This window comes from Erithacus rubecula, assembly GCF_903797595.1.
Source record: "Erithacus rubecula genome assembly, chromosome: 5".
Classification (NCBI taxonomy): domain Eukaryota; kingdom Metazoa; phylum Chordata; class Aves; order Passeriformes; family Muscicapidae; genus Erithacus; species Erithacus rubecula.
In genome coordinates, this window is record NC_136687.1 from 51815454 (window position 1) to 51959632 (window position 144179).

Sequence of the window (144179 nt, forward strand, 5' to 3'; positions counted from 1 at the left end):
GTGGCAGTGGCCATGGATTGTGTGGTGGAGGATGCCAGCAGAGGCGTAGGGTTTGGGCGAGTCTGGCCGTACTGCTCCCCATTTGGGATGAAAATTCTCGTGTGTGTGTGCAGTCAAGACTAGAATTACACCTGCAAGAGCACCACCTCCCGCGCTTAAAATGAGCCGGGATCATGAATCTTGTGAGAACACTCACATTGAACTGCAGTCATTCAGGGCTGAAGATTTGGAAGTAGATGAAAAAGCGGAGCTGGGAGAGATTTTTTAAGGCTTTGGAGAAGTGACTCAGGGGTGTGCCGCATCAACAGCTTCTTTACACTTCTAAGACGAGGCGCTCAGCCCTCGGAGGGAGTGGTGACTGTGCGGAGTCCCGGGGGGTACCAAGGCACGGCTTTTGCCCTCGCTCCTCTCTCTGTCTGCGCCCAGGGAGCAGGTGCTCGCACTCCATCACCCCCCAGCCGCGCAGGGTGCGCGCAGGGCCGGGCGGGGGGCGCGCACCCAGCAGGGAGCAGCAGCCGGCGCTCCTCCTTCCCGCGGCGCATCCTCCGCCCCCCGCCCTCGCCTCTTGCGGGGCTGCCGCCGGGGTGGTGCCAGCAGAGCCGGCGGGCTCCGAGCCTCGGCATGTGCTGAGCAGGGGCCGCTGCCTCGGCCGCTCCGCGCTCCGTGCCCCGCAGCCTGCCCGGAGCGGGTCGGTGCCCGGTGAGTGCGGCAGGGCAGGGCGGGGCGGGTGCGGGATTACAGGTGTGCGGGTGCGGGATTACAGGTGTGCGGGTGAGGGATTACAGGTGTGCGGGTCATAGCAGGGCTGGCTGGGTGGACACGTCCTGTTGAACGCGTGGGCACGGGGAAGGGAGGAGAAGCCGTGCCGCCGTCGCGCCCGTGGGTGCCCATATGGTCGCGCCGCGCTGCTTTTCTCGGTAGGTGCCTCGCTGCGTGTGTGCATTTACATGCATGTCTGTGTGTGTACGTGTGTAGCTACATATACATGCACATCTGTACGGGCGCGACGCCCTGCTCCTCCCTCCTCCCTCTGCAGGTGTGTTATTCTATGTTATTTGATGCTATTTGGGTCCGCTCTGGGGTCCCCGCGGGTGGCGGGGCCGCGGGTCCCCCGGGCCGGTCCTGCCTCACCTGGCATGATGTGCAAGGAGCCCCTTGCCATCCCCAGGGAGGCAGCACCGTGAGCAGCTCGGCTGGAGCACAAACGCTGCCTTTCTCCGCACGCTCGTCACGAGTTAGTGGAAAGCTGCGACAGCCCAGATGCCTTCCTAGACATCCATTCCTCCTACTCAGCCTCTGGCAAAGAGGAGAAGATAACAGGCAGCACTTCTGTCTGTGTGGGTGGAGGAATAGAAAGGACTACTGATAATGCATTTGTCTAAAGGACGATGATTCTGGGGTTTAATTACTATTTCAGTGTAGCACTGGATTGTATTGCTGCCAGAGGACTCTTGGTAGCTCTAGTGCCATGCTTTTTTAAATCCCGTGATCTTGTTTCAGCTTTTTAGTAAAATATTTTCTCACTTGTGATGCATGCAGTGAACCCATTCAGGAAAACTCAGCTTCCAAAAGAATGATGTGGACTGTGTGTAAAATGCTGGACTAATGGAAATGCAGCATTTTTTATATCCTCCAGTCCTGAGCTGTAATGGCATTTTCTTACAATAGGTGAACATTTGTCATTTATGAGAGGTTTTGGTTTATGTGGTTTGGTGTTTCAGGTCTGTGTGTTTGCTTTTTAAGTTGACTTTTTTCTCTGGATGAGAGGTGGAGTATTATCAAATCACAGGGGTGAATCTTGCATTCAGCACATCAACAGAACTGTCCTTTGGGAGAAATGATGCCTTGATAGGCAAGGAAGTTACTTACATCAATGGAATCATCTTCCAATCAGAACTGCATTCTTGGCAACCTCTCCATTCCTTTCCCTGGAAATAGGATATCTGTTTCATATAGCTATACAATTTGGGGGTATAAATATTATAATTTTAAAGTAATTGTGGACCCATTCAGTTAGAATATTTTTTTCCCCTTTCTGGGTTAAAATGCTGAAAAAACCTTACTGAAAATGTGTACTGTCTTTTTTTTTTCTTTTTCCCCTTTAGAGCTGTGTGAAGAAAGTCTTCAGCCATGGATGTGTTCATGAAAGGGCTTTCCAAGGCAAAGGAGGGAGTCGTAGCAGCAGCTGAAAAAACCAAGCAGGGTGTGGCAGAGGCAGCAGGAAAGACGAAAGAGGGAGTCCTCTATGTGGGTAGGTGGGCAGAGAGCTGCTGGTTGATGCACCCAGACATTCACAGCTGCATCCTCATCAGACCTGTTCTTCAAAAAAATAAATGTAATTGCTCATAGGAGACCACTGCAGAAGAAACAAGAGGAAAGTTGTGTGTTCCTGAGCTCTGGTTCTTTGAAGCCAAGTGCCTTACAGTAAAGGTCATTGGCTGGCACTCCATGCAAGAAGTTTGCCAGATCAAGGCTGAAGGGGTGGTTGGTACAGTAGAAGTAAATAGGAAAAAATGTAAAAGCTGTAGGTGAAGGTAGCTTCACAGCATTCTACAGAGCTTGTGAGGCTTGAGCAGGATTCCAGGAGAAGACACTGGAGAGGTTAGCTCAGGACTTGAGTAGCAGACATGCCAAGTGCTTGGTACCTTGACAGTAACATTTCGTATGGCAAAGTGTTACCTTCTGAAATCTGTTTCATGTTATGTAATTACTGTTGCAAATTCGTGGCAGATATTTTCCATGACTTCTCAAGGAAGAGCCTCTACAATTAATGAGGTAGGGCAGGTAGACCCCAAGGTAGCAAAGCAGTTGTTAGTGTCTTATTCTAGGCCAGTCAAGTCTTGCATCAAGCCTGGGATAAAATTTTTTTCAAATCCCTGACTGGTACTTTCATGCAAGATAGGCATCTTCATTTAGCAAGTACTGGGCTTTAGAGGAGTGTCTTGCAAATGCTGTCATGAAAAATTCACAGGAAAAGCAATCTGCCAAGACTATATGAGTAAGTGGCTTTTTATAAAAAAAAAAAGTAATTATGGATCTGTTTCTCTGTTTCTCTTATTCATCAAATAAAGCTAGTTAATAAAAGAACGGAGGGGGTAAAGATACCCTTTCCTGTAGGTAGTTTCTGTTGTGCTGATTTTGAGCAGATCAGTTCTGTAATGGGCACTGTGTATACCAAGGGAGATGTGCACATGTAACAGAGAGAAGTTAAACAGAGCTGAAAACCAGAGGCATTTCTTTTCAATGGGAGCACTGAGGTCTCTGTTATTCCAGTGCCTTTTTTGGATTCCCTCTACTGTTGCAGGCTAGTGCCAGTTTGTAAGAAATTATTTCTGCTCCAGATAGTGTGGACTACTCATTTGGAATATGCTTCCCTCCCTTTTAAGCCATAGCAAAGCTCAGTGCTCTTGCCAACAGGGATGGCAGTCATTTTGAGCACTAATTGTAGGATGAATCTATTTTAAAATGAGCATCTGCTCATTTTCAAGGTATCAAAATAGATGTTCTTCCACTGTATATTTTGCTTAATGTAGGAATTATATTTCAGAGGTAGGACTTACTTTTATTTTGCTTTCTTGTAGTCCTGGCCATGCTTCTGGGGTCATTGATTTCTTTGTATTAGAAACCAGCATTGTGTGCTGAATTAATCTTTGTGTCTGACCTGTTCTCCAGACCATAACAACATTTGAACCTAGTTCTGTTCCCAAAGGCAACATATTTCCTGTTGTCTTCAGAAACACTTTTGCTGAGGCTGAACTTTGGAGGACAGGCTTGCTATTTTTTTTCAAGAATTTCAAGAAATTACTGGGGACAACAGAGCCCTGAGCTGTGATAGGCACCTGTGCATGTGACTGCAGTAATGGAGGATCTTTCTCCTACCTGGTGTCTCCTTTTCAGGAGGCAAAGGCTATGAGCAGAGTTGGTAGCGCAGGTAAAAGAGCCTTTGGTTGGAAGTTATCTCCAGAAGCTCTGGAAGCTTGTGTCCAATTGTGTGCTTGCCCATACAGACAGGATGTTTCAGCAAGTTCAGATAGGGAAAGGAGGAGCTGGATGTTTCCCTGTCTACTTCCCAAGCACACAGCAGAAGTGTCTCTTCCCCTGTGCAGCATTAGCAAAGGCCAGTGTGATAATCTTGTGTTCTGCAGGCTGATAATGATTGCAGTGCAAAAAGGGATGAAGCTGCTTTATGAGCAGAGAGGAGCAACACAATTCATTAGAGCTCCTGAAGACTTCTCACTCCCTTTTTCTATAGTTGGGTTTTCAGATTTGTGATTCACAGCCAGATTATACTGTGAAAGCTGCCTGACATCTTGCAAAAAAGAACCTAACAACACTGGGCTGAGTGGGACCTGCTAATCATTTTCGGTTTCATAACATTCAGTCTCCAATTGCTGCTGGAGAATTAAGAAGATGCAGAGTCTTTGGTCCAGATCCCCTAGGTGATGTGATTTTCCACTGAAAACAGTGCAATTTAAGTAAATGTGGAAAACATCTAGACCTTTCTGTCCAGGCTGCTGTTAACTATTGTGAGAAAGACTATAACCTAAATCTACCTGGTAAGAGTTCTGTCAACAACAGCTGCTGTTTGGAATGAAATATGGTCATTGTAATTCGTTTATTCTTGTTTTGGTTTTAGCAGTTCTTTGGCACAAGGAAAATGTCTTCTGGCAAAGGGAGAAACTCAGATCTATGTAGGAGAGCAGTGTATTGGAGCATTGATTAAGGTTGTTGGTTTTATTCCCTGTCCATGCTGAAGGCTCTACTTTCTTCCCTCGGTCCGCTGTCTGGCCTCCTTTTAAATACCCAAGATCCCTTCAATACAGTGTGTTTTTATGCTTTCAAGTATTGGGATTTCTTTCCCCCCTTAAATTTCTCTGCCAATGGGCTTCACCATTGGTTCTCTCTTAAGTCATTGAAGCACAGCATCAGGACCTTTCTTGATACAATAGCCTGGTCATTGTTTGGAAAGGTCTGTGTGTGCTGTAAATTTAAAACTGCATCTTTCTGTGTCCTTCAAGAGCTGTTAGTGTGAAGCAGAGAGGAAGTGAGTGGCAGTACTTAATCCCCCCTTGCTTTGGAACCAGGAACTGAGTAAGGATGGGCTCACACACTCTTGGCAATGCAGTGCTCGAGATGAGCTTCATGTGTGCTTCCAGGGAGCTGGAGTTTTTGCTCAGCTGACTCTTGAGTGCATGTTCAGTGCTCAGGAATGGAAGTTTCCAGTCTGATCATTTTTTAAATTTTTAAACTAGTAGAACAAAAGAATAGTTTTTTAGCAGCAGGTTGGCTGGCAGTTGTTTGCTATTCCCTGTGTTGGCACATGGCCTTAGAGTACAGCAGAACAGTTATGACCTATTTGGCAAAGCTATCCAAATTCTTCCACTCACTTTTCATAATGCTATTTTATTTTCCTTTGGTAGTAGAAAAACCAGCAGAGTAGTTGAGGGGACTCAAGGTTGCTCTGGTGGAATAATGGGCTTCAGGACATGGAAGCAAATGTTTTCATTAAGTGTTGCTTCCTCTAATTTGGATTTGTCTCCCAGTCTGTAATCAACTCTGACTAAGCAATGTGAGTAGTCCATTGGTCTCTCAGTCCAGAAATGAGTGTATTTGCAAACTGCTGATACACTCCTTCATTCTGGCACAATGACAGCAATGATAATAAATCATGGGGAGACTCTATGGCATTTTTTATAATTATAAAAAAAAAAAAAAGAAAAAATGCTGCTTAGAATTTTCCATCCACTCACACAGATGTCTGCTATAACTAGGGAAAATAGCATTACCATATACTACTATTGCTTCTTGGTTTAGGTTAGAGTCATGTTCCTTGATCTTTAAGTTGTCCCTACTCTGATTTCTCTGTTCCCCTTGTTATGCAGGGTACAATGAGCAAGACTGCTGTTATTTTGGGAATGCCAGGATGAAAGCCAGCTAGTTTCTCCCAGAAACAATGTGGACAACCAGCTTTCCTTTATGGCCAGCCAGAAGTCGTCCTACTGAATTTAACTGTTGTTATTTATAAGTCTGTTCTGGCAGATCCTAATGTGCTTCTGGATGCTGTTGTAGCTGTGATGGCAGGAACAGCTACTTGCATGCAAGTGTGCAGCAGTGGGGCAAGGACTCTTGAGCTCTAACATATGCTGTGGGGTCTGGAACACCAACCAGCTGGTTGTTTGCCAATTAATGGATCTGGCTATACATACTGCTGTTCCATATGAGTCTGTGAGCTGGGTCTTTTAAAAGTCTGTCTTCCAGTAAAGAAACCAGCATTTCTGTGTGGGTTGTGGCTATAGCAGTGTTGTGTGTGAGTAAGAATTGACTTGGAATAGGTCCCTCTGGAGAAGTGTGCATTGCACGAGTCCTCAGGGAGTTCTGTCATACCATCCATCCCTTCCTGGCCTTAGGGAGCTGATACCTGCTACTTCACAGGTTTCATGTCTTTAATGGCTTAGCTTGCAAACAGTCAGTTCAACAGCATGAATGAGTTATTGGCCAGGTCTAACAATGCCTTTAAAAACATGTGCTTAATATTAAGTATTCCAATAGACACACTGTAAGCCTGCAGGAGTGTTTAGTTGCTAGAAGTCAGTAGAACTATCATCTGCTTGGATTCCATGATGTGCTTTGCTTCTTCAGGTCTTGTGATGGTACAAAATTGAAAACCAAAGTCATAAAACAAGTCCTTAGGTGTGAACACTTTGCATATTATGAAATTTCTGATTATTCAATGGTGAATATTTTTCAGTGAGAGAAAGCAAACTTTTTTAAAAGAGAAAATTGGAATAAATGGGGAAAAGACTTTCCAGCTGTTTGATCTCATCATTGGCTAAAGGAACATTTCATTTTACTTGAGGCAGTATTTTTTCTCTTGTATTTATCATGGTTTATTTTTCTATTCTTGCTTAAAGGTAAGACTGCCTTTTCAACCATATAATTAATCTGATAGTGCTGGAACTATATGGCTAGAGTTCCATACATTTTCCCTAGTAGCAAATAGGACATTTGATGAATGAGCTTATATTGTGTTTCTGTGTTTAATTGTATTACTGTAAAGAATTTTGAACAAAAAGTTTATATTTCCAATATTTTTCTGCTTATGCATTTTCTTCTGTTATGTTAGAAGTCTAATGTTAGGAATATAAATTATAATGTCTCAAATACTGAATGACAGCAAAAAAAATTGCATTACAAGTAAGGTCATTTCTGTGTTGGTAAGAAAAATAAAATGTCATCCTGTCTCTGGCAGACTAGGTAAGATGATTAACTAGGAACCATAAACTGTTAATTGCACATTGTTAAGCATCATAGTCCACAGATGGATACTAATTCCTGAAATGTAGCCAAATTGTGGAACCTGACAAGGGCAAGTAGAGGGCTGGTAGGGAAAAAGGCACCTGGTTATGTTTTTAAGAGCAGTATGTACTAATTTGTTTCTCTTCCCCTTCAAGATTAGTTGATATACAGATCTGGCTAGCACTTCCATCTCCCCCTGAATTTACCCTCTAGGCCTTGCTGTGGTTCAGTGCTTCTGTGATTGTCAAGCCCTGCAAGCTGAGATCTGGCAAAAATGAAATTTTAAGCATCATCTGGAGGCTGTGGCTCAGAGCCTCTGCAAATGCATGCACGATCCTTGTTAGGAATGTTAACATGTTTTCTGTGCAGAGTCATCCATGTGAGTTTGCCAAGTGGGAGGTCTAACACAGCCATTTGGAAAATGGCAAGGGAAGTCAGTGTGCACTGCAGAAGTGTTCCCATTACTATTCACCTTTCTGCAGTCAATACCTATCCATGCAGTTGTTCTTTGCTAATGGTTTTACCTCTTCCCTTAGACAGAAAGTCTTTTTCATTTCTTTTAATAGCCTTGGAAAATATTGTATGCAACAGTCTACATATTAATTCCTCTTTATCATCTGTCCAGTACTTAAGAATATGCATTTTCAACCTAATATTTTTCTTTATTTAGGTTCCAGGACCAAAGAAGGAGTTGTTCATGGTGTTACAACAGGTAAGATAATTATTTCTTGATTTCAGCTTTTTTCCTGCATGAGATTAACCAACAATTTAGCTGTTAAAAATTCTAGGTTTTTTGAGAGCACTACAATTTATGAGAGGTGGAAAAGCATAGGAAAATAGAGATATCTAATTGGGTGGGAAGACTGAATCGAAATGGCTTACAGGAAAGAAAAAGAAGTTCCATTTTTATTTGAATTTGCACAGTTATGAGTGTTTTGACATGGTCAGGAGTCTTTGATATCGACACAGTGCAGAAAAGCCTTAGTTGACCATAGGGCATTGAACAAAATGTGCAATTTTGTGCTGTAGATTGTGGGAGTTCTAGAGATGTGAAGAGAATGCATGGTCAAGAATTTTAAATTGCTTTTCTCCTAACCAATTCAGAAACAAATAAGATAGTAGAAAAGAATTTTTTTTCCTCAGCCAGTGTATCATTCAGCTCACGTATCAGTGTATCACTGTGCTCATATAAGCCAAGGCAAAGGATCAACAGTGGTAGGTAAACAAGTGTCAGTACTTAATACACAACCCACATAAATGGTTGAAAAGTCAGTCATTTCTAGTAACAAAACCGAGCAGAATATCGAGGATAGTCCTTCAGAGTTTAGCCTCAGGCTGAGCACCACGTGCTGCTGTTGTGAGATTTGAAATCTCAGCCTGTTAGACCTCAATTAAGAGAAATATTCAGAGGGATCATTACTATGACCAGTAGAGGATTGCAGTAGAATGAGATTTGGGGCAGATATATCCAGTATCCTCACAGATGTGGGAGCAGCAGCTGACAGCTCTAGGAAAGAAGTTAATAGAGGTGATGCTCACCAAGCTGGGATGTGGTAGAATCAAATTCAAGGGCATTTGCACACGTATGAAACATGCTGAGGCACTGGGATTCTAGTGACCTAGCTCAGTGAGGGACTTCTCTTCCTCATCCTGAAAAAACCTACTGATTCCAGATGCTATGCCTCTCTTTATGTGATGGCAATATGTTTAGTTAGGCAGGAAATTTTCATTAGGTGGATAGAATTTTTAAAGGTTTGAAAACACAATAAATTTTCTTCTGGAAGGTACAGAGCAGTGTAAAGCCAAACATAAGGGGAGCACATCTGTTATGTGCTTTGCCTGTGAATAGAAAATTTGAAAAAGTTACTCTTGATTTTAGGCAAAACAGTAGCTGTTCCTCTCACACTTTAGGAAACAGGTGACACAAGGTAAAGTGCCAAAACTTGGGAATAATGGGTTCTGTGCCACAGTTTGCCTCCTTCTGGCCTTTCGAGCTGTTTGAGATGAGTTTGGCTGTTGAATGAAAATGGAAAATGAACAGAGAGTGAACAGGTTGAAATTTGGCAGTGAGAAGAGAAGGCTTCAGGCAAAATCTATAAATCACAACTCCCAAAATGAAACAGTATGGACTTGCTAGTGTAAGAGCAGAGAAACTGCTTGGACACATTTTAAGAATAAAAAAAAAAAATAATAGCAAGCCTATAAATAGTTTTTCTGGAAAGAAGGTAGATAAAAACACATTTGAGTTCACTGTAGTGATTCTATGAGGATAGAGATGCTAGTGAAATTGCTGTAGAAATCAAATTCATTTAAATCAATTCTGTTAGAGTTGATGTGACAAAAAAATGCCTTTTAAGTCTCTTGTAAAGATTTACTTGTCTCTTTTCATATGACTGGGAGTTCACAAGTTGTGCTGGTCTTATGATATTAACTCCCCAGTGCATCATGTGAAACCTGAGGTGGAATAAACACTTTGTTATGTAAATGAAGATGGTTTGAGGGGTTGGAGACAGATACAAACTAGAATCACAGATGGAAATGAGTGTTGATAGTTTTGCAGTCAGTCTTTTCTTAATGTCTGAGTTCCAAAATCTTGATAGTTTTGGTATCTTTGAATAAGTTGTGATTTAACCCCCTATGCTGGTGGAATGACTGTGAAATGATGCACCTTGAAGGGGTAAAAATCCTAAATGCATTCTTCAATCAGTTAATTTCCAAACCCAGAATTACTAGAAGGGGGTGCTTCTTACTTTAAATGTGACCTGATTGTACCAAGTTTAGTGACATCAAGACACTGTGGAATGAGGATTCCAGGCTGTGATTCACAAAAATATGGTGAGTGTGTTATTTGTCAGGTCACCCTTTCTCTGAACTTATGATGATAAAGCAGATTTGCTTATTGGTTTTATGGGGTGTATGCTTGCATTTAGACTTGCCTTCCTAATTAAAATGTGTCCTGGCCTTTGACTGTAAATGCATAATTCATCCATCTTACTGATCTCCCAAAAATGAATGGTATCAGAGATTAAATATTTACAGTCCATCTCCTGATACTCTAAATACACCATTATTTGTAAATAAGTGGGGACAAAAAAGCTTTTAGTCCTTCAGTCATGTGGGTGAATATACAATATTGATAGTAGTAAACCACAGTTAAGTGTTTTGCTTAATTATTTTATCTGATAATTCTTGTTCTTCTTAACATTTTTAGTCATTGGTATTCCTGCTCTTTAACTTCATCAGGTATCTTACAGAAAATTGCATAAATTATGAGTTAATACTAAGTTACGGCATCTTTGTAAATGAATTCTTCAAGTGCTTAAGACAAACTTACTGTTTGAAAAACATACTCAAAAGTATACTTGGTACAATTAGATTAAGTTCATGAACTCAGAGAAATTCTGTGGTCTGGATCTACTTTTCTTGTTGAAGGTTGAAAGTGAATAATAATTATTTTGAATTGCTCCAGAGGTTTTACATTGATATCTGGTTGTCTGTAGTAAGTAGTGAAAAGACAACTTCAATGCTAATACTTTTCCACAGTGCTGTAGTCAGTATTAGAACTTAAAGTTAGCCTTGGTGTGGTCATTGTACACTGTCCCAGGGTCATTTAATGGAATGGACAGTCTCTGCATAGACAAAAGAAGCAATCAGGCCATAGTACAGCAAATCTCTGCAGAAGCTGATTTACTCTGGTTCTCAACACTGTGATGCAAAGCAGATGCCAATTTTACAAAGACTTAATGACTTAAGATCATTAAGCAACCTGGTATGCAGATAAATTTAATAAGCTGGAATCTACCTCCTGCATTCTGAACTGATTTGTTTCTGCCCACTTGATGCTTTTCCCCATTACCACTTAGTGTCAGCAGTAAAATTAATGAGACTGGAAACCTATTTTGGTTTTTCCTTTCCTGTTGCAGGGTTTTGACCCCAAAAAGGTCCTCAGAGCTGGAGGGGTCACCAGGCTGGAACTCATTATCAGAGTCACTCTGGTAATGTTGTTGTTGTTTAGTTATTCCTTAGAGGAAGGAAGATTCTCTTCTTACTACGATTGCTCTTGCCAATCTGTGCTATTTATATAGTTTGCTGAATTTATCTTCATGGCTCTGATCTCTGAAGCAGTGTGTGAGAGATCTTCCATGGTAATTCCTGTCTCAGCTTTATTATGTGATGTCTGTGTGCTGGTTTTGGCTGGGATGGAGGTAATTTTCTTCACAATACCTGGTGTGGGCTGTCTGGGACTTGTGCTGGAACCAGTGTTGAAAGCAGAGGGATGTTGTAGTCATTGCTGGGCAGGGCTTACACATCAAGGCATTTCCTGCTTCTCACCTCACCCCGCCAGTGAGGAAGCTGGGGGTTCAAAAGGAATTGGGGCAGGATATGGCCAGGACAGCTGCCCAGCAGGATATTCCACACTACATGGCATCATACTGAGTAGTAAAATTATGGGGAAGTTTGGTGGGAGTCATCTGCCTGGGGATGGCTGGGCATCAGTTAGTTGGTGGTGAGCAATTGTTTTAATTTGCATCACCTAGGGGATTTATCCTTTTCTTAATTTTCCTTTTTATATCATTATATTTTTTTTATTACTAATATAATTTTGTTTCAATTGAACCATACTTAACCCAGGAGTTTTCTTACTTTTACCCTTCCAATTCTCTTTCTCCCCACCCTACTGGGGGAAGAAGTGAATGAGCAGCTGTGAGATGCTTAGTTGCCAGCTGGGGTTAAACCATGGCTGTCTGAAATAGAAGCAACCTGAAGTGTACTCCTTTTGTTACTACTTTTACCAGTATCTTGTTGCTGTAGCAATAACAGTATTAGTGGCCTGAGTGTTTCCTTTTTCATTTGAGTTTGTATGTATCAAGCCTTTCTTAGGATAAAGTGTTTCTGGGAGGAGAAAATGTACTTCAGACAGTGCCTTCCCAAAATACTGCAGTAGAGGGAACAGCAGCCACTGGATAGTTGTTCTTGGAAGGTGGTTGTACTTTCCATGACAACATAGTACAAGAAATGTGGGTGTAATAATGGCACTGAGAATGCAGCAGCCACAGTGCACTCAATTCCACTCTGTTTCTTGATATTTTGAGGTGCAGTTACTTTAAGAGCTTGAGATAATGAAACTAATTGTGCCTGTGACAATCAACACAGTACAACCATGCTTTGTCATTTTATCAGAAAGGGTGAATCTGCTCAAGGTCAACTGAGCCCTTGTCAACATAGAGCTGAATTTGTCCTTTACATGTTCTGCCATTCAATGTTTTATGGAAAGTGGGGTTTTCAAAACAATGTGTGTCACTCCCACAAAAAAAAAAATTAACAGAATGAAGGGACCCTGAGTTATAGAATCATAGAGTGGTTTGGGTTGGAAAAGACCTTACACAGGCAGAAATGCCTTCTGCTAGACCAGGTTGCTCAGGGGCCCCTGGCCTCAGGCACTTCCAGGGATGGGGCATCCACAGCTTTTCTGGGAAACCTGTTCCAGTGCCTCACCACACTCACAGTCAAGAATTTCTTCCATATCTCAACTTATTCTCTTTTAGCTTGAAGTCATCTACTCCTGCCCTGTCCCAACAAGATTTATTGGAAAACTGGGTCTTTGAATCTACTTTTATAAGATGCTATTTTATTTTTTTAGAATTCTTTTTTTGCCATTTGGAACAACATGGATGAATTTCTACTTCATAATATTACTCAGTTTTTTTCTGAAAAACTTCAAGTAGTCAGATATCACTAGGCTCTGCAAGATAGAGTGTGTCATGAGGACACACATCTTAAGATATATGTTTGCAAGAACTAGTGGAAATCTTCCTATATAAATTTAATGCCTAGAATCCAAAGCATTTGTGGTCTGTAGCTGGTAATAACTAAATGGGGCATCTTAACAGATGTCTTTTTGCACTTGCTAGCATTAAGTCAAATCTTCCCTGGGGGCAAAATTTGCTTTTCAGCAAAACCCACTTTTGATTCTCTCTTTTTTTTTTTTTTTTTTTCCTTAAAAAAGCATGGCAATAAAGTAGTGGATGTATACAATGGAATTTCTCATGAGCTTTTAGATTATTAGTGTGTATAGTGTTGGAGATAGTGGAAACAGACTTTTCTGTTTCTAATTTCAGACAATGTGTAGTCTATTGTTCTACTCTATAATGAAAGCCCCTGATCATAGAGATAATACTTAATTAGTTACTAACTTCTCCCTTTAAATTAGCTAGAATGAGCATTAAATTTTCTGCCTCCATTTTCAGTGAGCAGACATGTATAATTTGGGTCTTTAATAAAATTGCATATTAGTAATGTTGTTTAGCTTTCTAGTTTTTTTCATAATTTTTGCTATTTAATATCAACCATAGTAATGCATACTGCCTGCCCTGTGATATGGACAATTGATGCTCTTTATGTAAGGAATTAAAGAAATATGATTTAACTACAGAAAGTAGAATTTTCAGATGTGCTTCCCAAAAAAAGACTCAGAAATGGTGACCTAACTTTCAAGCAGAATCCATCCCATGCTCATAAAGGATGCAATAAAGCTGTGAATACATTTTATGGATCCATAGGATTTAGCCTGAAGGAAAGTATAGTATTAGCTGGAATGCCAAAAATATATGATGGATGTTTTTGAAAAACATTCTGTTGTTTAGAGGAGTACATGTGGGTTTTGCTAAAAATCTGGGTATGTAACTTCAAGGCATGAAGTCATTCCATGCCTTTTCTTAGAGCAGTTTCACTGTAGTTTAAGCTGCTGTCAGAAAGAGCCCTTGGGGATGAATGAGCAGAAAAACCCCAGTGATATTCTGAAAGGTAGAATGGCAACTGCTGATGTATATGTAGGCTAAATGAGTTGTTGTTCCCTGGGGCTTGGAAGTTTGCTATTAATCCAGTTTGCTTTGGCATTCAGTCTTTTTATAAATTAGTATATTATGTATCAGCACTGGGGCAAAAATCTCGAGGGAGTCAAATAAAAGGTTCTGTTTGAAATTCTCTGGTTGAGCACTGATAGAATATTTAATGAAATATATCTTACAAAATAAAAATAATAATAATGATCAATGGGTTTTGAGTCTAGTGCAAAAAAATCTTTTCTTGCATGCCCTGTATCATGCAGCAAGTGTTTGGTGGACTGATTGGAATGCATTTCCAAACTAGGATATATTAGACAGTGAGATGGACATAATAAGAGCGCCTAAATAATGGCTTTTCTTCCCTAAAGTGCAGTTAGAAATGAATGAAAATGTCAGATGTCTTTCACATGAAAGAAATGGAGCCCCAGCTAAGGCTTATTTTACCTCTGCTGTTCCAGCTTTACCAGATGGATAGTTTAATTTCTTAAGATCCACTTGGGGTACAGCAAATGTAATGGCCTTATGGCTTTTCATGATGTTGGGCTGTCAGTGATAAATTCTCTGAAAAACTTGCAGCTCCCAGAGGCATAATGTGTTTTTCCATCTTCTGCCTCTCCTCAGTGGCTGAGAAGACCAAAGAGCAGGTGTCTAATGTTGGGGGAGCTGTGGTGACAGGAGTGACGGCGGTGGCGCAGAAGACGGTGGAAGGAGCGGGGAACATCGCTGCAGCCACTGGCTTGGTCAAGAAGGATCAGTTGGCCAAACAGGTTTGTTTATTTGCAGTCCTTTCCAGGTGAAGAAATGAGCATTGAGGGGCTCATGAACTGGGAGGCAGATGGAGTGCTTTCTGTCTCTCAGCTGTGTGAATGCGGGATGAATTGTGTTGTGCCAGACGAACAGCAAAGATGATGTCTGCTGTTTATAGCTTGTATTTCAAATTACTTGTAGGATCTGGGAACCTGAGTATGATTAGGCATGGAACTTTGCTATTCTGAAGTGTTTTAGTTAATTTGGATCTTGGTTTAAAGTGTGATCTAGTGGTGGCTCTGAACTCAGCAGCCTCTAGTGGAGGCCAGCTGCTGTGGGATAGCTGTACAATTTTGGGGAAATAGAACTGTTTTTCCCAGTAATTTGGGATTGAATAGCAGTCTTCTAGTCCTGAAAGGTCAAACAGCAACTCTCAGGTTTAACAATACAAGTTGTATCCTCTCTAGTTGTAGAGAGGAGGGTTTGTGTACCAATCCACCGACTGGTTAGTTGCACTGCATCTAAGATCTAGCTGGAGAGTCACTGTCTTCCATTAATACAGTGACACTACCTCAAAAATGCCTCCAAATAGCTTCAAGTATTCAGAATAAATTTGCTGTAGATCATCCTATAAAACACTGCAGGTGTTTTTATTCATACACTGTAGCTATACTCCCCACTCATACTGGGTTGAAAGTGACCCCAGCTGATGGGAACGAGACTTTCCAAAATGTATATAAAGCTTTTTTGGAGACAAAAATAACCCAGAAAAGGCAAATACATCCCTTTGCGCTGTTTTCTGTATGAACATTTAAGAATTAGACAAAAATAGGATTAGGAAGAATATTTAGTATTTACATAAAAATATGGCAGTCATGGAATTTAGCATTAAGTCCTTTTGTGTATCTTATTTGCAGTTAGTGTCCAGAGGAGCTGTAAAAATTTAATCTTTAAAAACTGGAGTTTTTTATTCTTTTTGAAGTGTAGTCCTGTCTGTCTGACAAATCCTATTGGTGCTTTACTATGAGGAGCAAAAAGGGAAATTATGTTATGGTAGGCATTCATTGCACTGTGGTGGATTGTCTTGAAAACATCTCACAAGCAGTTTTATTCTCTTTCAAATCAATTCCTGGGGTATTTTTTAGTCCTCTTTTATTCAGATGTAAGTAAAATGTTGCTTTTGATGTGGTCATAGACCTTTGTAAAAGCCATGTGGGAAGATTTGCAAAATGGAGAATCTAATGAACTTCCAGGGGATACATGAATATACCATGGTCACAGGAGTCTCTGCCCTTCGTTTCTGCTGAAGCTCTTGCTTAGTTTTATGCTGAGAATATTCTTTTCTGTTCACAGCTCTTGAAACTCAGTGTAATGAGGATCATCACTGCTGTAATGCACAATTACCCCCCTTGGTATTGACCATAACTAATGTCTTTTTATCTCTCTCTCTATAGAGAGAGATCCCTGTAACTATAAAGTATAAAACAAATGTCTGCTGACTTTAATTTAAATCTGTTCTCTGTATGGTAAAGTTTAAATGTAAGTCGTGATGGCTGTAACAGATTAAAATCACATCTGTGAAATGAAAGAACATCCATAACGTACATGCATATTATTCCTATAAATAGCAACATTATTCTGAACTGGTGCTTTGTTCTTTAGATGTGTAAAATCATTCGATACCGATATTTTTAGGCTGAGATTCTCAGCCATCTATTCAGTATGGCCATGTAGCTGATGAGTATCTGTGGCTCCTCCTGGACTGCCTTGCATCTGTCTTTTACTGGTTTTGCAAGGGATGAGTAGCCATTTCTAAAATGTTAATATCAAAACTGAGTCACGTTAAGTTATTTTAGAACCTAGTGGGTTTGCCTTCCTTTGCAGCTCAGAGGCACATCAGACAGATATCTTTTTTTTGCTTGGATTTTCCAGGTAAACTGTCAAATAGGTCAGGTGTGGCCATCCAGAATAGTAGGGACACAGGTCCCTTGAAGGAAGCAGGGTGAGTCTGAGAAAACAGAAGGTGCCAACCAGGCATTCAGTCCAAGTATCAGTTCAACTTGGTGTCATTTATCTCTGCAAGGTTGCGTGTGTTAAGGCTGCAGCCTGGCGTGGTTACTGGCATTGTTCTTGTACCATGATGGAAGTTTGCTTTTGACTTTCAGCTTAATTAAAAACACTCATTTTGTATGTTTGCTTTTTTACCTGCAGATACAGTGATGCTTATGCAGAGGAAATAGGTAGCAAATTCTTGGTCAAAATCTTTTTTGAGCAGTTTCTCCAAGCTGATCTAGTGCAGCCTTAAAAACTGGTGTGCTTTGGAGCGTGAAGCACAGGCTTAAGCAGCCTTAAGAGTGAGGCCAGGCTGGAGGAGCTGTGCCACCCCACTGCCACCCACTGCCCTGCAGCTGGTATAAGCAGACAGTGTGGAGTCACAGCTGAGACAGGGATGGCTTGAGAGTGCCCATCTGAGGCTGCCTGGGGGAGCTCTGCTTTGGCAGATCTCACTGCTAAACACAGCCAGGGTGGTGGTGGCTAGTAGGCTCAAATTAACTATAAAAGGGCTAATGTACTGCAAGCAGTGTACTGAACAACAAAACATTTGTGTGCCTGTGTATTTTATTTGTGTACAGTGTGTCTTCTAAATTAGTTTTTAAAAAGTAAAAACTATGGATAGTGGTGTTTAATGAAGCAATGAATGTGAATGTTCTATTTACAAGCCAGCCTGAATGTATGGATACAAATGAGGGTGGGTGTGCCAGCAAGTAGGTATCTAGTGTATAATATTGTGTGGAAACAAAATATGGATTACCAAGTTTATTGTTTTCAGAAATGCAATTCACAAATTGATGTTCTTAACCTCAATGAATCCATGTCATTTAGTTCCCTGGTATCTCAAGAACAAACAGTTGCCAACTTCTGTGATTTCCATGCTGAGTAATTTTATTTTTTACTGTTCTTGCACCAAAATTCCCAGTCAAGCTGAAATGTCAAAGTTCTTTGAGTACCCTGTGATGCTACAGTCATATGGTTTAGTGTGCTGTAGATTTTACTAAATAAACAGGTCATGTCCTTAAGATTTTTGTGTTCTGTATGGATCATGTTTGGTATCCCTATGTGCTAAATCCCTTTTTTCCCTAGTGTCTCTTAATTTAACACATTTGCAGCAAATAGCACTGAAAACACAAAATTATAGTAGCAGCTAACAAGTAGGTAGGTGGTGTACTTCCAGAGCAGGTAATACAGCTCATTGGTTTAATTGCAAAGCTTTCATGTGTCAGGACTGACAATTTAGGCATTAGGTGTTTTTTTTCTATAAAAAATATGAATTAAACAAGAGCCCTTGCTAATTGCATTTAATGTGAAAATTAATATAGAAGAGTAAAAGCAATGGCAAGTTTGCTGTATCTCCCCTTCCCACTCCTTGCATTTCCTGGCACTCCTTAGAATTCCAGCAGTGTCATAGCATAAACATTCAGTGCTGTGGAACTCACAGGTTTGGAATATTTCTTGTCTCACTACTTTTCTTTCCAGGAACAGGTAATCTTGTGAACCACCAAAATTTTCCCCAGACATTATACTTTGTTCAGAGCTAAGATGAATGAATCTGCTTTGGGGAATGACCATAATCAAATAGAAATAAGTAGAAGCCTTTGTGATCCTTCTTACAGGGAAGCTCCATGAGACATGATGCATTGCTGAGACTAAAGACATGATGAAACACCTTTTAATTTTGGTGAGAGCAACTCAGTTTTGATTAAGATCCTAAACATCACAGTGTACCCCAGTCATCTGTTACTTGTCCATTTGGGAAATCTCACTAGTAGAAGGGATGCAAACCCTGTGAGTGTCTCTGAAAATTTGTCTTCAGAAGGAAGGATACTTTTCTGCTTTATTAAGCACCAATTTCTTAAATGTAGGTGATACCACTTCTTTCAAACATTTCTGATTTGTCCTGTTACAAACTGAGATTCCTGTATGTTCCCAAAGAGGTTTTGACTACCATATGTAGTTAAAAAAAAAACCAAACAAAAAAGCTGAATATGAAATCTTAAGATTTTGTACTTTACACTTTGATTTTAGAAATAGAGACCAGTTTAGAAACTCTTCTGTAGAAATCTTATGCAGAAATTACTTAGGGATGAAATTTGACTTCTACTCAAGTTATCTTGTGTATCAGTTTCCAAAGTTTGAATAACAACATTAAAGTCCCCAACACTGCTTTAGTGCTCTATTTGCTACCTGCATACAATAAAAATGCTTAGCTTGGTAATTGAAAAACTTCAACAGGCATTTTCATGTTTTGTCTCTTTTTATCTTTTTGATGTCTCTTTAGTGTATTTTCTTTGCTACAGTGCCATAATACTGACATGCCACATGGCAAATTCTTGAAATTTTAAAAATTAATTTTAATGTACTTTTTTTGTTGTAAATAGATTCTAGTAGTAGGTCTAATAATTTCAGAATTTGGATCTAGGTGAAACCATGTATTTTGATATGAAGATCTCCTGGGTTTTTGACCATCTTAATGTTCAGTATACTGTACAAGATGCTTGACTTATTGACTGTTCACCATTCCCCATCTTTCCAGTCTATAACTTAGTCAATTAATTTTGAAAAGCTTGGCTAAAAACACAGAGGAAAATCTGTGGAGCAGAGATGTCCAATTTCCTTTTTCAGAAAGGGAATTACAGAGTTTTTTAACCTTTGCTTTATGTTTTTCGCTATTTGCCAAATGTCTCCCAAAATGCAAATAGACCCGAATGAAAAGCAGGACGTAAGTTCCAATTGCATGAGACTTAAACTTTCGTTCTTTAGTTGGAACAAGCAGATCTCCCAGAACGTTTAGTATGAACAAAAAACATCAGGCCTTGATTTAGGCAAGGAAACTTCAGTAAGATTTTGATGTGCCAAATGCAGAAATAGCCTCCACCCAATTAACTTCTGGAATTAAATATTTCTGTAGATGCTGTAGAGCAAGCAGGCTTTAGGGGTACAGCATCCAATTGCCTTCCTCAACTACTTCTACCCTTTATGGCTCTAATAAAAGCCACAGTAGAGAATGGATAAGTTTGATTAAATATATTAATGTAGATCCCTAGCAGGCCTGCCAGGCATCTCACTCCTTACACCCGAGGCAGGCAGTGCCAGTTTGTGTTGTGCAATGCAGAGAGATGGGTTTTCTGGCTGTTCAGGGTGGGCCTCAGCAGGATTTTGTTGTGACACTCCTGGCTGGTGTGTAGAGCAATTGCAGCAGCAGTTAGGGAGATAACAATGATTTGGGTTTGAAGGGACTTTTAAGATCATCTGGTTCCAAACCCCCTGCCACAAGCAGGGATACCTTCCACTGGACCAGGCTGCTCAATGCCCCATTAGCCTGGCCCTGCAAGCTTCCATAGTGAGATTTCTGAAAGTGCTTCTCAAGGAAACCAAAGTGGTTCAGGTGATTTATAGAAGGCCTGCTCAGACAGTCGCAGCTGAACATCAGTCAGACAACACTTGCTCTCAGATTTCTGTTTGAATCACAATGTGCAGAGCATGTAGTCTGGTTTTCTTTTGCCTTTATCCTTTTATTCTTGATCTATGCATAATGTATGAGTGAGTGCTGCAAAACAAAGAGGATATTTAGCAGCTATTAGCAGTGTTTCCTTTTTTAATGTCTGTAGATTGATTGAGAGTAGAAGAAAGTGGGATAGATTTCCCATTAGGGGATCCACACTAACTACTCAGGAGCTGATTCACAGAAGACCCTCTTAAGAGAAAGTCTTTGTTAGCTGCTTCTTTAAATTCTTGAAGGAAGTGGAGCTGTCAGTGAGCTGACATATATCTTCGATTGTAACATAACTGGACTGATTTATTTTGGTAGAGCTTTTCTTACTGATCTCAGAATTAATGATGGTGTGTTGTACTAAAATATCTGTAACAAATTCATTCTATAAAGCTAATCCATATTCTACAACCAGTAAATTGATTTGTTATGAATTGTAAGGCACCCATAGGCAGGTGATGTTAAAGTTTTGAATCTGCTTTATGTACACAGTCCAATCTCCTCCTCATGACAGCACAAGTATTTTTTTGATGGGAAAGCTCATGACTCATCTAGGTTGTACAGAGGTATGAATGTCAGTAGACCTGTGAAATTATATTGCAATCAGTATGAATTCTGAGTGTTGGAATAAAAGCAGCTTTGATTTAGTGGTTTGAATTTATTTTGGAAACACATTGCAATTGCAGTTGCAGTTGAGGCCACTTGATGCAGTTTCATTAATGCAGTTCTGTTTTCTCTTGGTCTTTCCACATGGGTAAGCCTCCCATATGTAGCTCAGTATATGTTGATACTGCCTAATGGCATGGTAAAGAACAGTGTGGAGAGTGTGAAGCAGACTCCAATGTTTACAGGAATTTTTATTTGATGGAATGTGCTAATGATGTTCACAGAAAATATGCTGATTAATAGGAAGGGTACAGAAGCCACAAAGCCAGTAAGGAAATACGTTTTTCTTCTACCTTTATTTTGCTTTGTAAGATTTTTTTGCCTGTCACTTCCTTCTTGGCAGGTATGTGCACGTTTTGGTAGCACTTCTGGATGTGAGTAGATTAATTTTACGTCAGTTTGAACACCACTGTTTTATTTAAAATATTTAAAATTAGGCAGGACAATATAGAAATGAATATGCACAGAAAATAAGAATGCATGGGGGAAAACCAGAAGGTGGAAAATCAGTGACTGTAGATAGAAGTGCTAGAGTTTGTATGTTTGTTGAAGAACATGTTGAAGTGCTGGTAGAATTTTGGATAGCAATCTATGCTTGACCTCCCTGGTTGGCAGAGAAAATACTTTTTCTGGTGTGGGGCATGTAGCCAGCAGTTTTTTTCTAAGAGGTCACAATAATATTTGAAGGAAGACCATGTTCTCCCTGTCAAAGCATTTCCATGCATTCATATCTGTGACTTAGGCAGAACTTTTGATAAAACCTTACAAGTCTTCTTTCCTAAATATCCTGGAGATTTCTGCTCTTCATTAGTTCAGGAGCAAATGTCATTAAAGGTCTTGTGAGTTTTCCTGTTTTCCTAATGGCTTCCATGCTGTGAGAACATTTTAGTGCAGACTGATATTCAGGGTCTATCTGCTGCCTTCACTGTTTCTGACCATAATGTTTTCCTAATTACCTGTGGATAGATTCAGTTAAGGAGCTTTTGAGTGCCATTACATTGCTCTTTGTTTTCTAGCAATTGCTTAACCTCAGGTTTGTCCTGGACTATGGAGAAATTAAGTACCCCCCATCTTAAACTGAATATGCCTATCTCCCTTGGTCTCAAAGAGGAATTGTTTGCCAGCTGATAGAAGGGTAAACACATTCTCCACTAGGAATTGTTCATGTCATGCTAGTGAGATAATATTTGTAAAATAGGCAAATAGAATACAATTTTCAATTTCTTTTTCTTTGACTAATGAGGGAGAAGCAAAAGACATTCCCCATCCTTCACCAGCAGTCTACCTTCTGCCTTTACAAGTGTTTGGTTGTCTGCAATATGCTCTGTTTCTTCCCTCTTCTTTACTCTGGTCTCCCTTCTGCCTCTTATATTCTTCATCTCCTGTTTCCCTGTAACTTACCTGATATGCCCCCACAGCACATTCCAGGTTTCTGTGTTGATATCCCCTGGGTAGATATGGCATTGCTTTATGGAATTCTCTCAGGGTAACCATGGGACCAGTTCCATTTCATAGTGTCACAGTCTTTCCTATGCATTCATCTATGGAATTTCATGCAGTACTCAAAGAAATTTTTTTTCTCCCTGTTCTAAATAGTTGCCAATCCTATGCTAAGTATTCAGGAAGGTGCTACTTGGTGAGAGGAATACTTTAAAGTTCATTTAGGGATGATATGTACTCATGCCAACTATTCCTGTTCTTTTCCACTTTGTGTGAAAGATTCAGCCATTTCAGATGGGAAATAGTTTCATGTCACCCATGATAGCTGGGCATGTGGCAAAGTGGCAGTTTTGTGCAACTTAAGGTAAGGGTTTTACAATGCTTTCACATATTATCAGGTTACTATAAGTGTCTCCTTAGCATCCTGTGCCATGTTTCAGTGCTCCTTTCCTCTCCTGGCCAAGAAGGAGTACGTGAGCCTTGGAAGGTAAGCTCAAATGTGATTCATTCTGTGCCTCCCTGGAAGTCATTGTCTCCAGAGGGTTTGTGATGGTAGCTGGTTACTGATGTGCCAAAAGCTAGGGACTGCAGCTGGCAGAGTTTTTTAGCTAGCAGTGAAAGTTCACGGTGCTGAAATGACATTTTGGCAAAGCACTGCAATGTGAGTTTGTCTGCTGGTCTATCTGGCACAGCACTGCAGTGGGATGTTTGATAGGCATGAGCAGCAAATTGGGGTCTTGGATTGATGTGATGATGAGGGTTGTATTAACTTCATTAACTAAGATGTGGAGTAAATGCCTCTTTGTGGAGATAGATTAATCTCTATTTTCAGAATGTCAATCCAATGTCATCTCCCTCCCAGAGGAATCTTGTAGGTTAAGAGGGAGGATGGAAGAAGTAAGGTGGGATGCTTTATTGGGATTACTTAATTACTGGTAGTGCTGTTGTTACTATCAGAAGAAAGGAAGTTTATATCAGACTACTGGGGATGATTAGCAAATGCTAGTGTCATATGATATAAACCATTTTTATAGCTATTTTAACCACTAATAGAACTTCCTAAAGAATCTGTGGAGTAATAGCTAAAAGCTTGGGCATAGCCTGCAGATGTCTGGGACCTTTTTGAAGCTGTTAGGACACAATGAAAGAAGAGATGATTCATCTTTTCTGCAGCAAACTGTTGTTAAACTTTCCCTCTCACCTGCTTTCAACTGTGTTAATTTTTTAGAGGAAATTAGCTGGCCTGGATAAAGATGATGAGTAATATTTTTTCAGTTTTTAAGCAATTGTCTCAGAGTGTATCAGAAGTTTCCATGGTATATCTGGACACTGGAATTTGTTACTGGACAAAACTACATTGAATGTCTCAGGAATGCATCTGAACATTTAGATTGCAAACATCTTTTTTGCCAGTGGCTTATCTGATGCAAAATATTCCCTGTGAGGAAACTGGAGGTGTAAGATGCTAAAGTTGTCCTTCAAAAAACCATGCTTTTTGCAAGACTGAAGCAGGCAGAAAGCTCTGAAGTGTATTGGACATATTGATTGCCCTCCAAGCTTTTGGTGTTAGCTTTCAGAGCTATTTCCTTTTGCTTTATTAGCACATGCTCTGGAGGTTTGCCAGGCTTGGGTCAGAAAAGTCAAAATCAAGCTCAAGATGAGGAGATGCAGCCATTATAGAAGTACTTTTACCCTGCTTGGTGGGTTAGCTATGAACAGAAAGAGGAGCTGTCCATAACTACCTCTGCTTGAGAAGCACATTAAACAGGATTTGTGCCTCTGAAGCAGCCTAATCCCCTGTCCCACCTCCCACTCCATCCTGTGTAGAAGGGGCATCACCTAGAGCAGCTGATACCCTGCCTGTGTTGTTTCAGCCATGCAGATCTCTTCTCAGGGGCTGTGGGATGAAGCAGAGGCTCTGGGCTGCTTTGGTTGACCTCTCCTATACCTTTTAATTGTGTAATGTAGTTCTTTCTTCATGTGCTCCTATATGTAAGAATGATACTTGGAATTTTTTTTTTTTCCTTACTAGTTCCCTGTGATTGTTTTAAGGCCCAAAGGGTTCATTGTGGTCTCAATGAACATGCATTGCCCTGGAGTGGTGGGGAAAATTCAATTAAGGTGTCAGGTTGAGTGTCAGTCACGAGATCTTAGAGACAGTATTTCTAAAAGGGAAAGAAGGCAAGAGGCAGTGGTTGAAACAAGTTATCACATCTAAAGTAAATGATTTTTACAGCTTGTAATGCAAAATGTGCTTGGGGAAGGAAATGACAAGGGCAATTGAGCTGGGTTACAGAGCACTTTTAAGACTGGCAGATTCTCTTGATTTTAGTTGAACCTTCAGAAATGAGGATGGAAGCTGTAGGACCTGTTAGCATCTCTGGGTTGAGAACTCACTGTGAGCTTCTGATTGCTTCTAATTTGAAGTGTTTTTAATTATTGAGCTAATAATTTGTAATAAGTTAATATTTCAAAGGTATTGAAATGTGTGGTTTAATTGTGAGCATGTATGTAGTTGCTGACCAGTTTGGCAGAATTTATATCCATAATGCAGTTTAAAGATGATAATGTGTGCATGAAACACTTATACTTTGCCTAATGAATATACTTATGTCAATTAAAATTAACAACATTGGGCTGGTAACATCAAACACTTCAGTTCATTACAGAACAACCAGCATATCTTAGCCATGTAAGAATTGCACCAAGAGATGCTTGTTTAACCCCTGTCTGACTTAGCTAATGCTTCCATATGGTTGGTCTGAGCAAATGATTCTGTTCAGATTCCTAGTAGCATCAGTTTCAATGGCTGGGTCATTTTTAATTTTGTGCATGAATCAGATCATCTTACAAATCCCTCAAGATAAAACTGACTGAGCTCAGACATACTGTATGCAAATTTTTTTTTGTAGAGAAAGGTCAGAGATCAAACACAGCTGGAAGCTAAATTAATTTCCCTCTCTGGAGAAAATTATTCTAGCAGGTCAAGAGTGAAGTCACTGGCTTCACACAGATCTTCAGATGGAAGAAAGATTTCCGCCCTTCTCCTCATCCTTACTGTGGTTTTAGAATTTTTTCTGAAGTGTGTTTGTTCTATTTGATGGTGCTGGACCAGGGCATTTAGCAGCTAAACTCACTTCCTTATCCACAGCACGCAGGCAGGCTTTATGAGCACATATTTGCATAGCAGAAGTTTAGAAGGTGGAGGCAGGAGGGACTAGTGATGGCAGTTGTGATAGAATGTAGTGCAGGGTTGTCAGACCAACAGGTGGAAGATGGAAACTTTTACTAGGAGCTTTATGTCAGATGTTACCTTCTGTTAGAGTGGAATTTATAAAACAGCTTCATGAAATGAGGGTACATTCTTTTAAGCACCATTATTTTCAATAGGTTACATGTGTTTACTTTTTAAAATAACTGAAGTAATAGCTATGGCAGTAGCTTTGAAGGAGGGCATGTGTTCACATGCAGCTGACCTGGTGTCTGAGCCAGAGTAGTGAGCTTGCTTTTTCACAGTCCCCAGAATAACGTTTCCTCTGTGGTCTATTTTTGGAAGGGGTGGTGTACTCATCATTCACAGGATAGGTAACAGATTTAGCAGTGCCTCTTTCCACCTCCTACACACCATCTATGAGATGGAGTTTTTAAGTCTTAGCTGTCTCTGCAGATTTTTCCCTGAGCTACATTTCGGATGTACGCTTTATAATGCGGCTGCTTGGGCTGCTGTAAATGCCAGCTGTTGTCCAAACTGAGAAACAGGGAAGGCTGGGACAAGTAATGAAACCACATTAAAAAAGCAAAGCTTTGAAAGATTTGCTTTGAAATCTATTTGAAGTAATGTAAACATCTTGATGACAGTTAAGATGAACAGTGGTGGCTTTGTTTTTTCTTGTTTTCCCATTCTCTGTGTTCCTTAGCTGAGCTCTGTGCCTCTAGGTTGTGTGTGGTACATTATGGGAAGGGAAGCAACTAAACAGAACCATTTGCAGGCCTTCTGAAGGAAAATCAGAATTGGGAATTCATCCTGGTATGCAGACTACCCAAGGGAAGGTGGACAACTTGAAATAAAATGGACGATCATAGCTGGTCAAAGGAGTCATTAAGTCTTAAGGACATTTGGTTACTTCAGGTTTTCCCTGTTCATTCTGGATTTAAAGTTAGTCTGAAAAAAGAATAACTGATTTGAGTGGGCCAGATGGTAAACCCAACCTTTCCCTGCATCCTCTAGTTAGCAAAAATCCATGTCTGGAATGAAAGCTGGCTTCAGAAAAGATGGAAAGGATTGGGTAGGGGATATTTGATCATTAGTGATTGAGTGAGAGAAAAGTGTGACCATATATGAGAAAAGATGGTTCTTGATTCCCCCTGCATTCAGAAACCATGAGGCAGCCTATAATTCTGTTTCCTTGGGGTGCTGACACAAAACTCACTCTCCAGAAATCTCTTTGTGCTTCTGGGAATGCAGAAAAGCTCAAACTGTGATATGGGATGTGCAATGGATTCCACCTTTGCCTTATACCCAGTAGCTTTTGCCTGCAAAATAGTGGCTGGAAGTCAAGCTGCCCTGGAACTTGAATATTTCAGCCTCATGTTTTGCATTTTGGTGAACACTGATAATAAACATGAATCGCTTGGGAAGAAGAAATTGCATTTTAGATTCTTTTTTTTTTTTTTTTTAATAAGTGTTCTGCATCTGTCCTGATGTTGATCCCTTTGATCATTGCCAAGAAACTTATTTGTAGAAGAGCTTTGTAAGTGCTGACTGCTTTTAAATATCTGTCCTAGTACCTAAAATTGAAGTAGTTTGGAAAAGCAGGGCATATGAATGATTGTTTTACAGGGACATAGATTCAGCCAAGATTTCAAATTGCCTGAAAGGGTCTGCACAGGTCCATCAAGTCATGTCCTCCACTTCTGCTTTCGTGTTCCACCTCTCAATGCCTGAGGGCATATTATGAGCTCTGTGCAGACCATCACATCCACCCAGATGTCCCTAGATTGTATGCTGACATCTCACTAGCTCACCTAATTAGTACTCCTTGCCCCAAGGAAAAAGAAACTTATAAGATTCGGAGGATCTTGAATTTGGATGGGATTTTATGCATTAAAGAAGGTTAAAAGGAAATTTCAAAGATTATTAAGTTTAGGAAAAATCTATAGTCATGTGCTTTGTGTTCATTGATTATCCAAGATGAAAATAAAATCAGAATGCCTTCTGAATTTACCAGTGAGTTAAAATCTGTCCAGTGAGTTATATAACCTGTTGAAATCTGGGTCTTAGGTCTCCTTCTGTCCTGCAAGCACTCTTGTGTCCTGTAGAGGAGCCCCATCCTTTTGGTTTCCATCAGGTGCACGGTGTTTGACCAGCTATTTCATCAGTCCAGTGCAACACCACATTGCTCTCTCAGAGAATCATGGCATGACTTAAAGATGATCTGCTTTCACCCCCCTGCCATTGCCTTCCCTGCTCCTTTGCCATGGTCTCTGCAGCAGTGATACCGGCACTCGAGGGAAATGCCAGCTGTTTCAACAAAGTATGAAGAATTTATGCAGTGTTTGTTATGGGCACTTCCTGCCCTGATCCCCCAGGTAAGACTGGTAGGAGATCAGCACTGGATTGGTGCTTTCCTGCTTCTCCTACAAATCATCAATGTGCAAGTCAAGGTAGGCTTTTTATTACCCTAATGCTTAGCTTCCTTTTTGTAAATCTGTCAAAGGCTACCTTGCTTGCCCATGGGCAAACAGGTACAAGACTTTTATTTACAGTGGCTATGCAGGAGAAATTGTTCTGTAGCTTGGCTAGATACATCCTGATTAAAATAAAGCAATGGTTCAGGAGAGGTAAGAGCTCAAGTTGACTTTTAGGGTTTTCTTTACATTTAATTGAATGTATGTGGCATTCAAGAAGAGAAACAAGCCTGTCATAGCATTTACCAAACATTTTTCAGAAGGAAGAAAACTTGAAATCATTTGTATTTTTTTGTTTTGACATGAACTGTCGACTACTTGCAAAAAGCATTTCAATGTACCTGTTAAAATCATGACTGTGTTTAAAGCTACTGTATGTAGCTTATTTATGAAGAGCTTTTGTATTGCAGTATCTCATCTGTTTTGTCCCTTATTGTAGGACTATCATGGAATTTCTGATTGTGGTATCTGAGATTCATTGGATTGTTTGGGGTTTTCCAGATCTCTTCTGGAGGAGAGGCAGGAATTTAGCTGGCTCATCCCCAGGCATTGTGGCTTGTCCTTCAAAACACGCAGCTAGCTGTTGGTTGTTCTTTGTTAAAACACACTGTGCTTTCACAAAGCATCATTCTGCCTGTGGCCAGCATTTGAGACTGATTTGGAAGGTGGGGGCAAAGAAGTGCAGAAACACAAGTAATCTTTGACTAAGAGGAGCTACCTTCCTCACAATGAGGCATTGCATGAAGTTTTTTCCCTTGTTTTGGATGAGTTGGAAGGGCTGCTGGTGGGGTCCAAGCCATGCAAGGAGTCAGGGAGATGGACCAAGAAGCTCTTTTGGCTGATGACTTGATCTGTCTCTCTCAAGAAGCACAGATTGCTTCAGTTCCAAAATCAAAGGATGGGACCAGAGGTGCAAGACTTGCATGCTCTGTGGACTAGCATTGGGAAGACTTGGGATGTCCATGAGAATCATTCACTGAAAAAGCATGCTTGTGCTTGAGTGCATGATTCTTGTGATTGTCTTTGCTCAGGATTGCTAAACAGGGCTAAATGCTTTAGTACATTAATGTTAAAACTAAAGGTGCATCAAGGCTAAGACTCTTCTATTCTTCAGCCACCCAACAGTGCTTTGGTGAGCAGGTAAACAGAACTGCAGCCACTGGGGCTGCTCAAGGATGCAGGAAGGTTTGACAGGTGATTGCAGAAAAAACAAGCAGAAGTGACTGGTCATATTGATAACATAAAGTAACACATACCTCTATAGAATTCATGAGGTAGAACTCTAGTGTATTTTAACAATGCCAGTATGTAATTTTGTAGTTGTTCTGATTAACAGTAGGCTTTCTCAGTCAGGTCTCTAAGTGTACTGGCTATAAGGAGTGCATGGTTTCAGTAAGTACAGTCAGCCCTTGGTTTGTTGCCGTATCTGGGCTTTTTTGAATTCTATATTTGAACAGTTGTGAGTTGTTTCTGCTTATCTATTGCTGCTGGAGCACTGCAGTGCTGAAATTTTTGTAAATCACAACAATCATCTGGTAAAGTTGTATATGACAGAAAAAATAGAGCAATTGACCTTGACAATAAAAAAACAAAACCCTGAGTGTTTTGCCACCAGGCATTATTGAGTAATGGTTAAATAAGCCTATAGAGGGTGGAAATAAATGGGATGTCATTTTTCTAACTTAAAATAAAAATGTTTTATTCTTTTTTGTTCCATGTATTATTCTTCCATAGTATCTGGAGTGTTGTCTTTTCCACTGGGGGAGTCAACGTTAGTCATCTGGGCAGCTGCTCTTACAGAGGCATCAAGCAGTAGGTGGATAATATCCAGATAGTACAGAGCAGCAAATAACATCGTGGTCTTACCATGCAAAATGGTGTTAGGGTCTGTTAAATTAATCCCTGGTTCCCATGATATGTCTGGCTGCATGAAGAAGGACTATCTGTTCAGCTGTCAGTTCTGTCTCGTACTCTTGATCAACATGATGTGTCTTCTAGATTGGCAAGGTTTGAAACCAAGTGGAATTGACTAAGAACAAGAGGGTAAGGCTGGTACAGTGACAGCTGGTGGCAGTTAAGTTTTCTTACTTCCTTTGACAGTAAGTTTTTATTTCAGTGCTTGCTCGCCACCTCAGTGTGGACTGTCACTCTCTGACAGCAAGTAAGGATGATATTGTCAGTCAAACCTACTCAACAGAAAACTTGTTCCATTTACTTGGTGTTTGATTTCTATTTTGCCTTTTATCCAAAATTGTTCTGATCTTTGAGTACTTCATTACGCCATATAAACAGTTTTGTTTTTCAAGACTGTGTAGCCTGAACATCTGAGAATCCGAGATAATTGGCCTTATTTCTTACTGAATACATAATTTTATTTCTTGGTCATCAGTAGTAACATAATTGGGATATTAGTAAAAAGTACAAATGCCAGGCAGCAGGATATTCTTGTCAGGGAAACTGCTTCTTCAGCTGTGGATATATAAAATAATGATCAGTCAAGCGTTGCACAAAGTGCTTTGCAATTAAAAAAAATAGCACAGATGTTAGCTATGCTCTTGGACAGATCAGTCTGTCATCTGTTTGCTTTCCTGAAGTAGTATTGTATCTATATGCATCTATTGTGATGGCATATACTGCCTTGTAACTGTCTTTCCCTTCTGAAAGATCACTGTATTATCTCTGAGGTAATCATTTCGAACTCTCCTGTCTTTTTTTCTTTTTTTCTTTTTTTTTTTTTTCTGGTTTCCCTTCCACCTTTCCCAAGCCAAGAAGTTTGGTTCTTCATTGCCTTAGACTCTGAAATACAATAAGCTATTAGAGTCTTCTTCATACTGCCAGAGAAGCAGACAATTACTGTGATGTGATGGGAGTTTTTGATTTGATATAACAATCACAAAGCTGGTGGCCTTTGAGTTTTCAGTTACTTTATAGAGCCAGAATAGTAGAATAGCCTATCTTCTAGTCCTTTTCCATGTCCATCACTGGGAAAAAAAAAAAGTAGAAATGGAACAGGGGGAATTTTGTAGTTAATATGAAATTTGGATTGTTTGATACATTTTTTTTAGTCGTATTACTGGTAATCAAGGATGGTGACCTGTTTACAACAGGGAGGCATTTCAGAGGAGTAGATGTGCAGCTCTTAAGATGTGTAAAACTTCACACAAAAATAGTTACACTTCCAGTTTTAAGGAAATAATTTTACCTTGTTTATTTTTACCATGCCTTCTAGTGCTTGTACTAATTCTTCCCTCCTTGTGATTTAAGTCTCATCTTAGTAGCTGGGCTGTATTTGAAGTGCTGGCTACCAGAACACACATGCATGAGATGTGATAGCAGCACCATTCCATGCATGTTTTTCTTGACCATCTCTTCCTGTGTGTCACATTATTTAGAAAGGATTGGCTCAAGTGACACATATAAATGTCTATTTCTGTTTGAGAAAAGAGATGGGAAACTGTATTAAGTGTTCAGTGCCAGTTAGTATTTAAAGACACAGTCACCCCTTGCATGGGAGGAGGATGCCTTGTGCCTCAGTGGATTGCATTGAAGAGGAACACACAGACTGGTGTTGGCCTGAAGCTGCTGTGCTGATACTTTTCTGTACTTGTAAGCATGGACCAGACCCACAGAAATCATATTTCTGAGTTACAGGGCTTGTCCTCTAAGCAGCCACCGTGCTTTCTACTTACAGTCTGAACTGTAAGTAGAACATGACATGTTTTTTAGGAATTGTTGGGTGAAAACTCCTGTAATGGTTGTCTGTATCCAAAAAAATGTAATTTGGGTGGACAAAGTGGAATACACCTCTCAAGGCTTTGCAGCTGCACAAGCTTCGTTGCATTGGGATTTACTTGTATTTTATCCAGGAAAAAAAAAAAAATACAGAAATGTAGCTCACAAGAACAGAATCCTGAAACATGCAAAAATCATTAGTCCTTGCACTCTGAAAAGCATGGGGATTATTTCAAAGAACTTAAAAGCAAATGTCACTTTTCATCTTCAGAACAGATGCTTCTACTCTGTTGGAAATGCAAGGCAGGAAGCTTGGATTTCTCTTGCTGTTTGACAAGTAGAATATGAGCTAATTAATTAGTCCTATTAGTAGTGTTGATGTCAGAGGCATGAACCTGAATTGGTCAACTGCCTGCCAAACATGGACATGTAGGCACAGGTTCACTACCACACTATTGATTTAGGCACCGACAGCGTTTAAATTGATTATTGGAACATACTCTAGGCCTGCAACTATTTACTGCTTAATACACACCAGCACTCGTAAAGCATTTTAGAAACTGTGTTTTCTAGTTGCTGAACACTGAAAGAAATTCTAATGCCATCTGTCTAGTCAGGCACAGCCCAACGTGGATGAATTGCTTGTCCTCTTAAATTTAAACTAATTAAATTTTTAGTTGAGTGATGACTGTTTTCAGTTTTTTAAAGATTAAGTTTCTTATAGTAACAGGGTAACAAAGTTTGGTAGCTTTGAACAACATTTTAATTTAAAAGCTTCTAATACAAGGTGAGGGAAAGTTGCACAGAGCAAGATGAAATTCAAATGTGACACTGAGTTGAGTTGTCCAGACTCAGAGCTGCATCTTTCTACATCTTTTGGTATTGCTGATGAACCAGATTTGCAATGTAGATTTAAGTTGTTCATCATGCTTCTTGAAATTAGAGCCATTATTGAAATGTTTGAAGCTTCTTATGGTGTTATTATTTTGCTGATTTTTGGAAGGAAAAAAAATGGGCATTAGGTGTCTTGGTTCTTTTGTTTATAAATCCATTGGATATAAGAACCTCAGAAGAGTTATAAACATTGGTGTGGCATGCAAATCTCATCTCAAAGATGCAGGATGTGCAGGGCATGGCCTCAGTCTTCCCTTGCCAGGAGGGATTTTCAATTAAGGGGCTTCCTAACCAGAAGTGTCAGAACCATTGTATGACAAGTGCAGTGTTTCCCTGAACCTCTCAAGTTGTTGAGCAGTAATTTGAATCCATGTAACCCTCTGCAGCCAGTGTTCCACTTGAAGATTTATTGTGGCTGTGTTTGATGTCCTTTAGTTTTTATCTGTGAAGACAGCTGATCTATCATTCCTTAGCTCAGTGCCATTTAGCAGGCAAAGGTCAAGTTGATGATCAAAGAAATATCAAATCTGAGCTCTTTGAGATGCTCTCCATCCTGCTCTTTTTGACGTTAACTGAGTTTCTATTTGCACTTCTTGAAAAATATGTACCTTGCAATAAAATGGGAGAGGGGAAATCCTACATTTTTATGCAACTTATTTGTTCAGTAGAGCTGTGCTGTTCTTGTCTTTGAATAATTTCAAGAAACTGGGAGGGGGAAGGATAATCCTCTAGCCTTGGTCCTACTTAGCCATATTTTTCCTGTAGTATTTTCTAATACTTATTTCAAAACTTTGTTATGCAAAAATTTTAGCTGTTGTGTCCATAAATGATGTGTGAACAGATTTCAATTTCCATTAATTTGCCCATTATTCAAAATTATTTGGCAGTTTCAGCCTGTCAGTTGCTCTGTGCTGCTTGCAGTTTGTTATTTGCACCGTGCATTTGGTCACTGATTGCACGGAATGTTCTTGCTCTTGGATAGAAAATCTTCCAAGCCCACAAAGCCTTTTTCTGAAGGAGCTGTGCAAATACATTACTGTGCATATTTGCAGTGGCTTCTCATATCTATGATAATAGAATGCAAATAAAAGGAATGATGAATGCCATTGAAATGGTTACAAGAATTGTGTTTGCATGAACGTTCGGAAATATTTTGTAATGGCATAGTGTGACTGCAGCTTCTCATGGATACTTTTAAAAATAGGCATTGTAAAGACAGTGTCTTCAAGCTGTGGGTATTGTGGGCTTTAGCTGAATGCTGGTTTTGTAGCAAAGCTTACTGAGATAGTCAATTTTGCTGACCTTTAAACTGTTGTTCTTAACTTTCTGACTGAACAGGCAGAGTGAAGGGGAGATATGGTATATCTGAGCTGTCACCTGAGTATTTTGGGGATTTTACACATGTATGTAACAGTTACACTTGGCTCATGTCTTCAAGATTTCCTGCTAATAGTTGTGGGAGTTTTTTAAAGTGAGATTTTAAGCTTATGAACAAATTATTTCTGGGATAAATGCTGGGAGTTTTATGTTTGAGATTCAGTTTTAGATTTTTGTGTTCCTGTTCTGCTGCCAGTAATCAGAATTTCTTCCACTTCATTATCACTTTAAATCTATGACTAGTACACTGTCTTTTCTATCACAGATCTTTTAAGGAAGATATTTCAAAAAAATCCTTTTGGTAACTGATGAGACACCTTTCTTCAAATTGAAACACTGTCATTTATTGTTATTCCTTCTTGAATTCAGCTTAAATTCAAGAGGCTTTGTTTTTATTCAAATATATGTGAATTATTTTTTAAATTAGGATTTTTGAGGTACAATACCAATTGTCTGAGTAAAATCTAATTTGATTAATTTAACTGTGTACCCTTAATCCACCAATTTTATGATTCTATGCAAACGAAGCACTCTTGTCAGGCAAGAATTGCTCTGGGGTTTTATTGCCTGTGCTTCTCCTTCCATCCAGGAGCAGGATTTTCAGCTGTGTGTAGGTGTTGGCCATTTCAGTCAATGTGAGAGTTACTAATTTTCTCTGTGAGATCAACTGTAGTGCCTCTGGTGCAGTTCTCAAATCCCCATCCAGTCTGTTTTTGCTCATGAAGTGCCAGTGGTTGTCACTTGGCTTTCATCAATTTTCGACCACCTAAAATCTAGTCAAGTATTTGATAGAATATTTGGTCAGAGGATAATCAGACTTTCAAGAAGTCTTAAGGTACTTTACTTTTAGGGGCTTGGGATTTTTTAAAATTTTGTTTGTGTAGGTTTGTACTGGTTATTTTACTCATTCCAAAGCAAGTAGAGGGAAGATTTCCTTCAAATGTGATGCTGTTACTCTAAGACTATGAAAGAGAAGCAATGTTTACATGAGAGAGTGCAATAACATACACATTTTAGCTTTTAAATGATACAGTTCTCTCCCATCAGCCTCTGCTTTCTGTGCAATGGGGCCTATTTTTGGCAGTGGAGAAGCAATTCAGTGAAGATTTATTTGCAGATAACACTGCGATTTTGACTATTTCCCTGTAAAAGAAACTCAAATTGCTTGTTGTCCTCTTAAAAAGCACCAAGTAATTACTTTGTTTCCCTCTCAGCAGCAATAAAATAGATTATATCATTTTAGCATTAAAAATTAGGTCACTGTCCAAAGCAATTGTTGAGTGACCCATAATTGGATTCTAACTTCTGGGTGTATAATCTGAGATTAATTAGAAGTATCCTGAAATACGTATTCCTAAAGTGCTCCCAGTTGAGCTCCTCAGTGTTACTAATTCTGAACCACTCTTAAATGAACAGAGCTTTGGCCAAAATGTCCAACAACAAAAATTCCTCCAGCTGGTGATTAAAACCCCACACTCCACCCAAATGCATGCCATAAATAAGTGACATACTCCTACCATGACCAAATTAGCTGAGGAGAAAAAAGACTCATGGTAAAACTCATAAATGTCATCTTTGTTAGCAATGGACATGTAGGAGCCTTTTCTAAAAAGGAGGATTGAGTGCTCTGTGAATAGATGAGTACAGTATGTTAAGGCTTGTGAGGAACATAGTAAATCTCAGTGTCTTGCATTCTGCACTGTGATGTTGGGAATGCTCTTTCTCACTGCTTGATTTGTAATGCTCACTGTTCTGCCAGCTGTGACCCAGCACTGAAATTAGTGCTGCTTTGGGGAAAGGGAAATGAAACAAGGTCATTTGTTTGGGCCTCTGAGAAAGATGGGATTCTCTTGTGTTCAAAACAAATGTGGTGCAGAGTTGTTGGGGGCTGTGGGGACTCTGAGTATGTAACAGTGCAAGTACAAATGAGGGCAAGTCAGACAGAAAAAAACCTTATTTACTGTGGCACTAGTGAGAGAGCACTGAGGTGGCATCTCCCCCTCTCTGGTATTGTCCAAGCTCACAAGTGGGGAGCTGGAAACCATCATTGACTGTTAGCTTTTAGTCCAAAGAAACATTATTTTAGGTAAGATAAACTTCTTAGCAGACCCTTCAGTTTTAAATAATAAGGGTTTCACCACCACAGAGTGACTGTGAGAAAGTAAGGAGTAAAATTGAGTTTTTTCTAAAGGCTGTAGCTGTAGCCACTAGGGCAAAAGTAGTGATTGTGATTTTGGAATTTGAGGGGTGAGCTTTTCACTATGTATGTTTACAATTACTTACTTACTTATTTACAATTACTAAAGAGTTCAGCATCTTTTATGTTACAATAAGTTATTTCCTTTTAAAATACATTTTGATACATAATTCTGCAAGTCATTTTTTGAATTACCTGAGAAAACTCTTAAGAGTCTGACTCAAAAAGAATCAAGACAAACTGAGATTTAGAATGATGGTAGCAGGGAAATAAAAAATGGCCACAATGTGTGTCAAAAATGGCCACAATGTGTGTCCAGATCCTGCAGGAAAAGAAAATAAACCCACATGGTCATTTCAGCAGAAAAAGCCATGGATGTTGCATGCTCTCCACCTAAATTTTTCTTCTTCTACCAAGAACAATGAGTAGAAGTGCCAGGGATTACAGAATGATGATTGGTAGTTTGGCTCCTACAAGCATTTAATGAGCTATTTTTCTCTGGTTGAAAGCATGGGAGCTGAATGAATATCAGAGTTCATAAATTACACTAAGTAGTGAAGTGATGTGGCCAAAACAGATACAGAGATACACAACTTGTGGCCAAGGTAATGATGGGAGCTGCATAACTGGGAAAACAATCTATGTTTTTCCAAAGAACTTCATGTGAAAATAATAAAAGAAAGATCAATTCAACAGGCAAAAAAAAAAAAAAAAAAAGATCAGCAAAAATCTGGCGGGTATCCAATGCAGAGAATGTGGCTGAAAAACAATTTAAGGCTTCCTTTTTCTTCAGGAACAATAGGAGTTTTGGCCAAAACAAATATTTTTTTTTTTAAAAAAAGGAATATTCATCCTGAACCACATTTTTTTGGGTGGTACACAAAGTTTTGTATGGTTCCCACTGAACACCTGTTTAAAGGAGGAAAATTTTGTTCTGTACTTAGGATTTATGTCCCTTTTCCCTTCTGGGACTGGAAAGTAGCTGTATGTGTGAAGCACATGCCAGGGGGGTTTTCTTCTGAGGAGATAATGTGTTAAAAAGAACAAGAACAATTTTTCATATGGTGAAACTGAGGAAGATGGAATATGTGAAGGCTTTGTCAAAGCATCTTTAGATGAGCTGGAGTGTAGTAAATTTTGGACATGTGATCGTTAACAATTAGATGTTCTGTCCTGGGAAACAAGCAGAGACACTGGCAGTAAAGCAGGATAACTTGCTTGATGGCAGACAAGCACATAGTCAAGAGAAGATCCACAAAAATATTTGAGGTGATGTTTGCAGCTGGTGACCCCATTGTGAACTCTTGTGCATCCTCATAGATGTCAAGAGAAAGTCAGAAATTAATATATTGTTGTACTGTAAAAATAGTGATTTCCCTGAATTGTTATTCTGAGGGAAATGGGGACAGTGATACTCAGTTAAGGATTAATGCAGGAAGCAGAGAAGAAAATTCAAGGTTGGATGGATCAAGCAAAGCTTTTTCCAGCTCTTTCAGTACCAGCTGTAAATGAAATGACTGATACTGGGCCCAAGCTGCCTCTGTAACAAAAAGGATCATTGAAACAACTCCATGAAAGCAAGATAACTTAAGGGCACATTGCTAGGAGAAATTAATTTTTAACTCTAGAGCTTAAAATGCCTGGGATGCACTTTGAGCTACTTTGAAATTTAGATCCATGGATAGAGGCTGCTGGAGAAGTAGGAGGAACAGTTCTGGTCTATCATAAACTGGCTGCAGCTTTGCATTTAATCACTGACAATCTGATAAGTCTGTTTGCCTCCCTGCAGAGCTGGTAGAATGTTTCTGCTTTATCTGTGTGAAATATGAGCTTGGCATGCCATTGTAAGCAAGGGGAAGACTTCTGCAGAGGTGAAACATCAGCACAGTGTTTAGTAAAGCATTCAGAAGGCTGAAATTCCTGGGTATTGCTGACAGAGGTGGATAGACTTTGTTTGATCTCATTTGAATTTCATGACAACTTGAGCACCACTCTTCCTAAAAATCATTCCTGTGCAAGACAGATTAGGCCTGGATATTTTGTGCTGAGTAGTCTGTTGGCCAGAAGGTGATTAAGTGAAGATGGAGTCTCCCAATAAACTGGGGCTCACAGGTAGCATAATGGTAACATTAGGAAAAAATTAAAAATTGAAGCATTACATGGAAGTGATGGGAAGAGGGATTGAAAATAAGGTGTCTGAGGCTGTCTTACTAGCTTTGGGGTTTTGCTTTTATTTATTTCTTTATGAGTTTTGAGTAGTTGAGAGATCCCTCTCCTCACTTAAATCACACATTTCCCTTCAGTATCTCTAGAGAAACAGTGGTCAAAATCAAGGACTAATAGTTTCATCAAACCCACCATGCAACTTTTCCTTTCATTGTACTATAGTAATTGGATTAGTAATGATAGCTTTTGCTAATTCATTTATTTTTTCATATTGATTTAACCCAGTAAGATCTTAAGAGAATATTTCCTGTGCTATTTAAGCATTTTGTTTACACATGTTTTCTTCAATTTTATGCCAAGTTCTTAGATGCCAAATAGCATAAATAGGATTACTTTTGTATTTAAGTACATAGTTGTTTTACAGAAGGAAAAAATATAAATCTGTAAACTTGTATCAGGATAAATTTCTTCTAAAAATTTTATTTTGTAATTGATAGGACAAGCAACTACTTTTCCTCTTTGTACACGTGTTGCTAGGAAATGGAAGTGTAGGATCCTTAGTTGTTCCCACTTTGCAGGCAACAAGACATTGGGTTTGACTTTTCCTATCAGGAAAAGTTACTCCAAGGAGATAGGACCATACTTTTTTGCTTGTGGCAGGGACTGATTCTTGGCTTTTTTTGCAGTTCTTCTGTAGCTATTTGCTGGTGATTTGTGGACTCTGCTTACATAGTTACTCCTTAAAACTACTTCCTCTGCTCATCCTCACGGTGCACCACATATCCTCTCCCTCCTACGACCAGGGCTATGATTTCACCATGGTTCACCCCAGGGTGATTGAAGGATTAGGGATGTGAAGAAAGGCTGCCACTGGTCTTTTCTTTGCTACTGTATGCTTCCTGAAATTGTGATACTTTCCAATATCACTGCTGTTTCCTAGCTGCTTTCACCTGCACTAACATTTGTTTTAAGAATTCTGGTAATGCTAGGTACAGATAACTTATATTGAGGCTTTTTATTATCATTCCTAAGCATCCAAGACTATTAAGCCTATGACATGAATCCAAAACTGACTAAGTTTTTGGCAATTATGGCACTGACTTTGGATCTGAGCCTTTTGCTTAATGCCAGTGTTAGCTCTATATGGTTTTGATCAGATAAAATATAAGCTTGAAAATGTGACTATGTATGAGATGTTTGTTTTCTTTTTAAAAAGCTGTCACAGTTTGGAAGCTGACTAGTTAGTTCAAAGATGCCTTCTAGAGATGTACTGGTGACTCCTGTTATGGCAGCTGTTGAATGCGGCCCAGGTGGTCATTTGATTTGATTTGCAGTAGATTAAAAAGGTGGATTCCTGCATGTGTGGATATCTCTCTGCTTCCTCCTAATAACTCTACTGTCAGTAGAAGCCAGAGATCAACAAGCAGATCATCTTGTGATCTCTCTCTTCTCATTCTTAAAACTAATGTCTAAAAACTGATCGTAATTTAAATGATTGATTTAGATCATCTGCACTGACAGATACACAATTAAAAATCTGGCCTGGTTTTCTGGAAAGACTAACTGAAGAGGATATTCTTTGAGAAATAGGTTTCTAAAATGTGGGAGTTTTTAAAATATTCAACCATTCCCTGACAATTCATCCAAAAGAATTCCCTGCAGGCAACTTACAATTTCTTGTCTCTACTGGCAGTGTTACTAGCAGCAGATAAATTATAATGATATACATGTCCAATGCTTAAGCAGTTTTCCTTTAATGTGTAGTTAAATTATAATGCTAAATATAATACACCCTATAAGATTTCAAATTTTCTATTTCCATTATATTTTAGACATTTTGCTTGTGCTTTCTTAACCTAGTGGAATATAAGAAACTCCTGGGTTTGGTGCTGTAGGTTTTTTTGACATATCAAATAAATGTTTTCATTTTAGTGCTGTTGTTCTACCAATTTCTGTATTTCCTACTGTGAAGAAACATGTCTTGGTCCACATGGCTCAGGAAACCTCTGTGCACAAAACTGTGTTATTAGAAATGACAGCAAAAAAAAGTTGTGACTTGGAAAATAAACTAGGCTTGCTGCTAGTGCAGCAGGAAAGCACAAAACTCATTAAGTAGTTAATGAGCTCAGTGGTTTTAAATGTGGGGGAGAAATGGCTTTCCTTTATTGAGGCTAGAAAGAGAGAGGACTTAGTAAGAAATATTCAAATGTTCTGAAATCCTGGTTTCCCCCTCTCTCTTTGCAGGGGCAGGGGGGAAGCTGTAACAGTAAGAAAATTACTAATTTTGCTGTTTCATATTGGAAAACAGATAGGAAATGACATGAAACTTTGAAAAATGTGTTGCACAAACCACAGTGCTAGAAAGACCAATGCAAAGGACCAAGAGTGTGCTTGGGTTCATTCTTCTCTGTAGCTATATGAACTCAAGTGTGTATGTGCAAAAAGTCCTGAGTGGGATTTGGATGCCAGGCTGCTGTGGTTAAATCAAGTTCAGGTGATGGTTATGTCAATTTAATCTTCCTCATGGAAGCCCCAGTGCTTGGGCTGAGTGAGGGTTGTGGGCATCATCTTCCTTCAGGTCTCTTGTGCTTATTTCTTCCTTACACATGGCATTAAAATAGCTCCTAACCTGGGGGTAAGTACTCTGTTTTCTGGCTGATAGATGCTGCTGGTGGTACAGGTCTGCATGAGTCAGGCATGAGTCACAGAGCCTCCTGCACAGATGCAGGCTGTAACACGGGTGCAGAGACAGAATGCTTTCACATAGTGCAGCCCCAGCTTTCCAGTTCAAACTGGAGGAGCAGGACAATGAGGTTCCAGACTTTGGATCTTGTTAAATTCCAAGGATGGAGGTGAGGTTTTGGTTGGCACCTGTGCTAGGGTTGGAGTGGGGAGAGAGAGCAGAGCACAATGGATGTTTCCCAACTGCTGGCTACATAAAAGGGAACCCAAACCATTTGGGTCCCAGCTCAGCTGTGCTGAGTTGTTGAAAAACCCCTGTGAGCAGCATTTCCTGGTCTGCCCTGCTCCACCTGCCTGCCAAGGTGTGCTGGTGCCTCTCCAGTGCCTACAACACTTGTCATCAGCTGCACCCTGGTCTCAGCAGGCAGTGGCAGTGACATACTTTGTGTTTCAGAATAGCAAAAAATTTCTTCACTTTATATAAAAATACAAGCTGTGTGAAGCAGCTGAGTAAGATGTAATCATGACAGTGTAAAGTTGGCAAGAGAGGCAGAGGCTGCACTTGTTCTCCTGGATGCTCACGTGAAGAGAGAATGAGACTGTAATCAAAGGGGCTTGGTGTTTGAGTGTTGCCTGGCTTCCAAAGGCACAGAGTTCACTTGAATTCTCCATCATGAGCTATGCCTGTGTAAAAATGTGACTTGCAACAGGATTTTTGGGATATTCTGTGGTCATAGTTCAAAGCAGATTTTTGAGAGATGCAGTCTGCTACCCTGGATCTGAAGTATGGATGTTCTTTGGTATCCCTATGGAAGCTGAGCTACTCTGAAAGACAGCCTCTGGAGTATATTTAATATTTTAGCAGTTAAATTCTATCTAAATAGTTCTCACTTTTTTCTGCGTTTCTGAGCTGCTGGCTTGCACTAGTTTTCTCAGGCATCAAGTGTAGGAGATCTTTTTTTTAGTTTATTTTAAACAAACTGCTATTGTATAATTTTGATTGAGAGATGAGAGCATAAGAAAAACACCCAATATCATGAGGAGTGTGACTAATGTTGGCAACACTGATGATGCTGATAGACTTTAGAAGATAAAAGAGAGCAGATGGTGTTTCATGATTTTTTGAGTGCTTTGCTTATCTTTGCATCTCTAATGCAGTCTTTTGAAGAATATTACCTGAGTTTAAACCTTTTCCTTCTTTCACAAAAAAAACCAAAAAAACCCAAAAAAACCAAAAAAACCCCAAAAAAGTGAGAATAATCATAATGTTTTCAAAGCAGAGATGCTGTTATGGTCACATCTGGTACCTAGAGTGCCTCTGCACATGTGCAAACATTTGCACTTGGAAGGCTCAGCTCTGTATCAGCATGCAGAATTTTATTTTTCACTTTTCTGTCCAAGGCTTCCCAAAGGAAACAGAAATCCCATGTAAGCATGGCATACCCTTGACTTCAAACCCACATCAATCCTCTGGGATTATTTTGCTTCGTGGCAGTGCAGAGCACATCACACTTCCAAGTGAGCCTCAAGAAGCAGTTGGGAAATTGAGAGGTTTTCCCAGGAAGGGACTAGGATCTGGTTCCTGCTGTGTAGTTTGTAAGAGCAAGCATGAGAGGGTCTTTTTTTTTTTTTTTTTTTTTTTTTTTTTTTTTTGCTTGTGCACTTTACAAACTTTGAAATAGGCTCTTTCTCAGCAATTATGTGGCTTTGGGAGGCAACAAGGAGCTATACAGTCTAATGATTGATGGCAAAGGGCAGAAATGTCAGAGAAGTGCTGGCACATCTATACTATTCCCAATCTGGCAAATGCAGAGTTAAATCTGTCACTGACTGTACAAAAAGCTTGAACAGATTCTGTGCATATCATGGGAGGATGTGATAGATGTCTGAAGAAAGATTATATTTAGAAGGTAGACAGATATTGGTGGAGCTCTCTGAGGAACTTCATCCCAAATGTCAACAAAGCTTTTATAGTAAAAAAAAATAAAAAATAAAAAAAGAGAAAGTTTTTCAGAATATGAGATGCTAGTGGAAGAATTGCATTGCAAGAATTGTGTGGGTCTAGACCTATCAATAAAGACAGACTGGTTTCATGCTCCCAATATGTATCACTGGTACAGCAAAGCATTCCAGTGGAAGCTTGGTCTGGAATTCCTGCAGAATGAGTTCACTCAGCATTGTGGTGAGTTTGTACTCAGTGCAGGTAGCTCAGGCTGTGTCTGCAGTACAGGTTCAGCTCTGGGGACAGGAGCCAGAGCCCAGGCAAGAGCCATGAAGTGCTGACCCTTTGCAGAACAGAGAGCCCTGGGACCTGTGGGCCAGCCTGGGGACCAGACACTCAGATGGACAGCAGGAACTGATGATTCCAGACTCTCCTACCCTGTGGCTTTGAGGATATGAAAGCCCAGGGGCTCCTTTGTTCTGAATCCCTCCTCAGAGGCACCAGTTTGAGCTGGAATTTTTTTATTGTACCATGATTAAGGTACTCAGAAGATGGGGACATCTGAGGCTGTGCAGTGGGAATCCTGGGGTCCATCCAGCAAGGAAAACAGTGGTGTGAGTGTGGGGGATGCAGCTTGGTCCCAGCTCAGGTGATGTGAGAATGTTGATCAGGGAAGTGTCCTTAACAAACTCAGCAGCTGAAGTTAATTACTTTAAGTTCTCATTTGAAAGACAACTGTTAACTCCTGTTGATTAAATATGGGCTTTTGAACAGTGTCAGATTTCCCTGACTAAAGCAATGTATTATGGAAGGAAATGAAAAGTTGTTTTATTTAAGCTGGAAAGCTCCTTCAGTATTTTCATTTTCTTACTGTACTGGCACACTTTAACAGCCACTGGATGGTTTACTGAGATTTCAAATCTTTGAGTCAATTAAAATGTGGAGTCAATGTGATGAAGCCACAGCATTGATGTTGCCCATGCTGGAGTGCTCAGTGGTGTTACTTGGTCAGAAGTGCATTTTAGCAGTTTTCCATTACTGGGCCAGCATTCTGGAATTGCACTGACAGCCATCCAGCCATGAGCAGGGCTTGGAGCACGGCAGCTAGTCCTTTGGGCATGTAGAGAAGCTTCATCACTTCCAGAAGTCTGGTCCATTGAGCCAGGACATTTTTCTGTGTAACAGGAGACCATTCCTTGCACAGGTCAGTGCTGACTGGGCTGGCAGCTCTTAGCCAAGGTGAACAGCACAGTGAAATGAGGATAGTGAGCTCCTCACCTAGGGGCTATCCACCAGAGGAGCTGGGACTTGGAGGGGCAGCAACATGTGGCTGCTGGGTTTGCAGTGAATAATCCTAAAGTGAAAAAACAAAGAAGAAAAATCTAAAGCTGACGGGGAAACAAAATGTATTTCAGGCAGAAAAGCAAAGCTGCCTGAGACATGAGCTCAGCTGATCTGTGAGTGTTGTCAGCTGTGGGCTGCCCCTTGCTGCCATGAGCTCAGGTCTCAGTCTGCTGTCTTACAGCAAAATGTATTGCTCATATGTAGCATGTCTAAAACTAGAGTTTTTCTGTGCCAGAAAGGTATTTATTTTGGGCAGGCAAGCAAAGAAGGAATGAGCACTTCCTTTAAGGTAGCTGCAGACACTTGTTCAGTGGAAGAAAATTTAGTGTTTTCAAGATACAAATGTTGGGGAGTTATTCAAGCAGCCTGCTACATCCAATCCTAGTGGTGTTACAGGTTCAGTCTGGCAGTCCTAGTCAGGGAAGATGCTGTCCCTGTCCTTTGTAGAGAAAGCTACACATGAAGATGAGTGCTTTTGGCTTGAATGAAGCACATCTCTTGAACTGAAGTTAATCAGCTATGGGAAATTGGTGCTCCTGTAACACAAACAGTTTTGGCAGATAAGCAATCTGTTGGAATAGATAAGTGATCAATCATGGAGTTTAAGGCCAGTGCAATAGCTCTGGTATAAACCTGCCAAATAAATGGTTTTAGACAGGTACTCTGTTTGTGGTATCTAGTGTGTATTTTAAGAAAGTGATGTGTCAAGGAGCGGTACAGCCTTGATGTCTTGCTTGCAGATCTGTCAAGTTTCTGATACATATCTACTGTGTCTGGGCTCTGACCTCTGTGTCAAATGGTTCACCCATCTAATGGTGTGGCAACTTAGGAGGGAGAGTAGATTTAGTCTCTGTGGGGAAGCCTCTCACATTCTCTGCATGATTGACAGCTGCTTTGACATTTTTTAGGAGAGGAAACTGATGGGCTAACCAGTGGGTGGACATAAATTTACATCAGTTATAGCCTGTTAGTTTCTGCTAGCAGTGCACTTTGCCCTGGTGTTTATTTGTGCCAAACCCATTTTAAGCTAGAGTGGGAAGCCATAATACTTTGTAGGTAGCGTTAAAAAAGGTCATCTGTAAAATGGAATAAAATGAAGTTGCTGCAGAAATAATTAAGAAATAGTAATTGAAATCCAAGGAGATGTAAAGAAGGAGGTGTGAATGTAATCTAGTGGTGGCTGGGATAAAAGAGAAAGTGCCCACAGACCATGAAAAGTCAGAGCTTCCTCATCACACCCTGCAGCTCTTCTCAGTGGCATTTTCATTCTCATAACACGTATAGAGCCTTTTTCAGAATATTGTAAGAAAATTATTTTTTTTTTTTTTACCCCGAAGGATAAATCAATTTGCAGTGCAGTAATTTTTATTCTAGGTTTTTCATGCTGTTGAACAAGCTAGACAGTGTTTTTCCTATAGGAAGGATGGACTGGGCTGTGGTACAGGGCTAGCTCTCTGTCTGAACCTGTCACTGGGAATGCACCTGCTGGCTACCCATGCAATTTAGGAATCATATTTTGGAAGCAGTTATTTTGGCTTATTAAAAATATCCAGAAATTACCCAACACTGTTGGAACAAACAGATTCTGACTGTAGGGTATTTTCTATGGAGTTACCAAGTCCTTGCTGAAGTGCAGGGCCTGACCCCCAAATTCCTTCCCCGTGTTTGTAGTGCAGAAGTGGCAGGGACTGTGAGCAAACTGCAGAAGGCAGCACACTTAAGGTGATTAATGGGAGTCTGGGCTGGTGCCCTGTGATGAAGATGAGTCATTAATACAACAGGCATGCTAACAGGCACAGGAGAGGTTCGTGTGGGAGGCTGCAGGAGCCATCTCTGCTCAGGCTGCTGGCAGAGTTGAGCCAGAACAGCAGGGCTGCTCAGTGCTCCCTGGTGCCTAATTTCAGCTCCTGGGTTAGAGAGGCACATCTCCTCCTGGAGGTGATGAATATTACCATGAAAACAATCACGTGCCTCAGTGGGATTAGCAGGTTCAAGTGCAGTAGGGATTGGTGCCCTGGGGACCAAAGTCCTACTCCTCTGAAGAGGGTAGTGGCACTGCTGCCTTCAACAAGTTGAGCGTGTCCCCAGACAATATTTGCAAGGCACTTAGGTTTGAAGAGGGGCAGAGTAATTAAAACTTGTTTTTTTAAGCCCCCAAAATGTACGTGTGCTCTGTGCATGCAGACTATGTAGTTTGTGGGGTTTACAGCCCCATCTTTTCTCTGTTTATATTACTTTTTCTTCTTTTTTCATTAGTTTGGAAGGCAGATCACTTTTTAATTGGAGGGCCTTTTTTTTCTCAGAAGAAAATGGTGGGCAAATGATGATATACTATTCACATAAAGGAATCAGTATTAGATTTGAAACCAGTTAAACCATCACAGAAGGAAAAAAAATCCTTTTCTTCCTGACTGCTAAATATTTAACAGGCCACTGAATGATCAAAGGTCCCTTTAGGATTTTAAAATGACAAGATAGGAACGAGTTTAAATTCCCCAACATTTGCATTTCTGACAGCAAGAATGTGAGAAGCAATGTCAAATGCTTGAAGTCCTCCCACTTGCACAGTGATCACTGAGTCATTTTACTGATAGAAGCCAATTCAGAATACTTTATCCCTTCTATAAATGTTGAACCAAACTCAGCTGGGAAATGGGAGCATCACCCACACAACACAAAGCACTAGAGCATTTTCCCTCTGCCCAGGGTAATCAGCAGCAGTAAAAAAAAACCCAAAAAACTCAAGTGCTGAAGGGATCCTGTTCCTGCAGTGAATAGACATTGGGGGAATGTTGTCTCCTAAATCTGCTTTGGTTTAAATCTTGGTTTCCATGGGGTTGTTGGAACTGGTGTTAAGAACATGTTTAGTTTGGATGCTGTCTCTCTAGATCTGAATCTTAATGCTCCTATTGCACTGAGGGTACAGCAGAAGAGCTCACTTGTCACTGATTTAATCTGGGAGATTACAGATGGATCTGAGTCTGTCTCACTGGGTGAGTGGTTTGCACCAAATTTCCAAAATGTCCTACCTTACTATATTAAGTAGGTTTCTTTGGTTTTTTTTTTTTTTGGGGGGGGGGGGGGTGGGGGGGGGTTTGGCACATAAAACACTTTGAATTTCTGAAGGTCATTCTTGATTTGCTACAGTATTCTGATAGTATTAAACCTGTGTAAAACCTGTGTGACTTCTGTGGAACTAACTACTTGCTCAAGTGCATGCTTGAAAATCTTTTGCTGAATCAAATTAATTAATGAATTTAAAATGAATTTAAATGTTTAAATATAATTCCAATTGGAGTAGATCAGATTTTAAGCTTTCAGTAGTAATGTTATTTTAAGCTTCTCTTATCAGATTGCTTCCATATTTGTCATGGTTTAAGTCCAGCTGGCAAATATGAACCATGGAGCCACACAATATGCTTTACATTTGTTGTTGTTGTTGCAAAGAATGTGTTGAACTTCTTTTCTGAAATAATCCATTCAGAAAAATGCTTCTGAATACTTGAAGCATTAGTTCTTCTTCTGTAAACAGCTTTTGAGGGTGCTAGATGGTCCAGAGCTCATCTTGGCAGAACTGACTTTAGGTAAAATGTAGCCCACTAAGCATCCACACTTTGCATATTTGTTGGAAATATTACAGATATGGGAAAGATGTAAATAACTTTAGAGCAGTCAACTGTTGCTTTTTCCAGTGCCACTGCCTTTCTTGGATAATTCCAGGCAGATGAGCAACTAAACCAGAGAACAAGGACCATGGTTTGTTGCCTGCTTGTATCAGAAATTACACACGTGTAAGAGTAATCACTGCTTTTTACACTGCTGTTTCCTCATTGAATCAGCCTGTTGAACAATGCTTGTTATGGAACAGTAAACACATCATTTGGCTTTATGCTAAACAACAACAGAAATTATCATACTTTAATGAGAGCCACTGCAATACCTCATTTGAGGAAATGCACAAATACCTATCAGGTAACTGAAACAAAATTACTTGGAGGGCATTATTAAAAGATGATGGTACAGCATAATGCTGAATTTAATTTAGTTAGTTTGTTCATGTCAAAATGCATTTACTCTTAGCCTTGTATTCCATAGAAGTATTTTCTAGTATAGGTTATTTCAGGAATGGTGTTTGCCCATAAACTCACCAGCTGAGTGCCTAACTGATATGACTTGAGCATTTAGAAACACTTGGGCATCCAGCTGTGGCAGTCTTTCAAGTCAGTTGTGTTCAGATCTGCATGGTTGGTTCTCAAGATCTGGCTCTGGTTCTTATCCAAATGTTCATCAGGCAGCACACGTAGAGAAACATCTTTATGGCTGGTAGCAGATAGGTTTTTGTGTTGTTTTCAAACTGCAGGGAGTCATATCATAAGTACACATCATTTTCTGAAGCATAGACTCATCCTGCCAGTCTTTTTGTTTCATCCTCAATTCTGAAAATACAAAAGAGCAGCATTTAAGCTCTCACTATGATGGAGGAAATGTTGTAGTGCTTCAGGCAGTGTCTTGTTCAGGAACTGCAAATGTGGCTTGTAGGAGAAAGAACTGTACTGACTGTAATTAATTTGCTACATGTGTTCTCTCAGTCCTTCTGAGTTTTAACTGAGCATTCTTGTCTCTCATAGAATAAGCTTTGTTGGTAATTGATCTCATTGACGTGACATACATTAAATTACTCTTTCTCAGCTTCATCTGAGCTTCCATAAATCACATGTAGCTGACAGTTATGCCATGAATTTGAAGAAAAGTGGTTTGGTTTTTCCTATATTATCCCCAAAGTAGATGATGTAATGAGTGCAATTGCTAAGCAGTATTTCACTCAAAACTTCTTGGCAGAATTGTGGTTTTACCTGCTATTCTGCCTGTTATGAACAGAATAAATTATTTTATCTCAAGTACTTCTTTTTTGTGTGCTACCTCTATGGTGTGTATGCATCATTTTTTTTCCTCTGTATGCTTAAATTTAAATGGGGTGAGGGCTGGAGTATGGTTTGAATCCCCTCTCAAATAGAAGAGTGGATGTGAGAAGTGATATTTCCCTTTTGTTCCTAGTGGCTATGGGACTGACTGCTTCCTGTGAATTCTAGCAGTTTATGGTGATAACTTCACTGTGACTTAAATGCATTCCAGGGGCAGCCCCTGCTTAGCTGGTGAAGTTCAGGGAGTTACTGTGATTAATAGTAAGAAAGGACCAGAGGAAAAGTGTCATTTTAACAATCCTGATAACTAACATTCAATGCTTTGATCCTCAAAAAGCAGCTCTACATTTTAATGTCAAATGATTTAACAGAGTTTATTAATAGAAGGCTCCTGGTAAAAGCACTGCAGCAACAGTTCCCATTTGAAATTTTATCTATGGCTGAGATCATCATCAGCTCACACTGGTTCAGGTAGATTTTGGACTTTTGACATCACTGGGGCTTACCCTGCTTTTCCTTCTCAGCAACATGGTGAGCAGCATCTCTGCCCTACTTGACTCTGTTCCAAACTCCAAGCAGCCACATCTCAACTCTAGCAAGGTGTAACTTGTCTGCAGCTCTCATAAAAGAGCACCACAGGAACAGGGTAGTGGGTGCTCCACAGGTTTTTCCTAACTGTGTTGTGTGGATGGAAAGAACTGGGATGGCCCAGAGAAGACTGAAATGAGTCAGGGTAATGTTTGTTCCAGTATCAAACCTTTTATTACTTTAAGGCTTTTAAGTGGCTTTTCCCTGCCATCTGTTGGGAACGATTTGGGGAAAGCTGAATATGCCTAAAGCAGAAGTGCAACATGGGTGACTTTTCAAAGGCTATCCAAGCTTACACCCTTCATGATTTCTTATATGTGAAGTAGTAGTGGAGATTTTTCTGGTGTCCATCCCTTTTGGGACAGCAGCAGGTGTCTAAAAAGGAGGTCACAGACATACAGGTGTAAGTATGAAATGGCTTAGTGAGGGGGAGAGCTACGCCAGGCTTATACTGACAAAGAGCAGAACTTGGCCTGGGAAGCTGTTGCTTTGGAATCCACTCCCATGCAGTGTAGAGGATGGCAGTCTTCAGTCTGCTACTTCCTTGCACCTAAGCCAGAAGTGAAAAGCAAAGATAACAATAGCAGTGCTGGGGGAGGAGGCAGAGAGAGCAAATACTCAAGTGTTGTGTATTTAAGCACTGGTCTTTTAAGAGTCTCCTTGTGTGCTACACCTTGCTAAGTGGACTTTATTAAGAAATTATTTCCACTTAGTTAAAAGGAATTCTCTCTTCTAATATGGAGAAGAATAAACTGAGGAGATGTTCATGATGTTTGTGTTTTGTGCCACTGAACTGTGAAGGAACCTTTCCCAATTCAAGTGAAAGCTCTGAATGGTTGTGTACTTGCTTCTAGATGACGAATATCACTTCAGGAGTATAAAGTTTAAAATATAGGCTGTGTCTCTATCTTTTATATGTTTAATCTTTTACTGAATAGATCAAAATTGCAGGAAATACCCCTGAAACCTTTGTAGTTCAAATAATTGTTGCGAGTGGGTTTTATTCAAAGCAAGTATTGGGTTTACTTTGTAGAAAAAATGTATTTTCAAATTCCCCAGCGGGGTAAAGTGCTGTAATATGTTGGAATAGAAGAAATGCTTTAGAGAGATGTTCACTAATAATAACTGAAGGGTGACCACTTAATTCATAGCATGTCCTGTCAATCAATTCCAGCCTTTGAAGGTGACATCCTGCCCCTTTGTCACCTGTGAGCCCACAGCTCAGTGTGCCAAATAGTACAAGCAAATGAGTCAGTGCTGATTGCATTGGGTTGTCTGCTCATATTCTAGGGAAAAGCAAAAGGGACCAAAACCTGCACTCCTCCCACTAATGAAGAGAAAAATCTTCCCCTTCCTTTAAGAATTTTCTTGTGTGTGAGTGAAGTTGCTTCAGTGCTTTGTGACTGCAGTCACAGAGATAGGGCACAGAGCTGGAACTCTGCACAGGTGGGGCCATGTGAGTGGGAACTCATGCTGTTCATAATGCAGGTCTTTGTAGAGGGCTTTTCTAAGAGTAGGAGAAATAGGTATGGTTTAGAGGTTGCTGTTGTAGATAATACAGCAGTGAATCAACTGTTTGTGTAACTGGAGAATTTTAATTTTTCTCCTTTATTTTTTTCTTAGAGAATATGTGCTCATGGAGTCTATACAATAACTTTATCTGTACTAAAAATGTACTTAACATTGAAATGTGATTATGATATTCAAACTGTTTTAAATAAAGTATGGTAAAATAATGTTGGAGTTCTGGCTGAGACCACGCTATTTAAAATCACCTTTACTGACCTAGTAGAGCCACATCTGACCAATATTGCTCATTTCTGTGCTGACTTCCAAGCTGATGTTTACCATTATTCTAGTGAATGTGATCTGTCAAGGTCATGTGTTATGTTCCAGTTTTATTTAATGAAGGTAATGTTCAGATATCATCCTTGGAGGTCAGTCTTGGTAATGGGTTCACACAAAATGGAGAATCCTCTGTTAGAGAAAGGGACAGATGGATTTAGCTAATCCCATGGAGCTCCTGACAGACACAGTGTCTGATGGATTCCTTCAATTTCCTCTCTGTTCTAGGCTGTGATCATTCCTGCTGTTCTCCATTGGGATCTCCCAACAATCCCCAGCCACATGCATTGTGCAGACTGAATTCTGTATTTAGGAGAAGGCCCACTAGGGCTGGATAGGCCTTTCTAATACATGATAGAATGGCTTCCCTTTTTTTGCACAGTTTTAAGATCTATTATTCTAAAATATTATTATCTTGTTCAGGAGAGTGGAAGGAGAGGCAGATCTGGGCCACATCTCTGACTCCCACTATATTGCAATTAGAAATAGCTTCAGTCTTTCCAAATTATGTGCTCTAGCTTTTTCTTTCCCCCTGACTGTGGAGTTTTCAATGTCACCATGGATTTGGGAAGCAGAAAAGGATGAAGCTGAAAGGGCTTTGTGTCCTGGATGTGTTTATGCTGTTGCTGATATCACATTGACTCAGCCCCTAGGCAATCTCTTACTTTAAGTCACCTGGAATTGATGCACATGTCCATCACTGTGGAACTCTTATGAAATTCTGGTGTGGCCTGCAATGAGCAGGTTCTCCATGTAATCTTCATTTATCAGCAAATAGCAACATTCCAGCAGCTCTAATCAGGAACTTAATCAGCCTGGTTAATGCAAACATGAATCTCAGCTTCAGCAAATTTGATTTCTCACAGAAATGTTCCTCTTGTACTCTGAAGACATCTCATCATCAAGTAATACTGGGCAATTTTAAAGGAAGGAAGGAAAAAAATGTACACCATCTATGTTGTCAAGGCATTTACAGCAGTTTGCAAATTGTTGTAAACAGAATTTTTTTCCAGCTATTTGCAGACACCAAGATAGAGCTGTGGTTACAGGTTACCACAGACTCTTCATTCCTCTCTCTGTAAGCATCAGTTGTTTTCATTTTCACTTTTGTCATTGCCAACTGAAAAGTATAAAAATGCAAATTGGAATGCAGCCTGTAGAACTTGCAGGCACTATTTTAGCCTTTCATTGGAATTGTGCTAATGCTGATATTTATTTGTTTAATTAAATGTCTCTTCTTCATTTCAAATCTCTATTTGAGGAGAAGGAAGGAGGGAAGTCTCATTTCATTATTGGTACTCTAAATGAGTTATGCACTGAAACAGCTAGTTTCTTTCACCCATAATGCTTTCTCATCATTTCCTTCATTTAGGTGTTCAGCTTAGGGGTAATTAAAGCAGTTTATTTTATTTCTAGCTAGTGCACAGATACGTCTCTATCTCTGGAGTGATGATGATGCTCTGTCATTCACAGCTGAGTCTTGGAGGCAGTGACTATTGCAATGAGTGAACAGAGCTTTAAAGCATCCTAAGCTGACCTGGCAACAGAGTCAGGTCCATGAGTATAATATCTTAGGACTAGGAAAGTAAATGAATTAAGGCCATTTTAGCTTATTTTTGTTTTGCCTTTTGTTGGATTCTTTGTTCAAGTGTTTCTCTCCCATCCAGATAAGTTGGCCTTTGTAGTCAAAATATCTATAAAAAAAATTAATTCCCAGATGAGGAAGACAGTTATTTTTTCACTTCAATACAGTATCCAGGTGGGGTAAATTTTGGAGAAGGAATGCAAATTATTTTCTTTTCAAAGGCAAATTTTAAGCCCATAAGCCCAGCAAATTGTTATTCAGCAGGAGGCAAATTTGCACAGGAACAGTAACAGCTGCACTGTGGGTATAAAAAAGGAATCCCAACATTTTTCCTTAAGCTCCACCATGTAATGACTGACAGCTCCTGACAAAAGCTCTCACAAGGTGGGTAATACCAAAATGAAATGGACTTAGTCAAGCTGTAGGGACATGAGGTTACCAGTTGTAAGGGCTTGAGGCAGCCCTGCTGAGTTAGAGGTTTGGGATGCAGTAACAGGCACAAGACCAATTGCTTTAGGGGTAAACAATTTTATCCCTAAATAAAGACAGATTACTAGTGCAATTATCCAGATTGTAACAACAGCAAATTCAATAGTTCACCAATAGTGGGCTAGAATTAACATCTGGGCCCACAAAGATGTACATGTCCATGGCTGCAGGCATTACTCTATCAGTATGTGATAATTTTTTAAGGTAATCATGCTTTTAGATGTGTATTTTCTTATTCTGATCTCTCACAGGTACCAACTGGTGTGTACATACAACAAAGTGAACTGTGTTAAAATTGCTTTGCATGGAACATTTTGTTGGGATCTCAAAGGACTTTCCAGAAAATTACCTTATAATACAGTTTTTTCCCTATTCTAGTTCACTGCTTTTTCCACAGTGCCTCTTGTCTTGGTTCATAGCTTTTTTGATTCACAGTTTTAATTTGATTAATTTACATGGATTTAATTTAATCGAATTTAATTGGTTCACAGTTATACATTATAAAACACTCAATAACAGACTGGCAAATGATGCAGAATGACCAGTGCTCATTGAGTGTTAATAATCTATTTTGTTGAAATTAAGTATGACTCCTCAGGTTACATTAATCTTTTAGGTGTTTGAGGCAAGCCTCACCATATTTATTGTGGGCAGTAAGGCTTTCAACGAGACAAAAGGTCCTCCCACAATATCTGCATGAGAAATTCCCTAGAGGTCCAAGAAAAGACAGAAAATCAGCAGCTGTGAAACAGCATGTATGTGAGTTTTAGGGGGGAGTTTATCAATGAGTATAAACAGCTGGTGGGGTGGAGGTAAAGGAGTGGCCCTGAGCAACCTGCTCATGGTGAGAAATTTGTGACCTCTGTGGTTTTTGGCTTCCAGGGTGATTGCCTCCTGCCAGTATAAATGTTCTAAGGGCAGACAGTTTGGTAGCCTGGCTTCTTTATCTCAGAATGTGGAATCACTCCAGAAGGAATTAGTCTCCAGTAATCACCAGAATTATGCATGACTATAAGACTCCATCAGTGCTCATAATGAAGAGAAAAAAAATATATTACTAACCAGGGTGAGGACAAAATATATTGTTTAGATCAGCCACTAAATTGCAATTACAATGCTTCCTTTTGAAGTGGCTCATCTCTGGCTTGGGATAAATTACCTTCTTTCTGATGGCAAATGCACACTCCTGAAGGTGACCCTTCACTGCATGGTGCTCACATAGGAGCAGTACCAGGAGTGGATCACTTGGTCTGTTTTTCATGGGTAGGGGATCTTAAACATTCTCTTTCCTTCCACCAAAAGTGTTATGAGCTGAGAAAGGGAGTGAAGGGAAAGAATGGGATGCATTTTTCACAAAAAACACTGAAATAAGGAAAACCGATTTGGCAACATTTACATTGTAAAAGGAATAGTCCTGAAACTTTGTCAAATATTCTGTATTTTAACAGAGTCAGGTCTTCATGTGGAGTTTTTAATTAGTTTGATTACTAGTGTATTGAAAAAGTGTGTCATTTCACACTGTGGTGCACAGAGCTTAGCAGCATTCATTCCCACAGTAAAAGAGGAGGAATCCACATTTTGGAGCCATCACAGTAGTTCTGCTTCATAATCTTGTATACCAGTTATATTCATACCTGTTCTTTGAGTCAGAACTGGAACTCAGGGCCATGCAAAAGTGTCACTTCACAGTGGTGGGGCACCATGTCCTCTTTGTTTATAAAAGGACACAAGTTGCTTGACAAAATGAGAGAACCTCATGGAAAAAGAAGATATACACTATGTAAGCAGCCAAGTCTTCCTGGGAAAAGTGTGGGTGGGCTTGCCAGGTGGCCTGGTAGCACATGTGCAGGTCTGATAGGCACATGCCTTTAGTAAGGCAGGCAGAAATGCTGACAGAACAAAGTGACACTCCTGTTAATGCCAGAGAATGGCAGTGGGATATGCTCTGCTGGGGATAGTACAGAAGCTTTTTTCCTGTAATGTGGAATCTGAGTGCACAGGACTCTCTGGAGTCAAAATGCAAAAGTTACCCATAGTCACCGTGTGGGTATTCATTTTTCCTTAAGGGAATTCTTGGGGGTCAAGCAGAAGTCCTCACCTCACCATTCTTCTAATGCCTTGTTTATTGGGTGAGTTGTAATTTTCCCTTTTAAAAGTGTTTTCTCAGCAAGAGTTCAATGCTCCCCAGTTAAAAACTGACTTCATGTCTGAGGAGCTTTAACTGAGCTTCTCAGACGATCTAATATAAAAAAATCTTTCCCTCTGGAAATGCCCTTCAGCATGGTTGAGAGAGATTGTAGCTTCTAGAGAAAAATATGTCTTTTCATACTAAGACAAGAATTGGTCTTTTGGGTGGTTTTCCTTTTCCATAACTGAATTAGGATATGGAATTGCTGATCATGACAATGTAAAATTGCATTTCTTTGTTTTAAAGGAGGTAAAATATGATTTAAGGTGTACCTTAGATGGCTCTGTGTTACTGGGGGTGGTGGTTTACTTTTGTGATACTCTTACTTTGGGGGGGACTGTATATCAGAAGCAGAGCATGCCACCATTCAAAATGAGGTTGTCACCTTTGCTGTGCATTTTTATGTAACAGATGACCTTGAGTAATGTCATCCTCATCTAAACTGCAGTGACATCAACATGAGAGGTGGTGTTTGTGTTGCTTTTGCAGCTGGGCAAAGGCAAGAAACCTTTCCCAGGCAGGGAGTTCCCTTGGAGATTTGTTATGGCTTATGATTTACTTCCTTTGAAAAACTAGTGGTTTTGTAATTGGTGTTGTATTTTTCTAGTGCTGCTGATTGTTTTATTTGAAGCTGTAGAGTAAACTCCATCCTGAACTTGCTGAAGGGACTTGGAAAGGTGATAAATTCAGTCTTTTAGGCCTTGTGTCTCAGTATTCCTGATGGACAGTCCAGATCCATTGCAGAGACTCCTAACAATAAAACAGCATACAAACTTTGAAGCTCTTACTTGAAATTCAGCTGGGAAGTTTTTTCCTTGTTGTTAATAATGGTCCTGGCAGTTTCACTTGCCATCTGTTTTCCTGCTGCAGATAACATTAAGCTGCATGCATGCTTTCTTGTGCACCCTCAAGCCTGATTTTGGGCACAGTTTTACTTGATGAACTGATTGTTAGCTGAAGCTGTTCCTTAATGATTGGGGGAAGCAGAAATGAAATTGTATTTTGGATTAAGCAGGAGTGCATGTGATGGGAGTTTAGGTCCTTAGAGCTGGTCTGTTAGATCAAGGGCACAGTAACAGCTGTAAAATTTGCATCACACACTCTATTTGGCTATTTCAGACAAAGCTAGTAGGGATTGATGCTACTTTTTGTAAAAGTAAACAGGCATAAAAATGCTATTAAAATTTTGTTTAGAAGCTAAAGCAAGTAAATACTGGAATAATGTAATCTGAGGAGCTCAAGTGCTTTAATAAGATGAGGCAGAAATGTAACTTGCCTAGCTTTTCTCATAATTTCAAGCCGGAAAAATTAACTTTCATATTGAACACCCCAAATTTCTGGCAGTTTTGGAAGACACAAGTGCCTATCAAATACCTAAATAAAGGTACTTGCAACTTTATTCATCAGAGTCCTTTGGCTTTTTGGAATTTGTCCATTATGTCTATTCCATAGAGTGGCTCAGGGTGTTGACTCAGAGCAGGAACATGCATGGAGGGAACTTGGCAGAACAGTTAGACTCCACACAGACTGTGCTGTGCTGCTTTTCTCCAAAGGAAAAAGAATATCTGGCCCCACTGAGAAGTAATAGGACCAGATATCACTTCATAATGGACCTTTTGAAGTCTGCAATAAGAGGTGAAGAGAGGAATCTATATTATTTATATAAATTCTGCACATTGTTAACTTTGATGTGAATGAAAAATTTGTGTACCTACATATGTATCAAAAGGTGACAGATCCAAGGAAGAGCAGGGTTGGTATCTGGTAGATGAAGTTACAGTTTGTGCTTGGGGTGGTGCAGAAAGTGAGGAACAGAGGGTTATGACTAAGGACATAAGGTTAAACCACAGAGGGAGCAAATATGTGCCAAATGGAGAAGCCAAATAAATACTGTGTGAAGGTAAAGAGGGTTTAGTGCCACCTCTTTTGCATTTTTTATTATGTTTTGTCAAGCTTTCAGGTTTATCTTCTCTTTTCCTCTTTTTGTCTGTATCCTAAATTTAATTTAGTGCCACTATCTTAGAATTTGTAGATTTTGAAGAATTATCTCATTAGTCTGGTTTGTGATTTACTTAATTTTGTATTTCTGTCTGCTCTACCCACCTGCAGGTCAGGTTTTTAAAATTAATTTCTTCCTGAGTATCTGTAATTGGTTTTGGTGCATTTCTGTCTTAATTGACACCTGTTATAAATTAGATCCATTGAGACACTCGGCCTGTTTTCATATCATTTTCTTACAGTTCATGATGAACTCCAGCAACCTCTGCTCTGGCAGAATTCATATTTCTTCTCTGTAAACTTCTGGAGTAACAACTACAAAGATTGGGCCAATTGAAATGTTGTGGGTTTTTTCCTTTGTGTTTGTTTCATATGGAACAGAGTATCTGTAGTTTTTTGAGAAGAATAATCTTCTTTAATAATCTTATTCAACACATTATTCCTCACACTATTGCCATTTTGTTGATTGCAAGAGTCTCTTACTAAAATTGCTGTATAAAATGAAATGCTTCTATAATAAAAAAATGCAAGAAGCTGGGTAAAAGGTATCATATCATATATCAGTAGTGTACAGAGTAACATGCTGGTTGACATAAGAAATCATGTAAAGGTATGACCCATTAAAGGAAAAAAAAAAAGCATTTTCCAATACAATTAGGTTCTAAAACAGACGAAAAAAATCAGCATGTTTCCCCCTTTTTGCAGTGTGAACAGGCTAAAACTTTAAAATAAATAGTGCTTTATGACAGGATGGATGTGTCTATAAGATTAAACAAAATAGCTTACTTTGATTTGCTTCATGACTTGACCAGAGCATTTCTGTGGGATGAAAATATTTTCCAAAGATACTCAGCAAGTTGGTAGTGGTACTGTTCTTTTATTCAGATTGACTTCTTGGCCTGTCCATAGCAAGAGAAAAATGGAGTCTCAGCTATTCAAAAGGGTGGCAGTTGTCATTCCCATGGATACCTCTGTGAAATATGGAGAAGATCTTTCTGTAGCTGATGTCCCCCCACTCTCCACAACCCCTGGCAGCATCCCACAGCCAAAGGACAGGCAAGAAGTCAAACAGTGGCAGGGAGGAAACTCTCACTGTGATGAAATAATGAGGCAAGCAGTCACTGTTGCTTTTCTTTCCCTATTTTAAATGTAGAATGAAGAAGGTTTCCTGCAGGAGGGAATGGTGAATAATACAGGTGTTCCTGTGGATCCTGAGAACGAGGCCTATGAGATGCCTCCAGAGGTAAATCTCTTGTGGTGTTTGCTGTGAGTGCATGTAAGAGAAGGGCACAGGAGGAGGCTGCATGCTTGAATTACATACATGAGCCTGGCCTAGGCTGATGCTGGGAGCTGCAAGGGCACAGCAGGAACATACTCTTTCTGGCCAAGATCTGCCAGAGGTGTAGTGCTGTGTAGAAAATTAATTGCTTTTTTGATAGCAAGGAAGTTAAATGGAAAATGTTTTGAGTGTTTCAAAGCACTTGTGCCTGGATTTTGAGGAATCCTTTTTTTAATATTTAGTAGGGAATGAAGGACAAACTTCCTCTTCATAGGTTGTTTTAATTGCTTGGCCACTCACCAATGCATCATGCTTTGTGAAGCATGATCTTAAGTTAATGCAATTATGGGAGTAAATGGTTTTGTTGGTTTTTATGAACCAGCTATCTAAAATGTTACTACAATATCTGGCATGGTGCACTGGTAGTTGGACTAGCAGTTTTATGGTAGTGCAGATAATAAGACTGGAAATGAGAGGTATAAAAACTACAGGCTGTGATCCAATAAAAGACCTAAAGGCTTGAGTGTAACTTCTTGAATATCACTGAAATTAAGGATGCTGCTCATGTGTCCATATTTCAACACTCCTTTAAATGATTTACTGACTCATATAAGGATCTGCAGCACTTGATGTGCTGTTCAGCACAGAGGTAGTCCTCCTTCCCCTCTAAGTGAATTGTCATGGGTGGTCTCAGGAGTTACTAGCAGCATCAGCTGAATGTGTTAAGCTCTGTAAAAGTCTAATTCTTCTTTAAGTACCATGACTTGTAAGGTACAGAATCTGGAAAATGTGATAAAATCCAAATACATTTCGTATCCACATGAGAATCCATAATGTCTGAGTGTTGAATCCACCAGGAGTAGAATAAATAGAGAAAATTGGATGTCTTTATCTAAAATACCAATAGTGCTGATTTCTGCTCTCCCTCAATAGGAAGAGTATCAAGACTATGAACCTGAAGCATGAGAGTCCTTTCCTTCCTATCACCTGAAATCCACTAACTACTAAAGACGTCCCATCCTGTACAAGTGCTGAGTTCCAATGTGCCCAGTCGTTCAATTTTTTTACAGTTTTTACAGTGTATTTTGAAGTCTTCCATCAGCAATGATTGGAGTATCTGTGACTGCATCCACCTTGTTTCAGCATTTCACTCCTGCTGAAATGAAAGCCGGTTGGCAGGGTCATTGTTGTGCTGTGGATATTGTGGCTTCAAGTTTAAAAGTTAAAAAAGAAAATATTAAGTAAAAACACCTAAGTGTCTACTGCTTATTTCTAATTCTGTACATGTTTTGTTGATAGGCTGTCAGTAATTTGATATTGTTTATGATACAGTTTTTATTTGTTTCCTATGACTATTCTTTCTGTGCAGAGATGACTTATTGTGAGAGCTTTATATATATGTGTATGTACTATACATATAAAAAAAAGTAATTGAGCATGAACTATGCACCTATAAATATTAGCTGTTGAAATTTTATTGTTTTGTGATGTGTTTTATTAACTTGTGTCTGTAAATAATGGTGTTCAACTGAAGCAAATAAAATGTAACCCATTAAAAATTAATTTCTAAATTAGTGATGATTTCTAACACCACCTTTCCCTTCCTGTTGAAGCATTCAAGCTGTGTTGCTTGTTTTGAAGGAACTAGAGGAGCAAAATCAGAAAATGTGAGCCCAGTCTGTACAAAAAACGTGGTGAAGAATGAGGAAATCAGGGTTGCTACCACAGCTGGGTGCAGCTTTGCTGGCAGATAGATTTATTTGTAAGGCTAATAAACTTGCTGTTTTAAGGACAACCTGAAAGTGAATGCAGCCATTAATAATGGACTGCAGCAGATTATCATGAGGCCCCTTGAATAATTACTGTTCTAAGGTTGTTAAAGTGCTGGGATATACAGTGATGGCTTAGCTGCAATGAATTTGTCTTGTATAAAGTCCTATTTTGCAGAAGTACAGTCTACTGTGTATTTTTAGACATACACTGCCTGGATATTTTTCCATACAATTTAAAGATTTAAGTGTGAGATGGTTTTACTTCTATCATGTTTTATTATTTGTTGTTTTGGATCAAGTGTTACCTCTAACCTGAAGTGGTTTTGTCTTAAAGATTTCTCTAGTCTTGAGTAGGATTTTGAACTTGACCTGCAGCTGTTGTTTTCAGTGTTCTGGGAAACAGGTAAATATCATTGTCTGGTTTTTAGACAGGCAATGGTTTTTAGGCACAGCCACATAATGCATGTTACTGGCATGCTCAAAAAGAGGCACAGACCCATAGAGGATGTACTCTCCCATTTGTTCCTGAACTGAGCTCCTTTCTGCAACCTTCCTGGTACTCTCATGCCCACCATGAAAAAGACCTTTCCAACTGTGTGTCCATTCCATCTGCAGACAGTGGGAGCTGATGATATAGTGTTGTGAGCCAAAGTCACATGAACATGCTGGTTTCATGATGCTTAGAAAACCATTGCTTCAATTGCCCCAGTCCCAACCCCATATTTATCAGGACTTTGATTTATTTCAGAAGAAATCAAGCTCTTTTTTTTTTTTTTTCTTCAAATCAATGAAAAATCCCCTTGATCATTCCAAACAATTTTCAGGTATTTTCATCAATAGTTTAATTTCTTAATGAAAGCTAAAGTTCTGTGGTTTTTTATCAGCAATCTTTCATGTTAATCTGTAGCAGCCCACCAACAGTTTGCAGTCTCCTTCACAGTGATGTGTCAAATGAGTTCCTTGACCTGGACATCTTTACTGTGAAAAATTAATGCCTCAGTGACAAATCTATTGGTTGCATTTCTGGAAAATTATATCAGGATGGGGTACAATGTAAGATACTGCTTTTATATATATCTTGTTATGTTGTTTAAGGATCTTTCCGTTCTAGGGGGAAGATTTGGGAAGAAAAGCCCAGCGCTATAATGTGATTTTTTTTTTTCCCACTATGACAGCAGGGAATCATCCACCAAAAGCAACAGCTGAGGCAAGTCTCATGCCTGATGCTTCAGAAAATACTTAGCTCTGGAAATAGCAGTCTAAATAGAATATGTATTTCTGTTGTTCATCTTTACTTCCACAGCCCACAGGTCTTGATTTCTTAATTGTTTCTTTACTAGGGAATCGATTTAAACTGGTTGTTCACATGTTGCAAATAAATTGTGCACTTCTTAAATAAGCTGTGGGGAATGTTATGTATAAAGAACAGTAATAAGTTTGTTCCTGAGACTGGTCCATTGTCTGAACATGTCAGAGTTAATTAATTTCTTTCATTGGTAATATCAGCAAATAATTCAGAGTTTTTAGGTCATTTAAAGTGTACCAGAGGTGATCTGTTTGGCTCTTGTGTGCCTCTTGCAAACATGCCCTCAGATGGCCCCAACAGTCCATGGGACCCTGGTTTCTATAGCAGCACAGTGTGATGCACTGCTCTGGTAACAAGCTGCATTTTAATTAGATTGCTTTAGGGACTGCCTGACCATCCTTTCCAGGTGAACCAAGTGCCATTGTGTCTTATTTTTTGCAGTGAGATGGATACTATCATGTAGGCTACAAACATCAGAACTGTGTTGGGTGCTAAAGCTGGACTAAATAGATACTGCTGAACTCAGATGCTTCTGCTGGCATGCTGAAAATTTTTTAAATAATGTCTTCAGGAGAGGAGTATAACTCTGAGCTCTTTTTCTCTAAGAGCTTGGATTTTAACTCAAAGCAAAAGCAATCTTCTATTGTCTAATTAAGAGTTAATAATGAGCCTCACCGTATCCTACTCCTCCAGGGGAAGAACACATGTTGCTTTTTTGTTCTATTTTGACAACTTTAATTGGTCTTGTGATGGTTCCTAATTAAACTCATTGTAAGAATGCTTTTATTACTGTAAATCAGTGTTAATACTTGTGTTACATGACTTTCATATCACGAATTTCAAGTGTTTCCTCTCCCCACCAAGAGTTCCCTTCATTCCCTTAAGACAGTTGTAAGCAAATTAAGGTAAGTTGCATTGTCATAAACTCAAAGAACAGTAATATTCTCTACAGGAAACATAGATTTTATTCATCCTGATTTTCATAGCATGGATAGTCTAGGCCCAGGGATTCTCATGTGGAAGAATCAGACATGGACAGTGGGTCAAACTGCTGCAGCAAACTCAGAGCAGAGGCCACTGCCTCCAAGAACTGGGAGACTGGAAGATCCACAGCTGTCCATTTAATGGCTGAAATTGTTCCAGGAGCACAGTGAAAGGCAGGTTACAGAATAGATACCTACACATATTCCTAAAATCTTAATACTCAAAATAGGGCTACTTAAATGCCCCTAAGATTTGATCCAAAGTTCACTGACATCTGTGAAAAGTTTCCTAATGGCTTTATATGAGTGTGTTAGGACAGCTACAGCTCCAGTATGCATTTGATCTTCTCATACCAATTATGTGTGGCAGTCTGCACTGACAAGGTGAGTTTCCAGTTCTTTTCTATATGCTTTTTTGGGAGAAAATAACTGCTGAAATCTTGGAGTCTAGAGTTTCCTGAGGCACTGGCTATACAGTACTTTTTTTTTGTCAGAGGGATATGTCATGGAGGTGATGCTCCCAGATTCCTAACTTGCTGAAAGTAAAGAAAGTTTTTTGCAAAACAATGAGGAATAGCAAAAGTAGGAGGGGAAAAAAAGATACATTAATAATCCCACATCTTAGCCCTTTTGCAGGCTTTTGCAACATAGCTGTGGTTTTATATGCTGAAAAAATATACCTCAAATGCTGGGTTTGAATGGGGTAGTTGCCCTTAAGTATTGGAACCTCAGAGGCAATTACTCTTTCAGGAAATTGATGTTTATTCACATATTAATCCAAACTAACTCTTTGTGTTCTGCTCTGAAATAGCTTTAAGGGATAAGTGGTTCTAGTTTCCAGTGACTTTAACCAAATCACCTGGTAACTTTTTGGCCCCTAGCTTGAGGCTTTCAATGTGACTAGAAAAAACACTAACAATGAACTTCACAGGGTATGGTCATTCTGTTTGGGTGTACAAAGATCTGAAATAATAGCATGAGTTTTCACACAAGCAGGCCTGCCCTGAGTTACAATAACCAATGCAAATGGCATTTTAGTCTTTAGTGTCTCCATAACACACTTTTAATGGAAATATCATCTGTTTAAATGCAGACATAAACAACTTTTCTCCAGCCTGCCTGACATTTAACGTGTACTCAGAAGGTTCCTCTGGTATAAAAAAGGCTGGCAGATGGAGAAACAGCAGGTGTAACCTCAGATGAGACAGCCAGGAGGTAACAAACAGAATAGGAAACTAGGTCAGATGAGATTTCTCCAATGTTGGAATAAATGCTTTCATAAATGCTTCTTCCAGTGGATGCATTAAAGTGGAGTTTCATGATTTACCTCTAATATTCACATATCTGCATTGATCAGTCTACCAGCAATTGATACATCTATAGAGTACATTTCTGTACAAAATGTGAATGTCTGAGATTACAAGTGTGTTTTCTTCAGCTGCAGCATGGGAGGGCTCTTCACCAGAAGCCAATGTACCCATGTAGTTCTGATGATTAATGTGAGATTTATGTAGAATAATGTTTTATGAAAGGGCAACTGCTGAGATACCTCAACTTTTCTTTTTCTTTCTATTCACCACTGTTTCATTGCTTTCTGTATGTCCATTAATCTGCTAACTCTTCAGAGGGTCAGATCTTAATCTGTACCCATTACTGAGTGTCCACTTTATTGCAAAATGTTACTCCAGCCATTGTGTCTAATACATTGTGATGGGGTTGTAAGCTTGCCTGGAGAGCTGGGGTTTTTAGTCTTTGATCCTCCCTCTGAAAAGAGGAGAGTTTGTCTGCTCCTTGCTGTGCTCCATCCCTGCTGTAGCCAAAGACAGGCAAGGCACTGAGGTGGGGAGGCACAGGGGCTGTTCAAGGACGGCCGAGGAGGCTGGAGAAAAAAAAACAGGCATGAGAGCCTTGCTGGGAACTGGCTGGCACTCATCCTGCCTCCCTGCCCCAGGCACTGCTTCTGTGGCACAGGCTCATGATAGAAAACAGGCTGTGGCTTTGCAACACTTCCAGGAACTGGCACCTTGAGGAGACAGGTAAATTCAGAACAGGGATGCTTCACTCTCCATAAGCCAGAATTCCTGTGCCATTTGAGGAGACCTAGCTTTTTAGGCTGAGTTTCCTTTTCAGTTTTCCTGAAATCCTCTGTACCAGGAAAACAAAAACAGTTGCCTGAGGAGTGCACTAGATTAATGAATAAAAAACTATGAAATCTGATTTTATCAGTCTCCTGAATAGAAGAGGAAACTGCACAATGCCCTTAGGATTGCATCCTCTGTTGTTAGGTTAGGCATTTTACTCATGTGAATTTCAGTTGTGAAATTCCATGAAGCCTTGCAAAAATAATGAAGATGGTCATCTAATGTTAGCAGTTGTTAAGATAGCATCCTGCTGAAATGGCTGAATTGCTACTTCCCAAAATCAGAAAAATATCAAAAGGAGCAGCCTTAGCAAGAAGACATAACAATGCTGTTGAGAAAAATAGAAAAACATGTTAATGGTGAGAATATAAAGAACAGTGATTTACAAGCAATGCATAATAAGGCCAAAAATAAATTAAATCTGTGATCCCAGTCCACTAAGTGTCAACTTTCTTTGGCAGAGGAAGGTGGTGGCATCTCTGACAAAACCCTTGAAACAAAATTCCTCTCATTTATTCAGCTCCCTCATTCCAAAATCGAGTTCCTTTCTGGCCCAGATTTGCAGCAAGAGAGTGATGTATTTTATTTGAATAACTGGGTGTTAGAAGGTGTGAAATAAATGGACTTTTGAAAGCCTTCAATTTTCATTCTCAGTTTTATGAAAGCTCAACACATTCAAATATGATGGTGATTCCAGTCTGTTATAGTCTGCACAGACTCCAGTCTGCAAATGCACTTGCTGTGCACTAGAGTGACAGCTCTCCTGTACTCTGCATTTCACAGACAGATGAGTCTCTTCTTGCTGTTAATTGTTCAGTATGTGTAGGCACTATCATTAGATACTATTAAGTAAGTGATACTATTTTAATAATTTTCTTCAAGGATGGGAGATTATCCCAAATTCAAGGAATCAATTTATAAGGCATTTAATATAAATACTAGGTAAAATACTTGAAAGCTGCCAAATTCAAGCCTCATAACTAACAACCCAAACTTGCACTAGAGTTTTGCAGGTATAAGCACATAACTGTATAAATCAATATGTGGCTTATCTTACCTACAGTGCAGCATTGCTGACATTATTTGTTCCTTTGCAGTGAAATACACTGTGTAATAAAGATGCACTGTTGCTAACACACCTCTGGACTAGGTGTTCTTGATGATACAGCTCCATCAGTCCAGATCCACATTTTTTCTCCCCCACATTGTGCTTAGTGCTCTTTCTGAAGCACTTGTCACAGTGCCAGTTCCACTTAACTGAGCATGATAATAAAAGCACCCATACAGAAACCCTGGCGTTTCCTAGTGCCACACTGGATTTTTTTGGCAAACCTTCTGCTCCTAAGAACAGCATGGCTTCTCTGAACCCAAGTGCCAGTGGGACAGTGGCTCCTGTGTGACTGCCAACAAGCTCTTGCCATCAAGGATAGACCATCATACAATCATGTTAAATCAAGGTAGTCTGTCTCTCTCTCTCATAAGGAGATAAGCTCTGCTGCTTAAATAAAGGGAAATATCCTGAGCTTGACTGTACAGCAGAGCATTAGCAGAGCAGCTCTGCTCTGAAGCAGCTTTATGGCACAGCATCTCTGGGTGGATGTTAGCTGACTAATGCAAGCCAGTCTGGAAATGACAGCACAAGTGCTCACTCCCTCAGGAGCTAAAAGACAGGAACTGAAGGGAGGAGAGCTTTTGGGGAGAAACTGCATTTAAAATCTTGATAAATTGCCCATCTGTTTTTTCTCTTCAATCATTTTTTTCTTGTCTTACATGTCACAAGGTTGCTGGAGGGAAAGGTCATTGCCTCTTCCATGAGTCTTCATTCCCTTGTGTGACAGGACCTCAGATATTACTGAAACTTAAGTGAAGTAACAGGATAACAGGATAATCATTAAACTGGAGGTCAGGAGAACAGAGTCAAGTGTGTTGCCTCTGGAGACCCTTTTGAAATCTTCAGGAAAATGGTATGAGTGGTGTTGGAGCAAAGCTCAGCTCTGAGCCCCTGGGGACTATTTCAACCCTTTGTAAATTGTTGCCTAAGTTCCTGCCAGATTTCTCATTAGACAAAGCACAAGTACTGTCATGAAAAAGGTTTGAGCTTGCCTTACATAAAAGAATTTTGCATTGTTGAAAATTATATATCTGTGTGTTACCAGCTCCATCTCCAGCTTAGTGCCTGAACCAGTTCTACCTCCACTTGGCTGAAAGGGGTGTGAATTCTAGAGAAGATACTGGCTTTAAAGAAGGATTTACTTTATCTCAGGAACTGAAAAGGGAAGGAAAGGAGGAAGAGTGTGTAAGTGCAGTGTTGCAAAAACAGATGCTTTTCTAAAGGTAAGTGGGAAGTATTGCTTTGCTGGTTTTTTAGTACTGCAGTAGCAGTGCAGCCAGTACAGGGCTGTGCCTTCAGCTTTTTGTGTCTGTGATGGGCATGAAGAGTTGCAGTCAGAAAACTAAATCAATGGGCAAGTACAGATCCCACAACACTGGGCATCCTTCATTGATGTAAGATACAGAGGCAGACTTTAATTCAATTCTGCTATTTGCTTATGATGTTGTGGTAGGGAAATCACCTCAACTGAACTTATGACCCCAACTGTAAACCAGAAATAGCTGTTTTTGCAAAGTGCTTGCAGGTCTGAGAGGTGTTATTACTGCTAATTCTGAAGCTAGTCTGATTGCATTTAATAATGTGGACATAATACAGGAGAAGAAATTAAGGAACTGGAAATTAATTTGTAGCTACTTGCCATAGTTTGGTGTTTCTTTTCCTCTGTCTTCTCCTGTCACACGTTTTATATCTTTTACCAGGGCTAAATGATTCTCACAACTTCAAGAAGTACAGGACAAGATCAAGACAACTGAACTGGAAAGTATGAAAGAATGAATTTGCAGGTTTCACTGTTGTCATACAGGTATTTCTGTTAAAATGACCAAGCCATACTATTTTTAGATGACTGACTTTTAAAAAACAGAAACATTGCCAAGAGGTTTTTATTTTAAATTATCTCACTTATCATTCTGTAGTAGAAAATAACAATAGCAGGTCTTTTCCTCTAACTTCATAATTTAAATTGAAAGCAAGGAATGGGCTCAATTAGATGTGAAATGCTGAAATTCATTGCTGAAATTCAATGCAGTAAATTGATTGTTAAAGGAAACAATTCTCTAGTTTTTTCATTAAATAAACTGAAACATGATTATTCACATGGATATAAATGATTTGCACAGCGTCAATTTCAGCCAAGGTACCTGAAGATAATTGTTTTTCCATCTTCCCTGGCTTGCGATCATGCCACAGCCATGTGCTGACCCTAAGACTGGGGTTTGTACCCCAATGACATCTGGGCTAAAGGAGAGCTGTGCTTGCTCTCATCAGGCTCTGAATTTTTGATTGGGGCAAGAGTCCTGTCTGAGCTCTGGTACCCTGTGCCTGAGTGCCAGGAGATGGAGTGCATCTTTCTTGACTTCTCTTTTCTTTCAGGGTTCAGGGAGAATTTCACTCACACACTATTTCCAGGATACTCTTGCCAAAAAATAGTCTATTTTTTCAGTTTTCTTTTATCCTTGACTTTCTGCTGATTTCACAGTGTTCAGTTACCGTGTCCAAGATGTGTTGACTATCAGGTCACAACCTTGCACATCCCTCATTTCCAGTGGAATCTTTTTGGAGACATAATGTACAGAAAGTGCAGGGTTAGTACAATGGACATGTGCTGATTTTTAAAAAGGAAATCTGCTCAATTTTTTGGTTTCCTTTTCCATTTATATTATTTCAAAACTAGATGGTTATAAGCATATTAATTTTTCTGGGCACATTACTAAACATTAAGTAGGAGTCTTGGCCATCTGAAGGGAAATAGAGCAACAGACATAGAGGATGGAAACCAGCACTGCAATGCCTTCTCCACAGGCATTTTTCTGTGTCAGTGATTTTAGTTACATGTACAATGTAGTGAGATGGGATTTGCAGAGCCAAGAGGGAACCTTGGAATAAATGGTCCAGGTGAGAATCAGGTGTGAACATGCACCAGAGGAGCAAAATCCACTTTCAACTATAGGGACAATTAAAAGTCAGCCAGACCTCAGAGGCCAGATTTAATTAATCTGCTCACTGAAATCCAAGTAGTTTATTTCCATGCTTGTCAGTCTCATTTCCTTTTCCAGAAGGAGAGTGACCTTGCTATTGCTTTTGAATCCCACTTTGTACAGTACTTTGCTACTCAAAAATCTTAAGTCATTTCCTCCTCCTGCTTCATATTTCTGCTTTTGGGCTTCAGATTTCTGCCTCTCTCTTTGCTGATGCTTACCAGATTTATCTCTAAATGTAACTTGCTACAATTTTTGTGGGTATGCAAGGCTTCACCTAACACTTGACAAAAGCTTGCTGAAGCACAGAGGACCTATCACTTTCCTGTTGGCTTTCACCCAGTTTCACACAATGGTGTAGTTCCAGTGCCGTTTTTAATGATACTGGTTGTGGGAAGATCAGTGTTTATGACTGTCATGTACAGTTTATCAGCCAGCTTGCTGGTGTCATTTCTGTGGGTATTATGATACTGTAAATACTCTGGACAGGTTGGCAGCCTGTTTCACCTCTCAGTAGTTTCATAAATCCCAGGGGCTTCAGTTGTTATTTGTTGCTGGTGTAAGGAGAGCATCCTCAGGCCCTAGACATGATTGAGCCAAAGGGCTCTAAAATACCAGGCTGGAAAAACAAACCTGACAAATACTGCCAATGCATTAGCTGCTATTTATAAAGCTGAAAGGGAGGTGGGTTTATGTGGCTTTTTAGAACATCTGGCATATTCCCAGTGCTGTGCAAATAAACAACAGCATTGCAGAGAAAGGCTGTGAAATACTTTTGTTTTAAATGGTAGCAGTCCCCTATTTGCCACCAATCACATACACTTGAGCGTGAGGGAGATTGTTTTTCAGAATCAATTGGAAAAAAAACCCTGGCTTATAGACTGACCTGCTGGGGATTGCATTCTGACCCTCAAGTGCAGTGTTCTTCATTTGCTGCTGAAAGGGGAAACCGAAGAGTTCTGTTGGCAGCTAAACATTAGGCATTGATATAAGCCAGCACTCAGCATGCTCCTCACTTTGTTAGGATGCCACCACAAGGTCTCCCTCTCTTACCTTCTGGTGATTTTTAGTAGTATCACTACTATTATTTCAGATGAATGGCCCCCCAAATGCTGAGTCTAACCTTGCTGTGGGGTATCTTGAAAAGCATCATCACCTTTTGAATCCATATCTGAGTGCATTCTAAAAACCCTACCAAGAATGTTATTCATATGTCATCATTAATGTTCTGTTTTCAAATGGATTCTTATTAAAAAGGGCTTAAAAGAACAGCCAAATCCCTCTCATCTGATTTGTAGCAGCAACAACATGCCTGTTTTTTTCTTTTCTTAAACACGATTTGCCATTCAGGCTGTCAGACTAGGAGCTGAAGAGCATTCAGTCTGTTTAGAGCTGGGACCTTTGAACAATTGTTTCACCAGATAATAGCATGCTGTTCATATTCCAGCTACTCTAGTGACAAAGTGGTGTAAAATTTATTCCAAGTGAGGCAATGTGGTGAGTGCATCTGAATCACGGTGCCTGCTCATCTCTGCCTGACTGCTGATCCTGCTCTGCCATTTTCTCCTTCCTTTGGGACATGTGCAGCAGCCTGAAGTGTCTTTTGCAGATCAAGCACAAGGTCATGTGCTGGTGGACACACAAAAATACAAATATCAGGGTTACAGATAGATACAACCTTTCATCTGAGCATTTTTCCAGGAAGTCAGAGTTGCAGTGCTAACACCTAAAATGCTTCACCTCTTCATTTAAATAGCAGGTTTGTCTAAACACTTTTAAAAATCTGACCTCACAGGTTTAGAGATGTCAGGATAGAAGTCAGTGTAATGGGCATGATTAGGAAGATTTTCTTGGTTTTTCCTTTTATTTGGGAGCAGATTCCTGTCTTTGTAGCCTGCCTGGTACATGTGGGCAGTCACACCACAGCAACTGCTCTTGATTTTTATATTGCTATTGATTAGAAGTCATCATGCTTTTGTCACTTGTAGTCTGAAACACAGAGGGAAACATTTACTAGAATGGAAGAAAAGAGGTGTGTTCTGTTTGAGCTATTCTAAAACGGATCCTTTAACTTTGTACCAGATATATCTCATTTCATATTACTGAATTAAAATTTCTTGCATCAACTCTGACTTTCAGAAAGCCTCTTCACTGTGACACTCACCTTGGACTACCTCAACACATTTTACAGGAGACAGAGGGTATGTGCTTTGACATGGGGAATATGCAATTTTTAATTGAGTTTTTAATTTATTCTTTCAGCAAGTTAAAAACCCAGGGGCAAGTCCCCAAGGAAGGTGTGGGAGTGAAGCCAGTTCTTTCTCCTCCAATCTCTGGAAACAGTATAGAAATGCCCAGCAAGGGACATCTTCCAGTCTGTTTTCACACCAAAAGCCTCCTTTATTTTTTTTATGTCTGCTTGTGCACTCCCAGTTTCTCTTCTTATCCATGCTGGAGCTCTAGGCAATCTTGGGTGTTGGGAGAAAGTCCAGCATTCACTGATACTTCACAGTGTTCTGCTGGGCTTCTAGGGAATGTTTTTAGGTTTTGCACCAGCCATGCACAGTCTGGACCAGAGGAGACATGCAGAGAGGATGGTAGTGAACTGAGCAAGCATAACAGAAATGCAGAAGAGAATGTCTATTGAGAGAAAAGGAGAACAGGGAGACAGTGATGCTCTGCCTTCTTCTCTGCCCTTAGGTGCTGGTTGGTGTGCTCTGTTTGCTTGAAAACCTGGATCTTCCCTCTCACAACAACTGTGGCCACTCCCATGCTTAGAAACAGGAAAATAAGTGGCTGCTTGATGGCAGTGACTTTGACAAACTGAGGCAGGACTCAAGCTGATGCCTCAGTATAAAATAGCCTCCTGTAATTATGGCCTGCTGTTTGTTTTGAATCCACCTGCTGCTGCACGTTGTTTATTTGTTTAATATTATTCATGCATTGCACTCTCACCCTTATCCATCCTTTGGCAAAATTATGTTGCTAATGATAAAGAGAATGTGGCAGTCCTGCAGTGGGGTGCTCAGTGCTGGGTTATTTCATGCAGTGCTGTAGTGAAAGAGCAAGTGAGAAAATTCAAACCTGGAAAAGCAATAATTTGTTACAGAAAAAATGAGCACAGAATGAGTCACACTGCTGACAGATTCTAACATGCAACCAATTTATTAGTGGTTTGCTTTTCTGCAGGACTTTTCTTCCTCTCTCTCTGTTCCAGATGTGCCCTTCATAAAGGCTGCATAGGCAGATATTTGATGCACAGACAAATATTTCCAATCTTGAAACTTTCTATCTCTTTTTATCTAAAAAGACTTTTTAAAAAGGATCCTAAACCTGAAAATTATTAAATGTGTGAAAATGTAGCAGGATATTTCTTATGATACTTTGATATTGTTAATAGAGGATGAATATCAACACCAAGTATTTTGGGACTCTAAAATACAGCCTGGAAGGGATAACCACCTGATCTGTGAAAGGCTATTTGTGTTAGCCAGGTTTTTCCAAAAGATCTGTGTCATCATCAGTTTCATTGGACTTTAGGGCATTTGCTCAGTACCAAGATATGAAAATTTAGGTTAAGGCAGCACTTTAAGGTGCATCTTCACTCCCAGATTCATAGTATAAATACTAGATCAATAATTCTTTACCTCTTCATGGTGGGCAGTTTTCCTAAAGAGTAGAGTATTGGAACCTGCTAATTCTTCCCGTGGGATTGAAGGTTCTGATCTGCTGTGTGGGTGACCCTGCACTGAAACAGGCTGCACAGGGAGGTTGTGGGGTCTCCATCCCTGGAGACATTCAAGAATTACCTGGATGCAATCCTCTGCAATTTGTTCCAGGGAGCACTGATTGAGCAGGTAGATTGGACCAAATGACCTCACCAATGCTCCCTTCCAAGCTTTCCCATTCTGAAATTCTGTGATTAGAAGCCTTGATTATCTCCCTTTCCACAGAATAGTCCTGTCTTGATGCAGAGCTGAGCAAAGGAGCAAAGGCAGGAATCCTCTTGTAGAAACTGCTGCCTTCTCCACAGATAAATGATAGGTATCATGCATGATTAGTCAGTCTCCTAGATCCAAAGTACAGCTATATTTTGCACTGTGGGCTGGAGGGGGGCTGAAGAATGAGACTGAACTTCATTAGTAATCCTTATGTGCAAACAGTTTATGAATCTCAGCAGGAGTTGCTAAGAAAACAATATGAAATAATACTGACAGTGACAAGGGCTACATATTACTCTGACACTTCTTCATCCCTGTGTTATTCCTTAAAGAGAAGGAAAATCAGCCCAGGAAAAATGGTAAATGCTCAGTTATGTGCATACAGATGTAGACAGAATATTGAGAAACCTAAGCAAATCCTTCCAAGAGAGAAGAATGAATTCTGCTGTAATTTAGTGTTCATCTGCTGGCTTTAGTGGTTTGTCTGGAGGAGGTAGGCTTGTTGCCTCCCCTGATGCCATCAGAAAAACTGAGATGACTCAAACAGATAAACTTTTATGGGTGCCCTTAGCAGAGGAAAAGGGCTTTTGTTGCATTTTGCATCCACTTTAAATTGTTTTGAACATGTATCTTAACCTCATCTGCATTGGTGAATTCATAAAAACTGCTTCTTTAAGAGTCTGAAGACCCTGAAACATTCTTTTTTGTGTTTGTTTGTTGGACTTGGGGTTTCTTTTGTTTGTGTGGTTGATGATGATGGTGATTGTTGTTGTTGTAATTTAATATTCTTTGCTAAGTGTTTGGTCAAACATGTGAAAAAAAAACTTCATAAAATGTCTCTGCCAACCTGCTCTAATAAGCACACAAAAGCTTAAATTTTTGGTTGATATATTGCAGACTTTTATTGCAAATAATTCTCAACTGTGCACCAGAATTGTAGTCAGTCTTGTTTCTCAGAGGATAAATCCAGTGTATTTCTTTCTCCAGGTGAGAGAACAGTGTAGCAAAGGTGCTCTGGGCAGGTGGGACCTCCAGGAATTTGCTCATCAGTTTTTTCATGGAGAGAGCAAGGAAAGGGGCAAAGATGAAGGCTGGTAAAGATGCTACAGAAAGTATGTTTGGGGCATTTATTTTCAGTGGTACAAACAGGCACAGAAATGAGCACAACAGAAAAGGTCAAGGGCATGACAGAATCTCTGAGTGTTTTCAGCAGACTTGACTTAAGGGCTTTGGTGGCTGGAAGGTAGGAGGGAAGGCAGCTCCACAGATCTGCTGTACAGTTTGTGCTCAGTGAGTTCAAAGAAGGGGAGGTGAAGAAGCAGCAGCAGGGGAGGGCCCTGGCATGAAGCTGTAGGCAACCTGGAGACAGAGCTGAAACTCTTGGTTTTAAAGCTCCACAAGCTTACATGGAGCTGTTAAGGGTTGGGTTTTGTGTTTGCTTTTTTTTTAAATCTTATTCCAAGAAAACTGTCTTGTTGCCAGCCTGACCTTATTGCCTGGAGAAGGAATTAAGGCAAGGCTTGCTCTGGCAGACACAGCTGGTGGTTCAGACAGGGCTTGTAGGAAAGGAAGCTCTTGGCTTAAGCTGCTTTATCTGCAAAGGCTTTGCTTCCCACCAGACACCTTGGGTGCCCAGCATTTTCAACTTAGCTGCATTATTAACAATGGCAGAGTGCAAAAGAAGAGGAAGCAATCTTTACACCTTGGCATGCATGGTTATATGTACCCTGAAATGGGCCTTTGGCACACAGTCACCTCCTGTTCTTAAAGCACTGGCAGACTTCCATGCACAGGGAAGGGTTTTTAGATCAGCCTTGGAATGGAATCTTTGCTGTCCCTATGGCTGTAGTTACATTTGCAGTCTGTGCTTTCAGCCTTTCTGTCTTGCACTAGGAGGTGCAGGGTGTTGGGTGTGGTTGCCTGCATCTCTCCTGTTGGAAAGGTTTCTGGAGAGATGGAGAAGCAGGTCCAGTTCTGTCCATCACTGCCTACAAGGCCAGGGAATGGATTCCACCTGCCAGAACTTTGGCTGTGGTGTGGTATTATTCCTGAAAAGTGTTTTTTAACTGCAGCTAAGTAAGAATTGGAGGTCAGAGAATGTTCCTAATGGGAAGGAAGAGAGGTGTAACTGTTGGTAGTTATTTGCATTTTAGCTCTTAAAACAGCTTGATGTCTGCACCACATACAGTTACATGACTGGAGGGGATGTTTTGTGGTGGGGAATGAGTATTGGATCTTGGGTGGTGAGAGAGCTGGAGAAGTGCAGGGTGACCAGAACACTGCTGCATGGGCCAGACAATGTTTTCACTTACAAGCACTTAGAGGATTAATACAAGTTAAATTAACTGCTACATCTGCTGTCTTAGCTGAACAGATAGACAAGGCAAATGTTTCCCTCTCTACAGGAACAAGGATATCATCTTACTTGGAGATTGGGGCAGAGAGAAGCTGCAGGGACACCAAGGTGACAGTGATCCTCTCTCTGCTGACTGTCCTGCAGTGACTGGAGGCTAGTGGCACCAGAATGTTCCTAGCATTACAGGAGCTGAGGCCAAGTCTGGCGCTCATTTGACTTTAAAACAAAACCCCAACCAAACAAACAGAAAAGATTTGTCACTTATTTCTGGTGCCAAGAGAACTTTCTTCCCCTGTACATGTACATTCTGATGTAGTTCCTTTATTTTCCTGTCAGGAAACTATTATATGGGTACCATAATGGTAAAGAGTTTTAGTTTGGGTTTTAATTATCTTTGTTTTCTCATTGCCTCCATAAAACTTATTTCTTCCCCAGCTTTTTATGTCTCCCTTATGAAGACAGATGCTGTTTATGGGTGCATTGTTGTTCTCCTCCCCCTTTATACACTTTTATCACTATTTCCAGTTTCAGTGAACAAGTTGGTTTCTATCAAGAGCAGGTGCAGAGGTTTGGAAAGTTTCAATTAAAATTTGCCTTTTAATGCTTTGCAATTGAAAATTTGCTAATAGAGCATTTGATGTCTCAGGACCAAACTGGGTTCCAGTTCAGTGTAGGAACTCAATTCTGGTTATTGCTGTCTTGGGTTGCAATACAGGATGAGGCCAGAAAAGCGTATTCTGTCACCATCTGTTGAAGCTGGGTGGGCAATGACCCTTATCTCCATGGCACATATTATCTGCTAATGGGCCATCTTTAAACCAGGTGGGGCAATCATCTTTATCTGTTCCACAGCCCATCCTCCCTCCAGGAGATATCATCTGCTGCTGGCCCATTCAGTCCCACTGTGTGACTGATAAAATTACATCATCCCACTGGGAGATGCTCCAGCCAGGGGAGGAGCCAAGCCTTTCCTACCCAGATAAAAACTGAGATTTTGGACAGCAAGGTACCTTCTTTCCATTGGAGTACAGAGGAAAGCCAGACCTTTCCACATCATCCCTGGACTTTTGGAGGAAGATTACACCCTTCTACAGGAGCAGTGCTCCAGCTGAACCACATCTGCCACTGTAGGAGGATGCAGCCACCATTTAATGGGACTGCTACCAACACCCTGACTGACAGGGTGTCAGGCTGTATTCTGACTCTGTCAGCATTGGGATTGCTCTTTGCAATACTGTATTTCTACTTTAATTTCCCTAGTAAAGACCTGTTATTCCTAATTCCCCTATCTTTGTCTGAGAGCCCTTAATTTCAAAATTATAATAATTTAGAGGCAAATGGTTTACATTCTCCATTTCAAAAAGAAGATTCTGCCTTTATTGGCAAACACCTGTCCTTCAAACCAAGACAATTGCCTTGTCAATGCAATACAGATTTTTTAGTATTGTACCCAGTTCTCAACAATGCCTGGGCTAGAACTGACTTTAGAAAAGATGGAACCAAATGCCTTTTATTCTTTCTGCTCACATTTACAGCCCGTTCACAAGCTACTAGACAGTTCCAACCTGTGTGGCTTCCTGAAAATATTAGAAAAAAAGAATTATGTGATTAGACCAGCTGTTGAAACACTGCCCATAAAGTATAAATGGTAAATCAGCTTTCCAGACAAAGTCTCTGTGGAATAGAGCCTGCTGCTCAAAGCACTGGCAGGGTGCTCCTGCTTGCCTCTTTAGCTGGTGTGATGTTCTGTCTTGGTTGCTGGCATTTGTTCTTTCTGGATCTGTTTTTTTCTCTAGTGTTGTTTTTTTCATGGGAGAGAACTTAATCAGTTGAAACATGGGGAGCAGTAGCATCAGTCATCATTCTTTTCCTTTCCTTTCTTTTTAAAAACAAATATTTCACTGTTGGCTTTTCTCTTTTTCTAATTAAGATCTAGTCATTTATCAGCAGTTTTGTTCATGATGCTCAGGTTCAGTTTTTTTGGAAGTGCTTGAGTTTTTCTCTGAGCCAAAGAATGATATCTTGTTCTGTGCTCAATTATCACCACCCATAGGTACTTCCTTTTTTGGTCCTGGGTGAAAAATATTCCTGGTCAATGACCCTTAAATACTGAGACAATTCAGAGCAAGGAAATGAGAAGCAGACCTGCCTGCCACTCTACTAATATAGCATGATATTTTTCAAAAGAATGACAGCATTTAGATACCCACAGGCTTCGTATTGCAATTTGTTTGTTTTACTCCAGGTAAGTCTTCAATCTTCTTTCAGTGCTTCAGACACAACTCCAAGCCCAACGTGCAGTGATGGAGTCTTCCTCTAAGGGAACTTGCATCAAGGCAAAGAACTGATTTTATTGATGGTGGTGTCTTTAAATGGAAAATGACAAATTGCTTTTAATAATTCATTTTTCCCTACCTGTTGTGGAAAAGTTTTCTGTCCATAAAGTCTGTCTCTCTTGTGCAATATAAGACTTTATTCTACTGAAAAATTTCCATAACCTCTGGCATTTAAATTATTATTAATGTATTTCTGTTTACTATCCGTGGGCAAAGAAAAGTACAAATTGTTGCTGGAATGTGAACAGAGATGTATATAATTGATTAGGCATGTGTTTTTAAAGCCAAAGTGCTTGTGACTGAATGCAGCAGTCTTCTAGCCAGGGCAATGTGAGGAGTTGGTTTATGTGTGCATTTTCCTGCTCCCTGCCCTTTAAATCTCTGTATGACCATCCTGCTCCTCTGCTCTGCATGTGTTCTGTGTCATCTGGTGCTTACCAGGGCAATCCAGAAAGAGTGGAGCTTTTGAATCCACTGCTCTCAGTGGGGGTACCTGTGCCCAAAGTGTGTGCTTCAAGTGGGGGAATGTCTTCCTCCTTCCTCATGCTGAAGTGGGAATCCAGCACAGAAGAGTGTCTCAGGGCAGTTGATATTTCAGTATTTCAAAATGCTGCCTAGGATTTAGATAACAGAGTTATGTCCTTGTCCCTATATGTTGGGTTTTTCCACCATGAAGATGACAGGATTATATTCCCAGCCATAATTTTGAGGGGAAATCAGCACAAGAACATATAAGCACAAAAATAAAAATGCTTTAAAAATCACCAGAATGTTTTGTGTGTGAAAAATTAATCACCTCTGCTGGGGAATAACTCCCAGTAGATGTGAGGAAATTTCCAGAAGCTGTGAGAACAGAATAGCACAAACACAAACCAGCAGAGATCTCTCAGGAATGAAGAAGATAAACCTATGAGAAATTGTGGGTGCAGGTTTCTGTCAACAGATGAAAGCAAACCTCTCAGGAGATGGACTGCTTTATGGGGAAAGGAAAGCAAAAGCATTTCTGTCCCTTCTTGCTCACTGCTTTCCTGAACAAGCACTGTCATTTCCTGGGCCTCTTCATTGCCCTTCTATTAAGTTTCTATCCTCAGACTGTTTAAATTGCTCCTTCTCTGATCCATAGAGGCACTATGACTACCCTGTTACCAGCTCAAGTGCCTCCATGAGCTGGAATCAGACACAATTTGGAAAGACTCGGGACCTGGGGAAAGGTGCTGCCCTCCCTTAGGGGTAAGGGAAATGCAGACTCAGGAACAGGGATACATGCTCTGATTTGAAGTTACCAGATGGAAATGTGGTGGTGTAAGGAAGTCCAAAGAGGATCTTTCTTTTCTAGATGTATCCCTGCATTGGCTGATGCATAAATTTTCAGTGAGGAATAGCACTTTTGTTGTCTTTTGGCACTTAAATTGTTTATCTTGATATATTGTAGTAGAGCTTTCCTTTCCAAACCAGAAAAGAATGTGGCATTGTTTCTTGTAAGACAGAAAGTTTGTGCTTTTATAAGGTTTTAGATTAATAACTGTATTTATCTACCTTCTGTTTGTTTGCTTCATTTTTCTTCTTCCCATCCTTTTTATAACTATGCTGTTGAAAATGTTATTATTGGAGGTAAAGATCAGTTCAAATACTAATGCACTTGTGTTTCCTGACACCTGACTAAGCAAGGCTTTCTTCCTTCCATTTTTAAAAAATTCCATTTATTTTAGTAATTAATTTTAGGCTCATTTCCTTTCTACCATTCCTAGTTACTGGCTGCTGTTCAGGAGGGTGTGTTTGCCATATTCTTGTATTTCCATAGCAACGTGGTCAGCTTGTGTTTTAATTCTTAGTGTTAATATAGTTATTAATTTTTGGGTGGCAGTGTCTAAGGGTTTCAGCCTAACCAAGCTTCAAAATTCTCTTGTGCTACATGCTGTACAGTCACAAATACACATTTCCTGTCCCAAATGCTTTCTAATTGTTCCTTTGTGTTATTGTACTGCTAAGGGATATCTAAATTTGCTTATTTCTTTTGTTTCTTTTAGAGAGATCTTTTGAAGAGCCAGGTGCTACACTATTACCAGGACCCGGGTAATGGCAGGTGTTTACTTTTCACAGTATTTGTAGGTGAATCTGTGTTAGCACATGCTGTTGCCTTGTAACTCTTGGAGAAGGAAGGAATGCATTGAACCAGCCTGTGTGCACAGTGAAGGGAAATGTTCAAGAAGTTGAATGAACCCCTGGTTTCATTTATTGAAGTGGATTTTATGTAATATATTGAATGTCAGGTGTAAGCAAAGCTGCAGAGCTTTTCTTCAGGAACTCAAGGTTTGTCTCTCCTGGGAAGCTGGATGCTCAGAGTGTCTCTGAGGAAAGGGAGGTATTGCAGAGCTTGGTGATGGTCACCTGCCTGCTGAAAATCATTCCTGCTCTCTGCCTACAGCAGATGCTCTGGGTAATTGTTGCCTGGTTAAGGCTTCTCATGCTTCAGATTGAGAAAAATACATTCATGCAACATTTATGGAAAGGCCTCAAACTCACTTGGTATTTCAGCTCTGGGCTGGTGTTGGTGAACCTCATTAATTCCACTAGAGGGTGGAAATCTGACATCAGTACTGATATCTTCTGACCTGTCATCTGCTTAGAAGTCCAGGTATTATGAGATCTGAGTGGTATCTGTGTCACTGGTCACTGTCCTTAACTTGTCACATGTGGGGCTCTCACTGAATCATGTGCAATCATATGTATAGAGAAGGAAAGAGGTGTTCTCATGCAGAGATCTGGAAGCAAAGAGCTCAGGGTTCAGCTCTCTCCAGGAGGGCACTGTCTTTGCATTTCCCATGTCTGGCCAAGAAGTGAGCATGGACAGCATTGTGCCTCCCCTCAGTGGCTGTTAGTGACAGGGAGGAGATTTCATAAGGCACAATAATAATAATAATAATAATAATAGAAAATAAGAATAATGAGAAACATTATTCCAGATAAACTCAACACAGTGCTGCCCTGCTGACTTCCCTGACACCAGTGAAGGCTAGAGCTGGGTGTTTGGGAGGCATTTTGTGGCACCCTATTTATAATGCAGCAGCTTTCTTCTACTGTCCACAGAATGTATTCTGTGCCTGAAGCAGGTAACAACTTGGGACTTCGTGAAACAGAAGAATATAGGTATTAAATAAGAATTTGCAAATATTCATGTCTTCCCAGGTAAAGATTTTGCTGGTCTCTTATCTTTTGGTGGCTTTTTCAGTAAAATTAAGTGGCAAAAGTATTTTTTTCTGCTCTCCAGCTTGTATATAGAGGCTACAAACTCCCACTGGTATGCATGCCATGACAGAAAGAATTGTTGCCTTAGCAAAGAACTGCTGACCAAAAATTGAGTTTGTGTAATCAAAACTCTGCTAGCTGTTCCAGAGACAGCAGCTTTCCCAATTTTTTCCTGTGCTGTAGGCAAATCTTCACGGTGAATTTTGTCTGTGGAAGAGGCAATTACTGCCTTCCACCCCTCAGGCAGGATTCCTGAAATAGCAAAAATATTGCAACAGCAAATATATTCATGCCTGATCCTCTGCTTGTCCTTTATGTTCATCAAGGTGGCCTTTGGGGCACTGCCAGCATACCCTTACTGGTGTAGGACTCAAGAAGAAGGCATGTTAGGAGGATGAGTAAGAGAGAGATGGGGAGGTGTCTCTTGCAGATGTCAAATCTCTGCTGGTCGGTGGTCCCTTGGTGGGTCTAAGTGGTTGTCACAGTTTAGAACAAGCCTCAATTGCTCTGCCAGGGAGCCAGTGGCTGAGAGCTGACCTTGAAGACTCCCACTGTACTTTTGCTAAGATGCTGTTTATCCAGGATCAGAGCTAGCTCCTGCACCTTCCCCTGGAGAATAACACAGGGAAACCTTGCCAAGGAGGATGGCCAAGGGGTTGGAGGTGCAGAAATAAAAACAGTGCAGTGCAGGTTAATATAAATGCATTTAATCCATGAGCCTCCTCTCAGCATTCATCATTTCCATCTGTGAAACGTGCTGCTGTTGCTGTCAGAGTTGATCCTTGTCCAGCTGGCTGTTGCTGCTCATGCACATGATCCCAGACCTTCCCAGAAGCCAGGATCATTAATGCTGTGAATCACACAGCCTCAGCTGGCTCCAACACTGGGCTTTGTTTCAGGGACCTTTGTGTCTGCACAGCTTCTCTTTTCTTGCTCACCTTGAGAAATGTAGTAGGGTTTAGACTGTCATGCTTACCCTTTTCCCCATGTGATGTTTGATTTTTTACCTGTTTGGCTATTTTAATTGGCACCTGTAGCAGATCCATGGGAATGCTGCAGGAATATGTGAATGCTTGTTTCCACTTGTCAGTAAATTTGCATCTCTTGCATCTGTGCTGTTTAATTTCTGGGGATGAGGGATGCTGCCTTTTGTTCTGTCTGGAGCAGTACATAATAAGGTGTTCAGGCCCTTGAAGCCTGCTGCAGGACCTGTTTTCCTATTATACCATGACACAGAGACATCAGGGTGGGATTTCTGAATATTGTGGCAGAGTCTTCCTTGAGTTGCTGCTCCAGGATAGGTATTGCCACCTTCTAAGTTTGTTCTGTAATCTGTGTGTTTAAATGCAGTGCTTTGCACTGATACCTGCTAAAATGAAAATTTCATCCCTCTCAGATTGTCTCTGTCATTTTCTATGACTGCTTGTCTGCCTTAGTATTTTCCTTTTACTCATCTTTGTCATCTGAAAATCTGATCATCAAAATTTTAAAAAATTCTTCTGGATCACTAATGAAAACTATTGAGCTGTATCAGATCTAATTTACTTCAATGTGGAAAAAAAAATCTCTAGAAAAAATGTGATTTCAATTATGGTTGTTCAATAAATTTGTGTCTGCCAGTCTGTCAATTAATGAAGTCCCTTTATTTGAGACAGTTTTTATCAGAACACACTGCAAAGATTAACCAAGCACTTCAGCAAGGTCTAGGTACACTATACTACACTACATAGCTGTAGTTTTCTCCATTAAACAAACCATAGATCCCTGAGGATGTTTTCCATAAAATTGTGTTGATGACATTAATTACATCCTTCACTGGCTGTCAGTTGAGTCTTGTATTAATTTCCCCATGATTTTGCTTGGGACTGATGCTAACCTTATTTCCCCAGGTCATTTTCTTTTTGAATTTTTGGATAGGAAAATTTACTAAATTTGTATGCCAGAATAATTCATGTATAAAATATTTTTTTGAGTTTCTGTCCTGTGTGGTATCCCCAGGAATAAGTTTGTACACTACTCACAAGAATCTTAAAGACATCAGATGATTTCTTGCAGCTCCTGAAAATGGATTTAATGCTTAATAGTCAAACAATAGATGTATGTTTGTTTATTTGTTTGCTTGTTTGTTTGTTTGTTTGTTTAAAACTATGTCTGCTGGAGAAAGTCCACTGCATTCTCTTTAGGAAATGAAAGGAAATTAAACTCTTTGTCAGCTAGGCACATGATTCTGTCATTTTTTTGTAGCCCATATTGTTTTCTTTGACAGAAGTTGTCAGAAACAAAATATTGGTAGGGAAAAGAATCAGGGACACTGTAGGGTCAGCAATAGCTTCCTTAAATTTGCAGGGGGAAAAGAAAAAGGATGCTGCTCATTTTAAATTAAGGATATTTTTGCAGATGAAAATATATGCATTTTAGCAGTTTTCTGTCCTTTGTTCACCAGAAGGATTACTATTTTATTCTTTAGATTTAAGAAACTGAAACATTAATGTATCCATGGCTTTACACTGCCTGTTGATTCTGCTGCCAATGGAAATCTCTGGATTCTGATGACATTGGGCTGCTCCTGGCTGCAGCTCATTGGAGACTGAGCAGTGGTTTCAAAACTTCTTCCCTCGACTCTTTTTTTTGGGTTTTTTTTTGTATAAAAGTTGAAAAAGTGTCAGTACTTACACCATTTAATTTGTTCTGCTCCAGATCTTCAGCTTTGAGTCGTTGTAATTGCGTTTGAGAATTGAAGTCTCTCGTGCTTGTATTAATACGATTTTTCACTTTAGTTCTTTTCTTCCTACCAAGCAGGTACATGCAGAAAAGAAACTAGACCATAGCACTAAAATTATAATCTGAAATTTGCAGAACATGGATGTTGTAATTTGAAAACAATTGAAATCTTCATTTCCTAACAATAACTATACTTGAAAAGAAGTTTGTAGCATCATTGGCATGCAAATGTACCAACTAGAGAAATCACAGAAGTGCTTAATGAACAGAGCTTGACTGATTTTTATACTCTTCAGGTTTCTTGGATAATTCCCAAATGTTGAGAAGGTTTGTCAGGATATGCTGGAGGTGTGTGTTTAGATTCTGGAATTCAATCCTTGTTTGTTTCTTTTTCTCCCCTAGTCTGACTGATTCCATGTTTGGGTATTCTCTGGACAGTGAAAATCCTCTTAGTCTGGGCCAAAACTCATCAGAGTCCCTTCCAACACTTGCAAAGACCTCAGATCGTGCTCTGTTTTCCTCCAAATGGTTTTAAAGGTTGGCGAGAGTCTTGGATATGACATAGAAATTTCCTTCCTCTGCAGATCAGGAAAATATTCAGTGTATCTGCTGCATGTGGGAGCCTTACTGAGTTTTCATGCCCCCTCCACAAACCTCCTTTTCTATTCTTCAAATACTCAGTTTGCAACAAATTGAAAAAATTTGGGCCAAGAGCACTCCAAAACTTCTTGGGTCCAACATACCTCGATATTCAAGAGGGATGTCTTTGCTCCCTTTGTCATCTAGATCCATCTTCTGGTGTTTTACAGTTCCTAACTGAACAATTCAATTTAATATGGATCCAAGAAAGAAGGTGAGGCTGCTTAATGCCTGGGAATTAAAAAAAAAATAAATAAAAAAACCACAAAGTAGAGTGACAGTGAAAAAAGAGAAAAAAAGAATTTAAAAAAAAAAAGGAAATTAGAATAAAAACCCAAAGAAACGAACTCTTGCCTTGGCTTGCACTTTATCTCACTGCTACCAGCTCTTTTTATACTCAGATTAGGCAGGCAGCGTGTTGACACAGCCCAGACTGCACATTCTTAGATGAAAAAGCAGGATTTTTAATTGAACACACTTGCTGCTTTTTTCATAATGACAAGCCTGCTGCAGTTTACAGTGTTATTCATTCTTTTGAAAACTGAATTTCTTATCTTTTTTTTCCCAACCAAGAGCTTTCTTTCTCAAACTCATAATTTTCTTTGTCTTCAGTATTTGCCTTCATTTACAATAACAGTGTCATATTAAGGCTCCTTAATTTTCCCTAGAAATTATGCATCTGTTGATTTTTCACTTCACCCATTGCAGTGAGTCCAATGTTCTCTCTTGTCCCCTCCTTTCCATCTTCAGCCTAAGGTACACACATTATCCAATGAATTTAACCAATTAAGTTACATCACAGCATTAAAAATTTCAAATGTCTTAACCAGGGTTAATATTAATTATATTAGAGCCATATGTAAAACTATTAATGGAAATAATAGAAATAATAGAAACAATAGAAATAATAGAAATAATAGCAATGGGAGAAAAACTACCCCACCCTAAAAACCCTTTTGAATCCCAAAAAGTAAACATTTAGCAAACAAGTGGAAACATAGGCAGGATATTTATGTCCCTCTATTTATTCCAGCCTTTTAGCTCCTGCTTAGGGATTAACAATGAAAGCAATGTCTTCTTGGATTCATTTGCTTTAAATTCTTTTACCTCTTTCTTGGAAACATTTTGATATGAGAATGATGTTACCAGTCCCCCCTCTGCCTTTTATTGATGTAAACAAAGCCAAAGATCACTCTTAGCTGTGCAAAGGCTTTTGAGAAAAACATTTTGTAGTCTATCTGACAGCCAGGGTAGCTTGAACTGCCAAGTTTAATTTTTCTTGGAACATCTGGAGCAAATGCATTGCAAAGTTGTTCATTTAATGTAAGTGTGTTTCTGGGCTTAAAAGTAAATCCAACCCCAAAACAGTATTGATGAATCATAGTCCACAATATCTGTCAACAGGGAGGTAAGGCTGAACAAAAATGCCTTTGCAACTTCTCTCCTTACCTCTAATTTATATAATTTAACAAATGTTTACTAGAGTTTTAATGGATCTAGTAAATCATGCCAGAAATGCCTATGGAGCTAATTTTCTAAAGCAATTGGAGATGAATATTTCATTTAGTCCCTTGTTGTATCACTAGTCAAAATATCTCCAAATTGCCTCCAAATATGGAGGAAATCATCACCAAAGGCACTGGGTGATGTTCCTCCTGGAACCAACTTCTTGCTTAGGGGTCCAGGCACCTCCTGGCTTCAAGGGTGTTAGTTGACAGCAGCTTCCAGAGGCTGCAGTATCTCTGAGCAATTACTGATGGTGTTCACCACAGACCTTCTCTAGCCACGTGTAATTGTGTGTGTTTGGGGGCACTGTGCTGTTAAAGCCCTCTCTAGAGAACAGACTGTGGTCAGGCAGTCAGGTGCTCAGCAGGAAGGCTTTTTTCTGATACAAGCAGTAGGAGTCTCTTTTCTTGCTGGCAGCAGGAAGAGTGTGCTATCCTTTCTTAGTCCACAAGAGCTCCCATCTGCTGAGGAGAGATAGAGCACCATGCTGTGTGTTGGGATCTCAGGGATTTAATGAGAAAGGTGATTTCCCAGTCCCACTTTCCCCATCTGTTCAGTCAGCCTAAACATGGAGACTCTGAGGTCTGGGTTTTCAGGGAATCTTTCTCACAATTTCAGTTTTCAGCTAAAGAGGAGATGGGGCAGTGGTATCCTCTAGATGCAGAAGAGCTGTCATTCTGCATGTGTCACTGGTTTTGTTTTTAATTTGGTTGTGTGATTCCAAAGGCAGCCCAGTCTTGACCTCTGCTTAGTCTCAGTGTACAGTTGTGCTGTCTCTGCTGTCTGCACTGACTGACACTATCCTAGAAATTGTTTAAGTGGCTGCAATCCAACTTCCCAGGACCTCTGGAGTATTTCCTGCTGAAACATTGTTCTACACCCTGAACTGACCAAAGCTAGCTTTTGCTTAACAGCACTGCTGATGTCTTATATCTTAAATACCTCTGGAAAACACTGGGCATACCCCAGGGAGCAGGGTTATATCCAGTTCTTTTGAGGCACTGGTGCTGTGGTCTTGCCACTGGCCAAATTCTATCTGCTGGTGAGAGTAGTTTTGCAGAGCTATGGAAAGTGCCCAAGAGGACAGCAATGAAAATCACATCACCTCACTATTTTCTCTCTGAAATAGGTTCTATTTTGCCAGACTTGTGTAGAATATATCCACTCTGCTGTTGTTGTTTGGAGGATGATATCCCACTAGGCTGCCCAGAGAAAAAATAAATAAATGGTAGGTGCCAGTGATGGTGTGAGACGGAAAAACTCATCCACAGATGCCTGCTTAACCTCATTTTCAGAACTTGTGCTTTAAACACCAAAATAATATTTACCTTAGGTGTAACTCAAATGGAGGGATAGCCACTGGCAGGTTTGCAGCTGCTGCTTGGGAAACACAGGAAGGAACACTGTTCCCCTGTCACCTTGTGCCCATGGTGCCAGTTTGCACTGAGGTGCAACTGAGCAGGAAGCTGAAATTCTTCAGGGGTAGGGCACAGTGCAGAAAAAGCAAGGAAAGCAGCAGCATGTCTGTTGGTGATCTCTGTAGATGTTTACCAAACCAGCCTCTTCTTAAAGGAAAACTTATTGATTAAATTCATTCTCTTCCTCCTTCCTTGCTTTGCTAAAGATTGCTGCAGATAATGTTTTTTAAATCAATACATTATTTGAGTGAAAGCAGTGATGGATCAGAGCTGAAGTTGTTTCTACTCCCACTTCAGATGTTGTTTTAAAGATTCTTGCATTGATTATTTTTGGCAAAATTGTGTATGGTTTTCTCTTGTGCAGATGTTAAGGCAGCAGTTACTTCATGCTATTTTGGAACTAAAGCAAGCTGCAATACAACTATACCCAGTATCCTCGTTATTGTTTTATCCATCAGCAGAAAAGCAATGGGAACTGCCCTCAAATAAACTTTTATTCTAGAGAACAGTACCACATGGAGATCACTGAACAGCCAGGAGCCACTCTTTATGAGACATTATTAGATTCTTTTAATTTGATTTCTTCTATTTCAAGTAGAAATCTGTGAACCATAAATCAAAGAAAACTTTATTTGAGAAGCACCTGAATGCAATAGATTTGAAGCAAAATATTTTACTCAGCAGCTGCTCCAGAGCTGAGTAAATATTTTCCTCAGAGCTGCTCCATAATATTCCTGTTGCTGGCCATGAGGTCTGTGAAGCAGCAAGGGAGGCCCTGGTGTGTTTGTCCCATGGGCATCCCTGCTGTACAAATTGCTTCAGAGCAGCCCAAAACTTCCAGCTCTTCCATCACAGCTCTCTCATGGGAGCAGTGGCATTTTTAGAAGCCCTATGTCCACCTCTTTCAGAATGTTATTACTCTAGAGGTGGGAGTAGAGTGTGGTCAGGTTCTGAACCTTGAATTCATTAACTGGGTACCAGGGACCCAGAATAGTGCTCAAGAAATCAAAATCTCAAAGTAACTGGACTGAAGTGAAATGTCAGGCTTCCATTCTTCATTACTTGTTATAAGTTTTCTGCAGACAGCACTTTAAATTATTTAGCTTGAAACAATTTGGATGCCACAAATGGGGAATGTTTACACAGTCTTAGACATATCAGGCATAGCTTTTTATTTGCAGAGAGATTTATAAAACAAACCAGTTACCTCCAAACCTGACACAGCAATATTGACTCTGAATCCTTCCAACTCATGCCTAGCAGGCTTGACTTTGATTTAAAAGGTAATTCTGAAGAATGGTTTAATTTGGATGTTCCTTCCTGTAACTAGGCTGCAGGTATCTGACAAAAATATTCCTGAGGTAAACATTACTACTGACAGTCCTTCTATTGTCACTGCAAATTATTCACTTTTGTGTATTGTGGGAGTGATAAAAAACATTGGAAATTATATTAACATTTTCTTACAATAGCATTGAGCATCTAATTCCTCTCTTCCTGGTGACACTCTCAGATGTATAAAGTGACTGGATCTTTTCCAGGCCATTCTGTACAGCTTAGAGAAATCTTTCCAACAATTTATTACTGAGCTACAATAAGCACGATACACTGATTAGACTAATAGTTGACTTGGGCTATAACTTACAGGTTTTCCTACTTTAATTTAGAGTCGTGAAGTATGGAGTGTAACAGCCACAAAATTAAACAGATTCTTTCTTAGAAATTGCCCAGCAGGGATGGGTGATCCCCATTCAAATTTTCTGTTGAAAATTAGAAAGATATGAGAACTGTAGTTTTAGTTTCTTTTTTATTTTATTTTTTTCCACAGCTGAGGAATATGTCCATAAGCCTCAGGATACATTCATGTATGTCTGACCTCATCTTTTTTTTTTTTTCTTTTTTTTTTTTTTTTTCTGTGTGTGTGTGTGTTAAAAATTCAGCTATAGAGCCAAGTTGAATTTACACTACACTGTAAGACTCAGAGATATAACAGTACTGATCTCTGTTGATGTCAAGAAAAGTTCTGCAAATGCCATAGGACTGAACTCTGAATAATTTGGGACCCATTCATGTAGTTTTGGAAATTTCAAGGGAAAATCATAGTCTCAAGGATAAGAATTCTATGACTCCATGATGTAAAACTGCTGCATATTCTTCAGATGATGATTATTGAATATATAATTTTATTTTTAAGACTAAATGTTCATAAGACAGCTAGCAAGCCTGCTTCAAATTGATTTGACCTGCAAGAACATCTTTCACATATTTTTATTCCATAGCTCAGGACATATTTATTCTCTTCATCTTCTGAAGATTTCATTTTGATTCTAGGCACAAATAAAGAAACAGTCTTCCAGTAGAAAATCTGCTGAGCCTGATATAATCTAGGGAGGGACTTGAACACTTAGTCCAGACTTCCTGCATGGTCTCACCTGTGTCTGCTTTCCCAGCTGAGCTGGGCTTATGCTCCTAAGCTATCAATGTAGGGCAGACATTGCTAAGAAACTAATCAATTATCTACAGGGAATGGGTGTCCCCTCCTTTCCTGTTTTTTTTTAAATACAGTTCTGCATTTCAGTGATGTATTCTTCTGTAATGTTCAGCACACAGCATCCAGTTTTATCTTTGCAACAGTTACCTGGCTGATGATTTCCCATTACTCTGAAAAGGCTAGATATTTTCTTCTCTCTCCTGAGACAATTCTACTTATCTTTTTAAGCTACTGCTTTGAGCTGAAATCCCTCCAGAGAGTTCTTAGGAGGTCAGGTCTGGTTTATTTTTAAAAATGCAGTATTCAGCTAATTCCCAACAGTTGTTTAACAGTTTAGAATTTTATTTTTTCCCCCTCCACTCAAACCTGCTCTGGCCATTTCTGTTATATTTCAGTCATGGGAATGCTGAAAATCTGGGGCTGGTTCTCAGGTTGCACCAAGAATGGACTGTGATATGGATGTTCATCAGGTGCAGATGAGGCTCACAGAATAAGCTCTCTTCACCTCTTCTGGGATTTCCAGGCCCTGGAAGCATCTCCCTAGTGGTCTGCACAGGTGATTAGAGACAAATTGCCTGTAGCTGCTTATGTACCAAGCCACTCTTTCTGATATCACAATATCACCAGGCCAGTATTTAGCTGGGTCTTGGTTTTAAGCCCAGTTGCTCTTAAACAAATGACAGCTTCTTCAATTGCAGGTTAAAAAACAAAACAAAACCAACCGCTGACAGATAGGTTTGAACTTTTGGGGCTGACTCTTGCTTTTGTTTAGGCACATGAAACTCTTTTCTTTAAGGTAAAATGAGTTTGGGAATTATCATCATCTGCAGAGCATATGAGACTATAGTACATTTGGCAAGCAAATTTCTACTTCTAGGTCAAAAACCAGTTAATTTAAAGACCTACACAGGGGATCACAACTTGAGGAGGTAAAATGCTGCAGTGGTCTGTGTTTTCATGCTCCATGATGGCATTTATAGTGCCTAGGAGCTCTACCTGCTGATGTCTCAGATGCTGGCTTGGACAGGCTTCAGGAGGAATTTTTGCACACTCCTGGACTAGTTACTTTGATGCTGACCTAGAGAAGAGTTTGGTCTTGCTTTTAAGACTAGCTGTAATTGTGAACACAGCTCTGCTAGTCAGTTTGGCAGATAATGGGCTTGTTTCCCTCCTCCTCCTCCTTTTCAGTCAATTCTAAACTCTCAGCATCTAATGAGCATCTGCTCATTCTTCTTTGAGCTCTGAAATTTCAAGGTAGGTACAAGTTTGCCATGGTGGCAGCTTCTGGATTTAATTAATACTACTGACTCAGACTGAGGCATCATGAAGGGAAACCCAGACAGACACTGAAAATACAAATTCTCTGTCATGTTAATGTTCTTTCTCCTGGTGTCATCCTTTTCTTTCCCCACCTGCTCCTCAAACTCCCACTCTACAGAGGCTTCCTTTGTGCACGATTAGTCACAGCTTCTTCCTGCCAAAATAAACCTTCCTACATTCTTATTGTTATCATATCCGAGTGTCCTGAAATTCTCTCTGACTTTCTTTGTTTGAGCAGTTCTTCCCTTCTGATTTCTTTTCTTCTTCTTGGTAGTAGAAGGTGTTCATTACAGAGTGTGAGAGGCCAGAAGAGATCAGTGAAAATTGTAGGTGCCCTTTCAATCAACTGTTTATTAATGGTAGGTAACATTTTTGCAGAGCTGTGCTCAGTATGAAATATTTTCAGGACAGCTTTAGAAAATGTGCATCTTTTGTGGGTTTTTCTTTGCACAGCTATATCCAGCAAAACTGAAATGACTAACAAAAATATTTCATCTTGTAACTCTGAAATTTCATGCATCATGTGGTTTTGAAGGCAGCTTATGGTTATGAAGGTACTGCAGATACCTTAGAGAATGCAAGAAAAAAGGCCCATATTTAACTTAGATAATATTTTCTTTTAAATATTACGAAAATTTCTTCTCACTTCCCTCCCAAGAATCAGCTTGAAGTGTTCCAACTGAATTGCAAATAGTTGTGAGGCTGTAAGAGATGGAAAGGATTGACAAGTAATAACACAGCTGCAGAATTCTTTGTGGTAGACCATAGAAAATTAATTGTGTCCTCAATTGTAGGTAGAGGTGGAATCTTCATTAACATTTTTTAATTCATACATCTCTTTCTTTCCTAAAGGGGGTTATTGCTCAGACTTATTATTGGAAGACCTTCCAAACTTAGGGAATATGATCTGAGGTTATGGATCCTTTCAGAACACAGGCAGAAAGTCTCCTTATAGAGGAGGAAGGGTGGCACAATACAATCTAAGCAGCTCACCTGAGACTACTGGAGACCTCTGGCTGTTGCAAGTCACTTCCAGATAACTGAATGGAACAGTCATCCTGAAGAATTCCTAGGCGTGAATATTCTTGGTGCCCCATCTCAGCTGTCCCAAAGGTCCACACAGAGTCATAGAATAAACTGAGCTGGAAGAGACCCACAAGGATCAAGTCCAGCTCCTGGCCCTGCACTGGAGTGTCCCAAGAATCACATCCTTGGCCTGAGAGTCCAAAGGCTTCTGGAGCTCTGTCAGGCTTGGTGCTGTGACCATGTCCCAGGGGTGCCTGTTCCAGTGCCCAAACACTCTCAGGATGAAGAACTTTTTCCTGATATCCAACCTAGATATCTCCTGACACAACTCCAGGCTGTTCCCTTATGCTCTACCACTGGTGGCCAGAGAGACAGATCAGTGCCTGCCCCTCCTCTTCTCCTCACAAGGAAGCTGTGCATACTTAATGCAAATATTCAGATGGGGTGCATGCAGGGAAAATTGCTGTATTTAGTAATGATTTTGTCTGCTGATGTTTTGGAAATAGTGGGAAAATAAAGTGCAAGACAAATGCCAGGAATAAATCTTGTGCCTTTCTGAAGAGGACCTGCCAGCTCTCACAGTGTTCAGTAGATATTTACCTGCTGAGCAGCGGGGAGAGGGAGAGCTGAGTAAGGAACCACCTGGCATTGGTTCTTAAAACCACCAGAGGCTCTCAGGGAGGGCAGTGCCAGCCCCTTGGCCACCTTGGTCCTTACCAGGGCATCTTCCCCTCCTCTGTCCCCTCTCTGCAAGCCCTGCATCTGGGGCTGAGAGTGGGGAAATGCTGCTAAAATGCCATGGATAACTTTCCAGGGGGTATTACAGGTGTTAGCTGTGTCCAAGGGGGGCAATGGTCTTGGGCTCAACACTGGTGCTGTTTGCTGTCCTGTCCTCTCAGTTTAGGGGAAGAAGATGGTCTTCTCCACATTCATTCTGTGTCATCAAATCTAGTTGATCCCTTAAAATGTAGGGAAGAAGTGGAGCTGGTGATCTGAGAAATATAAATATATATATACATTAAAGCATTTGGTGAAGCATTGTTGAAGGGTTCAACATTAAGCATTGCTTAATAAGTCCCTTATTTTCACCTACACCATCTTTTCCTTTGTATAGAAAGGATAAATGGACATAAGAAATGAAGAAAAATTTTAAAAAATGATGTCATTCTTCTCATGCATCACAGATGATGGCACAGTGTGCCAACAGAGAGACAGAACCCAAGTGAATGGAGACAATCTGACAGGGGTAGGTGACTCATTCTGACTACCAAAGAGACTCAGGGTATTTTTTCTTTGTTCAGAAAAAGACAGGCAAGCAGACAAACAAACAATAAAAAAACCAGCCTTTGCCTAGCATATTAAAATAAAGAAATAATTTAAGCTTTGGGATGTCCAAAGGAATCACTAGAACCAGAAAACACTCCTGAGATTGTGGATAAATAGAAAGGACACCTAAGACCTTAAATACAATAGCTGAATGGTTATTTTTGCCAAAAGTATCTAATCTTTGAGAATGAACAAAAAGCCCTTTGTGGGATAAAGTTACCACCTGTCAGAAGACCAGCTATAGGTATAAAATATATTTATACATTGATAATTGGTTTCATCTACATAAAGAGCAGTATGAAATCTCCTGGTGTTAATTACACTTCAATTTGAGCAGATTAATTACACTAATTAGAAAATCAGCATAAGTCTTATTAACAAGTAGTAACATTGTTTTAAAATATAGTAATATTTTTATTTTACATTAGTTTTATATTGATATTTATTTTATTAATTAAATAATAATCTAAAACATTTATCTGAACCCCAAAAACTTCACATATGGTAAAGTTAGCTATGACTACAGATGTTTAGCTGGAAGGATTTCCTAGAAGTGCAACATTAGCAAATTTTCTCTATTTTAATCTGACAGAAGGTCCTGTAAACACCTGCCAGTACAATGCTCAGTGCCCACTTTGCAGCAAACTTAGAATAATAATGGTCAGTGTTTCATACATCCCTTGGGAAATCAGAACAAAGGAAACCCATTTGGACGAGTTGGATAAGAACCAGGCTACAAAAGAAGACAGTTGTATTGTGAAGAGCTAAACAAAAGAAAGATACTATTGGAGGGGATTAACTCTAGACTCAAATTAACTAAGAAACCATTACCTGCAAAAAATATTATTGCATGAAAGAGAGGTGCATCTGTTCATTGCCTAGAGGCACAAACAAGTAATATTGGTGATCAAAAAACTAGTTATATAAATAAAAATAATCATAGAAGGAGCAGTGAGGAAAGAGGCTTTTCAATAAATCTACACAATACTGTAATTTGTATATGTACTCCTTAATTTTGTAAGTCCTGCATTATTTTAATGGCAGTTAATGAACTCTATATATAAAAGCAACAAAAAGCAAAGTTATTTTTCATTCCATAACTTGCAAGTCTTAAAGTAATCAGAGTATTGAATTTCAAAGAAATTTTTAAAATAGCCTCTACTGAATTAAAAGAGCTTAAAATATTTGCAACTACACTCTCCTCTGTTTCTGCTTACAATTCTGGTTTTTATAACTAATTGGAGACTACATTTTTTTCTCCATACAGAAGAAGACAAGAGAAATGGCTTCTGCAAGATACCATTATGATTAAAGGTGAGTGGGATGAACCCTGTCCATGATGAGGAGTGAATCTGCTAAATGAATGGATGATCACAGACTCAGAGACACTCCAGGGAGCTGGGTGAAGGTCACCAGCACATCATAGCTTGTCTTGCACTGGGGCATTTTTCTCAAGATCTGTCTCCAAGCATTACAGTAGGTTTAGTAGTTGAGAAAAAGAAATTAGTTTTAAAAACATTTATAAAATGGTTTAAAAATAAAAAAAAAAAAAAAAATCCAAAACCTCCTGCATGTAGTTTATTCAGCAAGTTAATTTATTTAAACAGCTGAGCACTAGACTCCATAAAACAATATTGCCTGTCCTCATTTCAGCTTAAGCTTGTACAAGGAGCTGCAGTTCAATTCATTATACATATTGTACTGTTTGGTACCTTCTTGTATTTGTGTTAAGACAGAATGAAAGTCAGGTCCCTAAAATGTAGGCATCATCCAATCTGAAGCACCTGATAATGAGAGGAATGTCAGATTTGTCTTTACAAACAAGCTGTGGATCTGCTGGTAGACAAAACTAGCACTGAGAGATAAAAGAAACAACAGGATGGATTCTACTGATTGATGAATGGAAAAAGATATTTGCCTTTACAAACAAACTGTAGGTTTGCTGATAAATGACTATTGGATATTGGAAGATGAAAGAAGCAATGGGGAAAATTTATGAACTCTATAAGAATTAAAAATTGAAAGGAAGGGTTATAAATTAGAGGGGAATCTCAGGTGCCAGGCATTATGGGCAGTCTGTACCTCTCAAGTACCTCAGCCAGTGGGGAAAGAGAGAGGGAAATGGGCTGGGAAAATAGGATAAAAAGGAGGCTGTGTCCTCCAAAAATTCCCAGGGGAATGCCCCATGGCCTCTCCCTTCATTTGAATAAAGCAAAAGGGATTCCTCTGTCTCCTTTTTGGACATAAACCTCTGGTGTTTGTAGATGACTTTTCCTGGCAGGTCCCCCTGTGTCCAGTAACCAGTGTCCTTTCCATTCCTTGGTTTCACTGGCACTCAAGGTGTGACTGAAGCATCCATACACACTGACATCCCACCTCCTCCAGGAGAAGATAAAGTGATTACACACAGAAAGGCACTTTCTGCTCTTAACAGTACCCACAGTCTGTCATTTTCAGGTAGTTTTGGCTGCTCAATTGCCCAGTCATGATGATCCTAACAAAGTGGCAGGGTCTTGTGTTCCCTGGGCAGAGCCAGATGTGCTGTCCCAGACCACTTGCTGTTTTCTATTTTGCTTTCTCCCTTGTTTTCATTTCACACCTTTACTTTAAGTGTAATTGGGTTTTGCTCTCTTACTGCTGGAACACCAAGGAATGGAAAAAACATAACAAAACCAGAATGAAATACCTGTTCAGGAATGAGACTACAAAGTTCCTTTTATTTTATTTATTTTTTTTTTCCCTGTTTTCTCCTAAAAGGAGTCCTACCAGGTAAAGTTATAAGAACAAAAACACCAGCCTGCACCAAAAGCAATTAGGGCCACTCTGTGAAAATACATGCATCTTATTTTAATGTGTAGAGAAACTGTCATTTGAGCTGTTCACAGACCCATTCCTCTCACTGTTTTGCTGTTGGCAGATCTCTCACTCGTGGTAGTTTTCTTTTGGAAAGACCAAAGGCACAGTAGTGCATGGCTGTGTCATGGTGTGGCACAGGTCTTGAAACAGAGACTGCAATTCTCACCTGGAGAAACAGCACTGCTGACAAAGCCAGTGGATTATCTGACTTTAAAAATTCTGTGCAGATTACTACAACAAGAAAGGCTGTAGTTTCTGTGGCCTCAAACCTGCCTCCTCTTTGGGCTAGCACAAATATTTGTGTGGTCAGGTGACAGGTGAGACTCTGGGAGCTGAAAAACAGCCTTGCCAAAACCAGTGAAAACATTCATTTTTCAGTCTTCTCAGTACTGCAGAATATTCACAGAAAAGCTTGTGCTAGCACAAGGAAGGAGTGTAGAAACAAACAACTGGGGAGAAGGGCAGGATTGCCTCTTTAGGTGGCTGTGCTTGCTTTGGTAGGCTGCATGTGTTGTCTGAAGTGCAGCCAAAGGCTACTCATCTGAAAATGTGTGAGTCACTGCACAGCCCAACTCTATTCCCACTCCTTTGGAAAACACGACTCAGGCTGTCAGTGCTGTTAAGGAATCTAAAGTTTGCAATGTTTGCCCTGTCTAGATCCTCACTTTGAGAGGTAACCTTGAGTAAATCTGAGGAGAAAACAATCAGGCTGGGTGACATGCCACCTTTGTTGGTTGTGTTGAAGCCTTTTTCAGCTTAGCACACAGAAACAGGATCCTTGGGAGGTTTGGCTTTGCCTGCCAGTGCCATTGAAATGGGAGCAGGTTTGTACACACCATTATTTGCTTTTGGCAGCTGGCTCTTAAGGCCATGAAGTCTTGATTCATTTCTCTTGCTGTAATGTTTAGGACAGGGTTACATGGATATTTCCTCATTGAAGGGAAGGAACTGAGATACAGACATTGGTCTGCTCTGCTGACAAGGACTTAGTGCAATATTTGCAGGAAAGCTGTGTCATTAACATAGAGGTACTGTAAATATGAATGGGTTGATGTTTATCCACCACAAAAAACATTATTTCAGATGTACTGATGGGATAAAAGCTTATATCTTCCTTTAGCTAAGGAGGTAAATTTTCCTGTGTAGACTATAGAAGTGCATGTTTACAGACAACTCTCTAAAGTGTCACTATTAAAGGGTGCCCACCACCTCATCTGTCCAACCTGAGAGATTATGGAAGAAAAAACCATAGTGCTAGGAAGATTTTATTGATTGACACTGTGACCAGACCAAAGGTTTCTGCTGATGTTAATCTGTGTTATCTTGTAATAACGTAATGAGCAAAGAGCCAAGCAAAAAATAGGTGATGTTAACTGGAGCCAGTCTAACCTGGTGGTCAGCAATATTTAGCAGATCCCTGCAGAAAGATTGGCAGGGGTGTGGAGGGTGTGAAACAGCTGCCTGACATAGAGCAAACTGCAATGGCAGCAGCTGCTGGGAAAGCCACTGCAGTACAAGGACTGACAAGGTCTGAGACAGCATGTAGACATTTATAATGAATTAGTCTGGGATGAAGAGATAAAGAAGACCTTGTAAAATCACTTCAGAAGTCAGAGCATACCATTCAAAGGGAAGCAGTACCTGCAAGGAGTGTAATCTGAGCAGAAAAAAAACATCAAGGTCATTCTAACTTTGCAGCACAGGTTTTCTTCTTTCAAGAAAGGCAGCAAAATACTTTGTGTGTGAAGCATATCAGAAAGGCTTTGTCAAAAAGTGTGAAAGGAAAAGGCTATTTACCTTGGGACAGTGAATAGGGACAGGACTTGTGAGGTCAGCATTCATCAGATACATTTATGAAGGGTAAAGTATGACCAGAAGTGACACAGTTACACAATTTATCCTCTTAACAGTGGTGGAAGTTGATGGGCATCATGGCCAATGGAAATAAAGCACACGAATACAGTAAGACAACGGGCAGAAATAAGGGTACCCACATCAGACTAAGCTTGAGCTACCAACTAACCAAGACTGATATTTAGTATTCTAGTCCAATAGTGATGATTTTCCTCTTACCTTGAGTGTTAATGGTTTAATATGATCTGAATATATAAAAGCATGCAAATCTAAAGATAAGACATGATTTAGCCTCCGGGCTTCTCCCCAAACATATGTTCTCAGTAAAAGCAAAAATTCAAACTAAGTGTATGTTTCAGAGCCTGATTTGACACTTGATTCTTCCAGCATGTTCCAGCCATCATAACCAAAATATATGACTCTCAGTCATCTTGACCTCTTTAGGAGCTTTACAGATTTCCAGAGGTAATAGAACTTTAATGAAAAATGAAATACATATTTGTCTGCTGCCAGATAAAGTAGTTGATGCTGAAGAGAGAAACTCACTCTCTTCTGAGGGAAGGTGTATTTTTATAGATGGGGACTTCCCAAGAGCTTTCTACTTCACATATAGGTGTGACATCTAAGAAGCCAGAAGAGAACTGGGCTAGTGGATACAGAACAAAAAGAAAACATCCATCAGATGAGACGTGCATAGCTCTGAACTCTCCTGTTTTATGCTGGGTTAGTCACTAAGTACACCACCAGTTGCCTCATGCATGTTCAGTCAAGCCCCTACTGTGTCCTCAGAGTTGCTTGACAGTTTTGGGCTGCTCTTGCATTAATTTGAAGTTAACTGAAAATATTTTAGAAAATGTGCTTTTGTTTGTCTGTGTACATGGAGAAACACAACCCTGGGAAGAGTCACCCTGGTATGCAGAACAGTGCAATAGGATGTGACTGAGAACCAGGCTGCAGAAGAGCACCAGAATGCTTCTCTTGAGAGGAGCACAGGGTAAGACAAAGCTGTTCATTCATTACAGAAAGAATCAGAGCAGGCCAAGCTGGGAAAACTAGAAAATGTAAAATTATATAAAATTAGGTGTAAGTGTTAATCAAGAGCTAATTACCTTCTGTAAGCAACTGACTCACAGATGTTCTGAGCCTCATAAAGAGACAGGAATTTGTGAGGTTACAACAACAGCATTACAAAATCTGTGTTACTGTTAGTATAATTCCTGCATTTCATTTTTTGGAATGCAGACCTAGGAGAAACAAAGTGTTGCTACACTGGAGAGTTACCACCAGTTCCTCTTTGTGACTGAGGTGGCTGGTGCACATGTCTAGTCTAAGGCTGCAAAGAGAAATGCAAGTTTATTTGTCTTTTCTGTTTGAATCCATCAATTTTCATGTAGAATCATGGGGAATTTCAGCACAGGAAAAGGAACTGGGCAACTGATATTGTGAGCTAATAGATGTGGAGACAACATCCAGTTATTTGGTGTTACAACTCTCCAGAATGAACCTTTTATTATAGTGGTAGTACACACTGTTTTATAACCACTCTGGTGAATTATCCACATGTTCCTGTTGGAATACCATTCTGGAAGTTGAGATCCAGCACTGAACCCTCAAAACATCCAAGTGAAATTAATTTATAACTGGGGGATGCCTGTTTGATCTGCTGCCTGTACATTCCAGCAGGTAAAGAGTGTTCTCCATTTGTAGCAGCTTCCATTCTGCAATTTTCCTGAGGAAAAATCCTACCCTCTCCTAGGTTTCATTTTGCTAGCTAGATAAGCTATGCTTTTTCAGGTTTTTTGCTCATAGGCTGCTTGCAGGCATGTAAAATTTAAGCAGAAATACAGTGAAAACACTGAGAAAGGAAATTTCCATGCAGTGAGAGAGGAGTGTTTCAAAGGAAGTAGGAACAGAAGAGAAAAGGAAACAAAAATGTCTGGACAGGGTAGTATGAGGCAATGTGCAGCTGAAAAATTTGGCTAAACCTTCTAACCTGATTTCTTTGTGACCTGTTTAAAAAAATAATTGCTGATTTTTAAACCATTCTTCATAAAATCGGCAGATGGAGAATTGTGAAGAACTGTTTCTTTTCATCTTTCAAAGAGTGATCGGCTTCTTCTGCGCCATTTTGAGAGAAACAAATTTCCAAATACTTGCTTGGAAGACTGCAGTGAAACAAAAAGATATGTGTATGACTAGAAATAGTTGCTGTTCCTTTGTAGAAAAGTGTTGTCCTGTGCTTCACCATCATTCTTATACTCACCTGCCAGCCAGATGTGCTGATGACACACTAGTGATAGCAGACCCTGCTGGAGCTGATGATGTCTTTTCTTACGTGATACCAGATTCATTTTTCATCCATAGAAAACCAGAAGTGCTTTCTTGATTGCTTTTTTTTATTCAGAAGCAGGAAACAAAATAGGGAAGCTGATTTAGAACTAGTGCTTGTTGCCCTCTCCATATCTGTGCTATGGACAGACTACTCCACAGCAGGTCCCTTGAGTTTTTTGAAGATGTAATTTGAAGTGCATGAGCTCGTGCATTTGGGCTGCAAGGTCTGACAATAAGTGGAAAAACTCTGTATGGCTGAAATTAAAAGAAGACAGACTGGGATATGGACTCAAGACCCTCCTTGATTTTCTGCACATCATGCTTCCAAAATTGTACAGGATATGGTCCTGTACTCAACCTGTGCCCTATCATCACTGTGTTGTACTTGGATCAACAGGAAGGAGTTACGTGGATCAACAGGGGGTATTGTCACTGCTTGAAAAACCACAAGAGAATGCAGGAAAACTTAGGCATTTTCTTTTTTTTTAATATGTTTTTATTAAGCAATAAAGATTATAGAGGTCCTTCTAACCTTAAAATAAATGTCAGGGGAAAGAATACATTAAAAGAAAAAAGGGGACTCTTTAAATCATTTTTGAAAGAAATGAGAACTACTTAAAATGCTTGCAAAAATGCAAAATAAAAAATAAGTCCATATTTGGAGGTAAATATATCATTTAAATAGATCCATTTCACTCAGAGGCCTAAATTTCTGGTTTTTTACACAGAAGTTAACTACTTCTTAAGCAAACTACATTTCCAGGCAGAAGGTATGTCACAAATGCAAAACCAGCAAAGTGCAATTTGCATTTTGAACAGGTAACATGAAAGAAAAATTACATTTCAATGGCTTATTCAGCCTTTGTCAGATCTTTTGTAGCTCTTCTGGCAGCATCAATGTAATTCCATTATTTTCTGTAAATGTTCTATTTTTCTTCACAGTTATTACATAAAGTTCACAAGAGAACTGCAAAATGATCTGAATATGCCTTTTGCAGACAGTGTTTTATTCTACCATGAAACTGCTCACTGAGTATAGATGGAAAAGTGTGAATTTTGCTCACAGTGCATATTGAGCTTCTGTGATTTACCAGAAAACCCAGTAACTGCTTTTGTTTGACATACACTTAAATGTAAGTCAAGCAGAGCAAAGAAAGCCATTCCAACCTTTTTGCTTTGAGGAACAATGCAAAATCCTTGGCCATCCATATATGGGGAGAGGATTCCTAACCTGAACTCTTGGTTGAAGGAGATTGGTAATTCAATGAAAACCAGATTGATGATAGCAAGAATATGACAGTAATCTGCCTGAAAAATGGCATTTACCTTTTATTTCAATTGTAATTCTCTGCTTATTCTCTTTATATCATTTATAAATTTATGATCTTTATAAAATTTAGTAATAATATTCAGATTGCAATTTATTTTAGTAAAAAATGCTAATAAAACTTGCACTGGGAGGGATATTAAAAAACATATTAGGAGATTATAGAAAAATGATAAAGTAAAAATTGCTGCTGCTGCTCAGTCAGATATTAGCTATGCAAAGGAAATTGGAAGAGTCTCACAGAGGAAAAAAAAGAAAGGGGACAGAGGTGGAAAGAGATTAAATTCAGCACACTTGGCATCAGCTTCCAATGAAGATAGCAACAGAGGCTTCTCTGGCCCATAGAAATAAGTAGTTGAGCATTCAATTGTGTATAAAAAGATTCTACAGGTTAAAAAAGAGGGACATAGGATATTCTCCATCCCAGAGCTCTGGCTCAAGGTGTCAAGGACTTAATTTTTTATTTTAAGTGAACACCAAATCAAGATGCCATAAATACCATGACCATCAAAAGCAAATTAATGGGGTTTTTTTGATAGAGAAACATTAAAAATCAAATTGCATAAATATTGCATCCTGTCATCTGACCTCAGAATACACAAAATTGTGAAACCTGACAGAGAAAAATAAAAGCCTTGAGCAGTGATATATGGCAGATTGAAGGAAGATCCATGAGATACATGATTTTATTTTAGAGATGAGAAAGCAGAACAGTTTTCATCTACTTACACTTAGAGCACAGTATTTGATTTCATACCAAAAAAAGTGTGGCTATTTAAACTGAGGGAGACAATACTTAAAAAAGAAAAAAATATATATATATATATTTATATATATATATGTAATAAACTGCTCAAGGGGACATAAAAAAGAGCAGGTTTGAGGTTGGTGTGTGTGGGCCTTTATGATTGTTCAGATGAGTTGCTACCCCATAACCTATTTATTGCTAAGCATTTGGTACAGCATGACATGGACTGCATTTGTCTATTCCAGGGGCTCAGCACACAGAGATGCTCCTGTAGCAGGGGTGGCATGTGTGGCTTCCCTGGTGGCAGTGCCACAACTGGCCACATACAGGTTCTTCAGGGAAGCCACCCAGCTCAGTGAGACTTGCTGGCTGAGTCCAGAGCAAATCCCTAATTAGCTAAAAGCCAATCCCTTAAACTGAGAGCTGCTTCTTGAGCTCCATGGAGAAGCTGAGGCATGTGGACAGCCTCTGCCTCGAGCTAGGTGAGACACAGGTGACTGAAGCAGAGCAGGCCAGCACTATCACCAGAACATGGAGCTGGACAGATTGCAGGGTCCACACTCTGCATTTGAACAAGTCTTTGGCTGTGCTGCTCAGTTATTAGTATATTTGGTGCTCCTTAGCAAAATGAGACAGTCATCTCCCCAGATGTTGTCCCTTTTCCACACATTACAGCAAAGCATGAGATTTTTACTAATCACTTCACTTGGCTGAACAAGATGATTCCAGTGAATGACAAATAAACAGACTGAACAAAACAAAGAAGAGATTCTGTAAAGCTATTAGAACTGACTTTGAATTTTAAGACGTGTAAAAACAAGGAAAGACGGACTATTAATTCCATCTAAAATGACTGGCCTGGTTTCTGTTCTAAAAATCTATTTTAACTCCATGCAATCACAGTATTGCATTGATTAGCTCACTAAAATGTAATCTTATTAGTGGTTCAAAAGGTTGCATTTAATCTAGCTGATTATGCTAGTGCATCCCTGAGTAGTTAGTTCTCTATTTCTGTGGCTCCTAATGAACTGACTGTGCATTAAAATTCACCAAATAAAAGTAACTACCTAGCTTATTCTTATTTGTTCTAGTGTTCTGCACACACTAGCTGTTCGTCCTTTATTTGAAGTCTTATGTAAATTTTATGTTGCCAAAAAGCCACCAAACTCCTTATAGCATATGCTTTCTTTATGTTAGCATGTATTTGCAGTCTTCATAATTAACAACAAATAAACAAACAGGTTTTCTTCCCATGGATACCAGTGCAGTTTGTTTCTATACTTATTCTGTTGATTATCTAGTCGATGAAGAGTGCCTGACTTAGTCAGCAGCTTCACAGTTCTATTTGCAGAAAGGAATTACAGCTGCCAGACAGTTTTTGCAGTGATTTCATTTTCTTTCAATGCTTATTTCTTATATTAATCCCTATTAAGACAAGTAATTGTTTACAGAGAGCAGCTTTAATAGCTGTGCTAAGTTTTTTCACTCTGCCTTCGCTTGTGTATTGAAAGCCACTCAACTGTGGAAGATTACATTTCCATCTGTAGATTTCTGCCGAGAGAAAAGGAAGGTCATCCCTTGCAAATGGACAACAAAAGCACTTCAGGCAGCAATTGTAGTTTGCTACAAGTGTTAAAGGCCAGGACAATGGAGCTATGGCTGGTTAGGAAGAAGAAAATGGAGAACAAAAGAACAATTTTAGCCTGGTTATAGGGAGGTTGCAACTGAAGCCTCTGTAATTACAGCAGGGCTAAATTGAGCAGTACTGTCTTTAAAGAAACAAGCTGTATCTGGGAAGAAAAAGAGTGTAAGTATTTGGTACTTCATCAGAAAAAGTGTAAGTATTTGGTACAGCTTTTCAAAGTGCATTAGCTGAACAGTGGCATATTTTGCCATCCCTCCCTCAGCACCTAACACCACAGAAAGCTGGCAGAGAGAAATGTATCCATCTCTCTGCTGCCCTCCTCACTGCTCCAATGTGCTTCCCTGGAAAGGACACCCTTGTCCCTACCCTGTCCAGATGAGGCTCAGCCTTGCAGGTCTCTGAGAGGAGGAAGTGTTGTCAATCTAGAGCTGTGCAGTGATGCTGCACGCATTTCCCAGGTGTTTATTGCCTGTGTGTTTGAGGCCAGCTTTGCTGTGGCAGCTCCTGAAGCTGTTCTAGGGGGAACTTCTTCATCTGAGGGCATGAAGAGTTAAACATTTAAATGGCAGTTTGCAGTTAATAGAAATGGGGAAAGGGAAAGGACTTGGGGGAATGGGCTGTTTTTCAACCTGATGTCCACCTCCACCTCCCAGCGTGAGATAGCTTAAACTGCTCAGTGCTTATTCACATCTCAGGGGAAACCTGATTGTGAAACACCGTCAGTGATGCTGGGTGCATCCTCTGCTCACTTGCTAAGATGGGGCATCTCACAGCAGTACCAAAACTGCCCAAGTGCTGTGTGCAGCATACACCTACATTTGGCACATCAGGATGTTCTCCCATGCACAGTGGTTGTGTGGTGCTCATGTGCATTTCAAGTGTTTAGACTTTTTGCAATCCATCTATCAAATCTAGTGTGACCAAGAAGACAAAAATAATTACTGATGTTGTTAAGGTGGTATAAACCTAGGACTGGAACTAAAGGATATAAAATTGCTTGAATTTACTGCTTGTAATTATTTTGTAGCTAAAACAGATGCCTTACACTAAAGCGTGAATAACAATTTCATAATATCTGTGTGAGCCACCTCAGGCCAATTTTTCTAGTTTATGGTGATGGGAATAAGCAGCCAAACTCTGCTTCCATCTCTGGGCCACCCTGTATTTTCACTCAGTGAAAATACTATCTCCTTCCCCCTGAGTGAGGAGACTGTTTGACCAAATGCAGTATTTTGATATTAACCATAAACTGCCTCTGAGGTCACAGTTTCCTGACAGCCTTACTGAACCAGAGCTTCTCTGTGCCTTAGGAGCAGCTCCAGATGCAAGCAGACAGCCTAGAGGCTGGGAGAAGGAGCTTCTGCTGTGCTATCTACAGAGAAACAGCAAGTGGACACAACAATAGCAGTGATAATCTTGTTGAACAGCAAATCACAGAGTGGCTGAGCTAGAAGGGATACATGGGAGTCATCTGGTCCAATCCTTCCTGCTGAGCAGGTTGTCTGGGATCACATCCAGAGGGCCTTTGAGAATCTCCAATGATGGAGACTCCACAACCCCTCTGGGAAAGCTGTACCAAGTGCTCAGTTACTGCCATATTAAAAATGCAATCAAATATGGCTTCTATGTACTGGGTCAGATACTTAACTGGAACCATTATTGCAGTTGATCTAATCTGCAGTCCACTCTTCTGCTCTGTACTGAGTCCTTTCAAGACCCTGAATCTGCTATTCCTTTCTCGAGGTGTTATGGACTGCCCCCTCTTCCTACATGTTTTTGAAAAAAGTTCCCCAAAATCACAATCCAAAATCAGAGTGGCACAGTGTGGTGCCAGGTGGAGAAACCAGCTTACTCAACTGTGGATACTGGTGAAAGCCAGGGAAAGAAGCATCTTGGATTTTCTCAGGCTGCTCAAGAAAAACATAAGAGAAGGAATTATAACAATTATTAAGCACCTACTGGATGTGTGACAGATGTGATGTTTTCATGAAAGCATGTTTACCAGGGGTGTTACCTGCCTTGCACCAATGAAATTACTTCTATCCTTAGTTCCACAATCTACTCTATATTGTGATTTGTTTCTTTAATAAATGGGCTTTTTCCTTCTCTTCTGCATGAAGGAAGTATTTCTGCTTCATCCTTTTCGCCACTCCCCTAGCCCAGCAGCAACACACAACAACAGCTTCTGCTGACCAGTGCAGCCACCAGCAATTAAAAAAAGACAAAAATGGTGGTGCTTCAGCTCCCATTTCCTCTCTCCAAGCTCCATGGGAGAGGGAAGCACTCATGGCACTATCAGATACATCAGACCTGTGTCTGGTTTGAGACATTTCTTGCCCTGTCACAGCCCTGCTGCAGAAGAGTGTTGGCACAGCACCCAGTGAGCACCCAGCTGCTCTGTACATGCCTCCAGTCCCTGTGGCTTCCCACTGCCCCACTGGCTCCTGACAGCTTCCTAAAGGAGCAGGGGAAGGTCTGCCCCCAGTGAGCTACAGCTGTGAGCAGGTCTCTCCACCCTGATTAAGTGCCTGCTTTTCATTCATGGCTCCTTCCTCTCTGATAAGCATCAGAAACAGCCTAATTATGTTTTTCTCTCTGCCCAACTTGTGTTCATTAATCTTATCTACACACATCTCCACATTATACCATAGAGACTTAGAGTCAGATTTTTCAAAGGCTTTTAAGCACCTCACACACAATGATTTCTATCAACCATGACATAGGCAATTTCTATAAATTCTCATTTTCACCAATCAACATAAAGAAAGCAAGCAGCCTAGAAAAACATAACACAAATCATCTGAGGAGAAGTGAGGTAGAGAATTCAAAGTCTGATTGTCTGGGCTTTTTCAGATTTCCAAATTAAGTTTCATACTAAACAGAAAAATGACCTTGAAACCAAATCGATTTAAACACTCTGTATCCCTTTATACCATAGGAAATTGCTAAATAAAGCACCTAAAACTAAGTTCTTATGAAAAGTGGCATATTGCATTATTGCAAAAATTCTTTCCCTCTCAGGCAGTGTTTTGCAAATTAGGACAATTTCACAAAGTTCAGTTTCAAGAAAAACACATTTTCAAGGGAAATTAAGATCCTGATCACAGCACAGCCAGCCTCACCTGAACTGATTTTTGTATCAGCTGAGCATGTCCATGAATTCTTTTCTGGGTTTCTAATGAAAACATGACTTAAGCCCTCCCTCTGGGATTATGTGTAAGTTTCAGCTTCACTTCTGTATTTTGATATACTCACTGTGCAAATATGGACATATAGGCTCTTCCTTTCTTTTTATGAAATCTTCATCTGTAGAAATACCCTGAATGAAGTTGATGTGAGATGCTCTGTAATGGAGCAGCCACCAGCCTAAAGGTGCACATCAATTCCATGTATCAGTAATATCTTAGGAAGCAGAAGAAAACTGTGTGCTGTGATATACACAGACCTTTTAACAGACCCTGTTGCTGTAGGACAAGTTTGACTTTAAATGGTTTTAAATTGAAGGAGGGTAGATTCAGACTAAGATATGAGGAAGATATAAGGCAGAACTTTTTTACAATGAGGGTGGTGATACACTGGAACAGGCTGTCCAGAGTGATAAATGCTCCATCCCTGGAAAAGTTCAAGGTCAGGCTGGACAAGCCTCTGAGCAACCTGATCCAACAGGAGGATTCCACTAGGGGTCCTTAAAAAGTCCCTCCAGCCCAAACCATTCTGTGATTCTACATGCTCCAGAGATATGTGGCTGAGAGAGAAACTATAGATCTTCTCTCAAGCGTGGCTGTCAGGATGATGAATATCCTCAGTTCCAGAAATGAGGAGGATCACATGGACAAGCTGCTGCAGTGTTCTTTTGCCTGCCTTGAGAAGCTTTCCTGCACTGTTGTTAGTTTATATTTGATGTTCTGTTGAAATCTGCTCCAGAAAGGGAATTTAATGCTACCAAAGGATATTCTATTTAGTAGCATGGGGGAAATCCTGAAAATCCTGCTACCAAACATGAAAATAAATAAATAAATAAATAAATAAATAAATAAATATCTGTAAAGTTAGACTTTCATGAAAAGGGAAAAGCCAAGAGCATCTGATACTAAGGCACTGAACATGGTAGAGATTATCAGAGTTACCATTAATATTGTGCCCTGTGTCCTTTTAATAAATCTGTTTGTCTTCACCTACTTAGAGCAATTTTAAAATATTTGCTATCTTTTGAGACTGCTGCATGAATGTTAGCAGACTTAAGTGACTTCCAAAGCCCAAATGGCTGAAATGCTACAAATTAGCAGTTACTACAGCTGAGGCTGTTTTCAACTATGTTATTTTGTTGTAGGTTTTGTTTGTGGGCTTTTGTTTGTTTGTTTAGGTTTCTATCAGGGCAGTAGATAGTTTGACAATTTCTTTTTAAGTTTCCATATCACATAATCCAGAAAAAAAACCCAGAAACAAAAGACCAGTTTATAGCTATGTGGATTCTTCTGTGTTGAGGTAAAATGTGTACATAATACTGAATCTCATTTTGATTATAGTTACATAAAATTACATAAACTGGGAACTATAACAGCAATTTCCTGAATATTTGACACAATGATGGGCATAAGACAGGTAGTCTTTCTCCTGAAAACTTGCATTTGAAAAATCTATATTCCTGCACAGACTGCTGTTATAAACTCTGTGCAAAGTTAATCAGTTGCTATTAATTGACAGTGTGGTACGTTTTATCCACCAAAGAATTACCAATGCAGAACACTGGGTTGGTAGTAGCCCAAATAAGCAGATACTTTACATAGAGACAGCTTTCTACAGCCCTTAAATTACTTTCAAGACAGTGTCTTTAGGAAACACTCTTGAGGCAGCAATTTCTCCTAATGAAATCCTAGCTTACAGATTTTTCACTCCTTTAGGTCCCTACAGAGTATATCTCTTTGTGCTTCAGCAATCCAAGGAGAAAACTAGCCTTTGTCAGGAAGCCAATAGACAATTTAATTGAAATGCACCCCAAGCAATACTGTGACCCTGACTTCTGCTTCATCTCAGAGCCATCTGCCCAAGCTCTGTATCTGGCAAGCTGTCACAAGTGTCCAGGCTCTCCAGGAAATTCCAGGCTGTGGCTGATGTGGTGCCACTGGGGAGAGGAACTTGCATGACCCATGACTGATTTTCTTCACTGACAGAAGCTGTGAGCTCACACCTCACACCTCGGTGCTGAGGCTTTAAAAGTTAAATTATGTGTTCAAGTAATATAGTTAAATTTCCTCATGCTGTGAGTCAGGAAGCAGGAAATATATTACATGCACACAAAACTCAAAATTTCCTTACTGTGTTCAAAATATTGCCACAATATGATGCCAGTAAGTTGGAAAGACTCTGCATGATATTTATATTTAGCATTAAATCCAGATTCAGTGCTACATGTGGCAGAGATGATGGACTTTGGATTTTTTTTTTTAATATATTCAGGTTTAACTCAATGCCCTAGATCAGGGGAAGATATTGGGAGGATACCAGAATGGTACAGCTGAAGTCCCAGGGAAGTTTGCTTCCAAGTCAGAGAATTTCCTGACTGGAAAATGAAGTTCATCAAGTTTCAGTTTGTTGCCTTACACAGTGACCTCAATGCCTGAACCATGGTAAGCTGAAAATTGTGTCTCCCATTTTACAGAGGATCCCAATAATGATGTGGCAGAAGTGTAGATTCAGCAGTAGGAAATCTTCTCTAACACTTGGACAAGGCCTAATATAACCTTGAACTTGCTGGCATGATCAGTGAATAAAATGCCATGTGTTTGGACAAGTGCAGTGTCCTGTGTCAATGAAAATTGCATGTTCTTAAACTGCTCTTCAGCTGCCCCTGATGTCACCAAAGGAGCCTCCTGGTGTCCCACAGCACTCACCACACCAGATAAGCATTGGTTGAAAAAAAAAAACACCAAACCAAAACAACATCCAACAAAACACTTGAAGAGTTGTGTGGATTTTGATCTGCAAGGAAATAAATCCATGGAAACCTCTAGAGTCTAAATGAGGACTTGATGCTTGTTACTTGTTCCTTTGAGGAGTTGCAGCATTTTCCATGGCCAACCTTGGACCAGCTAAGGTGGGCACATTGCCACAAGTGCCCACAAATTCTAAATTGTCCCTCCAGTGAGCAAATGAAGAATTACAGAAGTAGGGCTGGGAGCAGGATTTAACACACAGAGCTTTCCAGGGAGAAGGAAAAAGGAGTGGGGAAACAGATAAATGGCAGGAAACAAAGCCTCTGGAGGAGGCTGGAGTGTGTGGATTGCCACTGCCATTGGCTCAGGAGCTCAAGCTGTGAAATGGAGTGACAGAACACAAATCCAGAGATGGCAAACAGACACACATCATTTTGCTTTATGCCACTCAGTCTGTAGATGCATCTCAATGTGAAGTAGGAATGAAAATCTGTCTTAAAATGGCTTGTGACAATGGACAGAAGAGTTGAATATTTTATACCAATCTGTCTTTCTTGCTGATGTCTCTAAGTACTGGTTCTTAGTTCTTTGAATTCCTATTTATTCTGTTCTGGCATTATTATCTCTCCATCATTACCAACAAATGTGGAGTTAGCCATCTGTAAAAAAAAAAAAAAAAAAAAAAACATAAAACTCATTCTAAATTATGTCTTTCTCTCTACTATCATGTGAATATTAACACAGATAAATGAATTTAAGCTATTTCTGGGTCCATTTTTAATTCACTGGAGAATGACAGTAAATTACTCTCAAGCTTTTCTGAAAACATTTTGAGATCTATGTAATGAGGGCATCTAATACTAGTTCACCATTCTGAAGGATAATACCAGTCTTACAGCACCTGTTCTCACACTTTTATCTGTGAGTCAGAACTGCAGCTTGTCACAGCTTTTCCCAATGATCTACAGGGAGAAATGTTTTGGGGGAAATGCTTTTTAGTCATCATGAAATAGGTCATAATTTTTCTGACAGCTCTTCAGAACTAGTATGAGTTTCTTTCACTGCCTGCCAAATTTATTTTACTGCTGATCACACATAGATATTAATTGCAGCTTACCAGCATGTTTTTGCTCAGATGAAGCATAGTATTCAATGAGATTTCACAGACACAACTCTGAAAAGTAGTATTTCATGATTTAGCTGATAATTCTTGTAGAGAAAATGGAAAGGGTTATGTCTCATTTCGTTTTAGAAACAGGAACTCTGCACAGCTTTTAGAAGTAAGGGAGTAATGCTGCAGTTACCAGATATAAGCATGCAACAAACCTGCAGACTCAGAAAAATCCATTTTGAGACACTTAGTTCAGATGAGGATTTAGAATGTCTCTTATTTGAGTTGGGCAGATTTTGGGGAGTTTTAGCAGGTGCTTCAGAGAGGTTATTTTTCAGTGACATCATGTTTAATGCCATGTGTCTAAACTTCTGTATGAACTATCAGCCAACCTTTCAAAATTGAAAGTGAACATGTTTCCCTACAATGAATAGATTTATTTCCCCATTTATTTTCTTTTTGTTCCTTTCTTTGGAATATATCTTTTCCATACATATTTTGATCTTAGATATACATATAGAGATAGTATGTATAATAGAGAGAGATAATATATATTTTTAATAATATATAGCATGTATCTTGTGTATACACTCCCCCAGGGTAATGCTACAGTGACTTGGGAATTGTACAAAGTGCTCTATAGTTCTAATTTTAGCAAAACTGTAAGAACTGGAAAGGAAGTACAAATTGTAAACCTAAGGCATCACATTTCCTTTCCCTTATATCTCATGGATTTTTCTGCATTTTAAAGGGCCTCCAGGGTTCTGCACAATAAATTTTACATAGGTTTTGACATGAACTCTTCTGTATGAATTCATGAACATTGTAGCAGTTCTCTCATTAGAGATCAAAGCAAGGGAAGATGCTGTGAGAGTTTCTCTATGAGCCCCACCTGCCTCATTTTCACAGATTTTGACGAAGAGCATTCATCATTTAAGTTAATGTAGAAATGGATAAAACTCCCTTTTTTTCAATTCTACCAGAAATCAACATCACCCTTTGAAAAATTTAATCCACATCCCCTGAGGTTTTGTTTCTTTTTTTTTTTTTTAATGGGAAAAGGGGAAGAAGGATTTTCTTCTTCCAAAAGTTTGTGTCTAACTTATGCCTTAAATGCTAATCATTGTATTGCCTAACTGAGCTCTTCTCTTTGCAAGTAGAAAACAAGTAAGCTATTAATTTGTGCAAGACTCAGTTTTTTTGGTGGATGTGTGCACAAGACAAATTGTTTTGTTGCCTTAGTTCTGCAGCAGTAGATGACAGCAATGTTTAGTCCCCTTCTCCTGTCAGATAAAACAAAAATAAGAAATCAAAACCCCTCCAAGTCTAAGTGAAACTCCTAGTGAGCTAGTGAAGAATGCTTAGTGAAAATAAAACCATATATGTCATTTCAATGATGGCCATATCTAGAATAAAATATCAGAATTTAAAAACAAACAATGAATTTGATTATTCCTTATTAAGTTATCAGGTCCTGGGTCCTCTCATAAATGAAGAATTAGTATAACAAAGCCATGAGACATGCTCTACACCCCAAGTCTCTCCTTCAGGCTGTCCTTTCAGTGAAAGAGCTTGCAGGGATTACCTGCTTGCATTGCCCTTCCCACCTGCATTTTGTCTGGTGTGTGTCTCTGGCTCCCAGAGCTCAGATTTCCTCCAGTGCCCTGGAGGGGTTCCAGCCTCCAATGAACAGCTCACCTCCTTCCTCCTTCACTCACTCCCATGAACAGACCAGGATCCACATGCCAGAAACTGGATATTATTTTACTGGTGTAATAACTAGGTCCAGCTCCAGACTTTACCAATGTTACTGAAGAAATCTTGTCACTGTAGGGCCTTAGGATAAGCTTAGCATTTAAAAGCAGAAGTTGGCAACAGTCTTAGAATGGATGGACTTGCTGGTGAGCATGTTTTATAGAGCCCTTCTATTTTCTCCTCCATATAAACAGTGGGCTGAATAAACCAATTTATTTTTGCTGCTGGCAAAAGGTCGATAGCTATTCTCTTTCTTTTAGTGGGAAGCATGAAGAAGCACTACGATTTAGCCCTTCTATCTCTGCACTAGATTAATTATGGCTAAAAATGTCAAATTCTCAAGTTCACAGGAACCATTCACTTGAAGGAGAGATCATCTTTCTGGCTGTTTTTTGTATGGAGGTGTGCTAACCAATATTTTTAATAGATTATACTTTGGGATTTTTTTTTATAATAGTGAGGAAAATTAAGTGAAGCTGTGCCAGTTCAGTACAAGATGAAAACTCAAGACTTTCAAAGGGGAATTATTGAAAATGCAAATACTTGTGTCTAATACAGTTCTTCAGGTGCTAAGCCTCCAAGATTTTTGGCAACTTCTGAAAATGATGAATAGCACTGATTTATTTATTTTAATAAAAAGGGGAAAGCAAGAATGACTCAGTAGGCAATTGACTGCTGATGGGATGAGGAGGACAAACTCTGCAGTTGGATTCCTTGTTGATGCAGAGTTGCTAAGACACGTGATTCATTCCTGGCACTGTGACTTGCTGTCACCATGTAATTCCCATGTCCTGCCTAGTGCCTGAGGAAGTAATGAACGTGGAGAGTCTGTCTGATGGCTGTACAATTACCATATACAAAATGCAACAGCAAGAGAAATTAAGGCAATTCTGCTACAGGGTAAGAAAGGGAAAAATGCAGAATGAAACTACCTCAAGAAGGGGAAGGAAATGTAGTTGAGCTTCTGTTGTCACAGACTAGTAAATCAGTAGGTGAAAGGCTGAGGTGTTGCAGTAGGATCATCACACTGCCTTCACAGAAACCTTTTGAATACATGCCAGTTTTGACCCCAAAGCCTAGGCAGGTGGAAATGAAACATCTAAATGTGGAGCACCCCACTGCTCTGCACTTTAGAGTCTAAATTGCACTGGGATTTCACTGGTGAAAGCCCTGATCTGCAGAAATCTCACAAACCTCTGGAAGGTATGTGGTCAGCAAGCAGGGGAATGAAGTGTTGACTTCTCAACTCACACTGGGCTTTTAGCAGTACGACAATTTCTAATTGCTTTTGTAGATATAGTGCTTCATTAAATATTATTAATGTAGTATGAATGGGTTTTAAATTCCTATTTGGATAATAGACATATTAGTATAATTGCTTTAGGGAAACTACAGGTCTTAATACTAAATGCTGTCTGCCACTGTGTGTAATACTAAGGTCTTCAAATTAGTACTACATCTCTACCTACCTTAGAAGGGTGTGAAAAAAATTTCTTAGATTTGTTGGTTTTAAAACAAGGTTACCAACAAGAAAGATAAAAACCTGTACTTCTCTAATTAAATGAGTGAGGCAACATCTACTTCATTTTAAAAAACAATATCAAAGGAAAATCTCTCTGGGAGAAAAGAGAAGCAAAGATTTATATGAAATTCTGTTAGTACATGCCCATATACATGAATGTGAGAGTAATTACCTCCTATAATAAAACCAGACAAAATTATATATTTCTGCACACAGTAGATGGGAAAAATATGTTTCTTATTCAAGTAAATTTCCTGAGGCAGTAAATTAGTGCATTCCTAAATAATGTCTGAGTAACATTTATCTATAACCAATTTTATCATTTTCTTCCATAACATGGAAGGTTGCAGGTTTCCCAGTACATTGTATAAATGTGTATATCAGGTTTGTTTGTATATTTTCCTATCCAGAATCAGAGGAAAGAGTCACATTTCTGAGCATGTCTAAAACAATTTTCCAATCCTCTTGTAAAGGACACCAATTTTTTGGCCTACATAAGATGGAAAAAATAAATTTTATGTGTGTATTCTCATTTTATGCTGTTCTTACAGTTCCCTGTTTCTCACATAGCTATGGGATGAACCTGAATATAGTGAGAAGATCACAGTGCAGGATACTTTATTAACCAAATGTGTGCCCTAAGTTTGCTATGTCAGGAAGGAACAGGAATGTTGTTTCTGCATCAGGTCTTTTACTATCTTTCCACTCCATTTCCTTCCTGCCCAAGGAAAAAAAGAAGTGAAAAAACAACAGAAATATTTTCCTCTGCATTGGTCTGCTTGAAAGAATTTTGGTTTGTGGAGTTCTTACAGAATATTTCAAAACTATTGCCCCCAGCTAATGGACCTGAAAACTGCTGAGCACTGGCTGCTGTGCATCAAAGCACAAGTGCAGGTAAGTTTAAGCATGTATTTAAGTGTTTTACAGGATCAAGGGTAGAGTTATCAGCATTTTGTTGTACAGAGGATAATAAAGTGTCTAGTTCTGCAAAGAAACATTGAAAATTCAGATTTGGTGCATCCACTCAAGAGCAGTGAAAGGAATCAGATTTCAATCAGATGATCTAACAGCACATTATGATGCAGAGGGTTGATCTGTAGATAATAAGCAGTCCAAGGTGTTTTCCCAGAGAAAAGGAAGGGGCTTTTCTGAAAACTAATGACAAAGAAAATTGTTCTTGAGTTTTGCACCTCTTTCTGCAGCATTGCAGGTGCTCATGACAGAGCACAGTACCAAGGTCTCAGCTGTCTTAGATGAAATAGGAGCTGCAATGCACTGATATTTTTAACAGCCACAGGTTTTCCAAATGGGTGAGTACACACTGGGACTACCACAAAGAGAATCACGGGCTTTCCATTCTTCTTCATTAAAAGATTCAAGTCACCTGAGAGCACTTTAAACCCCACCCTATTATCGTCCTCCTTTTCTCTTTCTCTTGCTTTCAAACCCACCTGATCCTAATAATAATTAGTTCTAATATGGGCATATAAGGATAGATGTCACACACAATTTTGGAATTTTAAATCTTCCTTTCATTGATTTTTCACAGGAGCTGAGATGAGAATAGGTAATAAACTCTCTGACTATAGAAATTTTATGACAATTGCACAGTTTATAAATTCTTGTTGAACTGTAGGGATCAAAAGTAATCCAGGAATACAAAAGAGCTACTTACCATATACTCCTGGAATTCATCTGCTTCCTCCAAAACTCTGGCTAGGAACCAAGGCTGTCATTTCAGGACACTGGAAGGATGAAATATACAGTGAAAATAATTAATTCTGAAGTTTGTGACCTGAAGGGAATTGCATAGTGTATATATATGTATATATATATACATATTTAATATTTAGTTTTACATTCATTTTTCAGCATGCTTACATATACAATTTCTAACTGACTTCTAAGGCTGTAAGTAAAAAAATGTATATCTAATAAATTGTTTTAACACATATCCAACTGGTCTTCATGTGTCAACCTAAATAAGAATAATAATAACAATGTAATATAATAATAATTATAATGATAATAATAGCACTGAACTTAAAGGCAATCCCCAAAAAATATTGTCATTCCACAAGCTTGTAAGAATATGCTACTTCTGACAAGTAAGTGCAGATAATAAGTTAAATATAAGTGGAAGTCACAAAAAAAAATTCTACTGTAGTATCTAGGAGCAGCACACCAACAGAAATAAAAGAAATTAAAATAATCCATCCTTATGTCCAATGCAGGAGTGAAGGAAACAGAAAATTATATGGGATGTCTATTTGAAGTGACATGCTATAACCACACTGGTAGTGAAAGGAATCCCTGCACAAGAATTACAATGAAATCAGGATGTATCTTTTTTTATTTTCTTAGAACCTGTTAAAATACTCGCCAGGACAAGCCAAAGGTAAAAATCTGCCTGAAGGAAACATTTTCTACGAAGTGTGGGAAAACAGCAACAACAGTTTTCCATGTTCCTGGCTATAGAAACAGAATCAACACAAAATGCCAGGAGAGGTGAGAACCTTTATCCCACACAGACAGCTCACTGAAATATTGGCACAACACGATTTGGCTGTACTTTGCTGCTTTTCCTGCAGGTTCACAGCCTTGTTCTTTCCAGATCCTGCACACATGCTGTTGCCCTGACACACAGCTGTCCAGGGAAATCACTCCCCTAACAGAGTGTTGGGTATCCTTGCTGTACTGAGTGCTGTGTTCAGTGGCAGAGCTCCAGTGGTGGAGATTTTACTGGAGAGTTCATGTTGCAGAAGTTAATATTGGGCTGTGAATAGCCACTGCCCAACCTGAGAAACAGAAAGTATGGAGATGTTGATATTCTGGCAAGTATCCCACCAGCTTTCCTAGATACAGATGTGCCAATGGGTTCTGATGTCACTTTCCTAGACAGAGAGGGTTTCTCCTTCCAGTATATCTGAATTATATGTCCTAATATACTCAAATATATGAATACTAATCTATAAATGCTAGAATGCTAGTTTATGTCTCTGATCATTCAGCACAATTAAAAGAGTCTTTTATGCCATTTGATAAGGCCACATTTTCTGGAAATTCTTCCGTAATTCTTAAAATAAGCTTCAAAGACTTAAAAATGTACCAAAATTTGTGTTACTAAAATATATCCTTAGGGATGTTTCCAAAGCATAAATGCTTGCATTTTTTCCTTTATAAACATCTTTATAATAATGGGTTAATTGGATAATTTTATTTCCAGTAAGGGAATGCATCAGGATGATTTTATTTTCTGTTTTCGCATCATGTTTTTTCATCAGAGAGTGAAAACAGTGGAACAACAGGCAAAACCTAATTTTTCTTAGTGCGAGGTGAATCTCATTTGGCATCTGATCTGACCTTCACACTTAAAATATTTAAGTGATTCACATTCTTTCAGACATTCATCATCATAATGAGTCTTTGTGTTAGGACACAATCTCCCTGTTTCATTGAACTGTGCTACAACACAGTTAAAATACTGCTCAAATATAACAGCCTGCTGTGGATTTCCTCATTATATCATCCTAATCACTTGGTGGACTGGATATTCCCATCCAAATTAAAGCATTTGAACTTCCTTCTGCAAGATAAAATTCCATGGACAATCATATGCCCAAGAAACAAATTTCTTTTTTAGATTTTGCTGAACTTTCACTGCTCTGCTACTTTGGCTTTACAGACCAAGGATGCTCTGCCTTTCTCTCACAAATGGCAATATCAGAGGAGAAGGGGAAATCTACCTTTAAAACATCAACATTTTGTCCTTCCTGTGAGAATTGTGATGACCACCAAATACAGATCAAGCAACACTTTAGAATACAGGATAGCATCTAATCCAGCATCAGAGGACATTTTCCCAAAAACTCTAGCTGTGTACATCCCCCTGCAAAGGCACCAGAACAGATTCTGTTATAAGCAGATTTTCTATTTTACAGTGACACCTGCAGTGTCAGAAGGAAAGTGCCACTAGCAAGAGCAGTGCTGTTCAGTTGTTTTACAATAAAACAAATGCTGATTAGTTTTGAGGGCAGGCTGTGATCCAGCACCACATGATGTCAGGCTTGGAAGACATTTTCCAAAAAGCACAGGTCCCCCACAAGTTCATTTATAGTCTTAAGAGCATGGGCCGATTACTTGGTGTTAGGAAGGAAGCCTCAATTTTCACTCTCCACTGTCTGAAGTAGGGGGAAATCACATCTCCTTTTGAAAGTACCTGAAGAATTTCAGCTTTCAAATATTTAATTAGAATCACAGAATGGTTACAGTTGTAGGGGACCACTGGGGACCATATAGTCCAACTTTCCTGCTCAAGAAGGAATTTACATTGTGCAGTTGCCTGAATTTCTTTCAAGAGGCAGTCTAGTTCTTTAATTTTCATTTTTAAAAAATTGTTGCTGTGAGAATATCTATGATTTTCTTCTATAAGACAAGTCACACAGCAGTAAAAATTCTTTCATAATGATCCAAAGGAGGTTGGGGGTAAGGACAGATAGGGATTTGGGAAGCTTGGTCATGCTTCCTGGCTTTACTGGCAAACCTTTCCATTGTGTTGAGTAATGCCTTCTCCTCCACTGCTACCTGCCTGTCCTGAAAGCCCTAAAGGTGTCAGTGATGCCTTGCATGTTTGTACAACACTCAGCATTCTGCAGCCCTTATCCCCACCTGTGTTGTGTGATTCTTTACCAAACACAGTGCTCATTGCTTACCTGCAAGACCTTTCTGAGAGAAGTTTGGACAAATGCATACTCCTACAGGGTGCTAAATGGCCTGGTTTAATAGCACTTTGTAAGAATTTTCCTGATTTTCCTATATAAAAATGTAGCAATTCTTGTCCAGACTTTGATCAGCTTTCAAAGCTGTACTCTAAGTAGGGCAGCATCTCTGTGTCCCTCAGTTACGTCTGTCTGATGATTCAAACCATACAATTTCTGTGTGACTCAAAGCATGAACTCCTTTATATCCCTTAACCTTTTTATATTCACCAATCAGCCCAGAAATCCTTCCTACGTTGTGGTCCCACAGCATTAACTTTCACAGACTATCCCCAACAGGGACCATTGACCCATGTTGTCTTTGACTGCTCTATTTTAGATTATAATTATTGTCATCATCATTATTATTATTACTTTCTTTATAATACTACACAATAGTACCCAGTTACTCAGCCACATTTTAATTTCTTGTTTTGCAACATACACATAATCTTCCACATAACCTTCTTTCACAGAACACAACACAGGGTAATTTTGAAAAATACGTCATAAATCAAAATGTATATATGTACTTTCCTTGTCTACTGATTTGACTTTCAAGTCAGTGGTGCCATTTCTTACCAGGCACTGACTGAACCTGCTTTTCTAGTCTATTCTAATGAACAAGCACAACTGAGTTTGACATGGGGAGGGAAGGAGCAGCTACACCCAGAGGAGCAATATCATCTTTTTCAGGTCAGAATTCAGCTTTGGTTCTGAAATTATAGTGGTAGGAGTACTTGCCTAATCTAATCCTTTATAATTTAAAATATGATCTGCTGTTTTCCACAGGTCTCAGATACTGCAGTATTAGACTGTTAAATCTTTGTTGCTTCAGCAATGTTTCACTTATTCCCTGAAATAATTATTTCTGTTCTCCTGGGGAGGCTGAGGTGGGGAGCCAGGCAGGTTGTGGGGACAAGGGAAAAAGGGCAAAACATATCATTCATTCTGAGCACATTGCAGAAATCCCAGAAGGAAAGAAAGTACAGTGAAAGCTCATTTGTCTGCTGCATGCTGTATGGCCTATTGCTCAGGACATGGATAAAAAGACAAAAGGAAGTAACTGACTTCTAAGAGCTACTGAGAAAGTTAATGCAGCCAGAAACAGATATTGGCCCAGCACCCAGAGCAGTGGGCAAAGTAGGGATGTCAGCACCTCAAGTGCAGAACTGTGAGACCCTGACCTCACCCCCTGGATTACCAGGAAAAACTGCATTCATTCTGGACATGAAAATTAATCTTCCTTTTCAAAGTGTGGCATGGAAGATCTGTCTAGATTTGCTGTGAAGTAAAGCTTAGAGAGCAGAGTAAAGAAAGCAAAGTTTACAAAGGGGCCTCCCAAACACATGATAATTTAAAAGCACAGAATATGATGCTAATGGTTACTTCTTGTAACAATAGGCCTTTTTGCTTCCACTCTTTGTATGTTTACTTGTTTGTTTGAAGATTTGGGATTTTTGTAGCTAGACTACAAACAGTGTGGGACGATGGTTTTGACAACAAACATCCTACTCTGACAGTCACTTACTAAGAGTCACCTCCTACCAGAAAAAGGGACCCTTTTCCTGGAGCCACACAGCACTGCCCCACAGGTTTGTGGGGACAAAATCAAGAGCAGAGGCCATCAAAACTGAAGACAAGTCAAAAAGGAAGTGGACTGTAGAATTTTCATCTGATGATTAGAACTTGTGAGAACCTGGGAAATGCCTTTATTTTCTTACAGCAAATTGGACATTTTTTCTACTAATTTATGGCTCACATCTTTGATGGTCAGAATCACATAAGGAATTAGGATGCCTAAAAGAATTGTGCATGGTTGAGAGCACAGGGTTATTCTGGAAATAAAAAAGGAAAGCTACAGGCAGCCCATCAGCTTTGGTTGGCTCCCAGTTAGAGGAGAGAAATGTGAACCAGAACAGGCAATGGGGCAGGAAAGAGCTGAGAACATAAGGCTGAGCTTCAGTTCAGTTCAGGGGATGAATAAAACCTGAGGTGTTCTTGAGCAGGAAAGGAATGAAAGGCAATATTTTGCATCAACTTCACACTTTAAAAGATTAAATAACAATTTTCAGTAATTAGCAACATTCACTGTTTACCCAGTGCCTCTATTTCTAGGCTGCAGCTTGTTTCATGCTAATTAGCATTAGTGTGCTCTGTATTTACCTCTCACCAAAAGCCATGGAGTCCATCTCTGCCTGCAGTCACTAATAGATGGATACTACAGCAGTTTCCTTTGTGGTGCTTGCATGACAAAGCAAAAGAAAAAAAAAAATAGTACCAGGTGTCTGTCAGCAGGTCAGCAGCAGCCTGATATTTGGGTAGGGATGTGCCCTTGTTTCTGTAAATCACACCTGGATGTAAATTGAACCCATAAAGAAAACACATTCAAAAAGTTAAAGCAGCACATTCTAAAGGCATTTAGTATAACTCAAACAAATCTCCTCTGTGCCTTGGTGCTGTGTTGGGGCAGGAACACCAGACACAGGGGCTGCCAGGAGAGCTTTTGGCCAGGACCAGGTCTCACTGCTTGGCTCCTTCAGTGGCAGCTTTAGCAGCCAGCACGGGGCAGCCGTGAGCTCTTTGGAGAGACACGGGAAAATGCCTCTTACATTCCTCTAGATGGCACAGCACCTTGACAAATCTGGGAGTGAACATGCTTGGCAGACAGTGAAAGCCACACAGCCTCCTCTCCTTTCCTGAGAATGGCTTTTCCGGCTCAGTTGTGGTTATTTGTTCTAATGCCACCGTTTGGATGGAGCTCCTTCTTAAAGCAAGGTGGGGTTTTGTCCCCAAATTCTTGCCTTCCCCATCAGCCTCCCAGGCACGTGGAGTTTGTGCTGCCAGCTCTGGTCACTCAGGCAGGGATAAGGCAGGGATATAACACCCCACTGGAGGTTATGCCTTGTGTAACATCTGGAAAAGATGAAGACAAGAATTTTGAGTGGTGTCTCATCCTTACTCTGCAGCTATGCTCAGAATTCAGCAAAAAAGCTGCTATTCAATCAAACACCTTGCTCTCTAATACAGGCAATTCTTTAATGAGAAAACAGGTTTCATGAAACCACTAAGTGGCATTGCTGTCCTGTAAGAGTAGACCTGAGAGAGAGATATGGAATTGTTCCCATAGAGCTGCAAGCCAGGTTGCTCCTTGCATTACTGGAGCAAACACCCAGCTTCCAATAACATGAACAACATGACCTCTCCAATGCCAAATTCCCTTGCACTGGTTAGCTCATCTGCTGAGTCCCTACTCTTTCTTCTCTAACTTCTATTTCATATTTAAGGGTGGATCATGAATTTCTTCAATTCTCACCCTTTCTTGTGAGGACAAAAGAACTGTGAATTTTTTATAACCTCTGAGTTGAGGGCTGATCTCAATGCCAAAATTTCTTGGCTTTATTAGTAACCCTGCCTGGCACCTCTGCTGCTGAACACCAGTAAGTATGCAACTTCTTTTATCTCCTAGAAAAGTTATAGGGACTGGTCCTAATTAAACAGGTAACAATTATATATTTGCCCCCAGCAAACTCCCCTGCCAGGCTCTCTGCCTTCCCAAATATTTTGTTTACAGTTAAAACCACAGTAATCTGGGGGAAAGATCTTTCCATATAGCAAATGGACTAAATTATACCCACACTGATACAGAGCATAGGAGATTTACAGAAGGCTGATCAAATTGAGATATGCACCAAAGGGGAAAGTATATTTCCCTTGACCACACAACGCTCATCAAAAGATAATGAATATGCAAATGACTTTTGACATGCACAGAAAGTTGTGGGCCCCAATTGCACTGGTTGTACTTGAGCAGCTTTTTCCTCCCAAAGTCACCTTGGCCATTTTGCTGGTCTGGGAATGTATATAAATACAAATGAGCAAAGTGTTCTTCACCAAGGCCACTGCTGTTCTTTAGCATTCAAAATGTTATAGATCATTTCTAGAACACTCTGCTTGAAGCACATGGGGGACTCTAAATCAGAGTATTTTTAGATGTCATATTTCTCAAGGCACAATAGATCTGGAATCAAAACCGAGCAGAGGTTGTTAATTTGTGATTAAGCTGGCTTCCTTGTGGGTGACAGCTTGTTAAGATACAGAGACTCTTGATGTGTGATCTGAGGTGTGAACCAAGATCACCATGCAGATTGTTTCTAGTTTACTCTGCTTATTTTGCACTAGATGTGCTGCTATACAAGCACAAGAAAAAAGAGAAATTCAAGATAGGTGGGACAAGTGACTAACCAAAGTCTGTCTGTTTTGAGTGGTTGCAGTATTTGAAGACTCCCAAGTTTTACTGCACAAAGGCCTCCCTCTGAATCAAAATCAACTTACCATTTGTACTTACAGCTTGTAAGCTACAGCAGAATCATGCATTTTCCTGTATGGTTTGCTGATGTCTGGTTATAGAGAGCCCCATCTGCTATAGCTCTTTTCCTTACACCACATAATGATGGTGTATTAGTAATCAGAAAGCAGCTATGAGCTGTCATTCCAGGCACCACCTGTTTTCAATCATGTATATGGAGATTTTTTATAAAATGAATAATTTAAATGTTCATATTCTTGTGCACTGAAGTCACCAAAGTCCTTTCTCTTTGACCTTCTTTCTCAAGGTGGCTAAAAAATTGAAGATTATCCAGTTCTTAAAGGGGTCTTAAAAAGAGGGGACAGATACTGTTTAAACAAGGCAGAATAGTCTTAAACTAAAAGAGGAGAGATTTAGATTAGACTTTAGGAAGAAATTCATTACTGTGAGGGTGGTGAGGCACTGGCACAGATTGCCCAGAGGAGTTCTGGATGCCCCATCAAAGGAAGTGTTCAAGGCCAGGTTGGATGGGCTTTGAGTCTAGCCTAGGCTAGTGGAACATGTCCCTGGAAATTCTATGATTCCATGATCTCTGCATCAGGACTTCCAGCAAAATTGCATCATCCCTAGTAGCAGAAGACAGATTTTCAAGGAAAAGCATATGTGTTTGCAAAGTCTAACCATGTCATCCTGCTGTTGTGTATAAGTCTGCTTATAGTAAACACTATCCCAAATAATTCTGAGAAGTGAGGAAGAGTGTGACTTCACTTGCAGGATTTGTTTTTAACCTGTAATTGCCCAGGTTGCATGTATGAAGTTGGTTCCATGACTTTGGAGAGCTCAGCCCACCACCTCTCTGGACTATTAAAGGGACTTGGGGGTTTAAAAACAACTCCACTGCCAGAAAGCTTTGCACCTGTTATTGCTGTAAGGAACAGCTCACATCACCCAGGCAGGGCAGCAAACACTGGATCAGCCCATGTCAGGCTCTGGTGAGTGAACAGATGGTTTTCAAGCCTCATTTGCCCCTACTTGCTTGTCTTCCACCACATACAGCTCAGAGCCATTGTACAGCTGGGGCTGGTTTTATTCAGAGAGGAGCTAAGCACAGACACAGCACTGTGAGTCCCCTCTGCCCCCACTCTGAAGGCATCAGGAAAGCTCTGTACCTGTCAGGGTTAAGTCATTCATGCCATTTACCTGGCAGGGATAAGTCACTAACATATGTAGAAACAGCAGTGGAAAGGAAAACAAGATGGACAAGTACATGCTGCTTTGGCATAACTTTGACTAGAAAGAAAGTGCTGCTAAACTGCTGAAAATATTACTCACTAGCAAAGCAGCTGTGATGGGGCTTGTCTATTTTGTGTTTTGTCTCATTCTTGCCTGGTCATTAGCAGCACCATAATAAAATGGATGAATAATCAAAACTGTGTCCCAATACACATTTATAGTTTCAATCCTATCCTAATCCTAGCAGTACAGTCTACTGTACCTGAGAGGAAAGAGGCAAAAAACCCTCAACCCTGGCTACGAGCTAAATAAGTGTCTCCTCTGAAAAGGTAATTAACAGCTGGTCTCCATGGAGCTTTTATCACAGAATCAATAGAAGTCAGTTCTGATTTGCCTTGTTCTTCTCTGCTTTGTGTTGCTTTTACTGTTTATAAAAATGTTTGTGGGTTTGGCTGTTGGACTGTCATTGGAAAACTGAAGCTAAGAGGGTTGTGTCAACTGAGTGCATGAAATCAAGTAAGTTTGCTTTGTTCTGAGAGGCTTTGACATATCTTCCTTTCAGAATTTCAGCCTATCTTCACTTTCCTGAGCTTTCTATGGCAAACTGCCATTTATCTTCCTTGTGCCATCACAGAAATCATATTAGAATTCTGACTTTTTATTTATTCTAAAATCAATAATACAACATGATACTTCCTTTTTTTCTTTTTTTTTTTTTTTCTTTTTTTTTTTTTCTAAGACTGTTGTGGCAACAGGTGTCCAAAACAACAAGATTTAGGAATAAAACCAATGTCCAAGTGGAAGATGGAGCTGTTTCTATAGCTGTTCATACAGCCTCCCTCTAGGATCATCTGGAAAGGCTTCAGAAACCTGAAGTGGCACAGTCAGCATGACTAGTAGCTCTCTTTTCATATATATTCTAAGAAAACAGGACTCTGTCTTAGCTTGCACTGAGTCCACAGAGGACTCAGAAATTGTCTGACTTACCACACCTTTCCAGATCAGTTAATGATCTGGATCTTCTTTCTCTCTCTACACTCTTCTTGGCTCTTCTAATTCCCATTTACCCTTACCTTCAGAACTGTAATGAGAAGTGACTTGAAGGTGGAGTATGTTCCCTTATCTGTTGGCTGCATCCCAAGAGAGCAGAGCTGCCTGGGAACACAGGCTTTATGGGGTACCAGGGTGTTAAATATTTATTCTATACTGTGCAACCTACACACCATAAATGCCTTCTTTCCTTCCTGACCCCATTTTCACCTGGTTTTTTCACCCCTAATAAACTTACTTAGCTACAAACAGGAAAATCAGAACTTAAAGCAAGCTCTGCTGCTCTTACTGTTATTGGCAGAGAGCAAACTATTGTCAATAACAAAGCAGGAGGATATCAGGGGGACTTTTTTCTCACATGCAGTGAACAGTGCCCTGGATTTTTTTTCCTATGGATTCTGTATTGGTTTTTCCCCTTGCTGTTTGTTACAAAATAGGGAAATGAGATTAAAAATTCAATACTGAATGCAAACAGGCCATTTAGCTTATACTTTGTTCAGTAGTGCTCCATGTTTACTTTACCCATATAACCTTTCCAGACATTAGCCCCTTCTGGTATGATAAATAAATATTATCTTTAAAATAGAAGCCTTACATCACTGCATACGTAACAGGTCTGAAAACAGGGACACTTTCTAATCACCATAAATAACAAATGGCCATTTGTAGGTATTGAGCTGCCTGTCAGCTCATGAGTTTTCACACACAGGAAGATGAAGAGTGAGATGAAGAATGAGAACAGGCTGACCCAAACCCCATCTGTAGTAGCACCATCTCCATGGACTCTGAGGAAATGGAAGTTCTCTAGAGTTACTGTCAGATGTGGGGTTTTATTGGTTTTTTTTTTAAGTTCAGATACTTCTTGATCTTCTTTCTGCAATATAAATAAATAAATAAACAAATCACTGTTGTTCCAGAAAACATACACAAAGCAAACACACCTATTTCTAGATATATTGATAGCTTTTGGAAGAAGAAAGCAGCAGCTAATCCAAACTGGGCATGAATAAGGATTTCTTGGTCAGGGTCCAAGCTGCCACCATACTTGGAATGGAACTGGGACCCAGACTCACCAGGGCAAATAAGTGATCTTCTTCACCACTTACCTTCAATCCCAGGAATTTCCATCCCAGCACTGTCAGTTGGGAGTTTCATTTTTAAGAAATAGAAAATATCAATAAATTAATCCCTGCCCAATCCAATGCCAATACATACATATATATAAGTAATTCAGTGAAGCCAAGTTCTCACAATACAAAAATTAATTGAGATGACTATTTCACTTTCATCTCTGTAAAATATGGAGGATTTTTTATAAGTTCATCTCCAACCACAGAATTCTGCAAGATCTGAAGGTTTTTCTATACTCTTGGATTACTATTTAGCTCCTAACATTATGCAAATAATATGTTTATTTTAGCATTAGTCACAATGCTAGAACAGTCACAACCCTCTGTTTTGTACTGCAAATATCTTTGGCTAAGCAGGTGGCCTCTGAAGGTGCTGAGTATATAGTTGATTTTTCACAATTTGCAAACTGGCAAATGACAACTGAGATGGAATATTAGTAAGAAATGTAGCCTAACAAAAAAAAAAAAAAAAAGAGTGAATACAGTAATCCACAGATGAAACTGAGGGAGAAAAGTTTTCCTTTATTTATTCTTACCTCCTGGTAAGGTGAAAAAGTGACTCCCTGTACATTAACTGTATGAAGTAATGAAATTATTTTCATGCCATGGAAAGGATGTCTCATTTTCTGTTCTACTGAAATTACTCTCTCCCTACTCTTTTCCTATGTCATACACATTTGTGTTCTGTTTCAAGCCAAGCTCTAAGAAGCAGATGCTCCTTTGTAAGACAGGGGTTCTTTATTCTTCCAATTTAGAGTGTTCTGCAGAAAGAGATTTTGGATTTTCAATATGTAGCTTCTGACTTATCTATTAATTCTCACATCTGTGATGGATACCTGGGCCAGAACCAGCTCTGCTGTGTAGATCTGAATCTGTTTGGATATGAAGTTTGCACTTTGATTAATCCCACCCACAGTTTTGGATCCTCTGGCCTTAAACACCAGGCATGAGGTGGAGGTGGTAAAGGACAACAGACTATTGTAGTTGCTATTTTTATAGCAACAGCTAAGTGAATTATAAAAGCAACATGAAATTAGATGGAACAGCAGAAAAGGCAAAACACATTTTTATCTATTGACTCTCTTTCAAGATTTTCCAAGGAAAACTTTAAAAGCAATATTAAGACACTGCTTGTGTGCAGGAGCTCATGTGGGTGTCTAGGGGACCCCAGTTAAGGCAAAAATTCATTTGTTTAAACAGTTTGTCTAGCTAGGTGACTGTTCTATTTTAAAACGAGTTTGGCTGGAATGAATTAAGTCTAATTTTCAAAGAACTCTCAATTGTAAATGAGATTTAAAAATGCCAGAACCACATGTAAACTCTCAATCCAGTGTAGGTTCATTTAGCTGGTTGCTATTTGAACAGCTCCAGAATAAATGATTGTGCAACTATAGCCTAGGAATCAGTTTAAGGAAATAATTTCCTACAGTAAGCACTAGACATAGTCAAAGTCGAAGATGTTTTCTCTTTTCATCAGTGTTTGAACATTGAAATACTAACAATCTTGGTTGATAACAGAATTAATTTTAACAAAAAAATTTTTTGCAAAAGGTCTTCTTCTCACCATATTTACAGTTTCATAAACAAATTTTATTAACATGCTAGATTTAAAATTTTTGAATAATGTTAGCACCAAAAGGTTCCCACCTACACGAATGAAGATAACTGCTCAAAAACATGGAAAAGGTGCTGTTTCCATTAAAAATTGTTAGGATGATTTAAGAAGCAAGAAATCACATCAGTACAGGGAGGAGGGAAATTGCAGCCCATTCCATGCAGTTACAATTCTGAATGCCAAAACACTCAAATTGGAAACTAAAAATATTCTCAGGTTAGCAACTCATTTCAATTTTCTCTCCTAATGCTCTTCTTGACAGGGTAAGTGCACAAAATTGTGACAGATTGGGCTATTTAGCAGGTTTTTGAAATGTCTAGGAGATAGCTTTGCCTGGTCCCACCCACTTGAACAGGCACTGGGAATCCCTGAGGCAGCTTCTCCAGTTTTGCTTTAGGCTTTTCTCTGACTCTCTAAACAAATACAGTGGAACTGCCATTGCAGGAGAAGATTTAATAAATGACAAACACAGAGAATTATCTCTTTGGTCAAAAGTTAAGGTGATCTTGAAGCTCTTGTGTGCCTTGGCATGAGGAACCAAGCAGAGGGCTGAAGGGGGCACTTGCTGGAGACACAAAGACTTGGAATAACTGTAGGTGTGCAGCACAGAGGGGAGTGGGGAGAAAAGCTTGGGCAGCTGGGACACCCTGAGAGAATCAGCCTGGAAGGGACAGCAAAGGTGCCAGTGCTGTAGAGGAACACCATGGACAAGAGGAGCTGGGTCACTCCTGGTGCCTGTCTATGTAAAGGTTAAAAATATTCCACTGAGCCCTCAAACAGCAGCAGGGGCTTAAACCAGAGGTGCATTCCCTTAAGTGAGGGTGGCAAAGAGGAGATGAAAGAGTGGAGGTGTTTACATTGCTCTTGAGCCCAGCAGACTGCCCAAATGTGCAGGCTGTCCCTCTGCTGCCTGCTGTGACTCCTCCTCCACGTCTCCCTGGGATAGGATCATCCAGCAAAAACCTTTCTTCTCTCTTTGTGGAGTCATTACTGAATGTATCTTACACTGTGGCTTCAGATATGCTGAAATTCTTGCATAACATAAAAGTTATTGGAAGTATTGTGTTGATGGGCTGAGATGTTGTTAATCAGAATAGGGAATGTTTCAGTTTCTGAGATTTTATCAGCAACCCTCAGTGCACAATACAATGCATATCTGCATGTTTTTAAGCTTCTGTTCTCCCTACTGCATGGTCAGCAGGTCCTGGTAGTTCTCTAGTTTGGGTGGATGGCAGAGGTGAGGATCCACATATTGTCACTTTGCTTTGTGTGACAGGAAATGGAACAGAGAGGGATCTGTGCAACTCAGCTAATCTGGGATGATGTGTGCAGCTGGCTCGAAGCACAGCTGTTGCTTTGAAGCTCCAAAGTTACTTCTTGGTGGTGAAGGTAGAGGGAGAAACCTTTGCCAAGATGACACTGGCAGATGTGTGGGTCCCTCATTATTCTAACAGTAATAGACTGATTTCAGATACTCCAGGTCTATTGGCCCCGTGCCAGTAGAGCAACAGACTCAAATTCTTTCCTCCCGATACACATTGTGATTTCCTTACTTCCACGTTGTGCAAAGTGAGCAACTGATTTTGTCAACCCTGTTGTGGCTGTGTCTTCTGCAGTCAGTGCCTCTCTGTCACCCTTGAGACTGCCAGCATTAGCCCAGCTTGCAGGACAGAACTCACAAGAATGTGATCCCATTTATACATGAGCACTTCTATTTCTCAGCAAAGACTCAGGTGGATTTTGGGGGTTGGGTGATATAAAGACTTTTTCCTTCATGTATATAATTCTTGCTGTATATGGCTCCATTTTTCCTGAATTTAATTATAAATGAAGTACTAATTAATTTTAATATAGACAAGCCTGTCAGCTCGACTGTGTTAGACTCTAACTAGACAGACTTTCTTTAACAGGTGAAAATTACAGTATTGGCTTGATCGTCAGAAACACATGTTCTTTTCATTCCACCTTAGTCATTGATATGGGGGGAAAAATGCTAAAGGCATAAGATTTGCTGCTCTTGTGGCCACTGTGTGTTGTAGTGGGGAAAGGAAACAGGCCCTGCTTGGGGCACCAGGCCTTCTGTTTCTCTGGATGGGTTCAGATGGATGTTTAGGTGAAAATGTCATGCTTTCAGTGCTCTGAAGTGTACTGGCATAAAGACAGGGAGTGACATCTGGGGAGCATGCCACCCCCATGGCCATCACTATCACTATCATCTTCATCACCACCACCATCTACCTTCCCCTCTGCAATGTAGCTGCATCTTTAATGGGGAAGATGTTATCTGTTCCTTGTTCAGAAGGTGAATTCATGTTGAAGCCCATGCAATGTTGCCCTGAATAAGACCAAGGTAGTATGTTTGTTAGAGCCTCACCAAAACAGCATTCAAATTAATGGGCACCCTTTAGTTGAATTTCAGGGCACACAGTTGGGTGGTGCACGTAGTGTGAGAAACATCCCCAGTTATTGAGACTTCAAATCACTGCAGGTAGCTAAAGTCAATTTGGCTGTGCCAGCTTGTGCCAATAAATTCTCTTCTCTATGTGGAGATACAGGAATAAAATGCCTTGCACATAGAGAGAGAGCCTGTAAGGCCTCACATGAAAATAATTGGAACTGTGGGAAGACTGTAAATAATTTCAGCAACTATTCACTGGGAAATAGAAAATAATACCTCCAGCTCATTATTTTCAAGCAGTTGCATGCTGGCCTGTGGAAAGACAGGATATTTTTCTTTGAAGTCCTGCCCTAATACTGTTACACCCACCATAGTATTAGAGTACATATTTGAGAGAGTTATTTAAAACTGGAGAAGTGAAGGTTTTTCTATATACTCTAAGATATTTCTTCTTTTATCTGGAGTTAACATATTTCCAAAATTCAGATATTGATAGCTAAATAACTGTTTGACCATCCTATCATTCTTACTGGGAAATTGTCAAGTCACTTTGCATGGAAACCGTATCTGTTGTATAATAATGTTAGAGGAAAACCCAGTCTCTATTTCACTCAAGGCAGTATCTATTTTGAGTGTTCAGGTTGGCTAAGAATAGCCTAACACAGCCACGCCACCCAGCCAAAGGCTACATCCTTGTGAGACTCTTGCCCAGGTAAAACACCTATTGAAGTTGTGCCATTTATTTAATACTTTAAAAATAGTTGTATGAATTCTGGGAATCTTCAGGTCTTTCTATGACTGGCCCAAAACCCATTGCTGTAACTATGAGGGACGTGCACAGCGATGAATAAGCAGTTTGGGATCACAGAGCCTGATCTGGGACAGCTGTGGGTGTCCCCTATCTGTCTGGGAAAGGGATATTCTCTGCTTTTGCTAGCACTGCTAGCACTGAGTGCATGGAAAGAGCTACATCTTCTGACATGGCCAAATTAATCATGCCCTCAGTGTGGTGGGTTTCTGAATGCCAGTGGAATGATAAAAGTGCATAAACAAAGCAGTCTAACACCTGTCTTACAGCTCTTTTCATTAGCAAACCCAAGTAACTTGGGGTCAGAGCAGATTCCAGCAGGGAGAGCCACAAGAGCAGCAATGACTTCCTCTCTTGTCCATGCAGACTGCAGGCACAGCTTGGTCCTAATCCTGGTTGCTGGCATGCTGGTCTAAACACACCTCATAGGGATTTCTTCAGCTTCCCAACTGTCACACATGAGTGGCATCCCACAGGGAGGAGCTGGCAGAGGAAACTGAGGCAGATGGCTTCTCAGACCCTCATCCAAAGGGCTTCAAGTCCTTGTGCTACTCTGGAAATCTGTCTGCATCTCCAAACCCCAGTAGGGAATAAAGAGGAGTGTGTTATCTGCAATTTATTCTCCCATGGCTGTGTCCCATGACCGCTAAAATGTAAGGGCAAAGCTCTTTCCTTTGTCCCTCACAAAAGGGAGATATGTGCTGAGGCCTCCACCACCAATGTGTCTTGTTTCCAGCTCACACCTTCCCACTCATTTTCCTCCAACCTTTCCACTGCTTTTCCAGCATTGTAGAAACACTTCAAAATCTGTCTCATCTCCATACAGCAAGTGCACAGCAATGCCAGGACTGGCCAGGGTTAGCAGCAGGAAATTTCAAATCCTGCACCAGATGGCTGAGAGAGTCTAGCAGCTCCTAACAGTGGGGGAGGCAGAGGACTGACAGTCTGGCACAGCTATAAGGAAACATTTCTTTGCTCCCCAGCACACTTGTCTCAGCATTTGCAGGATTGCTAAGCCATACGGTGCACTGCAAGGAGAAACAAGCTGGGGGAGGGAAGCAGGGAGCACCCTTCAGAACATGGGCTGTCTTCCTGCTGACAATTTTTACTTCTCTTCATCCCATTGCCTTCCTTGCCTTAATGCTGGCTGTTGTTGAAGTAAGGGCTGGATGAAGAGACCTTGCTGGTTACTGAAAATGGGGTTTTTTTTGGTTGCTCTTTTTATTTTATTATGGGCTACTTTGAGGTTGGGGCATGTTTATGAGTGCTAAGAAAGGGGCTTGCCAAGGACAATAATTTTTTTTCACCTTCGATTAGAACAGCTGCCAAAAAGGGGTAACTGATTCTATACTCCTTTTGTTCAGCCTTCAAAGCCTTTAAACTGCTCCATCTCCTGCCTGTATTGATGAGACAAAGTGTTGCTTGTTACATTGCACTTGAAAGTGACCTCAATTGCATTAAAGCAGACCATGGTATCCTGGAGGAGCTTGAACCCCACATCACAAAGCCACTGTAAAACATCAACCCTTTGTGTCACCACTGCAGAAATGTAGGAAAGGTGGGTGCACGCTGCAGAATGTAGAGACAACTGAACTAGATTAGATCTTTTCTGGCAATATCTGATCTATAGAAGCTCTGTGCTTCTGGCTACATGATGCTAGGCAAGGTGTGGGACTTGGCACTGACTGGGCTGAACTGCTTAGTGCTGCTTCTTCAGGGCAACCTGGATATCTCCCTCCCCTCTCCACTGCAAAGGTGCACCAGGGATGTACCTTCGGAAGCTGCTCCTAAATCCAAATGTTTAAATGTTACATCAGACAAAAAGAAGGGGAAAGGAGATAGAATTTATCCTCTTCTGTAGCTGATTTGGCTGCAGTTGGGTGAGTTGTGCCTCTGTAGCCTTGGCAGAGCTAGAAATAGAAAGTCACACTCCAAGTCCTGGCTGGTCTCTGTGCTTGACCAGAAAGATGAAGAACACTGGGAATACCAAAGCTTCACAAGGCTGCTGGCAAAGACTGTGCAACAAAGAAATGATCTCCCAGTAGATTCATTCTACTGACGTAGAATAAAGGTTATTCTTTCCTGCAGTAGAGCCTATCAATCTGACAATGCATGTAACCAGATTTCTTTTATGCTTCCAAACTGGCGCTTAGAGCAATTTGCATGTATTTTTTTTCATTGGTTGCACAACCCCAGATGCAGCAGCATTTCAAATAAACAGACTCTCTGCCCCAAGACAAAGTCACCACAGTGACTGAGACCTACATAATTCAACTGCTGTGCTGGGGGAACTGGAGGTGTGCTCAGTTCAATGTGTGCAGTGGCAATAACACTAGCAGCTCCGAGCTGAAAAGGTAAACAAAATGATGAAGCCCTTTGGGATGAGCATTAATCAAAACCTCAGGGAACCTGGTTCAGGTTCAGAGGAGGATCCATGCTCTGTGTGTTCGACCCCTTTGCCAGCCTTGGCGCTGCTCCCACAGAGCCATATTGTGACATTACAGATCTTCTGACAAGCAGGGGATGTCATACAGGCACAGCCAGGAAGAACACTGCTCCCTCCCCAAAAGATCATGCAATTCATGATTTTCCTTTAAAGCTTGCCACTACATTTCTGTCTCCAGCATGTAAGTGCCTTTTATACTGACCATCACCAGCCCAGGGTTGCTTTTTCACAATTCTAGCCCACTCTGCCACCAGGATTTCTCAGCAAGTATGCTGAGAAACTATTCCCACAGGGAATGCCTTCAGTCCTTGGCTGTGTACAGCAAGCAGCATGAGAGCTCAGCCTACTGGCATGAAAATAAAAATGTACTCCTCCCTGGTAGCGCAGCCAGGAAAAAATAGAGGCCTGTGGCTCCATAGAAGTTGTGGAAGCAGGACCCCAAACCTCCCCTTACCACTCTCCCACAGGTGACAGAAGTCTTGCTATGATCAAAAATTCTGTTCTGTTTTCTTTCTGTTCTCAAGATATGGTGCTTAAAAATCCTATGAAAGTTTTGGGCAGGTAGTGGTTTCCCTACATATCTAACCAGAAAAATTGTATTTGTCTATCTTGAAATCGCTTTATTCACCTTTCAGTGTTTTTTTCCACACAACCAAAGAATTTAAACAGTGTCATTTGATAGAGGAGATTGAATCAGACCACCTTGCAATCACAGAACAGCTGGAGGAAATAGCACACATTTAAACTGGGTTAGGTTTACATTTGCATGTATAGCTGAAAACTCAACAGTTGTACCTAAGCCATTCATGCACAGAAGAAAAGAAATGCTATCAAACACATTATTTTCTAGGGAACACTTGCTGACATTTATTTTATAAGCAGTCTTTAAAAATGGAAACACCATAAAACTGTAAAACACGGGATAAAGATAGGTAAAACTTATTTGACATTGAAAGTGTAATTATTGTAATTTTCCTCTAGGTATTTATTACGTGTTTAAAATAATTTGTTTGCTTCCCCTTAAGTCATTGCAAAAACAAACAGGCAAAATTGGTGCTACAATTACAGTAACAAATACAAACAAATAAAGTGATCTCCTCTCATTTTAGTTAACTAAATGAAGTTTGTGGTTAATTGCTTTTCTAAAGAATTTGGACCTAAGAATGATAGTGTTGGTAGAAGGAAGGAAATCATTCAGTAGATGACAGCTGATTAAATTATTACAATGCTTATGGCAGCAAAAGGAGCTTATGCTGTAATAAGTATACCCAAAATATGCTGAGAAGGAAAAACACAGCCCTGAATGAGCTTATTCCTGCTTGCATTAGAAGTTGTGGTTGTGGCTCACCAAGGTGAACTCAGGCCTTCTGTAAATGGTCAGTTCTGTCCTGTTTTGAAAACACACGTGGAGGCACAGGGTCCTCCAAACTGCCTGGGCATTGTGGTGAGATGATCCGTGAGCAAAGAGATCTCCAGCAGGAGCAGGGCAATGACAGGCCATCTTCTTGCTCTCATCAAAGCCCTGAGAGAAATCACAACAGACTCTGGGATTCTCAGGTCAGTTCTGGGGAGAGGGAGCCAGAGCCATTTTTATTCCACTGATAATTTTTATTCCCATCTCCAGCCTGCCACCCTCATGGTCTGCTGCCCTGGGCTATCTTGTATCAGGATTCCTTCCTCCAACTGGGATCACATCAAGTTGTGAACTTAAGCCCAGCTCCTGAAGAACTGATTATTTGGCTTAGTTTGAATTGTACCACTGATGGAAACCAAACCTCTTTGCACCCAGAGCTAACCAAATGAAAATGTGCTTCCTTCCCCTGCATGTTCTCTTTAAAATTGCTTGTTCTCTTTTTGAGTGGAGTGGTGATATTTGCTGGGACATGCAAAGGGTAAGAACACACATTTTCATAATAAAAAATAAGTCTTCAAGTCTTCAATGTCATTTCTTAATGAGACTGAGGTTGGTGCAGCAGAGACAGCAGAAGAGCAATGAGGGTGAACTGCAGTATTTACAAACTGCTATGTTTGTGTAGATAATCTCAAGCTCTGCAGGCACCTACATTCTTGTTTCATTCTGCACTTCAAGATGCACAGGGTTATTCTGTAACACATCCAAGATGGTAATAGAAGGACTGAGCCAGAGTCGAGCATTTTCATTGCCAGAAACACTAAGAACAAAATGGCCTTAAATTCTGCTGCTTGGCCCTAGTCATGCTCATGGTAGAAGCTGTTATTTTGCTTTTTTGGCCCTCTGCCTACAAAAACTAAACATGCAATTAATGTTAAAAGGAAAATGAGATCAAACTAAGATCTTTTTCCCTGTGGACCTTTAGGATTGGAAGGTTTTTCTTCTGTTTTAACAGACTCTGGTGCAAAGCCAAAAAAAAAACAGGCCACTGTCATGGAACAAAAGTTAAAGCTTTATGTTTGACAAAGTAAAAGAGTTGAAAACAAAGTAATATATACTTTTTTGTATCCCTTATTATACCTAGAGACTGGCAACAGGGTGTTCATTCATAAAAACTGGAGCCCATTTTGCAGATTGTATCTGATTATTTAGCATCCATTGCCTTATTTTCACCTTCAGTATCATGCTTTAATGCATTGCTTGTCAGTGTCAGGGTTATGGACTTCCTGCAGGTGAATGCTAGCAAGTGTTATGTATTTCAGAAGTGCTTTTTTCTTCAGTTTAAAGTATGAAAAAGGAACATTGACTGCTAGCTTATGGGGGAAAAAAAGGGAAAAGCTAGACTAGATTAAATCTAACATGACTGGAAGCATTCTACAGTTTCCTTTAGAAGTCACAATCAGACACATCCTTCTTGTTTCTATTTCATTTGCTCACAGTGATGTAGGATATCACAAAACATTTTCACATACTTTTGGCTAAAGGAATTCAAATACAGTAGAGACATCACTCATTTCATTCCTTTCCCCAGTGCCCCTGGACTCACCAGATGGAATTTCATCTGGTCAAAATGTGGATGTGAGGCTCTGTCCTATCTGCAGCAAAGGAGGGCAAATGTCCCACCAGGGCTGCAAACATCCTGTGCAGGGGTAAAGAGGGGTGGGTGTCCAAACCTCCCCACCCAGCTGGTCACAAAGGCTCTGATGGCTGCAGAGGATGTGCTCTGGATGTGCCTGAGCCTGGCACCTCTTCATCTGCAGTGCAATGAAACTGGCCTAAAGAGTGCCTCTGGCCTGGAGCTGTCCTACAGCTCAGTGTCACTGGCACAGGGTTAGCTGAGACAGGGCAGCAGTGTGGCTGTGCCAAGGAAGACCAGAAAGGGTCAGAACAACAATCCAGGTACCTCATGATTTGCATAATGATCTTTTTCTGAGATTTTCTTTACCTGTGTTTGGTATTGTCCTAGGTTACAATGTAAAGAAATGCCCACAGGTATATATTCTACCATCATCTCCTAAAACCAGGTGGGGCCGTGATTCTTATCTCTGTGGGAGATATCCTCTGCTAATGGGCCATCTGTTAAAACCAGAGAGAGCAATATTCATTGTCTTTCCAAGACCCACCCTCCTTCCAGGGACCATATCTTCTGTTAATGGGCCATTGAGTCCCACTGCATGACTGATAAAATTACATCATCCCACTGGGAGATGCTCCACCCAGGGTGAGGAGCCAAACCTTTCCTACCTAGATAAAAACTGAGATTTGGAACACCAAAGCTGCTCTTACCTACTGGTTTCCAGAGGACAAAAGCTACTAGGATCACTGCTTCATCTGGACTACTACTACCACCACCACCTCCCTAACTAGTGGGGTGTCAGGTTGCATTCTTACCCTGTCAATGGTTTTCCTTTTGTACTATTGCATGTATTTTATTTTCTCTTTTTTTCCTATTAAATTGTACATCGGATGTGGAGTCTCTCACTGGTTTTGATTTCAAAACCATTACAGTGTCTAGAAAAACCTATCATGGACCAACAGGCTGGTTAAGGCTTAATTTTACTCATTTGGTTAAACAATTGTGTGTGACTATATGATTGTTTAGTTTTAAACCAGCTTGGCTGCAATGAATTAAGTCTAATTTTGAACGAACTATCAATTTCAAATCAGATTTAAAATGCCACAACCACATGTAAACTCGCAATCTGATTTAAGATCATTTAGCTGGCTCCTGTTTATACAGCTATGGCATCAAGAATTGCAGAACCAAGGATGCCTAGGAACCCAATTTGAGAAAAAATTTAAAAAAAAATAAACCATCAACAAACAAAATTATTTAGGGCTTTTTTTTTCAAAATTGCCTTGAGAGGTATTTAGGTGAATGGCAAATCTCCAATCAAGAGGCCAGTTCTGAAATCAGCCAGCATTGACATGGTGCTGACTGACCAGGTGAAGCATGTAGAGACATTTTTTTCCAAGTCAAAGTTTGTGTACTCTTCACTGAAGATTCCCTACAGCAAGTAATAGAGGTAGTCAGAGAGAGCATATTATTTTCTCTTTTCATCTTGTTTGAACATTAAAATATTAACCATCACTGTAAACAATTGAAGAGTTTTTAGCAAGTCTTTTGCAAAAGGTCTTCTCATCAAAATTCATAGTTTTGAAAACAAATTTTATTAACATGCTATATTTAAAATTTTGGAATAATGTTAGCACCAAAAAGCTCCCATCTACACGAATGAAGATAACTGCTCAAAAACATGGAAAAGGTGCTGTTTCCATTAAAAATTGTTAGGATGATTTAAGGAGCAAGAAATCACATCAGTACAGGGAGGAGGGAAATTGCAGCCCATTCCATGCAGTTACAATTCTGAATGCCAAAACACTCAAATTGGAAACTAAAAATATTCTCAGGTTAGCAACTCATTTCAATTTTCTCTCCTAATGCTCTTCTTGACAGGGTAAGTGCACAAAATTGTGACAGATTGGGCTATTTAGCAGGTTTTTGAAATGTCTAGGAGATAGCTTTGCCTGGTCCCACCCACTTGAACAGGCACTGGGAATCCCTGAGGCAGCTTCTCCAGTTTTGCTTTAGGCTTTTCTCTGACTCTCTAAACAAATACAGTGGGACTGCCATTGCAGGAGAAGATGAAATAAATGACAAATACAGAGAATTATCTCTTTGGTCAAAAGTTAAGGTGATCTTGAAGCTCTTGTGTGCCTTGGCATGAGGAACCAAGCAGAGGGCTGAAGGGGGCCCTTGCTGGAGACACAAAGACTTGGAATAACTGTAGGTGTGCAGCACAGAGGGGAGTGGGGAGAAAAGCTTGGGCAGCTGGGACACCCTGAGAGAATCAGCCTGGAAGGGACAGCAAAGGTGCCAGTGCTGTAGAGGAACACCATGGACAAGAGGAGCTGGGTCACTCCTGGTGCCTGTCTATGTAAAGGTTAAAAATATTCCACTGAGCCCTCAAACAGCAGCAGGGGCTTAAACCAGAGGTGCATTCCCTTAAGTGAGGGTGGCAAAGAGGAGATGAAAGTGTGGAGGTGTTTACATTGCTCTTGAGCCCAGCAGACTGCCCAAATGTGCAGGCTGTCCCTCTGCTGCCTGCTGTGACTCCTCCTCCACGTCTCCCTGGGACAGAACCATCTGTCTGCTCTGCTGGTGGGAGAGTCTGGCCATTTAAAATGATGCTTCTCAAAGTGTACCTTAAGGAATTTATCTGCAGGTATTAAAATGTCACGGTGTTGCAAAATGTTCTGTGCTTCTACTACAAATTATATTGTTCAAGAAATTATAGGTCAGGATATTATGATATTTTTTTTATTGTGATATTTTTTTCTGATGCCTTTTGAAGACTACTGCAATCCAGAACTCATAAAGTACCATATTTTTGCACTTCATGTCTTTACCTTGTAAGTCAAAAGGCCAATTATGAGGACCACATATATTTTGTCTTCTCATGAATAAAACCAGAATATACTAAATATGGTTACTGATTGTAAAATGAAAGTCAGTGTCCCCTTTGCAAAATGACAGTTCAGTTTATAGAAATGAAATGCAATGAAGGCAACAAATCTTAAGTAACATGTAGGAACTAAGCAAGACAAAGAGGTGTGTTGTTTGCACTAAAAGCTTAATGAATTTGCCATTTCCTTCCTCTGCACAGCATGCAGACGTAGCACTGAGCAATTAACTTGATATCTTTGGATTACTCCCAAACTATATTTGACTTTGTTACACACCCACGGAGGAATGACTGCTTCTCCATGCAGCCAGATCCTACACTCACCACGTGGATCTTTCTAGGATCTTGTATTGCTAGTGTATTCTTAAGTTGTATTTGTTCTCCTTCTCATGAGTTACCTGCTTTATGGCTTAGCCCATCCACAGTTCTCTCTTGGCTGCAAAGGTATGGGCCAGCTTTCCTAGGAAATGAACCTTTCAGAAGAAAAGACACCTTGCTCTTCTCTGGCTGTGGCCTACATGTGGGGTTTATATAGCATATCAGCCCTGGAACGTGTAGGAGTCTGGGAGACAGAGAATAAAATTCTTCTGGAGTAATACCTTACTATACAAAATGAAGAAAACTCCATTTGCACATACTGAGATACAATGTCTTGCTGTCCCAAGATCACCAGGTGGTTCAGTCCTCACTGACACCTGGTTTGAATGAGGCCAGATAAGAGCTTGAGGTTCTGGTGGCCTGCATTCCAGCAAGTGATGGAACCACAGGGCACAGAGTCCATCTTGATGGTGATTCCTGTGGTCAGTGAAGTGTGAGCTGACCCAGCATGACAGAGTCCAGCTGAGGAGCAGAACAGACTAACTACAGAGTAGCAAGGGAGGTGAACAAATGTCAAGTTGCATTTTCATCTGACAGTGGCACAGACGGGTCTCTTGCACCACAGAGGAATCTCAGATTTGGGGGCTATTTGATTAAAGGAAAAGATGTCTGTGTTTCCATCTACTTTTTTTACTGGTTTTATTTTGTTACAAACAGTCGTTAAAAGCCCATGGCTTTGTTGAATGTGCAGCAGAGAGGACTCCTGAAGATTCACAAAGCAAGAAAAATCATTCAAGTCCAAGGACTGTCCCATTGAAATAAGAAACAATATTCTAAAAGTAGGAAAAATTAAAGCCTAATTAGAGATAATTGCTGTTGGAAAAGTAGCCTACAATGTTACCCCGGGAGGAAAGCTAAGAATGCAACTTGAACAATTTTCAGAACCCTTGGTCCATCATGCAGTTTAAAGTGCTTGCTTTGCTGAGAACTTCCAATTTCATCTTCATAGTAAAGGACACCTCATTAAAGACATGAGTCTATTGCCCCTATGTTTGAATCAGAGGAAAAAACTAATTCTTTTGGGACTGTTCCCTGAGCAAGAAACACTCAGAATTAAATAGTTAAGGGTACACCCTGGCCCAAGAAGAGCCACAAAATACTTGTCAGTACACCAGATATATTTTCAATTTTCAGGTCATTTAGTGTTGGTGTGTTGCAGTCATATTTCTACTTCCTTTGTAAGAGGAAGAATGAAAAGAGGAATGCTAGAAACAGCGGCAATGCCTGCCAGTATGTGTGGGTACCAGATATAACAAGCTGTTCAATTTGGTCCCTGTGTGTATCTCATGTGTTAAATCCTTTGCATCAACAAGGAAGCCTGCAACTAACCCAGAACCTTTTACTCTAATTCTAATGATTTTCTAATTCTTTCAGCCCAGAACAAAACACTGTCTTTGTGACGAGTACAGACCAAATCAGAGGAGATAACTCAGGATACTCTGGTTTCACATACAGGAAACAGGAAGAGTTTGGTGCCTGTCATACAGTTCAAAGAACCTGCATGGGTTGTCTCACATCACCTGCTGAGTGGGAAACCAACCTGGCATGAGTACAAGGTAGCTCAGTGTCCCACAGGCAAGAGCTGCTTGACAGGCAGTGCTAGAAACTGGCTTGCCCTACATTTGTATACAAAATGTTCATGCACACATGCATGCATTTCAGTCAGTATTATACATTAACACACACAGAAATTGCCTCCTCTGCCACAGAATATCCCTTTTTTCCTTAAACCTATGAGCCCTTCAGGTCCGGGGGTTGTCTCACACACTTGCCATCCAGGTGTTATTGGAATGCAGATTAGAATAACTCAAGAGTTGTGCTGACAGATGCTGTTGACTCTTGAAATCTTGCCATGATGCCCAAACCAAGTTTTTAGTTCCTTTATCAAAAATACCTCTTTCCATTCTGAGAGCAAAGCAAGGCTAATCATTATCATTATCCTGTAATGGAGTGATAAAACCCAGTGACACACACAAAGCAGCTGTCACAGCTCCTCTCAGCCAGCCCATCAGCCCTGTCTATTTTTTATGACAGTTTTAATGACAGTGATGTGCTGATGTCAGGGACAGGAAGGGCTGTAGGAGGGGCAGATCATCACTTATGTTGCCCAAGGCGACTGAGTGTGCCCAGACCTTTGAAAATACATTATTTCCATGGCCCTTGTCTTGCTTAATTATCACTTCAGCAAGATAATTTCATTTCTTCCTCCCCACCAAACCATGCCTATTCTTTATAAAGATCTCTCTTGAAGTAGAAAAGGTCAGCAATGAAAGAAGTCATAGCAGAAACCAATGCTAAATAAAGGTTAGATTATTTGGCTTGTTCTCCTGTGTAAACAGCAATTATGTTTTCTTCTTTGTGATTTATTAATGAGGGAATTGACAGAGATGTCTATATTTATATTCTGTGAAAAATTTCATTAGAAAGGGTTCTTGAGACTTTTTCTTTGCTTGAATAAGCCTGCTGCTTTGCAGAAGGGCTGCCCTATGGTGGTAGAATGTCTCTGCTTGGCTTTTGAAGTTCTATACAGCTTTCATCTATGGCAATATGTATATCCAAAAAGGTACATGGTGCAGAGTCAAGCAGAACACCTCCTGAAGTCAGTAACTGAAGGGTTAATCCAGCCAAAGTGGTCAGCAAATTTTAGAGATACAAGCTCTGCACTTACTGGAAGAGGACATGAAAAATTTCTTTATCTCCATTCTTTGACATCTGATAAATGCAAAATTTTTACAGTGGAACATATCCTCCATTTGATTCCTGCAGGAGCAACTGCAGCTCTTCCAGATCTAAACTGGGTTATGAAGAATATCCACTTAAGGGGCTGGAAGGTAAAAATAGAATTCCTTCATGTTCTGAAAACACAGAGACATGCCTGGAAAAAAAAATAGCTAATATTTAGGTGCTGAACCGTTTAGGACTCCTGTTAGTTTTTTGTTTTGTTTTGTTTTGTTTTTTATCTATTATACCTCCATCTTCCAGCCAGCTAGCTTGTGAAGTTGTAAGACTTAAGAGTCCCTT

At 39.9% G+C, this 144179-nt stretch overlaps 1 protein-coding gene across 3 annotated transcripts; it reads left to right on the forward strand.

Annotated features, from left to right (window-relative positions):
• Window positions 1-345: 345 nt before the first annotated feature.
• On the forward strand, window positions 346-61021 carry SNCA (synuclein alpha). Of its 3 annotated transcripts, none has more exons than XM_079306985.1 (6): window positions 346-727; window positions 2106-2251; window positions 7967-8008; window positions 14763-14908; window positions 59333-59422; window positions 60392-61021. In XM_079306985.1, exons 2-6 carry the CDS (start codon window positions 2131-2133, stop codon window positions 60422-60424), a joined length of 432 nt encoding a protein of 143 aa, XP_079163111.1. In that variant the 5' UTR covers window positions 346-727; window positions 2106-2130; the 3' UTR covers window positions 60425-61021. The 3 variants fall into 3 exon arrangements, with proteins under 3 accessions (XP_079163111.1, XP_079163110.1, XP_079163112.1); XM_079306984.1 differs by having other exon boundaries at window positions 520-699; XM_079306986.1 differs by lacking the exon at window positions 346-727 and adding an exon at window positions 778-917.
• The last annotated feature ends 83158 nt before the right edge of the window (window positions 61022-144179 follow it).

Coding starts and splice junctions, on each gene's coding strand:
- SNCA (XM_079306985.1), top strand. CDS start 2,131: ATGGATGTGTTCATGAAAGGGCTTTCCAAGGCAAAGGAGGGAGTCGTA. Junction 14,909..59,332: donor AGGATCAGTTGGCCAAACAG/GTTTGTTTATTT, acceptor TTTTAAATGTAG/AATGAAGAAGGTTTCCTGCA. Junction 59,423..60,391: donor CCTATGAGATGCCTCCAGAG/GTAAATCTCTTG, acceptor CTCCCTCAATAG/GAAGAGTATCAAGACTATGA.